General features: G+C 36.5%; 9 protein-coding genes and 1 long non-coding RNA gene across 18 annotated transcripts; 6 read left to right on the plus strand and 4 right to left on the minus strand.

Annotated features, from left to right (window-relative positions):
• Window positions 1-3015: 3015 nt before the first annotated feature.
• trhr2 (thyrotropin releasing hormone receptor 2) lies at window positions 3016-16316 on the minus strand. 2 transcript variants are annotated; one of them, XM_051870397.1, is made up of 4 exons: window positions 16171-16316; window positions 13452-13847; window positions 11168-11585; window positions 3016-3801 (listed from the first exon to the last, which is right to left on the minus strand). In XM_051870397.1, exons 2-4 carry the CDS (start codon window positions 13835-13837, stop codon window positions 3100-3102), a joined length of 1506 nt encoding a protein of 501 aa, XP_051726357.1. In that variant the 5' UTR covers window positions 13838-13847; window positions 16171-16316; the 3' UTR covers window positions 3016-3099. The 2 variants fall into 2 exon arrangements, with proteins under 2 accessions (XP_051726357.1, XP_051726356.1); XM_051870396.1 differs by having other exon boundaries at window positions 13452-14179; window positions 16171-16302.
• Window positions 16317-18553: 2237 nt separating this feature from the next.
• zc3h18 (zinc finger CCCH-type containing 18) lies at window positions 18554-56539 on the plus strand. 4 transcript variants are annotated; one of them, XM_051870087.1, is made up of 19 exons: window positions 18554-18734; window positions 20000-20892; window positions 21797-21881; window positions 27969-28123; window positions 28224-28319; window positions 28625-28782; window positions 28938-28967; window positions 29127-29238; window positions 29544-29824; window positions 46993-47178; window positions 47552-47683; window positions 47804-47899; window positions 48537-48776; window positions 53357-53467; window positions 53565-53761; window positions 54471-54661; window positions 54747-54846; window positions 55022-55118; window positions 55527-56539. In XM_051870087.1, exons 2-19 carry the CDS (start codon window positions 20011-20013, stop codon window positions 55750-55752), a joined length of 3375 nt encoding a protein of 1124 aa, XP_051726047.1. In that variant the 5' UTR covers window positions 18554-18734; window positions 20000-20010; the 3' UTR covers window positions 55753-56539. The 4 variants fall into 4 exon arrangements, with proteins under 4 accessions (XP_051726047.1, XP_051726049.1, XP_051726050.1 ...); XM_051870089.1 differs by having other exon boundaries at window positions 54750-54846; XM_051870090.1 differs by having other exon boundaries at window positions 48576-48776.
• Window positions 56540-58233: 1694 nt separating this feature from the next.
• il17c (interleukin 17c) lies at window positions 58234-60272 on the plus strand. The gene is made up of 3 exons (XM_051870091.1): window positions 58234-58597; window positions 58739-58986; window positions 59578-60272. Exons 1-3 carry the CDS (start codon window positions 58592-58594, stop codon window positions 59810-59812), a joined length of 489 nt encoding a protein of 162 aa, XP_051726051.1. The 5' UTR covers window positions 58234-58591; the 3' UTR covers window positions 59813-60272.
• Window positions 60273-60628: 356 nt separating this feature from the next.
• tango6 (transport and golgi organization 6 homolog (Drosophila)) lies at window positions 60629-80808 on the plus strand. 3 transcript variants are annotated; one of them, XM_051870922.1, is made up of 18 exons: window positions 60629-60751; window positions 61089-61738; window positions 62637-62753; window positions 62863-63025; window positions 64153-64262; window positions 64463-64625; window positions 64811-64878; window positions 64978-65090; window positions 65170-65346; window positions 65960-66086; window positions 67027-67221; window positions 67752-67886; window positions 68626-69123; window positions 71104-71161; window positions 72927-73085; window positions 75148-75299; window positions 76803-76916; window positions 80057-80808. In XM_051870922.1, exons 1-18 carry the CDS (start codon window positions 60700-60702, stop codon window positions 80231-80233), a joined length of 3228 nt encoding a protein of 1075 aa, XP_051726882.1. In that variant the 5' UTR covers window positions 60629-60699; the 3' UTR covers window positions 80234-80808. The 3 variants fall into 3 exon arrangements, with proteins under 3 accessions (XP_051726882.1, XP_051726883.1, XP_051726884.1); XM_051870923.1 differs by having other exon boundaries at window positions 60672-60751; window positions 64156-64262; XM_051870924.1 differs by lacking the exons at window positions 72927-73085; window positions 75148-75299; window positions 76803-76916; window positions 80057-80808 and adding an exon at window positions 72634-72860 and having other exon boundaries at window positions 60672-60751.
• Window positions 80809-83186: 2378 nt separating this feature from the next.
• has3 (hyaluronan synthase 3) lies at window positions 83187-92575 on the plus strand. Of its 2 annotated transcripts, XM_051871148.1 has the most exons (5): window positions 83187-83899; window positions 85438-85902; window positions 88338-88967; window positions 89521-89622; window positions 89720-92575. In XM_051871148.1, exons 2-5 carry the CDS (start codon window positions 85894-85896, stop codon window positions 90647-90649), a joined length of 1671 nt encoding a protein of 556 aa, XP_051727108.1. In that variant the 5' UTR covers window positions 83187-83899; window positions 85438-85893; the 3' UTR covers window positions 90650-92575. The 2 variants fall into 2 exon arrangements, with proteins under 2 accessions (XP_051727108.1, XP_051727109.1); XM_051871149.1 differs by lacking the exon at window positions 85438-85902.
• A 232-nt stretch (window positions 92576-92807) lies between these two features.
• On the minus strand, window positions 92808-94379 carry chtf8 (CTF8, chromosome transmission fidelity factor 8 homolog (S. cerevisiae)). The gene is made up of 4 exons (XM_051871150.1): window positions 94305-94379; window positions 94118-94207; window positions 93923-94040; window positions 92808-93700 (listed from the first exon to the last, which is right to left on the minus strand). The coding sequence occupies exons 2-4, from the start codon at window positions 94138-94140 to the stop codon at window positions 93467-93469; spliced, it is 375 nt and encodes a 124-aa protein (XP_051727110.1). The 5' UTR covers window positions 94141-94207; window positions 94305-94379; the 3' UTR covers window positions 92808-93466.
• A 1447-nt stretch (window positions 94380-95826) lies between these two features.
• On the plus strand, window positions 95827-109059 carry tbc1d15 (TBC1 domain family, member 15). The gene is made up of 17 exons (XM_051870093.1): window positions 95827-95948; window positions 96926-97021; window positions 98313-98384; window positions 98530-98671; window positions 98897-99101; window positions 101624-101726; window positions 101834-102031; window positions 102153-102281; window positions 104401-104504; window positions 104598-104692; window positions 104804-104920; window positions 105154-105254; window positions 107294-107393; window positions 107504-107601; window positions 107773-107889; window positions 108280-108366; window positions 108480-109059. The coding sequence occupies exons 1-17, from the start codon at window positions 95925-95927 to the stop codon at window positions 108684-108686; spliced, it is 1995 nt and encodes a 664-aa protein (XP_051726053.1). The 5' UTR covers window positions 95827-95924; the 3' UTR covers window positions 108687-109059.
• A 130-nt stretch (window positions 109060-109189) lies between these two features.
• On the plus strand, window positions 109190-115163 carry tph2 (tryptophan hydroxylase 2 (tryptophan 5-monooxygenase)). Its single transcript, XM_051870094.1, has 11 exons — window positions 109190-110479; window positions 110971-111114; window positions 111272-111455; window positions 111533-111672; window positions 112691-112758; window positions 112974-113170; window positions 113299-113434; window positions 113509-113635; window positions 113956-114051; window positions 114144-114277; window positions 114459-115163. The coding sequence occupies exons 1-11, from the start codon at window positions 110243-110245 to the stop codon at window positions 114631-114633; spliced, it is 1638 nt and encodes a 545-aa protein (XP_051726054.1). The 5' UTR covers window positions 109190-110242; the 3' UTR covers window positions 114634-115163.
• LOC127499662 (uncharacterized) lies at window positions 114210-116893 on the minus strand. Its single transcript, XR_007926160.1, has 6 exons — window positions 116779-116893; window positions 116310-116445; window positions 116109-116201; window positions 115904-115971; window positions 115570-115833; window positions 114210-115405 (listed from the first exon to the last, which is right to left on the minus strand). It is a non-coding gene; the product is annotated as an uncharacterized LOC127499662 (long non-coding RNA).
• A 4558-nt stretch (window positions 116894-121451) lies between these two features.
• On the minus strand, window positions 121452-127348 carry si:ch211-242e8.1 (uncharacterized). Of its 2 annotated transcripts, XM_051870412.1 has the most exons (8): window positions 126746-127347; window positions 126454-126564; window positions 125393-125506; window positions 125107-125208; window positions 123929-124120; window positions 123547-123703; window positions 122383-122571; window positions 121452-122123 (listed from the first exon to the last, which is right to left on the minus strand). In XM_051870412.1, exons 1-8 carry the CDS (start codon window positions 126924-126926, stop codon window positions 121910-121912), a joined length of 1260 nt encoding a protein of 419 aa, XP_051726372.1. In that variant the 5' UTR covers window positions 126927-127347; the 3' UTR covers window positions 121452-121909. The 2 variants fall into 2 exon arrangements, with proteins under 2 accessions (XP_051726372.1, XP_051726373.1); XM_051870413.1 differs by lacking the exon at window positions 126454-126564 and having other exon boundaries at window positions 126746-127348.
• Window positions 127349-137003: the final 9655 nt, after the last annotated feature.

Genomic DNA, 137003 nt, shown 5'->3' on the forward strand with positions numbered 1-137003 from the left:
TTTGGGCCTTATTGTTGGACGAAAGCTTTTTAAATGGATCTTATGCCCCATAGCATCATGAATTTTTTTATGGGAAAACTTAGTCTATTTGCTTTAAAAGCAGGATGGGGTTTGTTTGTTTCTAATTCTGCTGTGCTTGAAGATACAAAAGTGGGCAAAAAAGTTTTGTGTTGAGAGAAGACACATCCTGGAGCTAAGGCTGCACAATTAATTAAATTCAAGTCGAAATTGCGATTATGGCCTTGTGCGATTATTAAAAAGCTGCGATTTAATTAAATATGTAGTTTAGTTTCAAAGTGAAGGAGCCTCAATGTTTTGCGTGCAGTCTTTTTTTACTCAGTTCACTTTTGGGTCAACTGAAAGAATTTGGTTCTTTTAAAGAGGACTCAAGAGTGAACACCCTCAGTTGCGATGAAACCGAAATAGTGACATTTCATTTCTTCCATATTGTGACGTACATCCAAGTTAAACAGATTATCAAAAAAGAGAAAAATGTTGGTTGTTGATTGGATGAAGGCAGATCTGAATGAGATCTTGCAGTCAATTGTAAGAAAGGGGCGGGGTTTAAGCAGATTAAATGATTGGAGAAGTCAGGTGTTGTGCCAAATTTTGACCCCCTGCCAGATTATTACCCCCCTAGTATTGGTAGGTTAGGCGTAGGTGTGAGGGAGGGGTTAGGATTAGGGGTGGGGTTAAGATTAGGCAATCAGGTCGACTTCAACGAGGGGGGTAATAATTTGGCAGAGGGTCGAAATTCAGCACTTTCATAAAAACATCCATAGAGTAATTGTTCTCAATAAGATGCAGTCAGAAAATAGATAAGATGAATTTTGTTTGTTTTTAGTCTATACTATGAAATTTGTTGTTCTGGACCACATTGACTTTCATTGTATGAACTAAAACTGAATAAAACATTCTTCAAAATATCTTCTTTTGTGTTCCACATAAGTAAGAACATGGTTTGGAACAACATGAGGGTGAGTAAATAATTTTCATTATTGAGTAAACTATCCCTTTAATCAAAACTCCCAATTTTAATTTGCATTTACTATAAGCTCATTGCTTTCTAGGAGCAACAGTTCAAGGCTGGAATACACTACACAACTTTTGCCCATATTTTTGCCCTGATTTGCCGTATAGAAGAGTTCAAGCTTGTTGAAAGATATAGCCAGTCTGCAGATTTTGGGCAGTTTGATATCTCAGATTTCACATAAAATCACTTAGTGTATGATAGGCTCAGACTATGATTTTTTTTAGCTTCAGATTATGATTCTATCCAGTCTATCGGAAGATAGAGCACATATTGTTTTCATCTGTCACATGTCTCCTAGCAATGAGGCACATGTTTCCACAAGTCTGGTAGTGTGTGATCCTCAGTTGTTTAGTGTTTGATGGTCAGGTTTTCCACTGTAACCATTTACAAAGACAGCAAGTGTATGATGCATAGTGTTTAAAAATCTGTTCAGATTTTAAAAGTCGTGTAGCACATTCCAGCCTTTTATTTTTGATGGGTGCTGTTTCTATGTAATTATACATTTCTAAGCAGCAGCAATATGATATCAAAATAATAGTTAAATGTTTTGTCAAAATAATCACAATATGATTTTTTTTATATCAAGTAGCCCTAGCTGGAGCTCTAGCACTAGGAGGCATGTGATGCTGGATCTGACAGCCAAATGGTTTCACTTGTAAATTATGAGGAGAGAGTGGCTACAGTCTTGCCACCTCCACTTGAGAGAAAGAATGACGCCTTTTAGTACATACAAACAAGGTCCCAATTTCAAGATCTGGTTTTAAAATGAACAACCAGACTCCACTGATCAACCCTGCCACTTCAATGAAATGTACAGTTGCATGAACCACTTGCAGAATCTGTGAAAATGTGAATAATTTTAACAAAATAAGAGAGATCATACAAAATGCATGTTATTTTTTATTTAGTACTGTCCTGAGTAAGATATTTTACATAAAAGATGTTTACATATAGTCCACAAGACAAAAAAATAGCTGAATTTATTAAAATGACCCCGTTCAAAAGTTTGTGAACCATTGATTCTTAATACTGTGTGTGGTTACCTGGATGATCTACGACTGTTTTTTTGTTGTGTGATGGTTGTTCATGAGTCCCTTGTTTGTCCTGAGCAGTTAAACTGAGCTCTGTTCTTCAGAAAAATCCTCCAAGTCCTGCAGATTCTTCAGTTTTCCAGCATTTTTTTTTTTTTTTTTGTGCATATTTGAACCCTTTCCAGCAGTGACTGTATGATTTTGAGATCCATCTTTTCACATGGAGGACGACTGAGGGACTCAAACACAACTATTAAAAAAGGTTCAAACATTCACTGATGCTCCAGAAGGAAACATGATTCATTAAGAGACGGGGGGTGAAAACTTTTGAACAGAATAAAGATGTCCAAATTGTTCTTATTTAGTTTAAATATCATTTTATTTTTCATTAAGTACTGCCCTTCGGAAGCAACAGAAGATACTTGCATGTTTCCCGGAAGACAAACTAAGTACAATTTACCTTGATCTTCAAATTCAAAAAGTTTTGCTTAATGCATCGTGTTTCCTTCTGGTGTATCAGTGAATGTTTGTACATTTTTTAATAGTTGTGTTTGAGTCCCTCAATTGTCCTCAGTGTGAAAAGATGGATCTCAAAATCATTCAGTCACTGCTGGAAAGGGTTCAAATATGCAAAAAATGCTTGAAAACTGAAGAATTTGCAGGACCTGGAGGATTTTTCTGAAGAACACTGGCCAGTTTAATTGCTCAAAACAAACAAGGGACTCATGAACAACCATCACAAAACAAAAAAACTGTTGTAGATCATCCAGGTAACCACACACAGTATTAAGAATCAATGGTTCACAAACTTTTGAACTGGGTCATTTTAATAAATTCAGCTATTTTTTTTTTTGTATTGTGGATTATATTTAAACATCTTTTATGTAAAATATCTAACTCAGGACAGTACTAAATAAAAAATAACATGCATTTTATATGATCTCTCTTATTTTGTTAAAATTATTCACATTTTCACAGATTCTGCAAGTGGTTCACATACTTTTTCTTGAAACTGTTTAAATATAGTATACTGATCTATACAATGCTGTGATTTAGCTCTGTGTCATTCTGTCTAGCTTCCCCCAGAGTGGATTTGAATTCACCGCAGGCTAGCTGTGTCTGCTCTGTGTTGCTCATGTCAGCGATAATATCCTGAGTAGTATTAGCGCTTTCCTCCATTATTTTCCCATTATCATTAATCTTGCTCATGTCCACGTTCTCCACTGTAGGCATCTCCTTGTCTACTGAGGTTTTCAATTCATCTATGTTGCAGTTTTCAACTGCATTTTTGTTGATGCCTGGATCAATCTCATTTTTTACGCCATCGCTAATTAGCTTGTCCATATTTTTCTTGTTCTCCATGCCTTTGTTTTGTTTCTGCTCAGGAGTGACTGAACCAATTTTCTTAGGTGTGTCTCTGGTGCCGTTGGTGTTGCTGCAAAGTCGGGGGTCTCTTCCTAGGCTGTATCCGCTCTGGAGCATGGAGAGTGTCCGCTGGTGCAAGTCTTCCCTATGGCAGCGGTACAGCCCACGGAAGGCCGAGCGAAACTTCTGGGACATCAGGTTGTAAACGACAGGGTTGATTGCACTGTTGGCGTAAATGCAGGTCCTGCAGAAGAGCAGGAACCAGGCGTCCAGGTATGGCGTGCTCACAAAGGAGTTAATGAGAACCAGGGTCCTGTACGGCATCCACAGCAGGGCGAAGAGCACAACCACCACTGCCAGCATCTTTGTGACCTGAAGAGGCGAGAAATGATAAAAGTGGTTCTTTGAAGTTTCTATATGTAATCACATACAGCAAATGTAATTAAGTTCAAAGTTCAAATGTGAGCTCAAAGCTTATGAATTCAGAAGACTCCCTTTTCAGTATTTCTAACAATAACGGCAAACATGTTCCTCATGGTCACATATTGCTCTATTTTTTAACAAGCTGTTTTTCGTGCCATTGACAGGAAGTTGTTAATAGTGTGAACAGATGTTCATGTGCTAATTTAACCTTACTCCTTTGAACAGTTTATTTTAATGATATGAATCTTGAATATTTTCTTGTAGCAAGTTACAGTGTTTGTATAACAAGATAAAAATCCTGACATTTGACTTTTTAAACTGCGACGGACAAAATGCAGAAAGAGAAGGATGATAGCAATGTTTCAGTCTGTTTCTATTCTGTTCTATTTATTTTTATTTAATTCTTTTACACTACTGTTATGAAAATAATCAGAAATGTTTCTTGAGCACCAAATCAGCATATTAGAATGATTTATGAAGGATCATGTGACACTGAAGACTGAAGTACTGGCTGCTAAAAATTCATTACATTTAAAATATATATTTCACTGTTTTCCTTTATTTAATCAAATAAATGCTGATTTGGAAGCATTAGAGACTTTAAAATATATTTAAGATATACTGTAACATAACATATAACAAAGATACTATTTATTTTAGCAACATATTTATTTTTTTGTTTAATAAATGTTAAGATTTTAAGACGGAAAAACAAGCTACAACAAATAGTTAAGCTTAAATTAGCTGATTCATAAACATATCTACTGGAAAAAGAGGCCTACTGTAATCTATTAATAATTTTCAACTCTTCAATGGGGACGTATAATGCCCCTTTTTACAAGATGTAATATAAGTCTCAGGTGTCCCCAGAATGTGTCTGTGAAGTTTCAGCTCAAAATTCCCCAGAGATCATTTATTATACCATGTTGTAAATACCTATGGTTGAGTGCTAGCAAAACATGCTGTTTTCGTGCATGTGTATTTAAATGCAAATGAGCTGCTGCTCCCTGCCCCCTATCCAGAATTGTGCTTCCTTCAATCACAGCTCCCGCATGCATTGGATACTCTGCTAAATACTAACAAGACATATGCTTGGTTTTGATTATCATCTCTATCATGATCACGCTCAGGGACATTGCAGTTCTTCTTCATCATGAAAATTTATTATCTGCATGCGTTTTGAAGCTATATCAGTTTAAAGGGTTAGTTCACCAAAAAATGAAAATAATGTCATTAATTACTCACCCTCATGTCGTTCCACACCCCGTAAGGCCTCCGTTCATCTTCTGAACACAAATTAAGATATTTTGATTAAATCCGATGGCTCAGTGAGGCCTGCATTCAAAGCAATGACACTTCCTCTCTCAAGATCCATTAATGTACTAAAAACATATTTAAATCAGTTCATGTGACTACAGTGGTTCAATCTTAATATTATAAAGTGACGAGAATACTTTTTGTGCGCCCAAAAAAACAAAATAACGACTTTTCAACTATATAGTGATGTGATTTCAAAACACTGCTTCGGAGCTTTACAAATCGAATCAGTGACTCGGATCTCCTATCAAACGGCTAAACTGCTGAAATCACGTGACTTTGGCGCTCCGAGTCACTGATTCGATTCGTAAAGCTCCGAAGCAGTGTTTTGAAATCGGTCCATCACTATATTTTTGAAAAGTCGTTATTTTGTTTTTTTGGCGCACAAAAAGTATTCTCGTCGCTTTATAATATTAACATAGAACCACTGAAGTCACATGAACTATTTTAAATATGTTCTTAGTACCTTTATGGATCTTGAGAGAGGAAGTGTCATTGCTGGCTATGCAGGCCTCACTGAGCCATCGGATTTAATCAAAATATCTTAATTTGTGTTCCGAAGATGAATGAAGGCCTTACGGATGTAGAACGACATGAGGGTGAGTAATAAATGACTGTCAGAATGACAGTCATGACTGCTGGCTGACAGAAGGCACGTCTCGTAAGTATTAAACTAACTCCTCTTTCACGTTTTATTGTGCTTAAACTGCAAAATAAACAAGGTTATGTCAAAAACACAGCTCACATAAACACAGTCGGTTATGTCTGTGAACGTAAACAGCAGGGACAGAAATTGTATGTATATTAGATCTGTAGCGCATTCCCTTCAAAAGTAAAACTAAACCACTGCGTCTTCGGCGGCTCAGATGTCAGGAGTAAATGAAGACGATGTTCATTTTTACATCTAACAACAAAACACCTCAATCGCTTTCTTGCCGCTACAGCTGAGACACAATGGCGGACTGTGTGCAACTTGCTCAGGGCAGGGTCTATGCTAATACGGCAGTGTCTGTCAACAGTCGTGGGCGGGGCCTGTACACAGTGACATCACTCTGTACAGAATCTGCAAATGGCTTGTTCTGAGAAACTGTTATGATTTATAGGGATTTTAAAAAAGGAGTGGATGGATTTTTATCATTATAGGGTGCCTGTGTACACACACTGCCAACATGTTCAAACACCATGTAAAAGTGAATTTTGCATAATAGGTCCCCTTTAAAACTTATGCGCCCAAAACTGTCATAAGTCATGTTCACAATTTCTACAACACATCAATGTTAACAAGCTAGATAATGTTACCATGGTAATGTTATAGCAGAATTCGCAGCAACAATGTTCAATAGATCAAAAGAAAACCTATAAACCCATATTTGCGCATCCAAGGCAGGAAAACACATGTACATGATCGATGAAAATAATGCATAATGACAACGCAATTTTTCCATGTCTTCTTGTTAGTGTATACAGTATATATTTAGAGGTATTTTTAGAGAAAATGTACAAACAGGCTTAGACAGAGTGCTTTAAGTTACATTAGAAAAAAAAAAAATTCATCCTTATCTAGATCTCAAAAAGACACAATTACATATTACATTATTGTTCATGGCATGAAAACAGAGGGATCGGTAGAGAGAATGAGAGAGAGACAACAAGATGGAGACACTCAGTCAAACATCAGTCAAACATCATCTTTGTGTCAGTGACGGTTAACAGGCAAACACTGTTGAACCCCTGTGAGAAGGATGGAATATATCTACACTATGTTTTGACTGTCAAAGAAAACAAAGCAGTCCTCCCTAGTGTCTCCTTACTTAGTTCAAGCGACAAATAAATACAAAAATTCCTCACATTAACATTCACAGGGACTCCTCTGGGGTTCGAGCGCACTCATTGTCTCATGCTGGAGATAGACAACCGGTGACGGAGACCTTCAATAATAATGACAAAATTGTCTGCACAACAAAGCATCTAATTGAAGCTGTGTGGGGCTGGGAGGAGCTCCTTTAATTAACAAAGCAGGAGATAATGACTGCATGACTGGCAGTGACAATTTGAATATGTATTTGGAATATCTGGTTATTGTGATTGCTTATCAATGGAAAACAAGGTCTTAACACAGCACAAACAAAGCCGGCTGCTACTCATGATTAGGTTAAATAAAGGGGAGCCTCTACTGTAGTGATGACTTTATCAGATTCCTAGGAGAGATAACTTCACTCAACCACTGCGGTGGCACAGGCATCTTGAATCGTATTGAACTTTATGAAATTTGCAGATGAAGTGATCAAAGCGCTGGAGGTGCGGTGTAACCGAGGTACAAAAGCGAAAGAAAGGGAGCCGCTCTTTTAACCTCAAAGAGCATAATCTCTAGGAGTATTAAGCATACTTGAGTGAACATCACAAATCATATTATGCAAATGTTCCGCTCAAGTGGGGCCCTCTTGAATCTTCAGATTTTGATCTGAGGCTCACACGAGTCTCCACATAAGTGCACATTTGAGGTAAACACAGTCGCTGGGACACGTGCACGTAGGTCACCGCATGGTCTGAATTTCATGACATTATCTGTATATCTATACAGTTGTGGTTAGAATGGTTGGCACCCTTGGTAAATAAGAACAAAGAAGCCTGTTAAAATATATCTGCATTGTTAATTCTTTTGATCTTTTATTATAAAATTCTAAAAAGCTAACCTTTCATTGAAGTAAAAGAATTGGAAATGTGGGGAAAATCTCTTTAGGAAATAAATGTTTTTCTCCAAAAGACGTTGGCATCATTGGCACCTTTTTTTTTTTCAACCTTCTTTTGCCAAGATAACAGCTCTGAGTCTTCACCTATAATGCCTGATGAGTTTGGAGAACACCTGAGAAGAGATCAGAAACCATTCCTTCATACAGAATCTCTCCAGATGCTTCAGATTCCCAGCTCCATGTTAGTGCTTCTTGTCTTGAGTTCACCCCACTCATTTTCTATAGTGTTCAGGTCAGGGGACTGCATGGCCATGGCAGAAGCTTCATTTTGTGCTCAGTGAGCCATTTTTGTGTTTATTTTGGAACATTGTCCTGATGGATGATCCAGCCACGGCCTATTATAAGATTACTAACAGAGGTGGTTTCAGGTTTTGACTTTTTATTTGTTGGTATTTGATAGAATCCATGATGCCATGTATCTGAACAAGATGTCCAGGACCTCCAGGAGAAAAATAGGCCCACAACATTAAAGATCCAGCATGTATTTAACTGTGGTACTTTTTATCCCTGTGTGCACCAAACCCATCTGGTGGGTTTTCTGCCAAAAAACTATTTTTTCAGTTTCATCTGACCATAGAAGCCGGTCCTGGTCTGACAACTGAATATGCTGGAGATTGTTTATGGATGAGCGAGAAGGATTATTCTTGAAACCCTTCCGAACAACCTGCAGTGATGAAGGTGCAGTTTGATATTTTTTTAAAGTTCACCCAAAAACGAAAATTATCCCATGATTTACTCACCCTCAAGCCATGCTAGGTGTATAGGACTATCTTCTTTTTGACGAACACAATCGGAGATATATTTAAAAATATCCATAGTCCTCCAAGGTTTATAATGGTTGTGAATAAGGGGCCATGTTTTAAAACAACAACAACAACAACAACAAATGCATCCATCCATAATCAAAGTAATCCATACAGCTCCAGAGGGTTAATAAGGGCCTTTTGAAGCGAAGGGATGTGTTTTTGTAAGAAAAATATCCATATTTAAAACTTTATAAATTCAAATAACTAGCTTCCGGTGGATGACCGTACACATACTGCGCAAGTCGATTTTTCATTTTTGGGTGAACTATCCCTTTAAGGCTTTCTGACCCAGAGACTCAACTAATTTCTGCAATTCTCCAGCTGTGATCCTTAGAGTCTTCAGCCACTCAAACTCTCATCCTCACCGTGCAATAGGATGATACATACACATCCTCTTCCAGGCAGATTTGTAACATCTTTAGTTGATTGGAACTTCTTATGGTGGAAATGGTTTTATTCCTTGTGATGGATGATTAAGGGAATTTGGCCTTTGCGTTTCCTCATGTTTATACTCCTTTGGAACAAGAAGTCCTGGCTGGACAATGTCATGTTCCTAATCACCTAGTGATTTTCCCCCCACTTTTAATTCTTTTACTTCAATGAAAGGTTAGATTTTTGCAATGTTTTTAATGAAAGATCAAAAGGATAAACAATGTAGATTTATTTTTACAACCATCTTTGATCACATTTACCAAAGTTGGCAATAATTCTGACCACAACTATATATATATATATAAAACTGTACATTTATTTTATCTCAGCTATAGTTGCCAATGCAACATTTCTCATTTCTCATTAAGTATAGCATGCCACACTGTAAGTGCACTTCCGGTAAACACAGGGACACGTACATGTAAGGTCATAGAATGGCCTGAATTTCATGATAATATCCGTTCTCCCCTGTTTGACACTCCAATGAAGTCTAAACTATCATTAAAGTCTCAGGACTACAATAAGTATATCTGTATATCTTGCAGGGTTATTATCATAAAAAAAAAAAAAAAAAAAATCATTACTTGAAATTAAATAAAAGTTAACTGAAGTAAAATAAAATATAAAAAAACTTTATTTTAAATTTATTTAAAAACTTATATTATTTTAGCTAGTTGCCAGTGCAACATCTCATTTTCATTTAGTTTCAATTGTGATTGTGTAAATTCATCATCATTCAGAGCAAACATCCACATGCCTTTAAACCATAAATACATCGAAGATCTTCTGAAATTCTTGGCCTTTGCATGTCTTTCATGTTCTCATTGCATGCATAGATCATATCTCTAATATCTATGATCTATCACAGAGCCCATCATTCCAGTGTCACAACATAGCTGTGGCTGATGCAGTGATGGTAATGTAGACCCAGACTGTACCCTGATGGCCCCTAATGCCTCTCTTCTGATGAGATAGATCCTAATGATCTGCTTTATGATGATATTCGGCCATTATGTACCCTTTCACATAATAAAAAAAAGAGCTCAGATGTTTGGTCTGCATCCATATATGACTTTCTTTGCACAAAGTAGGTGCGCAAATATATTATTGTGCTGTATACAGCATTAAAAAAAAAAAAAAAAAAAAAACATTTAGAAAGCATTTAGTATAAATTCCACTTTGATGCTATCAGTAAAATGTGTTGGCAATGGTTCCATACATAACAGTATCAACCCAACAGACCTTTTCTTACACTCAGTTCACATGTATGTACAATTGGACCTTATTCACTGCACCTTAATATATAAACAACAAGTCAATAAATAGACTAGTGTAAGTCTTGTAAAGAATATACATCACTGGTTCATGAAAAATGACTTATGGTTCAGTTGTGAACGGCTCCTAAAGATTCACTGAATGAGTGAATCTGGTTCAAACCTCTGATTCGTGAGTGAATTCGAAGCTGTGAATTATTTTAACTGAATCATCAAAAATAATTGGTACCTAGAAATCATTTGTTTGTGACACAAAGGCTCACACTGTGTTTGTTGTTGGGTGAAGGAAATACTGCCGTGCACTCTATGTGATGATATTTTAAGTTTAAAATGGCCACCAGTGGCAACTAGGTTTTAAATGATTGTCTCTTTTTTATTATTACACCAAATTAGGCACTTGTACAAATTTAAATGGAATCAAATAAAAAATATATATATTTGACTTGATTATCTAAATTCTGCCAATTAAATGTGTCAATTTTAAACACTATTTTGAACTGCATCAGGAAAATATCAACACACTCTTCTTCCCACAAATTGACATTTAGTAGAGTGAAACATTCTTCTCAGAAAAAAGAACTGACCTTTCAAAAAACAAATATGAGATAATAATCATAAGGCACGGTACAGGAGAGGAGAACTGCCCCTCGTTTGCCCTGTACTGCAATCTCAGTGGATATCAAAATGCACAATTGTCTAAAAACAAACTTATGCAGAAACACACACACACACCTACCTGTTTCCGGGAAGAAAGCGCGCTCTTTGGCCGTCCCTGACGACCTCCTTTTCCGGCGTCCGCTGGTTCTTTGCAGCTCCTCCTGAGAGTGGGGGCGGTTATGGTGCCCGAATCTGGTGGGTGGGGCAGAGGATTCAGGTAAAGGATTCGGGCTATGAGACCATAAAGAGCGATGGCCAGAAGTAGCGGGATAACGTAGAAGATGGCGAAATCGATAAGGTAAATGGGCAGATAGAGGTCTCGAGAGACGCGGTAGCCGCACTGAACACGACCGTCAGGGTTCACCTGGATGTCCACCAGAAAGAGCCAGAGCATACAGTAGACACAGGTGAAAACCCACACCCCAGCAATGATGCGTTTGGCTCGGGAAACCGTACAGACAGTTTGTGCCCTCATTGGGTGACATATGGCGATGTATCTGTGGAACAAAGAGATGTTAGTAATGTATATTATTTAATTAAAAATATTCAACCCTCTGGTAAGCCTATTCCTCTTTTAGGGGTCACACTTGTGATCCTCTCTGGTCAAAACAGACAGAAGACATTAAGTTATGCAATAAGTAATGTACTATATTTCGATTCAGTAATACTTATTCTTTGATATTTTGTATTTTGAGTGGATTTAATGGTATTCACCTCTAAATTATGCACTATTTACTTTACATACTATTTTCAATTAACAGTGTTCAAGTTTAAAATAGAGCAAGGGTATTTCAAATCCAGTGCATAGAAGGTGGATTGGTGCTATCCGATGGAAAAAATAAAGAAAATCATTTGTAATACCATAGTCTAACCACTAGATGCCTGTATATATAAAGGATTGTGTATTCCTTAGTTGCTTACAAGTGTATTTTCAGACATTTTTTTTAGGTTTTACATTTGGATTTACATTTAGAGACATAATCTTCATCGTGGCTGATTGTAGATTGTACCCAATAAAATGGCTTTTTGTTTTCCCTCTGTAATTTCCCATTCATTTCCTATTGTGGTCAAAGATCACAAGTTTGACTTTTATATAAGATTTATTTAGTTTTTTCTAATCATGTCCACGATTTTTTGTGTTCACATAACAAGTGCCACAAAATTCACAAAGTTTCGTACAATTTTGATGAAGTAAAAAAAAAAATTGTAAAAAATTCATGACTGAAGACCACCAGAAGGTTAAATATTAATATTTAAAATGCTGAAATCCTTCATGGCAAAAAGAGAAAAGATATTAACTTGTCAATTTTGTTTGTATACCCAACGCATAAGTAATAAGCCACAAAGACTATCAATATTCATTAGACTTCTTAGGGCATTTTATATTATCTTCATTTTATTTCACTTATTTTAACTTAAAGGATTAGTTCACTTCAGAATTAAAATTTCCTGATAATTTACTCACCCCCATGTCATCCAAGATGTTTATGTCTTTCTTTTATTCAGTCGAAAAGAAATTAAGGTTTTTGAGGAAAACATTCCAGGATTTTTCTCCATATAGTGGACTTCACTGGGGTACAACAGGTTGAAGGTCAAAATTGCGGTTTCAATGCAGCTTCAAAGGGCTCTACATGATCCCAGCCGAGGAATAAGGGTCTTATCTAGCAAAGAAAAAAAAAAAATATATATACTTCTTAACCACAAATGCTCGTCTTGCACTGCTCTGTGATGTGCCATGCATTACGTAATCACGTTGGAAAGGTCTAGGTGAAAGTACCGCGTTAGGGCGAAAAACTCCATCTCATTTTCTCCTCCAAATTCAAAATCGTCTGACATCGTTGTTTTACCTTTTTTTGGAAAGGGCGTTTGACTTAGCACTTTGCACGTTTGCTTTGTAAACACTGGATCGGTACTTCCGCCTACGTCACGCGTGACCTTTACAACGTTATTACATAATACGCGGCGCATCGCAGAGCAGTGCAAGACGAGCATTTGTGGTTAAAAAGGTTTTGTGGTTTTATATATATTATATATATTTTTTTTTTTGTTTAGAAAATGACCAATCGTTTCACTAGATAAGTCCCTTATTCCTTAGCTGGGGTTGTGTAGAGCCCTTTGAAGCTGCATTGAAACTGCAATTTGGACCTTCAACACGTTGGTTCCCATTGAAGTCCACTATATGGAAAAAAATCCTGGAATGTTTTCCTAAAAAACCTTAATTTATTTTCGACTGAACAAAGAAAGTCATAAACATCTTGGATGACATTGGGGTGAGTAAATTATCAGGAAATTTTAATTCTGAAGTGAACAAATTCTTTAATTTCATCCAGTTTTATGTTACTTCCTTTCATTTTAAGTCTTACCTCTCCACAGTGAAAGCTGTGATTGAACAGGAGGACACGTTAATGCCAAGGTACTGGAAGTAAGTGATGCCCAGGCACCCAGCATGCCCGTACACCCAGGTAGCCATCAGGCTCTCAGAGATGTTTGGCAGACCCGCGGCCACCAGAACCATCAGGTCCGCCACCGCAAGGCTCACCAGATAGCAGTTGGTGGGTGTACGCATGTGGCGTGTGGTAAGAACCACCATCACAACCATGATGTTTCCCACTATTCCCACGCCACACACCAGCAGCACCAGGAACACAGATACGGTCTTATACTCCAGGGACTCAGACACAGGGTCCCCAGGCCCCACCAGGGAGATGTTGGTGGGAGTGTCCATTCTGGAGCTTACATTTTCTGGCATGATTAGTCCTCTTGATGTAAATACATATAGGATGAGAAGGAACAGTCAGAAATCAAATTGGTGGAGGATTAAGAAAGCAGAATAGAATCTGTTTGTTGTTCAAAACACTAAAGAAGGTATAAAAACTATCTATTCAGTTCCAGCTTTTATTGATGGTCTTTTCTCTTATTAAGTATCTTGTTTAATTTTCTTGGCTTCAAACACATAATGATGTTCCTCTGCTGACTGCAACCCATTATTTCTTCAGTGTTAATCTGTAACAGTATCCTTCCATTAAAAGTGGAATCCAGAGTAATTTTTTTTTTTCACACGTTAATGCAATCGTCCATCCAATTGATCAACCTGGAATAAAGTCAGCAGGGAGAAAGCAAGTCTCAATCACTGTTAAAAGGATTTCATAGCCGTCTGTTAATTGCTAAATAACAGTCCATTTCATCTGGCACAAAAAGATAAGCCTGAACGCAGAAGTACAAGAGTTGGGAGCATCACATATTAAAATAACATGATGCAGACTAACATAGACTTCCTATTTGTTCTCTTTACAAATATTCCCATAACACTTGCTCTAGTAAGGATTTTAGGAGACTTCCTCTGAACATTATTGAGACAGGATGAGAAGCTTTTAATTATTCAAATGAGACATTTTAAGTGGTGCACAGCGATAAGTAGGAAAAATCACAGAAAGACTTAAAGCCACACAGCTGCTGTGGCAAATGGCATGTTTAATAACCAAAAATCTTTAAATCAAATGCAACCTCTATAATGTTTTTATTCTGTGCATTGAATGATCTTACAAATTGAATGATCTTCATTCAAATGAACTCACTGTTTTTCAGTGTGTATATTGCATAAAAGACTGCAAATCTCTGCTGTATGCTCATCATAATGCAACAACACAATGTTTACCAAAAATATTCTTTTGATTACATATTTGAACATTAATTCTAGTCTGAAAATAGTGTTTTGAAATTCATTAAAGCCACTAAATAGGGCCAAAACGTGGTACACAGAAGCTTGAAAAATCCAGACATCTGTTGCTCTTTTCAGCTGTCTCTTTGCCTTGTAAATAAGACTGCACTGCCTCTCGGGGCTTCCCTAATAAATTGAGGTGGACACGATGTGAAAAGTAATTTAACTCAATCCCGACTTCCCAACCCTGCAAAACCCTGCTCGGACTTCATCTTACTCTATTTCATATTCCATTATTACTGCTCTGGCAATGCAAATATGGACAAGAGCTCTGCGGTTTCCAATCATGTAAACTGAAGAGGGAAACAAATGTGTGTGTCCCTAGTATGCCGTCTTTGCATGAATTAAAAAAATTACATGATTTTTTGTATGAGGGACATGTTTGAAATTGAAGAAAAAAAATCTTAAGATTATAAAGTTAAATGTTATTAATAATTATATGTAAATAATAATGCTTTTCAACAGAAGCACTATAATATTCTACTGTCACATAGGCTATATAAAGAAGAGCTCTTCCTTTTTTTTTTTCTCTGAGCTTGATTCAGAGATTTCCATTAATGGTGAAAGTCAGGCGTGCTGCTATGAAATGGGCTGTCATTCACATTTGCTTAGCTCTCCTAATTGACTGTATCACTACCAGAATCATAAATCAGTAGAATGCGCTCTAAGGAAAACAACACGGCTGTGTCTTACAACCTAGTGAGCTAGACAGCATTTTGGGGGCGCCACAGGTTTGTTCCAAAAACGCTGTCTAGGTAGGGAGCTCACTATTTAGGTAGACAGCCTAGTGTTGATGTAAAGAATCACCGTCTCTCTTATATTTGTGCCTGAACAGGAAAGCAGATGTTTCATTAATCCTCTGTAAATAATTATAGTTCTCGACTGACCACGTAAAAACGAATAATTCAGAGTTTTGCACATTTTTAAAGTAGTAACATTAATTTTGCAATACAGTTTGGCGGCTTGAAGATTATGTGAACTTGAGAACCTCAAATCTATTTTCAAAAATATGTATGCTCTGCTTGTAATGTTTATATCGCAATATATGAAAGATTCAGTTGTATATTTTATCTCATTTTATGAACATTAGTAATCATTAGCACCGAGGTGTTCTATCTGAACCGTTGGCTATTACACAGACTTGAACGAAACAAGAATTTCAGTATTGTAAAACATAGCTCATAAGCCATTTGTCTTAGAAAATGCTTACAATATAAGCTAAAAGTTCATATTATATAAATACACATTTGTCTTCAAAAATACTTTTAGTAACGGAGTTATGCAAAAAGAAAATCGATTAAATTTTCGTATTATGGAAACTGACATCGATAACTTCTCAAGATAGAGAATAAAGCGTCTCTTACCAGACATCATTCTTGTAGAGTGGAACCAAAACAGCTCTCATGCAGTGTCGGCTGTAAACCCCTGATGAAAAAACAAAATGCACTGATATGAAGTATTTGACATGACGAGCAAATAATCTGATCTTGTACAGGAGCGCTAGTAAATGCACTATTTTAACTGTAGATACCTTCATTACAATAGCGTCCCCTAGTGGAAGAGCTCGCTGGTAATTCGTGTATCTTGAGTTATTTGAGGCACACTATTTGAGGCACACTAGGCTATAATTAAAGGTGCACACAAAGTTCTACGCCCAAAGAAATGAATGGTACTTTTGAAAAATGTACACTTACATGATAAGGACACATGATAACTTTGTTGTGACTTCTTTTCTACTTTGTCCAAGGCCTATTATTAATATCAAATGGAAGTTGCGATAGTCTTCTTGTTAAGTTGATGTAAGGAATACTGTTTCCGGGTCCAAGCCTTCACTCATTTCAAGTGAAAATACTTCATGTTACACATTTATGGTAAGCTTAAAGGGTTTTGGTTCACCCAAAAATGAAAATTCTGTTATTAATTACTCAACCTCATGTCGTTCCATACCTGTAAGACTTCGTTCATCTTCAGAACACAAATGAAGATATTTTTAATAAAAATCTGAGCGATTTCTGTCCCTCCATTGACAGCTATGCAACTACTTTGATGCTTTAAAAAGTTCATAAAGAGATCATAAAACTAATCCATATGAATTGAGCGGTTTAGTCCAAATTTTCTGAAGAGACACGATTGCTTTAGAGGCTAAACAGATTTAATTTAGGCTTTTATTCACATATAAACATTCATCAACTCGCACATCATGGTAAACGAAAGCTCAAGCATGTTCGCTTGACGTGTGAGAACCAATGAGGTTTATTCTCATGTGTTACGCAGCACGTTTTATAGAGCCCTGCACATGACATGCAGGAAAAAATTAATAGGCTAAATCGTGCGCACACTTTACTAAGTCGTTCCCTCAATTTATAAATCGTGTGCACAATTTACTTATTAGTTCCCATGATTTACTAAATCGTGCGCACGATTTAGCAAATCGAGGGAACAAAATTGTAAATCGTGCGCACAATTTACTTTTTTTTTTCTGCATGTCATGTGCAGGGCTCCATAACGTTTGAGCTTCCGCAAGAGGTTTGTTCTTGCATGTCAAGCAGGTTTGGTTGAGCTTGTTTATGTTCAATGTTTATATGTGAATAAAAGCCTACATTAAACCTGGTCATCATATAAAGTAATCGTGTCTCTTCAGAAATTTGGGACTAAACTGCTCAATTCATATGGATTAGTTTTACAATCTCTTTATGAATTTTTTGAAGCGTCAAAGCGGTAGTTGTGTAGCTGTCAATGGAGGGACAGAAATTGCTTAGTTTGCTGTTTGGAACAACATTTGACGTTTGGACCCATGAAACGGTGACGTCAGACTTAATGAGCTGATTCTCAAGAAACAAGAAAAAATGTAGGGACTTATGCCAGTAAACGTCATCAGAGAAGAGAAGAGATGATGCTGCATGTGGAAAGGAAACTTATTTTGATAAAAGATTACAAGGGCATATACTTAAAACAACAACAACAACAACAAAAAAACAGTATGGATAAATAATTTATAGCTATTAAAAACTGCAATATTTCATAAAAATAGGCTAGTCAATTTTGCTTTCATGGTGACTTTAAATATGAATTGTTTGTGAAAAAAATAATTAAGTACAGTAAATACTGCAATATTCCATAAAAAATATTATGTATTCATTCATTTATGCATATCTGCATTTTTGAATTAATTTATTTCAGCATTTATTTATTTATTTATTCATTTATTTATTTATTTCAGCATTTAATTATTTATTTATTTATTCATTTATTTATTTATTTCAGCATTTATTTATTTATTTATTTCGTCATTTATTTATTTCGTCATTTATTTATTTATTTATTCATTCACTTATTTACTTATGTATTTCTACATTTATTTATTTAATTCTGCATTTACGTATTTATTTATTTATTTATTTATTTATTTATTTATACGTAAGTCATTTCTCGTCCTCCATATAAAATCACCATGAAATCAAAATTGACAGTTCTTTTTTTTTTTTTTTATGGAATATTGCAGTATTTACTGTTTTTTTTTAAATGATATTTTAATGTTTTAAATGATATTTGAAACCTCATTTTTCTCCTTTTATATAATCTATTCTTTTTACGTAATTTTCGTTTATGTGTGTTCATGATATTATGCCTCAGTATATTTCTTTATATGTTGTATACTTAATATGTTTCTTAGTAATAATTTAATAATATCTTACTTTCTATTACTTGTTTTATATTCAATGAAAAAAAAAACATTTTGTCGAGCTTTGATGACGTCTGTGTAATGGCCGCTCTCACTGTGTCGTGCAGGGTTTATGCATTTCTCCGTTAGAGAAAAATAAGAACCCCAGACAGATCGTTCACTGTTTGAACACAGTCACCCCAAGGAAAGAGACCGGGTGACTCCCTACACTGAGACCCTGTCTCTCGAGACTCTGTGGTTTGAAAGGTGACCGAATGTGTTTTAATACGCGATGTCCGTGTGTTGTGCAGGAGGGAACGCTTTATTGTTGCATGAGATTTTAGCCAGTGCGCATCGAAGAAACATCGTGCAACGCCGTAACTCGCGAATTTAGATTTAGAAAGTAACGTATGTGTTATTTAAACTCAAGTCTCGGCGTTTAAGCGGCGCGGTCGTTCTGAAAATGTCGGAAATGGTATCGTTTTCTAGTGTGCGGGCAGGATTCGGGCCTGTTAGCCGCATCGCCATCAACGAGCTCTCCGATTAAAGATAAAGCGGCTAGTAAGACATGTGTCGGTCTCCCTCTCATGAATCCATTGCCTTAAATCTGAGAAGGTAAACAAGTTCCAGATGATTCAATGATTGGCCTTTGTGTGGTATGGAAAGTTGATTTTTAAAGTTTGAATGCGGTTAAGCTATTTTACGTTAGCAGGCTAATAAAGAGGTGTTATTATGGAAGAACTAGTAAGGTAATTTATTCGTTTAATAAGAGCTATATTTATGCAGAACTACCCTTAAGAAAATATCATGGTAACTATATTTTTCACCTAAATAACACTGATATTAAAGTGATTGTTACTTTAATGAAACTGTTAACTTTGTGTTAGCCACTACTGTCATTAAAAAATATACATGTTAACGACAAAAGTATTCTGAAAGCCAGTTTAGTATATAAGATATCTACCGCAGTTTTTTTTTTTTTTTTTTAATTTTACAAACAATAGCTCGTTTTAAAAAACAAAACAAAAAAACACCTTAAAGTTTCTTGATATGTTGACAATAGAAATATCTATAATGCTTTTGTTTAGTATAAAGTCAACCGTCAGATAGCCAAAGCATTAACACTGACCTTATTTTTGTTTGTTTGTAGGATGAGTTTTAGAAGCCAGTTGGTTATAAAATCATTTTTAAAGCATTTTTTTTTTTTTTTTTTTTAAAAGTGTAATATTTATTTAAAAGTACATGCCAAATATGTTTGTTCTAAAAAGTGTTTTCAGTAGTGTCAGTAAGCAGAGCCCCTTGTGTGTTCTTGTCAAAACTGTTTCTGTGGTACAGTTTAGTGTGTTTTGTTTAGATTTTACCTGTATATTCCCACAAATATGTTATGGTATTATTTTAGCAAGTGTTGTAATTCTGCTGTGGAGGGTTTTTGAGGGTTGAAGGTAAATCGTCTGTTAACTTAGGAAGACTGTTTTGAATGTGCCTGATATTGTTGAATTAACTTTTTGGCTTCCATTGCATGTCTGCTTCAGAGTTCTTGCTGATGGATACGCCTGAGAGCCCCACCCAGTCCCCACAATCTCCTGAGGAGGAGGAGAAGGGTCTCTCCGACAACGAGCTGCTTGAGTCGCCTGAGTCCCCAGCAGAAGCAGACAAGGGAGTGTCAGACAGTGAGCTCTTGAATGATGATGAAAATGAACTACAGGAGGGAGGAGGAGACTCAGATTTTGAGGATGGAGACAGGGTAGTAGCTGGCAGAGAAGATCCAGAGGAGATTTCAGACCTGGAAGACTACAAGATGGACAGGGAGGAGAGAGAAGACATCCACCAACAAGACCTTGGTTTGACTGTCCGAGGAAGCAGGCAGAATGCTAGCCAGGAGGAGGAGGAGGAGGAGGAAGAAATCCTTGAGACGCCGAGATCACCGGATCCTGACTCACCGGGCCCAGAGCACGAGCGACCTTTTACCCCAGCGGAGGAAGAACGAGATGAGGAGGATGAGGCAACCACAAAGCCTGGTCTTGGCTGTGCAGAGCTTGAGGAAGATGATGATGAGGAAGAAGAGAGGAGGAGGCGGTTGAGGGCGGCGGCGGTGGTAGTGAAGGACGAATCTTCTGTGTCTAGAGATCTGGATGAGCATGAGCTGGATTATGACGAGGAGGTTCCAGAAGAGATGAGCGCTGCTGCTCCTGAGGAGGACGATGCAGAGAAGGGTCCCGCTGGGGAGGATGGAGAAGACGAGGAAGAGGATGATGAAGAGGAGGAGAAGAGACGGAAGAGAAAGGAAAGAAAACCAATTCTGCCTCCAGATAAAGACACACCGCTGAGAAAATCTGATGACTCAAGGGAAGGAGGCAGGAGAGATTCGTTCCGTGATAAAAAGAAAGAGGAAGATGATGGAGAGATTGATGAGGGAGAAATAGATGTAAGTATTTTGAAATCATTTATGATTCTTATGATTATAGGAGCTGTTCAATCTGTTCAGTTATGACAGTTGTAATGTTTTTGACGATGAAACTTTTGTATTCTTTCTTAGTAGCCTGAGTTTTTAGTTTTTAGGCAACATTTGTGGAAGTTTTGCATAATGCACAGATTTTTTTTTGTCTATTGTTTGACCAGGCCATAACAGTAGAGGGAGCCATTGAATGCAAGATATTTTTTTTTCGTTTCTAGAATCAAAAGAAATGACACGCTGCTGCTGAAGCAGATAATACTTAAACTCTCAATATGAAGTGATAACATAATAGACTAATTATATAATATGTAAATAAAATATATTTACACTACCATTCAAAAGTTTTGGGACAGTCAGATTTTATGTTCTTGAAAAAAAAGTCACCAAGGCTCTATTTATTCATTTTCCATTTAAAACATCAATATTTTGAAATATTATTTCAATTTAAAATGACTGTTTTCTATTTTAATATAATGTAATTTATTCCTGTGATGGCAAAGCTGAATAGCCAGTCTTCAGTGTCACATGATCCTTCAGAAATCAGTCTAATGTGTTGATTTGGTGCTCAAGAAACATTTTTTCTTTTTCTTTTTTTTTTTATCAATGTTGTAAACAGTTGTGCTGCTTAATATTTTTTTGGAAACTGTGATAGAAATAGAAATCTTTTGAAACATTGTGAAACTCTTTACTGACACTTTTGATCAATTGAATGCGTCCTTGCTGAATAATAATTTCTCATTAAAAAATCTTACTGACCCCAAACTTTTGAATGATAAATTAAATCACTTGCCCTTGATTTGGATTAAAACAAAAATATCAATAACCAGTCATTATAAATTGCTACTGTAAGAGGTGTTTTTCCTGTTCATTTCAGGATGATGACCTTGAAGAAGGGGAGGTCAAGGACCCCATGGACAGAAAGATCAGACCCCGACCCATCTGCAGGTTTTTCATGAAAGGTAGTTCTTCATTCATGTGCTTTCCTGAATGGTTATAAATCTGCTGATACAGTGTTTCTAAATGTCATGCTTCAGCTGATACTGGAACTAACTTTGACATACTTTCTTAGTAGTCTGAGTTTTTTTATGTAGCTTAAGGAAATAATAGAAAGCCTGTTATCATTAAGTAAAGTTGTTCAAGTTTTATATGCATGTCATTTGCTTTTAGTTTGTTCTGTGTATGCCCAAACTACAACAGTAGGGGGAGCAATTGAATACAGTATCTTTCACTTGAGCAAATTATTTTCAGAGCAAATCCAGCAAAACAGCAGATGGTTTTGATGTTAATGCGTTAAATTATTTAAAATGTATAAAACTATATATATATACGTACACACACTCATACTCACTGGCCACTTTATTAGCTACACCTTGCTAGTATATGGCTGGACCCTCTTTTGCCTTCAGAACAACCTTAATTTTTGTGGCATAGATTTTAAAAGTTGCCGGAAACATTCCTCAGAGATTTGTGTCCAGATTTGTCGGCTGCACATGATACGAATTTCCGAACCTGTCATGTTGTTTGTCAAATTCTGACCCTAGCATCTGAATGTCGCAGCAGAATTAGAGCCTCGTAAGACCAGGCAACATTTTTCCAATCTTCTATTGGTCAATTTTGTTGAGCAAGTGCAAATTGTAGCCTCAGTTTCCTGTTCTTAACTAACAGGAATGGCATCCGGTATGGTCTTCTGCTGCCGAAGCCCAATTGCTTCAAAGTTTGACGTGGTGTGCGTTCAGAGAGGTCTTCAGACCTCGGTTGTAACGAGTAGTTATTTGAGTTACTGTTGCCTTTCTATCAGCTCGAACCATTCTGGCCATTCTCCTCTGACCTCTGGCATCAACAAGGCATTTTCGCCCACAGAACTGCCGCTCACTGGATATTCTCTTTTTTCAGCCCATTCTATGTAAACACTAGAGATTGTGCAATCCCAGTAGATCAACAGTAGATCAAAATCCCAGTAGATCAACAGTTTCTGAAATACTTAGACCAGCTCGTCTGGCACCAACAACCATGCCAGTTTCAAAGTCACTTAAATCACCTTTCTTCCCTAGTCTTCAGCAGATCGTCTTGACCATGTCTAAATGCATAAATGCATTGAGTTTCTGCCATGTGATTAGCTGATTAGATATTTGCCTTAATTTTGTATTAGGGCTGTCAATAGATAAATTTTTTTTAATTGCACCCTTTTGTGCGTTTAATTACTTACCTATCATGAAATTAAGCATACATCATTTATATTGTTCATTTTGTAATCATTTGCTATATCCAGCCAAGTAAACTATCAGATTTAAGGTTGATTCTCACAAAACTGTATTTTCTGCAAGCTTTTTTCATTTGAAATGTATGTGTCTTTCCAAAAAAGAACTCTTGGAGACTCCAAAAGGACACCAAATAACCAAATGATATAAGGAGTCCATATAATTCATACATTTATGCTCATCAAGGCATATATGAAAAAAAATTACAGAACAAAACTTTTCAGAATTCAGTGTACAGTATGTGTACAGTGCAACAGCAAAGAGCTTGTTTAGAGCTTTTTAGAGCTTGTTTACGTTTTAGACATGTCAAGTTGCGATATTGAACAGGACCACATAGAGAGAATGAAACCCCTAAACCAACCGCCTTGACCTGACTGCATTATATACCTACTACAGTACACGGATCACTTCAGACTTACTAAAACAATGTGAATGTACTGAAATGCAGGGCTCGACAATAAGGACTGCCCGATGGCCCGGGGCCAGTGTGAACGATGCTCGGGACAGTAGACGGAACCGTCACTTGCCCGATCGGGCCAGTGCTGTAGGGTGTGCGATATATATCGTCTATGATATCGTAATGGTTGATTTAACGGTCTGAAATGATCGAGTATGTCCCTCACTTTACAAAAAACAACAAAAACATCCATAGTGCACGCATGCACTACGTGACGGAGTCTAGTAGGTTAGTAGGTTAGTGCGCGTGTATATTTAGAGTGTACGCATTCACTGCGTGATTTAGTCTCCTAAAATGCCTTTAGAATGACCCAGAATTTAAGATAATGGGCAAAAATGACCCTGTATATCTTTTATATTTATATAATTTAATAATTTAATAGTTAACCAATATTACACAGAGCGCTGTTTTTCTCCAAATATCAGCATGATTACAAATGTGATATTGATTTTATACAGCGTACAGTTTAATAAACAACTTAATATCAAGTGACTTACATTTTAGACAACAAATCGCTTGTTTCGCTCTATTTCGCCAACGAAAATAGTTCCAAACAAAGTCCACAGAATTGTTTTGAGTCTCTGAGCAACACTTCCTGAATGAATCAGCCGTTTGAAAGAATCGGTTGAATCTCAATGACTCGCTCATTAACAGTGATTCGCTGCCACCTACTGGCGGGTTTAATTTCACATTTAAAGTGTCTTCATTTTTTAAATAATTTCAAATAACAGTAGGCTATTCAACGTTTTATATTTTCAACATTTCAAAACATTATTTATGCATCTGTAACTGCTCTTGACTGACAAACTTTAATAAAGTTTAATCTATAGCTAAATAGTTATACATTAGATTACAATTTCTGTACCTGAAAATCTCCTGTTTAAACCTACATGAAAAACTTGAAAAGCACTGTTTATTTCATTTATATGTTAGTTCTGTTGTATTTATTTGTGCTATTACTCGTAATTTGAGTATTTGTTACTATTTTACTACTTACTGTTTATTGTTTAAATAACAATAGGCCTATTTAAAATTTAAGCGAGTTAATCTAGTAGCTTTTGGTGTCAATCTTATTTATTAAGGTTAAATGTAACAAAGACAACAAAAACAATAACTGGGCTTATTTTATAGGCCCATTTTCTTTTCTTTTACTTTATTAATTATTTGTTGTGGGGCCAGTGAAAATCTTGGCAGAGCAAGTAAAAATTTGAATAAAAAATCCTTAGCGTTGAGCCCTGAAATGTGTCTGTGTGTGCATGAATACAATGTGCAATCAGTGCATCGAGTGCACAAACAGTTTGTTTGCACATCATTAAAACTGACTCACCCGTGCTTACTGTACAACTCCTGTTCGTTACTGCAATTGGCTTTACCTTGATTACAATCCGCATCCATCAAAACTTTACTAGCGAGATGCTAGTTTGCTTTATCCGGCCGAGAAACATAGTTTGCCTATGATCTGGCCATACAGCGGTGGGATGTTTTGATGTTTCGTTGTCTGTATTTCACACAGCGTGATGCGTGAGGTCTCACGCTCTTCGGAAGCAAATACAGATTATGACAGCTTGTGTTTTAAACCTAAACAGACACTGGAATGAGTCACTGCAAGTCACTGTTCTCTCTGCCATCTCTGGTTTTCTTTACATTAGTGCCGTTTTGGACTGATTGTTTGAATGTATTCGCTTACTGGATAATTGGACTGAAAACTTTCCCGGAGTTTAGTGGCTTAAAATGATCAGATCGCAAACAGAGAAGCGAAATCTGGTTAAAGGGTTAGAAGAAATTTCAGCCTACCAGGGTTACAGGTGCTTGCGCCATTGTAGATGCTCGGTTTGATAAACTCCCGACTCCCAAGATCATCTAACTGTGTGATGTAGATACATACTGTACATCCATACATACAGTGCTGGGTGGTAACTGATTACATGTAATCTGGATTACGTAACATGATTCCAAAAATTGTTATATTTATATGTAATTAGATTATATAACATTTTAAAAGACTCGTAATCCGACTACAGTTACTTTTTTATTGATTACATGTTATTCTCACAATGGCAGTAAATTATTCATAATTCATTGATTCTCCCTACTACATTTTTATCTTTTAAATTTTACTTTTTAAAAAAGCCTACTGTTTACAGTATACATTCACAAGGTCTTCCAGGTTTGTGGAATTGCACACACAGATTAGACATTAGTTATCTGCCTGTCACTGAAAACTGAAAAATTTCATCACTGGATTTACAAAAATCATTTCACTTTTAGGAAGTGTTCTCAACATTGCAACATTACATATCTAATAAGCACCTGACCAACACATTAATTATGATTTGATCACTCAGTGAGTCATTTAACCATCTTTCAAACACTTTAAAATGTACAAATTTACATTATTTCATATTTACACGCAATGCTGGGATTCCCAACTATTTTGTCAGCTAAACCTCTGTGACCTAATATATTAACATAAAGTAACCCCTGAGATTTTAAGTTTAAGTTAGGTCAATAATAATAATAATAAATAATAATAGAATTGAGTTCATGGTTCTCTGATGTAGGTTAAGTTACATGACATCCAGGTAAACAAATAAAATAGTTTTTTTTTTTTTCTTATGGAGTAAGTGTTTTATTTTGATTTTTATTTTTAAATTATTTGTTTTAATTTTATTTTTTAATATTTTCATAAAACTCTCAAACCCCTGCATTTCCATCATGAACACCAGTCTGGGAAACCCTGAAAATATGTATAATATTTAAAGGATTAGTCCACTTTCAAATAAAAATTTCCTGATAATTTACTCACCCCCATGTCATCCAAGATGCCCATGTCCTTCTTTCTTCAGTCGAAAAGAAATTAAGGTTTTTGATGAAAACATTCCAGGATTTTTCTCCTTATAGTGGACTTCAATTGACTCCAAACAGTTGAAGGTCAAAATTGCAGCTTCAAAGAGCTTTAAACGATACCAGACGAGGAATAAGGGTCTTATCTAGCGAAACGATCGGCCATTTTCTAAAAAAAAAATCAAAATGTATGCGCTTTATAGGCACAAATGATCGCATCAGAAATGCTTCCACCAGAGCGCGATTCTGTATTCTTCAAAAAGCTTACGCTGAATGTCCTACGCCGTCCTTATTCAACTTACGGAACGAACGTGGCGTCAGTTCCGTTTTTTCCGTAAGTTAAATAGGGAAGGCGTAGGACATTTAGCGTAAGCTTTTTGAAGAATACGGAATCGCGTTCTGGTGGAAGCACTTGTGATGTGATCATTTGTGCCTATAAAGCATATACATTTTCATTTTTTTTTTTTTTTTTTTTTTTTTTAGAAAATGACCGATCGTTTCGCTAGATAAGACCCTTATTCCTCGTCTGGAATCGTTTAAAGCCCTTTGAAGCTGCACTGAAACTGTAATTTTGACCTTCAACTGTTTGGAGACCATTGAAGTCCACTATAAGGAGAAAAATCCTGGAATGTTTTCATTAAAAACCTTCATTTGTTTTCGACTAAAGAAAGAAGGACATGGGCATCTTGGATGACATGGGGGTGAGTAAATTATCAGGAAATTTTTATTTGAAAGTGAACTATTCCTTTAATGCACTTCATGTTGTTGATGACGAAGAATGGAATATATTTTCTTACTCTTCGTATTTTTATATCGTAGTACAAGATTATCCTATTCAAATCAATGTGATAAACAAGTTAGTTCAAGAATAATCAAAAAGTAGTCATATTATATTACCTTAAATGTGTAATGTAATGGATTACGTTGCTAACTACAGTTTTTGTCATGTAATTTGGAATCAGTAACGACTACAATAAGTAATTTACCCAGCACTAGGCTGTCAAGCGATTAAAATTTTTAATCTATTAATTACATGATGTGCTGATTAATTAATTGCTGAGAAATTACCCCCAAAAGATAACTTTAAATCATTATTGTGTAAAATAAGAAAAGCATTAAATAGACATTACAAAAAGTAGCTTTAGAAAGAAATTTACACACATTTTTAGGCTACAATGGTCATGATTTTTCTTTTCTTTTCAGAAGCTGCATCTGAATTGGTATTTAGATATATTTACAGACCGAAACAGTTTGTTTACTAACATTTTTGAACAGGTCGTCTTTTATGGTCCGCAAAAGAACGAAAGTTATACAGGTTTGAAACTACATGAGGGTGAGTAAATATAAATAAATAAAATTCTCCATCACGCAGGGAGTTGTTGCCCTCTTTCATGTTCGTCACCAATCAACGAGTCCACCTTTTTGTACCTTCATGGGCTGCTCAATATATTTAAATATCACTATTTCTTCTCTCTGGTCTCTGACAGGTAACTGCACATGGGGCATGATCTGTAGGTTCATCCATCCAGGAGTCAATGATAAAGGCAATTATTCCCTCATTTCCAAGCCAGACCCCTTCTCTCCTAACGGAGCTCCTCCTGGAGGTGGAGGACCTCACCCCCTCATGCCTGCTAACCCCTGGGTATACATCCTTTTTAACTAATTTTCTATTATTTTGTTTCTTCCTGAATTAAAATTAAGTTTAAATTTCAACTCAACATTTGAATCTTCTTTTCTTTCAGGGAACCCCTGCCGTAGAAGAGTTGCCTCCCCCTCCGCCTCCTCTAGATCCTCCGGTGGAGAGCGCCTGGGAAAGAGGCCTTAGACATGCCAAAGAGGTACAGTCTTCACCACCTTACTTTTTATTTTCAACAATTTAAAAAGGACCATTTCTAGGTAATTACTAGTAATATTATACTGGCTTTGTTTTCGGGGCAGAACTCCTCCATTCAAATGAGTCTTTAGTGTGTTCTGCAGTGGTTTTGTGATCGCAATGTGTCTTTGTAACTGAGATAGCATATAATATATGTATTTTGATACTCAGGCTATGCTAAGTATGATCCTTTCATTAAGTATGAAAGACATGTTAAGTTTCCAGTTGAATTAAACTGTTCCAACTCATAAAACTCTGCTTTCCCTTTAGGTGTTGAAAAAAGCCACCATCCGTAAAGAGCAGGAACCAGATTTCGAGGAAAAACGTTTTACCGTAACCATAGGTGAAGATGATCGAGACTTTGACAAAGAAAACGACTTCTTCAGGGAACGTGGTTATCGCATAACCAGAGAGATCAGAGATGCTGGGTAAGAAACCATAACTTAGAGTGAATCTCTTCCGTTCATTATCTTTGGTCACTGATAAGTTTCTGCTGGTTCATTAAAGAGTTAGCTCACCCAAAAATTCTGTCATCATTTACCCATACTCTAATTGTGATCCTTTTTCTCTCTCTGTATTGCAGTGATATTGAGTTCAGAGATCCAGGTTATGGGTGAGTACTATAAATGAAATGCTTCCCTTCAATACAAAGTGTAACTGACTATATATATATATATATATATATATTATAACTTGTAGCCCCTCACTATTCATTTAAATCCCAGTTTATCACTCTTCCCAACTGTATATTTAACAACTGTTTCTGTTGTAGTGATCCATATGGTGACCCATACTACGATTATGAGATGGAAGCTTTTTGGCGAGGAGGCCAGTATGAGAATTTCCGAGTGCAGTACACAGAGACCCCACTGCCGTACTACCCTGTGAGTACATACTGATGTAGTGTTCATCCGTTGTCATCGTTTATTGTTATTTCTTCCAAAGGGCTTTTAGCATAAAACTAAAATGCAAAGTTACTTATGCTGGATCTTTTAAATATGTACAGTATGCATGTACATGATGTATTGGCTAAATTATGAGACATGAAAGTTAACACTAAAATATGTGTATTATACAAAAATTGTTGACCATTCAGTGCTGCATTTGAGTAGAACAAAGTATTCCTGAGAGCTGTGTACCTGTATTTGTATTACTGAACAACTGAGAATTTTTTTCTTTTGTGCATCAGGACCGAGAGCGGGATCCACGCGAGCGTCACCGGGAGAGGGAACGGGAGCACGAAAGAGACCACCGTGAGAGGGAGCGCAGGCAGAGAGAGCGGGAAAGGGAGAGAGAACGGGAACGGGAGAAAGAGAGCCGGCGAAGGAAGGACGAATGGGAGAGGGATCGTCTGAAACGGGACGAAAAGGAGGGAAGGCCGAGAGAGCGGCCTCCCAGAGAGCCGCGGGAGAAAAAGGATGAGAAGGAGAAGCCACTCAAACCACGTTCGCCCACAAACATGCCACCCAGGTCAGTTTCAAGCTTCCTTCAATCTTAGATGGAACGAAGAGGTCACAAACGGTCCAGTGCATATTGTGCAAAACTGATAAAATCTGCCCATTCCAGTTTGATTGCCTGGATGCCTCTTTTGGGGATACAGATTTTTAGTAGTTTTTGAAGTCTGGTGCAATGAGTGCACCTGAATTAGTAGAAATAGCTGTATTTTGTAAAAGTGTGAAATGTTTAAGTTCATTTGGTTCTTCTTTTTGGATGGATGGAAATTCTGGCCACAAGTTCTACATGCATTTCTGCTTATTTCTTTGAATTTAAAATGCAGCAGTTTCTGTGAATGATTCTATAGAAAACACCAGTGAGCGTCCCCTTTTTGTATGTTGGTCTTATTGTGGTAGTATCAAATTCAGATTTAATTGTGACAAACTGTGGTTATTGTTTTGCATGTTGGTCATACTGCCTCTTCTGTCTTAGTGAGAAGTTTCTTTTCAGATAAGCTACAATGTACACTAGATTTCATGTTGATAGGGTTGTCAAAAAAGTACTGGTACTTCGATACCAAATCGATACTTAAACTTAAACATAACTGTACCAGCTTTTCTGCAGTATTGGTAGTACTGTCTTTGTAGTCAATTACAATGGCCAATCAGAGGCGTTTAAGTTGGTCAGAATCCACTCAATACACTAGAGTTTGTTCAGCGTGAGTGCTGCAAGCTCGCAAATTGTTTTGTTATAACCAACAAAGTATAAGAGATTCATTGTGCAATATAGACAAACGGGAGTTTTTACTCAGTCAGTGAGCTTGCGCTGCGGCTAAACTGAAGTGACATCAGCTTCATTAGCTATGTTTCCATCCACCTATTTTGGGATATTGCACATATAAAAATGTGTGCTCAATTGAGGTGGATACATTTTTTTTTTTTTTTAATGCGATAAGTTTAATTTGCTGAAATTCCTTGATACACATCAAGTCATGTGACTTTGCATGATGGGACGACATAACTGGACTTAGCAGCGGACCGATCTCATTGTACAGCATCCGAAATGTTGTTTTGGTCATTCTGAAATGCCTTAGCCAAAGTTTGTCTTCAAAGTGGTTCGGTAGAATTACCTTCCAGAACTGTCTTAAACGACTGTGTTCTCAAACAGCAGGCATCTGCCTCCGAAAGCAAGATAACATGACCGCGTTTATTGCGTTTTGTCTGCATGCTCTGAGGCGTGAACTAATTTATTATATATGAAAAAAGACCCACAGTGGCTTCTCTTACTGCAGCAACTTAGTTTTTTCTTAATGACTTTTTCTTACTGATATCTGCCGCCAGTTCATCAAGAAGAGAAGATTTTGTTCTTTTCGTCTCGCTGGATGGAAATGGTGCTTTATTCCCAAATGTTTTATGTGATATTGCAAGTTAAATTTGCAACTTTGGATGAAAACCTAACTATTAGATATAAAGTGAGCACACTCTGCTCGCTTTCTGTATATAACCCACTCATAATTTGAATAAAGTTTTATTTGCTGCTAAGTACACAAGTTTCAGAAGTGACATCCAAAGTGGAATTGAATCTGATATTGTGATGTTTGACAGCACTAATGTTTTAATGTATTATTTACTTATAATCATTAATGGCATTAAAAATTTACTACTTTTATTTATTTTATTTAAAATTTTCAAATAGTTCAATAAAAAATGAAAAGAAAATAGTTAAGAGTTTTTGCTGTGATGCAGAAATTGGTACAGAGGACCGTGAAATTTGACTGCCATTGGTACCGACTACTGAAATTTTGGTACTGTGACAACACTAGTCAACAGGCTGGCTTAATGAGAGTAAGCCAAATCTGCATTTCTGGAACTGAAAATCCATTGATTCTTATTTCTACTGACACAAAGTTTGTCATTTCAGTCCAAATTGTGGAGTTGAGGAACTGAAGAGTAGAAATTATAGTATTTATTTAAAAAGTGAAAGGTATGGAAGGTATGCGCGGAGGTGTGGAAATACATATGTTGACAGGCAGGTAGAACATCGTATTATTGCATTCAGACTGAACATTTTTTGGTCCTGAGACTTCCACAGAAGATATATGTACATGTTTTAATATTTAGACACTTCTATTATTGATTGCTATTAGGATGTGAAGAGTTTCAACCAGTGTAATAATAAAGTGTTTATAAAACAAATTGACTACCCTAACTTTAATGGACATAAAATTAATTTAAAACACAGCTTTGGCCTAAATTCACATTATTTTAACTCCTTGTGGAAAGCCCTGCAGGGTGACTTTTCTTAGATCACTTGCACTGTAAGTTGCAATTGTAAGTTGAACACGCATTCTAGGTCTTCTGGCATTCTGGTATTTCCTGACATTATCACAATAGGCTTTTCAAGTTGGGTTTATTTCCCCTCACTGTAATTTCTTTATCACTATATTCACTTAACCACAGATCAGATTGCATATTTGATTATGGTCACTTTATGGGAAATTTCCTGGCCACACCAGTGCTGCTCTTTTGACCCTCTACGTCATGTCAGCTCTCATTTTTCCTGGATTAAAAAAAAAAAAAAAAGAGATTCACATTTCATTAATTAAGCCAAGATCCCACGCAACAAATTTCCGGCTCACTTGAGTAAATCACTTGTGTTCTCAGAATTCTGCAAAGGGAGACAGTGAAATGCATGAATCTGTCCCATGATAGTTGCACAAGTCATTTACCGGGCAGGCTAGGGAGAAATTCACACCTAGTTTGTGTGACTTCAAAGAACGCTGTTGTGTCTCAAATTTCTAAACTTCATGTAACTGATGTAACTCCCCCCATTTCGTGTGAATTTAACAATTTGGTCAGCTTGAAAAATGCATGATCATACTTTCTGCCCCTATGTCTTTGATCTATAAACATGGAGTTTCAGTTCCACTGAGCTTATTTGATGTAAAGTGACAGTAAAGTGCCTGTTTCATTGTCAGTGTTGGCTATTGAATACAGTATTGTCATTTGTGTAGGAAATAAGGCTGCTTATGGACAACAATACTGCCTTTTGTTCATTAAAACTGAAGTTTGTAATTTTTCATTGCTCAAATACTTTCTCCTATCATTGAACGATATGCGGAGACAAATATTATTGTAATATATAAATACATATTATATTTGAATATAATTAAAAAATATATATTTATAATTGTGTGTGTGTGTATGTATATACTGGTGTGTGTGTATATATTAGAGATGCACCAATACTAAATTTCTCTTCCAAATGCCGATAGCCCATAATTCAGAATAAAATCTGCCAATACCGATAGTTTAAAAAAAAACAACAAAAAAAAAAAAACTAGGGTCTCTCACTAGGGTTCCTCAGTGATCCTCCAGGGGGGCCGCGAGATAACTTAAAAATAATTTAAATATATTAATATACTTCATTAATTTATTTATTTATACGATACATTAAATTAAGTAAAAAATACATTTAAAACAAGGCACAACCTCTCTCGTACGTATTTTTTCAGATCAGCCCAGGCCGTTTCTCATCATGCTGCTGTGAAATAGGCTACAGACTGAACGGTGGCTCAAAACGCAAACTAACTCTCTCGGTTGGAAAAAGAAGAGCAGTGTCGCTAAGAAGGTTTTGATGGATGACGATTACAGTGACATACAGGAGTCGTACATAAGGCATGCGCGAGTCCGTTATTATGTGCAAACAAACCGCGCGTGCGCTCTCGACTCACTGATCGCTATAACATTGTATTTCTGCATGAACACAGTTCAATATATTCACGTAGTTTTTCAAATTAATGTACTGTGAGTGTTTTATAACGGATGCTCACCGAACAAGCGTGTTTTGGAGAAGTTTGTGTGGATCAGTGGTGTTTACTAATTTTGAATGGATCCGCATAGTATTTAAATTCAGTCCTTTGGTATCTCCCTGTGGTCTTGTTTGGTATGGCAGGTTGACTTGTGCTTATTTGTTTAAGTTACTTTATAACTTAGCAGAGTAAGTACTTTTAAGTTGGAAAGAATATCTGCAAAGTATGTTTGCAAAAAAGAACTCTGAAGGTTTAACTCTATCTTGAGTTACATCTTTAAAGATATAATAACATGGGGTTGAAAAGGAGGCTAATAACACTACAATACGAATGTTTTTGTGAATTAAAAAAAAAAGGGGGGGGAGGTGGGCCATGCAGTATTGATTCGGAGAGATGGGGGGCCTTGGTGTAAAAAAGGTTGGGAACCACTGCTGTAAACTATACAGGGAACCCTCTCATTTGGTACATTACTATAATATTTGGGGTGGGAATCTTTAATAGGCATCTCACGATCCGATTCCAAAATGATTCTTGATCTACTTTTTTTTTTTTCTTATAAAGCTGGGTGCACACTGTGCTATTTATAATAGTCCTTTACGATTGTTGCTTGTCAGACTGTATGAACATGACCCTCATGTCACACTGTAGGATCTCAGCTGTCATTTGTGTCAGACTGTACGACAGTCAAGACGCGTTAAAAATGAACGCGTGCTTGAAAACTTGTCCAGAGTATTACATCAACCCATACACATTCGGTGACAGTGAACTGCATTACATGCGGGACTGAAATGGTGGCTAACAAAGAAATCCCTACCGTTAATTTTGATAATGGCTTGTCTTGAAAAACAAAGTCAATTTGACGTTCATCGTAGGAGAAGTCAGACCGCAGCACTGTGCGCCAAATCTTCTGACACTGCCAGAATTTAGTCGGAGGTAAAATTTGATCGCAACGTTCATTAATCGGCTGTCGGTGAACATGTCAAACTAGCGATCAAAGACTACATATTTTAGGCTAGGATTATAGGAATCTTTTAGGATTTGCAAAATTTGTCTCAGACGACCAAATCATGGCCAAAATCGCACAGTGTGCACCAGCCTTTAATTAGTTTACCGACTTGAAAATCTTAAAATGGTGGTGACGCAACTGGAGAAAGAGAGAACGCGCACGGAGCTGAAAGGGCTTGAATGAAGTGCATTTGGCGCTTGATAAAACTACTAGTGAATATAGCGCTGAAATGTCATTACCACAAACGATCCTGTGTGCTTTTAATCACGCCGTGATTAAGATGTTTTTTTTTTTTTGTTTTTTTTTTGCGGATGGGTTGTGGGGGCTGGGGGCGGTGGGGAATCACGATGCCGGCTCAACATCTCGATGGACGATGACCGATGGACGATGTGTGTGTGGAGGACTGTGTTTGTCCACCATGACCGAAGGCCATTTTTGACCCAGGAAAAAAACCCAGGGGAAGTGTACAGCAAACCAGTTTATTTTCAGTGGCACTGATTAGCAGTTATTTCCTTTCGTGTGTGTAATTGTGCAACATTTGCTCTATATGATGTAAGTCTTTCAAGGTAGGATTTTTTCATTTAATATCCTCATGAAATTTGTCAATGCTGTGTAAATGAAGCCTCTGCAACTAGCAAATGTTGCATGAATTTGGAAGTACTACATAGCTTGGTATTACCTGCAATACAGGTGAAAGTTTGATCTATTTGGTGACTGTTGTTACGTCTTAAAAGGAGCTGACGTAAAATGAATGACATAAACATTCATTATAGTAGCAAGCATGTGATCATGAAACAAGGGAATTTTTTGGCTTGGCAAATGAATAAAGGAAGGAAATCATTAAACCTGGATGTTCACCGTGTGAACCATTTCCCAGGCGTGGTGAAGACAGGAGTTTGATCTTAGATATTGCCTATGTTTGCTCACAAATAGCAACTCCCTGTGACGTTGAAAGGTGTGCATGATCACCGTTTCAGGCTTTACCTGAGTGTGTCAAGCCAAGGGTTTTTTTTTTTTTTTTTTTTTGTGCGTGTGTATGTGTCTTCATAATGTTGGGTCATTGCTACTCATCTTAAGATACAGACTGATTTGTTTAAGGAAATTGACATTTAAAATGGCAATAATGGAAATGCAATGCCATTTCATAACTGAAACTGTACGTCAATACCGCATTTGACTAACTGATGATGGGTGATTATGATCAAAATATCACAGTATGAATAACTTTTTTTCACAATAATGATAGATTATGATAGTTATTTTTTGTTAAATAAGAATAACAATAGGACAAATACAATATAGCAAAACATTTTCAGGTTGGTGTCTAACAGAAGAAATAGTATAGAAATTGAACAGTCAAATATGTATGAAATATGTGTTTCAGTCAAATATGTTATTCAGTTAATTTCTTTTGTTGTACATTAGGCTCAGGCAGAGGTGGGTAGAGTATCCAAAAACTGTACTCAAGTAAAAGTACAAGTTCTTATAGAAATATTTACTCAAAGTAAAAGTGAAAGTAATAATCTTAATAGTTACTTGAGTAAGAGTAAAAAAGTATCCAAAGAAAAACTACTCAAGTAGCTAGTTACTAGTTACTATATATATATATATATATATATATATATATATATATATATATATATATATATGTATATGTATATGTATGTGTGTGTGTATATATGTATATAATATATAATGTACACTACCGCTCAAAAGTTTGGGATCGGTAACATTTTTAATGTTTTTAAAAGAAGTTTCGTCTGCTCACCAAGGCTGCATTTAATGCAGAATACAGTAAAAAGTAAAAACTGCTCAGTAAAAACAGTAATATTGTGAAGTATTACTACAATTTAAAATAACTGTTTTCTATATTAAAATATTTTAAAATGTAATTTATTCTTGTGTTGGCAAAGTTGAATTTTCCGCATCATTACTCCAGTCTTCAGTGTCACATGATCCTTCTAATATGCTGATTTGCTGCTCAAGAAACATTTGTGTGCAATTGTACAAAATATTTGTGTACAATATTTTTTTGTTCAGGATTCTTTGATGAATAGAAAGTTCAAAAGAACAGCGTTTATTTGAAATAGAAACTTTTGTAATATTATAAATGTCTTTACTGCCACTTTTGATCGATTTAATGCATGCTTGCTGAATAAAAGTATCAATTTCTTTTCAAAAAAATAAAAATTCTTACTGACCCCAAACTTTTGAACGGTAGTGTATAATGTTAAAAAAGCTTTGTATTTCAGATAAATGCTGTTCTTTTGAACTTTCTATTCATCAAGGTATCCTGAAAACAAAAAAGTACACAACTGTTTTCAACATTGATAATAATCATAAATGTTTCTTGAGCAGCAAATCAGCATATTAGAATGATTTCTGAAGGATCATGTGACACTGAAGACTGGAGTAATGATGCTGAAAATTCAGCTTTGCATCACAGGAATAAATCACTTTGTAAAATGTATTCAAATAGAAAACGATTATTTTAAATTGTAGTAATATTTCACAATATTACTGTTTTTACTGTATATTTAATTAAATAAATGCAGCCTTGGTGAGCAGACGAAACTTCTTTTAAAAACATTAAAAATATTACCAATCCCAAACTTCTAAGCGGTAGTGTCTATATGTATACAAGAATACAATAGCATGTTATTATTTAGATAGATATTTAAATTATTATTATTATTATTATCATAATTAGATATCTTTTCAACAAACACAGAAGAAACTAGCATTATTTCTGGCATTTGTAGCCCGAATATCATTGCATGTCCTTTGCTTTGTATAATAATAATGTATACAGCTACATTTAAAAGAAGAAAGAGAGCAAAATCTTTACATGTGCTCGCGCTCCAAACTGTGAAGAACATGTTGCAGAGCTCATAACCGCTGAACATAAACAATGATTAAAGACACAATGACGGATCTTCTTCTGTCTGTTCTCCAAAATGTGATCAAATGTATATTTCTGCAGGCGACTGTAAACTGGTTAACTGTGTCTACATAAAGGCATTCATTTTCAAGACGAACAGGTCGCCGGCGCCACCACTGCGCCATAGACCACCCAAAAATTACCGCGGGATGGTGGGTGTTCATTTCATACTCTCTGGTAGCTTATTTAATGTATAAATTAAGATATATGTCCAAAAAACGGTAAAGAAATGCTACATACTTTGTTATCGTGGCGTAATAATCTATTTGGTTGAAAAATGTAGGCTATTGACTGTATGAATTGAAATCAAATGAAATCGATACCTGTGGAATTGTTCAACTAATAAAGATCTTCATCACTGGCAAATAATAGGATGCATTTGCAGATTTGCTTTTAATTGACTGTAGGTCCACTGACGCTTCATCCAGTGCTCCGAGTGAGAAACCGCTTCAGACGATTCAGTGCGTGCAGGAGCTGAACAAATCATTCAAACTGATTCGCGAACCAATTTAGACAGTTTTGCCAACTTGTTTGATCAAGTCTTTGAACGGAATCGACTCAAAAGAGCGATTCATTTGTGAATGGGGCATCGTTCATGGAAAAAAGAGACAGCGCGCTTGGAATAAACAATGCATTTCTTAACATGTATAGAGTATTGCATTAAAATAAAGTAACGAGAGGAATGTCACCCATTGTAGCGAAGTAAAAGTACAGATTTTTCATTAGAAATATACTCAAGTTAAAGTAAAAGTACCCACATTTAAATCTACTCTAAAAAGTACAAATTTTCCAAAAAAAATACTCAAGTAGATGTAACGAAGTAAATGTACTTCGTTACTACCCACCTCTCGGCTCAGGTATATTAGGCTGCTGTCACTTTAAGACCGAATGCATGGATCCAATATATTGACGCACTTCAGATTTTCTCCAGTTTGTTTACAATAATTTAAGACATATCAACTGTTTACAGGCCACGATAGGCATTTTTGACATAATTATAAGTGTATTTGAGCATTCAAGCACAATAGACTAGGAAAAAAAAAAAAGAACTCGATTTAGTACTCTGCTTTCTGTGCACGTTTCTGTCTGTCTGTCTATAAGTCAGTGTGAATACGGGTTTTTTTTTTTTGTTTGTTTTTTTTTTTCCAAAAATGGTTGCACTTAGTAACACTTTAACATCAATCATGTTATGCACTTTTTCTCATTCATGCATGTTTCTTTACCAATGTGCCAATAACTTTAAGTACTATGGTGTGCAGTTATTAGGGCTACATGATATATCGTTTCAGCGTCGCAATGTGTGCACCCACGATAGCCACATCACAGGATGTGTGATGTCAAGTAGTGATCAAGTAGGGACCCGTGAACCATACGGACCAGGCCCGCATGTGATTTGCGGATTAATTGAAAAGTTTAACCATCATAAAGTGAAAGTTTATCGTTCGCGTGTGTTTTTAAGTCCTGTCAGTTTAAACATTCAAGTGAGTTTAAAGCATTGAATGGACGCATACACGCACATTTGTCAAAATGCCTATATCCTCGTAAACAGTCACTTAATGTTTTAAGTGAACATAAATAATTGAGAAAGAAAACGGATGCGTATCATTATCGGATCTGTGCATTTGGTCTTAAAGTGACAACAGCCTAGTATACCTGCTGCCTTCTGTGTCATTAATTTTATTCAAACAAAAAGACAAAGAAAAAAATCACTTTTGTAGCTTTTAACAAAGATTAGATTTCATTTTTTACTGTGAAGTCTATGCAGTGTTATTTTACATTTGATTATTCAATTTCTGTGCCTGAATACTGTTAGACTTACCTAAAAAACATTAAGCACTGTTTAATTCCTTTATCTTTTTTTTCTATTGTATTTATTTATGCTTGTAATTTGTTTAGTATTTTCTATGCAGATGCACTCCCTTACAAATTCATTCTTGAATGATTATTTCCAAATTGAGCCAAGTCCTCTGGTGAAATTGTTTCCATATCACAATATATATCGCAGAAAAACAAAATATCACTTTTTTCCAATATCATGTAGCCGCAGCAGTTATATTTACATTTCGTGATGTATGCAATATAGTAGAATCTCTATTGATAGACATTTCATATTGTCATACCACCCAACCCTAACAGATACTGTATTAATTATGCAAATATTTGTGGATTTATTTAACAAGCGTTTTTAAAAATCATTTTAAACTCTTTTTATTACATGAAATGCAATGCAAATCAATATTTGCCAAGAAACCCCCCAAATGAAGATAATTTAAAGTTTTTGCATTGTTTTTGCATTAAATAGACGTTAGAAAAATGGCATTAGAAGTTTGTTTTTCCATGTCATTCAACACTGGCCTACAGTTTATAGCAATCCATTTTGCAATTAAAAAGTGTTAATTGTGTAAGCGTTTTTATTGCATTAAATGCTTTTAAATTGTCAGTCGTAATCAAAATATATGTTTTTGTTTTGTTTTTTCAAATGGAAATGTATTTTTATGGAATCAGGATTGTCCAAAGATGTGGAGAGGCCAGAAGAGGAATTGATCCTGGTTCTCTTTTTCATTGTGTTTCTGTCTGGTATATTCCTCTGTGTCGCCCCCTCCATTGTTATGTATAGATCTTTTGTTCTGCTTCTCCTTAATTTGTATCATTCGGCTGTATGTGATATTCCAGACTTCATCATAATGTCAGGGCATTTTGAAATACTAATTGAGCTGTTGAATGGTTGTGTCCTGAGTGTGATCGTTGACTTAGCAGTTACTCTGTGGTTTTCACCACTTTACACGTAGATGTACTCTACGCTGTCTTTCATTGTCACGTTTTCTTGTGTACTTAAACATTTTTCACCGGTGGAGGAAAAAAAAAAAGAGAAATGTGAAAGGAACTGGAACTATGCCAAGTCAAGAATAAAATAAATGGAGGTAAAAAATCAAAACAAAACCTATTGTTGTCCTATTCATAGCACAGATCGGTTTAATATGCAATAAAACAGGTTATGTTGTTTGCCTGTTTTTGTCAGACAGCTCTTGCAATACTGGAATTGTGCTTCTTGTGCGTCATTTTTCATGTTGCTATTGTAGGTTTCATCATTGTACGTCACAATGGTGATAAATCGATATAAAGGCTGAAGTGATGAAATGACTGATATTTTCATTCAGATTTGTTCTTTGTAAACATGAGTAATGTCAGAGAGTTTGTGTATGTAGAACTTGTTGATGCAGTTAGTTCACTGTCCAATTTTGTACACGTGGTTGGAACTTTTGTTGTTTACCTTGTCTTTCATATTCCAAAATATCCTGTTCACCTTCTTAATGTATGTTCCCCGCCTTATTAGGAACCATTTTTCTGTGCCAAAAATGAGGCAGAATTAATCAATGTAAAATTAATAAGAATGTACTCTACCTCCTTTTTGTCTATACATGCACATAATGTCCAGATTATGCCACAGGCTACTGCAAGTACCCAAAAATTGGTTTCTCTACTAGCATTCAAAATTTTGGTGTCACAAAGTTTTTAATAAAAAAAAAAAAAAAAAAAGTATACTTTTATTCTGTGAGGGTTGCATTAAATTGATCAAAGTGACAGACAGTAAAGACTTTAACGTTTTTATATTATATATATATATATATAAAAAATCTATTTAAAATAAATGCTGTTCTTTGAACTTTGAGGTTTCAGAACTTTCTATTCATTATAGAATTTGGAAAAAAATATATCTTGGTTTTCATAAAAAATATTAAGCAGCACAACTGTTTACAACTTCAATAATAAAAGGGTTTTTTTTTTTGAGCACCAAATCAACATATTAGAATGATATCTGGAGGATCATGTGAGACTGCAGTGATGACTGCTGAAAATTCCCCTTTAAAGTGACTATTTTAAATTGTAATAATATTTCACTATATTTCTGTTTTTACTGTATTTTCGGTCAGTTAAATTGGTAGTTTATATTGTAGTTGTTATAGTAGGTTACTTTATTCACATAAGTCTGTGTGATCTGCCTGAGCTGCATTGTTACAGCATGGTCCGAATACCATTTTTTTGAGCTTTGAAGCTTCGGAGGGAGGGGGCTGAACATATTCTTCTCTAATAAAGGCAGAGTAACGAGTAGAAATTTGGTGTGGCCACTTTAAGAGCTGCGCACTCCCGGTTGAACTGTCTGCATTGTATGTGCGACTCGAGCACCGCGTGTATGCGGGTTATTTCTGTTTTTCTGTTGCTCATTTGGAGTTATTGTCTTTTGTTAAGTAATGCTGTGGACGGCATAACATTTGCGACTGACAGTTACACGAGTTTCATGGGGAATAAAGCACCAGTTGTGAAATGTCAATCGCCTCCGTGAAGTTTGTCTGGTATCAGTAACTTAAGCTAAGTGAGCTATTCCTATTTGGTCCGTACACAACATGTTACAGCGGTTGTGTTGCTGCGGACACAAAGGAGTGCAGTGTCGCATTTGGTGCAATATGGACACGTGACACGTTCAGATTTAATAAACTTTTAATAAACTATAGAACAGCGAAATAAACTAGCTAAAACTGGCACGCCTCACGTGGGCAGGGCTTATATGCTCCGAGAACGGACACTGCACTAGTGATATGAAACGCACAGGTCTGTTAACAGCAATACTTCTAATAAGGTAGCCTAACATTTTTCTGACAAATCAGAAATTAGCAGCACAGCAATTAGACACAGTAACGGGTAACTTAGGCTATTTAAATAAAAGAAGGACTCAAAATAATTGAAAGAACTGTAATAAATAAAGAACACGTCGTCCCAGTAAAATCTCATGTTTGAGTTTTAACAAGCTCCTATATTTCGCAGTAGATTCATTTAGATTGATAATGACGGGTCAAAAGGCTAATATATTTTGTTTCTATTATTCTATTTTCCACAATGTCAAAGCAGCGCAGCTTAACCCAAAATACAAGCTCATGCAGTTGTGTGCTTCAGACAGAGAATACTCCAGTTGCAGGGAACACATGAGTAGGCTAAGAAGCAAATATATTTAAGTATAACAAGGTTGGGTTCCTTCAACTGTCCATCCTATTAAAAACGGCTAGGCTGTATAAGATAATTGTAAAAAAGAGTATTGTATTTCACCAGATTTTATAGTGTAAACATATTCAAGCGCGAATGAGAACCGTTTCGCGAGGGGGGTGCCAGGTGTGCGGGAAAACCCCCCCCAAAAAACCCCCGAATATTTGAATTCCAAAATTGAAAATAGAATACCAAGCCACCGAACGAATATTCGAATAAACGAATATTCTGGTTCTGCCCTAGTTACAGCCTGTTTTTCCTTAAGGCTTTCTTCCTGTGAGTCTGATTTTAGTACAGCACACCTTTATAACTTGCTCAAAGAGGAGTGACTGAAAGTTTCATCATCTGCTGAAGATTGTGTTACGCCTGTTTTTAGAGCAAGTTGGGTTCCTTTGATAAGGAAAACAATGCTATGACTTCAGTCCTAAATATTTAACACATTCTCCATTGTTCTCTGCAGGGATCAATTTCATGAGGGTCTAATGTTATCTCCACGCATAAAGCAATACATCACCAGAATAGCACAAGTGCATTTTTTAGGTGCAATTGATCTGCCTGATCAGATGAATGCAATACCAAAATGTTTTTGTTTTGTTTTTTGTTTTTTTTTATACAAAGGAAGTGAACGTGTTTTTTATCTGTGAAAAACATCTTGGATTAATCATGATTAAATATTTTAACTGATTGACAAGCCTACAAAAATAAAAAATCTATTTAAAATAAATGCTGTTCTTTGAACTTTGACGTTTCAGAACTTTCTATTCATCAAAGAATTCAGAAAAAAAGTATATCTTGGTTTTCATAAAAATATTAAGTAGCACAACTGTTTACAACTTTAATAATGAAAGGTGTTTTTTTTTTTTTTTTTTTGAGCACCAAATCATCATTAGAATGATATCTGGAGGATCATGTGAGACTGAAGTAATGACCGCTGAAAATTCCCCTTTAAAGTGACTATTTTAAATTGTAGTAATATTTACAATATTTCAGTTTTTACTGTATTTTTAATCAATTAAATTGGTAGTTTATATTGTAGTTGGAATTGTAGGTTATTTATTTATTTACATAAGCCTGTGTGATCTGCCAAGCTGCATTGTTACAGCCTGTTTTTCTTTAATGCGTTCTTCCTGTGAGTCTGATTTTAGTACAGCACACCCTTATAACTTGATCAAAGAGGCGTGACTAAAACTTTTGTTATCTGCTGAAGATTGTTCATATTCTAAAATATCCTGTTCACCTTCTTAACGTATGTTCCCTGCCTTATTAGGAACCATTTTTCTGTGCCAATAATGAGGCAGAATTAATCAGAATGTAAAATTAATAAGAATGTACTCTACCTCCTTTTTGTCTATGCACGCACATAATGTCCAGAATAAGCCACAGGTTACTGCAAGTACCCAAAAACTGGTTTCTCTACTTGCATTCAAAAGTTTGGTGTCACTAAGTTTTTAATTTTTTGTTGAAAGAAATTAATACTTTTATTCTGTGAGGGTTGCATTAAATTGATCAAAGGGACAGTAAAGACTTTACATTACAAAATTTTACCAACCTGACTTGATTGGTAGTGTATGTTGTAATTGGAATTATAGGTTATTTATTTACATAAGCCTGTGTGATCTGCTGAGCTGCATTGTTACAGCCTGTTTTTCCTTAAGGCTTTCTTCCTGTGAGTCTGATTTTAGTACAGCACACCTTTATAACTTGCTAAAAGAGGCGTGACTAAAAGTTTCATCATCTGCTGAAGATTGTGTTACGCCTGTTTTTAGAGCAAGTTGGATGCAATGACTTCAGTCCTAAACATTTAACACATTCTCCACTGTTCTCTGCAGGGATCAATTTCATGAGGGTTTAATTTTGTCTCCAAACAATACATCAAAATATTTTTCCAGAATGCAATACCAAAAATTTTTTTTCTTCTTTTTTTTTTTTTTTTTTTTTATACAAAGGAAGTGAACGTGTTTGTTATCTGTGAAAAACATCTTGGATTAATCATGATTTAAATATTTTAACTGATTGACAAGCCTACAAAAATAACTTAAATGTCTCCAATGATGTGCAAAACTACCTTAGCTGCTTTTTGAATGTTATGCATGCATTTTGCCAGGCCTATGACGTCAAGAACAATTCCATCACATGAACAAGGTTAGAAGTCAGGTATCACCCTGTTGACAGCTTGCTGGTTTTGATGAGATAAACACACCTGGGGCCATTTGACACATGCCCTCATGAAGCAATGATGAAATATTGTGGAAATCCTTATACATGTGCTGACATTTGGAAACATTCCACATAATATTTTGGAGATGTCATTGTTCTCCTCATAATGCATTGACCAAATGTATTGTTTATGCTTGTGTAGTAGTAATAAATTAATAACAGTTTAAAATGAGAGAAACTAAGATTTTTTTTTTTTTTTTTCATGTGCAGTCATTTAACACATTGCTATATAAACCTTGTCATTTGAATTATAAACGCATGTTTTTCCTTATTGTCAATTAGAAGTCTTCATGAATAGTATTCACAGTCCATTTTACTTCAGACTTATTACAAAGTGAAACAGGATATTAAAAAAAAAGTATGACTTTAAACTGTTAAATTTATATATATTTATATATATTAATATATTATTTTGTTACTTAATTGGATTTTTTTGAAGTGGGGAATTGCCATGTTACTGCTCTGCAATGAAGTATTTCTTCACGGAACGATGTTCTTCCTTTTTTTCCGTACAAACAGGAAATTAAAGGTGAGCTAAGATTCCACATCTAAAAATAGCTTAGGATGTCTGTTCTATTTTTAGGTACACTGCAATACTTAGTCTGCTTCAGGTTTGTTTAATTTGACATCACCCAGAAAAACATTCCAGGTCCTAGGCTCGGTCATGTTAGTCATTTAAAGGCATGCTTTAAGTGCACATGATGTGGAATGCCCTTAGATTAACTAATGCTGTAATGTAATGATCTTTAATTAACCAGAGGATTAATGAGCAACTTTTTCAAAAATTCCCTTTCTTTAACTTGTGCCTGAACTGCTTTTGTGAAAATAGAGCAGGAATATCCAGAGAAATGAAACTTGCATATGGGATTGCTGGAGGGCCAGCTGGTCAGGCGATATGACTGCTAAGGTCTACTTGCTGCATTTTATGGACTGAAACTCAGTGATGAACTTTTCTGACTGAGTCTGATTTAGCACAGCTCAAAATTGAACATCCACATGGGATTTATTGTAGAGCCAACAATAACCAAAAATATTAAGGCATAATTTAGAAATATTGATAACGGTTCTCATTTCTTTCAACCGAGGCACAGGGGAAATCTTGGGCTCTTCTGCAGGAAGTAAAGACACTTGAGATTGTAAACTAGATATCGAGTTGCCAGAAAATAAATGTTTACTTGGTGTGCTGAGCAGGAAGTGTGTAGGAAATATGAGGTAGTATCTCTATTTCATTGATGTCAGCTCCCTTTTCTAGTATGGTGTTTGAATGGTAGCCAACCAAAACTCAGGCATGTTACACTTGCTCGCGTGCATTAGGTCTTAAAGTGACAGCAGCCCAATAAAGCTGCTGCTTTTTCAATGTTAATCAAAAAACAAAAGACAAAAGAGAAATCATTCACTGCTCTTTTTGTATATTTAGTAGGATTAATCTATATTTAATTGATACAGTGAAGACACTAATGATACTACAGCATAGAGCTAATACATTTTTGAATAGCAGCTGACTAAATTAGGTTTTTAGGTCCAATTTGTGGGAACGAATGGGAAAGTCTTGCATGTACTTTTGGTTACAAAGGCTTACATAAACCAATACAAATGAAGAGACATTTGACACTTCTTATGAGAAGTGTGTTGGCAGCTCTAGCTTCCTGATGAGTACTTGGATGGCTTCCAAAGTCAGTGAAGAGAATATTGTCTGCTGCATTCATGTAAAATTACTTTGATAAACTGTCATTTGATAAATATTCACGACAGTTTACAGTTGTTTTACAAGAAGAAATTCAATTTGAAAATGTCTTTTATCACTGTTGCAACTCCACCTCGCTGTGAAGTCATTGTAACACATACAATCTGATAATATCATTACTTAATATTGGTTCCATAATGGTATTATTGGATAACGACAGTTGGCATGCATACTTTGGGGTGGGGGGGTTCTATTGTTTTTCAGGAAACGAACAGATATTTACTTAAGGAAGACATACTTCTGTTGAGTTTCAGTGAGATGACAAATCTGTGCCTACTTTATCATGTCAACGACACAGCTTCATTCTTTGACTGAGAATGTGGAAATTCAACCTGGTTTTCATTAAGATAATTGAAAGTGTTTGTTTAAACTTATTGAGATGTTTGTCAAGATAAAGAAACTATAAGTGTATTCTATCTAAATCCACTTTTTCTGCTATTGTTTTCAGAGGGCCATTGGAGCCACCAACTAAGAAGGATATAGTCCCACTGCCTAAGAGGCCAGATGAATGGAAGGACCCCTGGCGTAGGTCTAAATCCCCTAGGAGAAGACCAGGTCTCATGGGCTCCCCTCCGCGTGGCCGTAGGCGACACAGGCCCTCTGGATCTTCAGTTTCTCTTTCTAATTCATCTAGGTAAGATAATGAGCTGCTAACTAAAAAAAACATTAAAAAATTTCTTACATTTACCCTCAAGTCATTCCAAACCTTCTGGCTTTCTTTCTTTTGGAACATAGAAGAAGATATTTAGAGAGATTTTTATTTTTTTATTTTTTATTTTATTTATTTTTTTGTCCATACAATGAAAGACACTTTGGAGGTCCAAAGACCCCACTGACTTTCATTATATGGATAAAATAATTTTTTGAAATATCTTCTTTTGTGTTCCACAGAACAAAGTAAGTCATACAGATTTGGAATAACAAGAGTGAGAAAATAAATGAATTTTCAACTACCCCTTTAAGCTAAGGGGCGGTGCTTTTATTTACCCCTTTTTCCAATTTTCCAGGTCTTCATCCCGGTCCTCCTCATTCACGGGTTCTGGTTCTTCCCGTTCTCGATCTCGTTCACGGTCGTCTTCAATGAGTTCCTACTCAAGTCACTCCTCTCAGCACAGCTCTTTCAGCGGAAGCCGCTCTAGGCAAGATATAATTTGCCATGCTAATTTAGTATAATGACTCTCAGAACATTCAGTATACCACATTTATAAATTGACTGTGAATATTTGCTTTTATTAATCACTTTATTTTGCATTGTCTAGATCGCGATCCTTCTCTTCCTCACCCTCACCAACCCCCTCTGCACAAAGAAACACTAATAAAAACAAACCTGAGCAGCCTCCTGTTGCAGTGAAAGGGTAAATACACACACTCATGCTCTCAAAACCCATTTGGTATATACACTCATTCAAAAGTTTGGGGTTAGTAAGATTTTTTTCTTTATGAAAGAAATGAATACTTTTAGTCAGCAAGGATGCATTAATTTGATCAAACGTGACCGTAAAGACAATGTTACAAAAGATTTCTATTTTACATACGAACTTTCTATTCATCAAAGAATCCTGAAAAAATGTATCATGGTTCCTAGAAAAATATAAAGCAGCACAACTGTTTCTTGAGCACCAAATCAGCATATTAGAATGATTACTGAAAATCAGCTTTGCATTACAGGAATAAATTACATTTTAAATTATATTAAAATAGAAAACAGTTATTTTAAATTGTAATAATATTTCACAATATTACTGTTTTTACTGTAGTTTTTTAATAAATCAAATAAATTGAACCTTGGTGAGCATAAGAGACATCTTTCAGAAACTTTTTAAAAAAATCCCCAAACTTTTGAACAGCAGTGTATTTCTAGTCTATATCTACACAGAAAGTTAAATCGATAACAATGAGGCTTATTGTTTTGGCTGTTTCTAGCTATAGTTGTCAGAACTAGTCCCCTTGTTCACTCTTTGCATGCACGTGAAAATACATATTTTCATTCAGCCACCCGTTGAAGCCTGGTGCACTGCCCCCTCCTCGCAGGGAGAAAGGACCTCCCAAAATGATGCCCAGCCCCTTGTTGCCTGAACAGCCGGGGAAACCACCTAAGCCAATCACGGAGGTGGGAAAGCCCCCCAACCCCCGTCCAGCTGGAAGACCACCTGGACCCAGAGAACCGAGAGAACCCCCCAACGTGAGAGAAGGACGTAAGAAAGAACGTCAACAGCACAACCCACCTCGCAGGTACAGCACACATTACATGTTCATTCTGCCACCAACATAATCTATCGCTCTTTGCAAAGTTGCAAGGATTATTCAACCAAAAATGAAAATTCTGTAATTATTTACTCATTGTCATGTTGCTCCAAACCTTTACTCATTTCTTTCTTTTGTTAAACACAAAAGATGACACACATGAGGTGATGAGGACTGGGATTGTCAAGCTTCAAAATAACAAAAAAAGCACCATAAAATTAAGAGTGTTCATTTTGACCGGGTGTTTTTGATGCCCGTTTAAAATAATTAACATATTTATTATTATTATTTTCATTTTAGAACTTGCTGCAAGAAACCTATCATGTTTATTAATAATTTAATTGTTTGTTTTTATTTCATTTTAATTTACACGAGGGTTAGTAATAACATAGTGGAATTTTTTCTTTAAGGTTCTTTAAGGATTGCATAATTATAAGAGCTGGAGATTTTGTTTCTAGCCTGATAGTGTGCTTGTGGTTTTGTTTTGTTTTTTTGTGGTTGTTTTTTTGACATTTGTGTTTTGAGTGTATTTGCATATGAACCGTTACCCAGTGACCAGTGTTCTAGGCTGAACACGGCATGTCTTGTGTTTTTGTGTGTGTTAGCGAGATGTGAGTATCTAGAAAGGCCGCTTTTCAGTATAGGGAAGCAGCATGTGACAGTTCTGTGATCTGTAGCAGTGAGAGTGAAGTTTCACTGTGGATGTGGAATACCCTATGTGGGTGTTCAGGAAAATCTCCAGTCCCGCTGGTTCTAATGCCTCGGCACAAAGACGCTTTTGTGGACTTGTCATAGTCATCGTAACTGTCATTATGTCATTGGCATTTGGCCAGATGCAGTTGGTGTTTTGGACACATCTGATACATCTGGATATGTGGCTGGTGCTTGCCCATGCAAAACTTGTAGGTTCTTGCTCTCCATTTGGGTATTGTGAGTGGTTGTTAGGCATTTAATCAACCATGTCTACAATTTATTTTTTGCCTTATTCTCCACCACACTAAAATGGTGAAAAAATTATTGCTTACAAAAGAAAAAGCACACCTCTTCCTAAACAATCTGCACTATTATGAAGTATCATACATGTCTTTTAGGGACATGTTATGTTGTGAAGTTACTTGTTTGGATTGTTCAAGCTGTCATTTTGAAATGGGGGGCATGTGAAAAACTAGGGTTTATAATGTTATATCAGCTCTATATAGCAATACCGAAAAGGGTAAATCCTTCAACAACTTATAGGGTCATAAAACCCTATAACACATTTATTGAGATGGTAACATATGTACAGGTTGCACATCAGTGAAAACAACAATAGCACTCATTGTTTATTATTAAAGGGTTAGTTCACCCAAAAATGAAATTTTTGTCATTAATTACTCACCTTCATGTTGTTCCAAACCCATAAGACCTTCGTTCATCTTCAGAACACAAATTAAGATATTTTTTATTATTTTGAAGGTTTTTTCCCATAGAAAGCAATGAAATTACCACATCCAAGGTCCAGAAAGGTAGTAAAGACATCATTAAAATAGTTAACGTGACTACAGGTTCAACCTTAATGTTATGAAGCGACGAGAATACATTTTGTGCAAAAACAAAACAAAAATTCAAATTTTGGCCTTTGAATGTGGTAATTTCGTTGCTTTCTATGGGAGATAAAAACATTATTCATAAGAATGAACTTTTTTAATCCAATTACTGTACTGTATTATGCATGAGATCGTATTACGTTGGAGATGTCAAATATCACAAATTATCGCTTCAGTGCTGTTCGTTCACCTGCCTGTTTAGATTTGCGTTCGGACAAACGTGTCATAAGTGTATGTTTCTTCAATACAGTGTAACAGAAGAGGTGTTTGCATTTTCCTCACAATGCAGTCAAAGCTGGAGTTTAACTCTCAACACATGGAAAATATGACCATAACAATATTTAAAGGGAACCTATTATGCAAAATTCACTTTTATAAGGTGTTTGAACAAAGATGTGTTTCCACAGTGTGTGTAAATAATCAGCCTATAATGGTAAAAATCCACCCACTGCTTTTTAAATAATCCCCATAAATCATAAACACCCTCTCCAAACCGCAATTTGAATTTATTGTAAGGATAGTCCCTTGAGATGTAACATCTGCCCTATTAGCTTAGCTCCCCCTCTATGTGAGCTGTACACAGTCTGCCATGTTTATCTACTCACCAGAGCATTTAACAGCAGCATTCAAGTAAGAAATGTGTTGTTGTTAAAGCAACTAAAGAGTGATTTTCTGTTTTTCTTTTAGTTCATTTTAAGAGCATATACGGCAGTAGGTACTGTATATTATGCTGCTTTCAATGTAATACGTAGATATAATATACACATGCGATTTCTTTTCCTCCTGTTTACCTTCACTGACATAACCGACTGTGTTTGTGAACTTTGTGTGTTTTTGACATAACCTTGTGTGTATTTGACAGTTTAATTGCAATAACGTGTAAGAGAAATCAGTTTAACACTCACTGGACGTGCCATCTGACAGACAGCTTTCTGTGCATGTGCTTCAGATGTGTGCGCTCAGAAAACCATATATCAGAAGTTTACACTGATAAGGCTTTAAAACATCATGCAAATAATAAACTTTCATGATGACGAAGAACTGCGAAGCCACATGAGCTTGGCCACGATAGAGATGATTATCAAAACCAAACAAATGTTTTGTTAGTTTTTGGCAGAGTATTCGACACACGAGTTGTACAGGCTCCGCCCTCTTCTGGAAAGCGGGGTGGGGAGCAGCAGCTCATTTGCATTTAAAGAAACATGCACCAAAACAGCATGTTTTTCCTTCCACTCAAAAATAGGCATTTACAACATGGTGTAATAAATGATCTGTGGGGTATTTTGAGCTGAAACTTCACTGACACATTCTGGGAACACCTGAGACTTATATTACATCTTGTAAAAGGGGCATTATAGGTCCCCTTTAATATGTAACAACACACAGAGCAGGCAGGAGAGTGTTTTCTGCATGGAAAACACAGCAGTGTGGATCACAGTTCATATCTGGACCAGCGCAAGCGTGCTTCAAAATTTTATGGACATATTTCATATACTCTAGTTCTCCAAACATGAATAAGCACTGTGTATGCGCACATATATTCTGCGCACATGTGCAAATAAAGACACTGATACAGTGGTAAGTCTGACCATGAACGTGATGACACTTATGAATTATTCTGATATACAGAAGACGATGTAGACCAAAAATTCAAAGATGAATGGACAAAAAAAAAAAAATGCCACTGCCTTTATTCTGTGTTAAACTGATGCGTGTCAGTTGTAGTGCTCGTAAATGTGGTGAAAATATTAGATCTTTTAAGTGTTCTACCTCATTTTTATATAGATCAATAGCTCTGCAAAGTTATAATGCTGATTTGTTGATATATTTTTAAGAATAATTTTTTAAAACATATTTGATTTGTTCGTGATAGCTGTTAGTAGCCCCTAATGATAAGATTTTTGTGAGTTTGTTGTCACAGGGATATATTTTATAAAATACATCAAGTTGCCCCCAACTCTGTTGTTTGATTAATGTGAGCTGAAATGGTGTTTTATTTTAAGGAAGTCTGTAGTGTCTGTTAACACTTTGTTGCCATACCCATTTTAATTATGAGAACTGGCTTCCATTTTTAAAAAAAATTATGTTGTACTATCCATAGTTAGTGTCAAAGAGGAACATTCTCGGTTGTTACGCAGTAGAACGTCAAATGTGACACGGATGCTTTGTGTGTTCTTCCCTTTGCTTTGGATTTTTCACCTGCAGATTTGTAAGGTCTACGGAAATGCTCTGTGGTCTGAATGAACCTTAACCTGTTTACTGTCACCACCCTTTTTGAGAATAGATCGGAACTTGAATGGTTGTAATTCATGAATGCTTTGGTATACAGATCTAGGCTTGGTCTTTTCATAAACAAGACACTCAGCAGTTTATTGCAGAAGTGAAAGTCAAAAAAAAAAATGAAAGTGTAAAAAGTTTGTTTACTGTAAAGCAGAGCTAAACATTTATTTTATACAAAATGTATATTTTACAAAATAATTTGGACTTTAAAATTACTATTAAAATCAAAGTCATGTCTAACCAAGTTGTTCTCACAAAAATTGAGCCCGATAAAAGGTTTTAAAGTACTGTTTCCATGGTAAAGCAATATCCAATTTCAGTTTGTTTTCACAGGATGGATTTTGTGTTTAAGCTTTTGAATTATATATAATTTAGGATGATTACTAAAATATGTCATAGGAGAAAAAAAATAAAAAAACGGGACACTGACCAGTAACAGGCATATACATATAATATAAGTCATGTACAGTATATAAGAGCTCTTAAATCATTTTGAAGTTTCATTATCAGATAGTTTATAGATTGAGTAACTTTTCTGACAGATTCAGAACAGTTAATCATCATTCATCAAACTGAACCAGATCTGTAACCTGTGATAACCTGTTCATTCTTGAACTGCACCAGTTAACTACACTAATTCTGTCTCCAATGCATGATTTCATTGTGTCTCTGTCTCTCGCTTCCTGTCTGTTTTGCCTGCAGGCGAACAGTGAGTGGCAGTGTAAGCGGCAGCAGTTATTCTGGCTCCAGCTCAAAATCCCGTTCCTCCTCCGCCTCACTCTCCCGGTCCCGTTCCGGATCCCACAAGTCTAGGTATGTAATGCACAGAGACAGTAGAGCCCCCCCCCCTTCATTGAAAAGGTCAAATGTAAATATCATGGTATCACAGAATGCCTGTGCGGTTTCGCAGGTCTCTGTCGGTGAGTAGCGTGTCATCTGTCTCCTCCGCCTCCTCCAGCAGTAGCTCGGTCAGGAGCGCTGACTCCGATGACATGTACGCTGACCTGGCCAGCCCTGTGTCCTCTGCCAGCTCCCGATCACCCACTCCAGGCCATGCTCGCAAGGAAAGGGGCCCTCAACGGGACAGGGGCCCCAACAAAGAGAGAGGTACTGTGGCTCAGCGACTATCGCATTTGAGTATTCGTCATATTTTTTAAAATTAAGACTCCAACAGGCCATAAATATAATTTTATTATTGTAAACTAAAACCCTTTTTTCATTAGTTGAATTAAAACTTAAAGAAAATAATAATAGATTAAAACGCCCCCAAGAAAAGTAGAAATGTTGCCTTGACAACTAACTGAAATAAAATTGAAGTACTAGTAACACTTTACAATAAGGTTTCATTTGTTAACATTAGTTAGCTAAATTAGTTAACATGAACTAACAATGAACAATATTTCTACAGCATTTATTCATCTTAGTGTTAATTTCTACGTTTTTAAAATCAAAAGTTGTATTTGTTAACGCTAGTTAATACACTGTGAACTCTAACATGAACAATGAACAACTCTTTTATTAACATTAACAAATCTTAATAAATGCTGTAAAAATATAGTGCTCAGTTATTTCATGTTAACTAATGAATTAACTAATGAAACCTTGTTGTAAAGTGTTACTGAAGTGCTAAAACTGAAATAAAAGTAAAGTTAAGTAGAAATATTAAAAACTAATAGAAATAAAAAAAAACACATTAAAGCATAAAATAAAAACTGAAAGTATAAAAATAATTGTAATTCAAAATAGTAATAACTGCTATAATAGTATATGAATAATACTAAATTAACACTGCTGTTTTGTGTGGTGTCCTTTCAAGGAAAACCACCAAAGAAAGACGAGCCTTTCAAAGATGAGCGAAAACGAGTGGACCCCTCCGGTCTCCCCCCTAAAACCAGCTCCAGCATGCCTAGATCTGGGAACAGAGGTCACCCCATGCACCCGCCGCCTATGGGTCCTCCAGGAGGATACGGCTCTCACAAGGACATCAAACTTACCCTACTCAACAAGGTAAATGTGGAAGGCACTTTCACGATCAGGCAGCTATGTAGAAGTGCATTATGGATGAACGACTTCTTTATTCCTCTTTGGCCAGCAGCAAACCGACAGGGGCAATAGGAAAAGGTACTTTCCTGCCGACAAAGAGCGACCCCCTTCGCCTCTCAGCAAGAGGATAGCGATGTCACCTGACAGAGGTAAACAACACAACACAGCAGCTTTTATTAGAAAACCCCTCCAGAAATCTGATATCAGAGCAGATACAGTTGTTTTTAAGCTCTTTGTTCAAAGAATGTCCAGAAATCCAATTAGAAATCTCATTGCAATCTGCTCTCTCAGTTCCTCAAGCATCACACTCTGATCTCTTCATAGGTCGAGACAGGAGAATGCCCGGGCGACCACCGCTATCTCCCAGAATGGATCGGCCCAAAGGCCAGGGTCCTCGGCCCATGCCACCACAAGGAGAAAGGTAACCACTGCCGCTCTTTCTTCAGTCACATTCTTCTGAATATCCCTTCAAATATGTGGTGATTTCCGTCAATTAAGTTCTTGTCAAAAAACAAAAGTATTTGCTTATATATACATATGATTTGTTTGATAAATATGATTGCCTTTTGATGTGGTCTGTTTGTATAGATAACATGCATATGTCTTATTCCTTCTGTGGAGCAGTGACTGAGTTATTATTTGTTTAGTTTTTATAAAATAAAAAAAAAAAATCCCCATGTTTGGTCAGGTTTAGTTCCCTTTTTATGTGCATGTGGATCAAGGTATTTTATAAACAAAAGCTTTATCATTGAGTGACTAAGACTAAAGATTTAAAAATATCCCATATTCATGATTCTTAGTCAATTCTCTCTTTATTTCCCCTCTCTAGGAAGCGTCCTCTATCTCCTCCACCCAAGTCTTCTGGGAAAGGCCCTGCTGCAGTGTCTGCAGGTAAACCTCCTGCGCCCGGGGCTGGATCCGGTTCTGGCTCCGCTTCTAGTTCCGGCTCGGGCAAGCCGAGCAGCACCCTTTCTCGCCGCGAGGAGCTGCTAAAACAGCTAAAGGCTGTCGAGGACGCCATAGCCCGCAAAAGGGCAAAAATCCCTGGGAAATAATCTACCTGGCGTCATCCAGCTTCTGGGACATCCAGTTTTGCCCAGTGTTTGCCAGAAATGGGGAATACTTGCCGTTCTGAACTCCAAGGATGTCTCACATAAATGTCCTAGGGAAAAGAGACCGCAGTTACATTTCTGCTTGTTTTGCCCTCAGAGAGAGGTTGTCTAGATTTTATATCGATGTGATAAAGTTGAGAAGTGCCGCTGTTCACTTGTTTTCGCAGGATGGAATCTTTACTGTAGTGTCTCAAACATTAAAAAAAACTGTACATTCAGTGCACATTTTTGCTCTTCATCCTGCCACAATTCCTTCTCTCATATATTCTAGTTGCTTTTTCCTCACTCCTGTTATTTTATGGGGCGAGTTACGGTGGACAGTGTTTGGACCATCCTGGACGCATCTGCGCATTCAACGTCGGTCCTGCTCAAAGAATCTAGAACTGCCTTTTCCAACTTAACCAATGAATTTGTCTATCCGCCGCCACGTGTTTAGCCATTACTGTTTTTCACCATGTACAACTACAAAGCCAGATGACACAATACCTGTTGCTTAAAGTGTATGATTCTAGAAAACCAATGACAGTGATGTGAAGTATTGCTTTTTTAAGATTCTGCATTGTTCCCCCCCTAGCTTTTCAAGTGAAAACCTGCATTTTATTTGTCCCTCATTTTTAGTTGAAAGTGCGAGAGGCTGCAATGGGGACACCTGGAAATAAGGAATAATTCCGTCTTGCTTTTTGTGACAGAAAAAAGCTTCTAAATAAACTATTTTGATAAAGAGAATAAACCTGTTGAAATGATTCCTCTTTGATAGAAAGATCTAGTGGAAGACTTTCCCCATCTATCTGCGCATTAAGGTCTGATTGCCCTGCTTTGTTTCTGCAGAGCTTGTGCACATCTCCATCATCGGTTTGTGTGGTTTTTATTTGATTACTTGGCACTGTTTGTTGTTCCACTGTCCTCCTTCTGCAGTTTAGTATCAACACCTAAAGCAAATTAGTGAGATCATTCATTGACAGGGTTGGAACATTATTCATTTTCCTGTTGTGTACATTTTTACGTCACAAGTTGTAAGAGTTAAATAATCTTTAATGATGCACCCACATTCTTTCATTAGTCATTTCAAATTATTACACTTTGTGTAATTACTGTGGTGCACTAGTGTCATTTAGTGTCATTGCAGCTGAATACAATATAAAACGCTGTTGGGAGCTTAAAAAATGCCCAAATCTACCTTCATACATCAAACCTATTATAAATGCTTATTATATCCTCAAAAAAATGGCAAGCCGAATGGAAGCGTAATAGAAAAACTTTACAAAATCAATCATGTGGTCGGTGGACAACATTATCTACACTCCAGACCAATCCAAACCAATATGTTTTTGTTAATGGGTGAAGGTCCTTCTTTATGACCCTCTTGTTTGAGTCCTTTATTGCTGAAGCATATTTTGATGGATTGTGATGTAACTCCGTTAGGACTTTTTAGTTGATTTTTAATTAAGTGAAACCAGATTTAGAATTTTTATCTAAGATAAGCTTTCTTATAAAAGTTTTACTTGCCTTTTTATTTTTATTAAATAAATATATATTACGTTTTTTATTTTTTACTTTTCAGAGCTTTCACTTTTTTCTCGCCATGAATATAGATGTGGTAGCTGGTATGGCATTAAATTAAAAACAAACATCATTGTATAAATCAGAAGCAGTAAAACGTTTACGATAAAAACATTTAAAAATGATTCATTAATAAATATTAGAGAATGTAATACATATTCGACAGTGTAAATGTGCAATCTGTTTCTAAGTACTACAGGTATTTGAAACTAATTTTCTAAATGTTGATGTCAAATTAAAGGTCACAGTGTGATTGAATGGTCAGTTTCACATTCTCCTTAGAATGTATATAATTTATGCATGAAGCTTAGGGGACTCCTGGGGAGATGTTTTTTCTGAGCGGCTGATTGTGATGATGTTGGGAAATTCACTTGGTCTTGTCCCGTGATGGCAACCCCACAGAGCCAAAACTGCTATCAAAGCTCATTTTAGTTAATGAATGACCTGTTATTGAGGGCTCTTTTGTCATGTCCAAAACATCCAGGGGGCTCCCACAATTTATCTCCACATTCACTGTTCCAAGGATTTGAAAAGGTCACAAAATGCTCAGAAAAAGGGAAATTTTCTCCATCTGAATATTGGCGATACCTCTCCATGTTAATGAAGCTAGATTTCATGAAATGCAGGGTAAGTTTGGAAAATATTTTATGTGACTTATCTTGCAACACTTCTTTTTTTAATAATATTAATGGGGCTAATAATTACAGGATGTTTTAATTAAAGTTTATCTACCCTTTGCCATCAAAGAACATTTATAGAACAACTATTAATGTCTGAAGTTTAATGAGGGAAATCGTTTTCCTATCACTTAAGGATCAGGAAAAATTACTGGTGATATGAGAGCAGAAACACCCACTTTCTCATTCATATTATTCATATTTAAAAGTTCAAAAAGCGAATGCTTTTGAGTTCATAAATGAAATCATTTTACAGAATGATTGCTAATGAATAGGCTTTAAAAAAGTGAAGGTCTGAAGGATTTTTTTTTTTTTTTTTTTCAAGATGCTTGTGTACATGCGCTTCATATGAAAGAGGAAGCACGGAAGTAAATATTTATTACTATTTCCTCATAGACTCGGATTTTCCCTGGTGATGGACAACAGGTGAGTAGTATTTAAAAGCGCAAGTACGGCAGGAAGGCTAAGTACAGTCCTGAGGCCAACCTGAGCATTGAACTCATTGAGCATCACTCTGAGTTTTGATAATAAAGTCTAAACAAATTATGTTGGTAAGTAGAAAATGTTTTAAGTTGATCAATATTTTACAAAGTAATACATTTCATTTTGATTTTTGAAATATATTATTTTTCCTTATAAAGAAATTGACGTTGCACCCTGCTTATTTTATTTATTTATTCTTTACCTTGCAGTTTCCACTGTTTTTTGGAATATTTTTCTTCTTGTTGTCGGAGCACATCGTGGAAGGAAAGCATGTGGGATGTTTCAAAGATTCTGAACATGGCTTCAGCAAGGCACACAAAAAGCTACTTCAGGCTTTGCTTACACCCGCCAGACACCCGCATCCACGGCCTGCCCGTCATTCGGCGGACACCTGTGAGGCTTTCGTTCGGTCTTCATCACACATCAGTGAACGCTCACTGTCCCCCTGGCGGACAAGGTAAATATAGCTCTCCTATTTAATATTACCAGAGAAATCAGAACCCTGTTCAGCAACGAGGCATTGCTAATGACGTAATCGAACCAGATTCCCATAATGTCATTATTTCTTTCATATTTGACTATTTTGAAGTAAAAAAGAGAATATATATATATGCATACTTTAATATTTCATGTTTATAAATAGTTTAACATTGACACATTAACAGTGTCATTTTTATTCGACGATGTCATTTTCAACGTCTCATGCGCTGCATAGTTGTCTCAGTTGAATAGTTTTTCTCTCATTCTCAGAACCTTTTAACAAAGTTTGTAATTTTGCAATTAATTAACCCCGAAGCTATATGGCTCTGTTAATGGCTTATTTATATATTTGTTTAATCCCTATAACGAAAATGAATGAGGGGGAAAAACGCTCAGAATCAAAGCTGTTGAAAGTGGGCGGAGTTGTTATGAGGCCTATTTTGTAGTGTTCAAAGAACAATATAAAATTATGAAATAAAACAGCTGTGTTTATGTAATATCTATTGAATTTAACCAAATTTTGTGACCTGCTACAAAACTCATGCCTTTGTGTCTGTTGTATTTTCAGAATTGTGGAAAAGCCAGATATGTACCCCTCAACATATGAGGAAGCAGAGTGTTTGTGTGAAGGATGCATCATTAACGGGGTTGAAAATATGACCTACAACTCTGTACCTGTGGAGAGAACCCATTTATTCCTGAAGAAGGTCCCTTGCCCGTCTGACTCCAGCAAATACTCTTTAGAGTATGAACTTGTGTCAGTAACTGTGGCCTGTACCTGTGTGGTCCCTCGCCAGTACTAGAGGACAATATAGACCAAACTCGTAGAGACGTGTCTCATGTACCATGTCGTGTTTGTTTTAAAATGCAATTTTGATAAGGTACTTAAATCGTTTGATATGCTTATATGAATAAGCTAAAAGGTTGCATGTGTCACATGTTTTTTTAACTTATTATAAACCAACATAGTCTTTCTTGAAAGAAAGATACATTTGTATTATTGTAAAACACTACATTATTAGCCATTATTTATTTACATATTAATAACTTATTTACTATTTATTTAACTTTTATTTAAATTATGCAAATATGTGAACTTTTGATCTTGTGCTAAGCTGTCCTTTAATAACTCTGTCAATGACAGGAATAGTTATATCACGTTTGTTTCAGTGATAACAATAAAATGTATTAGAATGTTTTGTTTTCTTGAACCTTGCAATTTGTTCAAATGGTATTATGTTGAATAAAATCTGCTGATCTTCACTCATTCGTTGTTTTTTTTATAATTCACCCCAAATTTCTATATATATATATATATAAACACTGTTTTGAAAAAAATGTTTAATATAGTAGGCTAGATAAATTAAAGTATTTATAAATATTGTACCATTTGTTTTAGTGCCTTTACCCAGAGGTACATAGACAGATGTTTACATTACAGTACTAACCATTCACCATTAAGATTACCAAGATTTATGAAAATGTAAAATGTAGATGATAATTGTCATATACATTATTGTCATTGCAATATTTAGTTCTGCTTTTCCTTCTGGGTTTCGTGCGAAACTAGCTTTTATTTTGTGCGACTAAGTGGGACTTTTATTTTGAAAATGTTTCTCATCAGTTTCAACAACAGTTACGTTAAAGCTTTGCGACAAAGTTCTGTAGACACATTGCAGTGTGGCGAAAAATGACCACAGCACTAACAAAGTCTCTCGGTATATTAACGAAACCTATTCGAGGTAAGAAAGAATATATACTCGGGGTCAAAAAGTGATGTTTCATAACATGCTTTGGTAGTAATATAGTATTAGTAATCATCATTTACACACCCTCATGTTATTCCAAACTGCATGAATTTCTTTGTTTATTTTCGTGAAACACAAAATATTCTTGGTACTGACAGCCTCGACTTACACTTTAAGTGTATATTTTTTTCCATACAATAAAAAGTTAATATTGACTGTCATTCTGTCAAACATTACGGGGAAAAAGTTATGCAGTTTTGTGTGTTGTTTATGATTTGCAAATTTGTTAAAGAGTGATGGCATGCGATGATGGACGCACACTATTTTCCAGAGGCTCAATTGAGCAATGGGCAAAGCCCACAAACAGCACTTGTGTCGGCTCTACAGAGGAACCTGTCAGAGCTTCGGGAGCGCATGTCTGGAGACGAAGAGCTGGAGGAAGCCCGACATCTTCTGGAGGAGGTCAGAAGAGACATCACATGGTTTTGCAGTGATACTAATGACCTAACCTGGAGCTTTGTCCAGGAATGTCTGCTCTTACTGCTCTGCCTGGCACGTCACTTCAACCGCCTCCTAGAAGCCTTTCACCAGATTCCTGCTGTGCCAAATCCTGCAACCCCCGAAGCAGCTCCACCACTTCCCCCAGATGTTCTGAGTGTGGCCCAACAAAAGACACTGGGCACTGTGCTGCAGTTTGTGGTCACACTGGGTCTCTGCCCATATTTAGCTCCTGGTGTAGGGGTGGCACTGGGGCTGAGGTCAGCCTTTGGGGCAGCAGTGGAGGGGGCAGTCCGACACGATGTGGCCCCTGCAGGGGAACGCCGTCTACTTATCACCACTAATGTGCTCCTGGAGGTGTCTGCACTGTCATCACTAGCTACTCCTGTGTTTACACGCCACCTAGGTGACATCATGGCAGCTCTGTGTCAGTTAGCTTATCGACCCCAGCGGCCTGAAGGAGATGGTACAAAGGGCAACAAGGTAAAAATACACTAATATCAAAGCAATATTTAAAGGGTTAGTTCAACCAAAAATGAAAATTCTGTCATTAATTACTCACCCTCTTGTCGTTCCACACCCATAAGACCTTCGTTCATCTTCAGAACACAAATTAAGATATTTTTTATAAAATCCGATGGCTCAGTGAGACCTCCATTGCCAGCAAGATAAATAACACTTTCAGATGCCCAGAAAGCTACTAAAGACATATTTAAAACAGTTCATGTGACTACAGTGGTTCAACCTTAATGTTATGAAGCTACAAGAATACTTTTTGTGCGCCAAAAAAACAAAATAATGACTTTATTCAACAATATCTAGTGATGGGCGATTTCAAAACACTGCTTCATGAAGCTTTGAAGCTTTTTATATATATATAATATAAAATGAATTTTATATATATATATATATATATATATATTTATATATTTTTATATATATATATATATATATATATATAAAATTCATTTTTGTAAAAGCTGAATTAAAATAAAATATAAACTTAAGCTGAAGTACAAAATTACTAAAATTAAAACTGAATAATTCATTAAAGCTAAATAAAACAAAAACTAATAAAAAATGACAAAAGCATGAAACATTAAAACTTAAACTAAAACTGAAAATATAAAAATAAATGCTCATTCAAAATATTAATATTTTAATAGAATATAAATTATACTAAAATAACTCTGTTCTAGTTATTCTCAGTGTTTCATCCTTTAGAGGCAAATCTTTTATAAAATTAATAAATCCATATACAATAATAAAGAACGACATGAAAATTCATTGGTAAGTAGGTGTGGGAATCCTGTACATCACTCAGTTTCATATTGGCCAAAGCTAAATGTTGAACTATTTCAGCCATTCTCATCTACCACAGGGACTGACGGTGGAAGAGCGCAAGACCTGCAAAGAAGCACTCCACAGTCTTCTTGGGAAAGTGTATCAGCCAATCGTTATCAAAGAGCTGCTTGTTCTGCAAGGGGGTCCTAAACAGGTATGTGTTGCCCCCTATCTTTCTGTATACTTTTCTGATGTGTTAGTATTTGTGTGACTCCCCAGAGACACGTCCTGTGTATTTTATGTTCTCTGTCACGCTGCTGTAGGCATGTTCAGGTTCCAGAGGCGGATGTGCTGGAGGGGGAGGTAAGGCTCTAGCCCAAGCTCCCCCATGGCTGAGGCGCCTGTGTGGACAGTTGCTGTCTGACAGGTTAATCCAACCACAAGGCGTCCAGGCAGTGGTGAGGGCCATCTTAGAGGGCACCGGAGGTAAGGCTGAATTTAGCAAAGGGTAGAGGGGCAGGGTTTAAAAATGACTGATTAGTCTTACAAGTTAGTCATCCAATTGTTTAAGACTGTTCATAACTTTTTAAAGTCAGTTACACACTAAATAGTAAGATTGACTGCCCCTAAATATTAGTCGGTCATACTAGATATTAAGACACTGTCTTAAAGGTGCAGTGTGTACATTTTAGCGTCATCTAGCGGTTTTTACACATTGCACCTTTAAAATAATGGCTATGTTTATGCAACTGGCCCTAGATAATGGGTTCAGGGAACCATCAGAATTTGCTGTTTGAAAATCTGAAAAGATTTTTCATGGAATAGAATCAAGTTTAGAAGACCATCTATCTAGTGTCCGTTCCAAAATTTACTGAATGCATTGTCGGTGGATAATAAATATTGTCTGTTCTCAAATATTTTTGCTAATTGTGAGTATTAAATATTGTCTGCAATAAGTATTTATTCGTATTCAGTAAGAATCAAGTTTACAAGACAACCTATCTAGTATTTATTCAAATTAATAAATTTAATGTACGCCTTATTTGCTATTATTTATTAATATTACACAAATGAGCATTATACCAGCCATATATTTTGTTACTAACCTCAAAATCCATTTTAAAACTCTTTCAATTTTGCAACCCTAAACTAGAATATTTACTAGTAAACATTCTGGAACTGTGTGCTGTTTCCTGGAATATTACAATTAATTAACCCCAAAAAGCTGCAGACTGTGAAGGAGACAAACATATTACGTCTCGGTTGGAACGGCTAGATGAAAATAGATAAATATAGGACTGATGGAGAGATATGTCAGTGAGTGAGCAAAATATGTTTTGCATATTCTATAAACAGCACAGTATCAGTGGGTTCAGCCAAGTTATGTAATCATCATTTTTTGAATGATGGTGGAAAAATGTGTGTTTTCATCCAGTGCATAACAATTCCAGTACATAGATTCAAAATTCCCAATGTGTTTCCAATAGGTTTATCATTCCATGGGAAGTCATTCTCTCATTCTGTTTTTTTTTATTTTTTTTTATGAGCTATGAATGTTCAGCATGTGCTTTCAGTTATGTTTACCTGTGCCTGTGTTTCACATTGGTGACCAGCAGGTGGCGACTCTGACTGGAGGAAATGTGATGCTGTGGCAAAGATTCTTGCCGCTTGTCCTCAGCAGTCCCTCTCTGCTGAGAGCTATTACAGTCAAGTGTGTCCACAGGTAAAGTAATGTTCTCTCATTACAGTCAAAATAGTGAGATTATCGCTGTAATTGTTATTTAGAGTTTTATTTGGTTTGCAAAATATACTATTAGTCATATAATAACAAAAGCAAGAGTGCATAGCCATCTGTTTCCTAAAAACCTATACAGAATGTTTAAAATTTACTGTAATCATAGAATGTACTGTCACCGGATTTAGGTTCTGGAGCTTCTGCATTTCAAAGACAAGCTGACTGCACAGCAGTTCCAGAGAGTGGCCACCAGGGCGGCACTCATCATGGTGCAAGATCGCCCTGAGTTTGCGCAGCGATTCCTGCTCTTTCCTCTTCTCTCCCCCCTACGTCGCTGTGCACAGGGAACTGGTTAGTATTTATCAGATGACTGCAGTTTAGCATTTTATAGTGGCTGATTTAATTTAGGTTGTGTGAAAAACCTGCATCAAGCTGCATGCTAATGTTTGTCCCAACACACAGGCCTGAAATAATTTCTAAGATGCAAAGCATATACTCTTTTGAGCATTACAAAATTAACTGATAAGCTTTTGCAGGAGATGATCTATCCCAGGATACAGTGGAGGAGTGGGAGCTGACTCGCTGTATTGAGGATGTATATAAAGTAAGCCAAGCATTCTTTATTGTTTAATGCTCCATATCATCAATTATATGAAACTACTATATAATCATTTACATAAGAATGCTATTTCATTCTGTTTAGATTTGTGTGGTGGGTAATAATCCATCAGAAGTGCTGCTGAAAGCTCTAGCAGATGTCATCTCAACACTGTTCAATCTTTTTTGCTTCACCAAACAGAATGTCTCTCATTTACGGTCAGTCTGTATTTCCAGTATGAAGAATTTGTAATAGACCATATGTTTGGAAAAGACTAAAAGTGGTTGTTCCCTACAGTACATCTTGTCAGGAGATCCTGATATGGTGCCTGTCTCACTCAGAGCGCTCAGTAGCTCTTTTGCTGCTGAAACGCTTGTGTGGACTGCTGGGAGAAGTAGGTGGAGTCAGACACGGCTTTCAGTTCTCACCTGGCAGTGAAGGAGGGGCCAGACTTACAGTGAGAGAGCTTATCAGGTATTAATAATTGGGAACCCTACAATAATTATACAGTGTATTGTGGAAAGTAGTGATATATTAGGTTTACAAGTCTGATTTACAAGCCAGTATTTCGCCATTTTGAGCTTATCGGCCGATGGTCTTCTTGGCAAAATAGCAGAACTGATTAGCTAGATTACTCTTTTGTCAATTTTAAAATAAACCAAGATCCTTAAATGGACAATGTATGTTTTTACGTGTTTAGTGATTTGATTTAGTGATTAAAATTTGAATTTAGAGTTGATATTGTGTAAAATACTGATTTTCATTGATTAATTTTGTGTGCATCTTATTTGTTTTCAATAAATTAAGCATTACTTATATGTGTTATTTATATTTAATTTTATGTTTATATTTATAACGACATGTGTAACGTTACAAAAGATTTCTATTTTAAATATATTCTGTTCTTTTAAACTTTCTATTCATCAGTGAATCCTGAAAAAAAAAAAATCACGGTTTCCACAAAAAAAAAAAAAAACTATTTTTTTCAAATAAATATAGCCATGCTGAGCATTAGAGACATTTGAATGGTTGTTATGTTGCAAAGCATACAAAATAATTAACTGTCTCTTTTTCTGTGTTTTGACAGTGATGAAGATGATGCCCTGTATGAGAAGGTCTCAGGTGAGCAGTGGAGAGTCCAGTGTCTGGTGGAGTTATTGGGAGAGGTGAAGGACAGTGACCTGCCTGGAGAGTTTTTCCTACTGCTGCTGCAGGTGCTGACCTCTGCCAGTCTGTTTGAGCCTGACCGTTTCTAATGTAGCTCAACAATGTCTAAACTATAGCACCTAAGATAAATGAATGTCAGTAAGTTGTTTTTAAGACTCTAAAGCAAGGATTGAGGACCCAAGAATGCTTCAAAATGTAGAGTAGAGGATTAAAAAGAACAATCTTAAAGGGTTAGTTCACACAAAAATGAAATTTGTCATTAAGTACTGACCCTTGTGTCGTTCCACACCCGTAAGACCTTCGTTCATCTTCGGAACACAAATGAAGATATTTTTCATGAAATCCAAGGTTTTTTTTATCCCCCATAGAAAGCAATGTAATTACCGTCATTCAAGGTCCAGAAAGGTATTAAAGATGTTGTTAAAAAAGACATCATTCATGTGGCTACAGTGGTTCAACCTTAATTTTATGAAGCAACGAGAATACCTTTTGTGAACAGTGTCGGCCAATACTGAGCCAGCATTCGGACATAAAAGCGTTACACTGCGTCAACTGCGTAGGAGAAAGACAGAGTAGAGAAGTCATTATTTTGGTTTTTTTTTTTTTTTTTGTGCACAAAAGTATTCTCGTCGCTTCATAAAATTAAGGTTAAACCACTGTAGTCACTGACTATTTTAACAATGTCTTTACTATTTTCTGGACCTTGAATGATGGAAATTACATTGCTTTCTATGGGGGATAAAAAAACCCTCTTGAATTTCATCAAAAATATCCTAATTTGTGTTCTGAAGATGAACGAAGGTCTTACAGGTTTGGAATGACATGAAGGTAAGTACTTAATGACAGAAATTTCATTTTTGGGTGAACTAATCCTTTAAGCTTTCCTAAAGATTTGGAATGCTGTGAAAGTGGCATGAAATTGAAAGTAGATGCTGAGATCACCAGATTTTTTTTTTTCATTGTGTGTCTGTTTTGTGCTGTTTCCAGGATTTAACAGCTGTGGCTGCTGAGCAGGATGAGGTTGAGCAGGAAGTGGACACCTCATCTATGACCCTGCTGGAGTTAGAGCAGCACCTGCTGGGGCGTGCAGGTGGACACGGACAGGGACTTGCTCTTTTGCAGGCACTGGCCATCATGTGTGAGGGTCTTCCACACACACTGCTGCTCTCCAAGCCCACTCAGGTGTGATATAGAAGAAGTCATTCACTTGGCATTACTTAAAAATATTAAATGGTTCTCTCTTTTCCTGACTGAATTATGTTTGAGTTTTAATTCTAAACTTTAAACTCATTTAAGCTTTCTTATCATTTTGTCTTTTCTGCTTTCATTCAACTGAGGTTTTAATAAGAGAAGCATGGGCCAGCTAAAAAAAGAGCACATTATCCCCTGGCCAGATCTGTTCCATTTAACTCGCAACAAAGAACATCTTTACTCTGACTGTTATTTAGGGCACATGTATGAGCCTCTTATGGCTGATATAGCACAGTTGTGTTATATCAGCAGTTGTGCTACTTTATGTAGTGATAAGGTAAGAAGGTGTGATCTCTCAAGACACTTACATACCAGCAATACATCTCTCTCTCTCTCTCTCTCTCTCTCTCTCTCTCTCTCTCTCTCTCTCTCTCTCTCTCTCTCTCTCTCTCTCTCTCTCTCTCTCTCTCTCTCTCTCTCTCTCTCTCTCTCTCTCTCTCTCTCTCTCTTTCTGTGTGCAGGTGGTTGGGTTCATAGCGTCCATGCTGCAGAGAGCATGTGTTAGTCTGGAGCATGGCACTGACAGCCCAGTGGAGAGTCAGACTCTCAGTATGGGAATGGGGCTTGTGGCCACTTTACTCTCTGGAGCTGCTGAGGTAGTGTATTATTATATATTTTGCTGCTGTCTTTTGCTCATTCTATTGTAAAAATTCTCCTAGTAAAAAACTGTTATTTGTGTTTATGGGTAGTTACAATATATTTAATACATATATAAACTAGAAGATAAAGTTCGTAAAACAAACTTTGATGTTGGCTTGGGAAAGCCTTGATGGGCAGCCCGAGGCAAAAGAGCCAACGCACATTTGTTCAGTGTACTTGAGCTGGCCCCCACCTAATATAAAGTGACCATTTTTTTTGTTCATTTACACTGAATCTATTATTTTCAGATTAGTCCATTATAGTGGCTTACCAGTATAACCTTAATTAACCTACCAATAAATAATAACTGTAATAATACACAGTATTATTTAAAAGAACTGCATAGAAGCTGTGCCCAGTCACGGCACACAAAATATGCACTAATATACATTTATTGTTGGATTAATTTGGTGTGATATTAATTAAAACAATGATGCAAAAAGGGCAAAATAATAAAATAAGTAAATTGAGTTTTAATATAATTTTTATAGTGTTATATTCATTTGGGGAAGTTCTTAGCAATACTGATATGCAATTAATTGTTATTGATTAATTAGCATATTGTAATTAGTGTGGTTAAAAGTTTTAATCAATTGACAGCCATCATTTATAGACAAATTTTGACCTAAAATCTTGATGTTAGGAAAAAATGTTCATGGACATATTATTTATGTACCTGTGTATATCTTCTTTCAGCTCACTGCAGATGATTATTCATCAATGGCTGCACTGCTGCCCCACCTGGAACAGATTTCCCAGCAGCACCAAGAGACAGTCATCCAGGAGCTGGCGTCCGATCTGAGGGCCACTATTGCCACACACGGGGCATATCACCCAAAAACTGTTCCCAAAACAGCCAGCCAGCACAGTACTACTACCCACAGTCCTGCTCAACCTGCAGGCCACAGTTCAAACTCCCTCCCAGCCAGAGCCCAGGTCCCCTCACAATCAATCTCACATCCCAAACATAAAACAGACCCTAGTGTAACACCCAAAGTTAAAGACTTTCAGACAGCTGGAAGAATACCCAATCCTGGGATTTCGGAGTCCTCACGCAGTAAAGCTTTCTCTGAGTGCCTGCTGGAAGCCTGTGACCCAGATGTGCCCACACGAGCCGTAGCACTGCGTTCACTGACCCGCTGTGTTAGAGATGGAGACAAGGAGGCATTGCAGAACAAGGAGAAACTACTAACAGTGAGTGTATTGATGTGTATCTACTGTATATACAGTCAAACCAAAAATTATTCAGACACTAGATATAATTTTTTATATTTTTTACTAGTGGGTGCAGGACACTATAGTTCATTTATGTAAGTGAGGATAGCAAAATAAAGTAAACTGTGACATATTATACCCAAAAATTCTTCATACAATAAAATTGATAAAAATTTGGGACCAAAAATTATTCAGACACTTTGATCTGATCATGTTTTACTTAAGTGTTATCTGACATAATTAAGATTAATTTTTTTCTGATACAGTTTAATTCTGAGATCTTGTCATATTTTATAAAAAAAAATTTAAACTATAGTGAATAAACTGTATTAATGAATGAAATGTTCAAGGTGTCTGAATACATTTTGGTTTGACTGTATGTAAGACAGATAAAACTGGCCTGGCATGAATTTTTTTTTCATTATGTATGATATGGAAGTGGTCACATTGCTCTGCGAAAATTTGTGGGTGAAATCTAGTAATTTTACTAGGAATCTGCATAATCGGGAGATTTTCGTGTTCATGTTGGTCATGCAAATTTTGCTGTTTTGACCAACAGAAATCTGCTTGGTTTTAAATTAATTCTATGTGAGCTGTGATTTATGCATCGCTACACTATTGACAATGTATGATCTTTATAATATGACCACACCTTTCTATAGATATATAATATTTCCAGGGAACACATAAATTTATACTTTTGATAATTCGAAAAGCATCTAAATACATTAAGTATTATAATTCTAAAATATTACCATTAATTCTCATTATTATTACTATTGTTATAGGCAAAATATTTTAACAATTTAAAAATATTGAAACTTTTTTTTTTTTTTTTTGTATAATTATTTTTTTTATATTATATTTTTGTATCGCACTAATTCCTGTGTATTATTTCCAGTTCAATTATCATTTTATATTCTTAATGGCTGATTTAGGATACATTTACACGACAACAATCTTGTCAAAACAATCCCTGTTCACATAAGAAAACGTTGTATTATGCATGCCAGGCCAGTAGCTGGCGAAGTCACTTTGTAAAGAAACGCTACAAACCTATAGACTGAAGACGTAATACACATGCCCATGATGTCACTGTTTTCACAAATCCACGTTTTTATAGTTTACACAAAGACAAAAACAGTATCTTTCTCAAAAAATTGCCCTTTGAAACTCGATTTAAAATGTTTGCATTTTTAGGTTTTGATGCAGGCGATCATTATAGTATCTGATGAACACTTATTCTCCCAGTATTCATTATTCTCTCTGATGCTAAAAGTCTGGTGTCACGTGCACATCTCTCCTGGGAATTGCGTAGACTCTTCTTCCTTGGGTGACATTGTTTATATGGGCCAATGACTTTCAGTGTTCCTTTCTCCTGTATGCTAGTGTTGAGGGTGGGTGAGGGTCTAGACCATGTTTTATAAATGAGGTGGGATGTTTGGTGTGTAAAACCTCTTGCTTGAGGGCATCTGAAGACTCTCGTGGGATCTAGTTATGATGAGCGGCTTTCTGCAATGTCTCATCTAATATTCTCTGTAATAAGAGCTTCTTCTGTGTCCAACGTTTCATAAATACAGCTAATTCACACATAAACACAGACACAGAGCATCACGCTAACAGTTTTGAATCTCAAAAAAGTGTTTTTTTTTCTTTTTTTTTTTTTCTTTTGATTCATTCAGTATGTTTTAAATATTTATTTGAGCCAGTGCCATAAATGTCTTATCTGTTGTTATAATTTTCGTTTACTCTTTCATTCTCTCTCAAAAGCATACCACTTCACCTCATGTGAACTCATTTAAATCTTTTAAAACCGCAGGCCATAGACATGTTTTAATTTGCATTACTGTAAACTCGCTGAGAACTGAAAAACTGTCAGCGATAATTAGACTAAGGAATTAATTAACTCTGCCCTAATTCTTTACTCAGCTTTCAGTGAATTATTTCAATGTGTTACAGCTCTTTCTGGAAAACCTGGAACATGAAGACTCCTTTGTGTATCTGTCTGCCATTCAAGGTAATTCGTTCATTAGTTCAAGAAAGAAACCAGCCTAAACTCCTTAGAAATACAACAAAATATGACAATCACACCTGCTTTTGCCTATTTTTTTCTTTTTTCTTTTTTTAAATGACTATTGAAGGATTTTAGAAATGAATATCAAATTTTGATTTATTTGTAGTTGTAATGGTACATAATAAAACTACTTGGTTTTGACCGGTTGAATGACTTTGTTGTTGTAAATATAAAGCACAGACTTTGCACTGACCTGATTTACTTTGCCAGCAGAACTCACTGTCAACTTTACCTCAACCCATTACAATATGTTTTCAGCCCCCATGTTACTCATTTTTAAAAAATACAGACGTTTGATTAAACCTTTTATTTGTTAAATGACCAGTAATGAATAGACAAACCATCTGATTCCTGTGCTCATTAATGTTTTCAACATTGATAATAATAATAAATGTTTCTTGAACACCAAATCAGCATATTAGAATGATTTCTGAAGGATCATGTCACACTAAAGACTGGATTAATTATCCTGAAAATTAATCTTTGCCATCACAGGAATAAATGACATTTTAAAATATATTAAAATAGAAAACAGTTCTTTTAAATTGTTAAAATATTTCACAATATTACTGTTTTTACTATATTTTTGATCAGATAAATCCAGCCTTTCAAAAAACATAAAAAAAATTCTTCACAACCCCGAACTTTTGAATGTTGGGGTATATTATGGAAGCTTGTTTCCGCCATTAAATAAAAACAATAAAAAAGGTACTTGAGACTTTTTATCTCACAATTCTGACTTTTTGTCTTGCAATTGCGAGTTTTTGCAGAATTGTGAGGTTTAGGCTCGCAATTGCGTGATATAAAGTTAGAATTGCATGTTATAAAGTCAGAATTGTGTTATATAAACTCACAATTGTCTTATAAAGTCAGAATTGTGTTATATAAGCTCACAATTGTCTTATAAAGTCAGAATTGCGAGATATAATGCCTGAATTGCGCGTTATAAAGTCAGAATTGCTTGATATAAAGGCGCAATTTACTTTTTCTCAGAATTGTGATTTATATTTCGCAACTCTGACTTTATAACACAACTGCGAGTTTCTATCTCACAGAGATATAAAGTCTCAAGTGCGTGTTATAATGTTCATTTGTGAAGGAAAAAAGACCGATGTTTTTCTCAGAATTGTGAGTTTATATCTCACAATTCTGACTTCATAACTCGCAATTCTGACTTTATAATTCACAATTGTGAGTTTATATCTTGCAATTCTGAGAAAAAAAATCAGAATTGTGAGTTTATATCTTGCAATTCTGAGAAAAAAGTCAGAATTGTGAGATATAAACTTGCAATTGCAAGGAAAAAAGTATTACCTTTTTTATTTTTTATTTCATGGCGGAAACAAGCTTCCATAGTATATTGATCGGCAGTTGTGGAGGATTTTCTTTTGTATATGTGTGTCTGGTTATTTTAGGAACAGCTTTGGGATCTACAAGGGCGCTGTTTCTGGGCCAACAAACAGATTTGGGGTGATCTATTTTAGGTTGATTAGCTAAACCAGCTCTATTTGCAACCATTGTTATCTCACCTTTTGTCCATAAATGGTAAGAACCATCTCAAGCATCCCTTTTTTGCCCTATTGAGGAATAGCTAAGTTAAGATTTTAATGCTCTGGCAGCCTGCTGTGCTTTTTATTCATCCTGTCTTAAAGGGTCTGTCAGAGTTTTAGTCTTTATTCAAAGCTGCTGTTTCTTTTTTTTGTTTCAGGGTTGGCTGTGTTGGCTGACTCTTTTCCTGAGCAGATTCTGCAGAGACTGCTGGGAGAGTATCAGACCGGGGCAACTGTCTGTCCCCCCAAAAGAGAGCGCTCCCTAGAGACACGCCTCAAAGTGGGCGAGGTTTTAATGAGAGCCTGCAGGGCCATGGGTGAGCACAGTCACTGTCTGTAGTCTTTTTCATATTTCTTTCTGTATTTCTTCCTTTAAAATACTTTCTTTTAATAAACATGCTCCATTTCAGGACCTGTTTGTCAGATCTGGGCAGTGTCGTATCCCCAGCACAAGTGTGCGGTTATTCATTGTGTCTCGAGATCATTCAGTCTGGGTCTGAGGCATGTCCTCTTGGCCCGGCTCCTTAACGCTAACAGACCAAGCTCTGAAAAAGCCCAACAGCTGCTACAGTCCGCTGAAACCGCACAATGAGTCTCACAGCTCTCTGTCACATTCATAGTGCCTTCACACACAGCAGGGGGCATCACACACTTCACCCGCACACTTGAGCTCAATTTACATTTTCAACCCTTGAGTATTATCTAATAAGACACTTATTTCAATCCTTAAATCCTTGGTTTTGTAATAAATAACTAAACGTCTAACCACAACATGCTGTTTAGTTATGTACACATCCGATGCGTAATTAAATAAATCCTATTCCTGCATAAGTGTGCCATTGGTTTCCAATTAAACATGTCGCTTAATAAGGTGCTTGGACAGATGGCCACAGTTAACAAGAAGCATGGGATCAAAGAAGTGTATGTTACACTTTTTCTTGCCCCTTTCTTTTCCCCTCCCATCAGACACCCATTTTTTTCTCGTAGATCTAGTCCACAATAGCCATTAAAGCTCTGGAGGATTGGTCAGCTGAACAAGTGGACATTGATGTCTGAATAGGTCCTGGCACATGAATTCTGGAAGGTTTTATACAGTTTGAATGATATTTCAAACAGGGCCAGAAAAATCAGCTGTGGGGAGCAAGTCCCTCCGGACCCACCTGGCAGCCATTTTAATTGCTTTTGTCTGGTTTTATCCTTATTTATTTCCCATAAAGAATTTAAATTCCTCTTACACTAATACCTGTTAGTTCAAGAGGATTTTTTTATTTTTTGTCTGATCCCTTTTCCTCATGAGCCAAAAAATCCCAGTTTAGTGACTTTGCTCATGCTTTAGGTACGTGCTTTGGACTTTCTCAGACTTTCACACTGAGATGGAGAGATTGGAAGAGGAGTGGCGACTTCAGCTTTGTGTGTGTGTGTGTGTGTGTGTGTGTGTGTGTGTGTGTGTGTGTGTGTGTTTTCATTAGAAAATTAAACGAAATAAACTTGGATTGTTTTCATGAATCCAAGTTTATTTTTTATTATTTTAAGTCTGTATATCTCTTTATACACTACAGGTCAAAAGTTTGGAATAATTAAGATTTTTAATGTTGTTGAAAAGTCTCTTATGCTCACCAAGGTTATATTTATTTGACAAAAATACAGTAAAATATTAATATTGTGAAATAATATTACAATTTAAAAGAAGTGTTTTCTATTTTAATATATTTTATAATGTAGTTTATTCCTGCGATGGCAAAGCTGAATTTACAGTTACCATTACTTCAGTCTTCGGTGTCACATGATCCTTTAGATATCATTCTAATATGCTGATTTTGGTGTATTATTATCAATGTTGAAAACATTTGTGCTGCTAAGTATTTTTGTGGAATCAGTAATACACTACCATTCAAAAGTTTGGGGTGAATTAAGAAAAAAGAAATTACTTTTATTCAGCAAGGATGCATTAAATTGAACAAAAGTGACAGTAAAGACATTAATAATAATCCACAAAAATATTACACAACAAATACTATTTTTAACATTGATAATATAAGATCCGTTATTAGTAATTGAGTACCAATAATAATTGAGCACCAAATCAGCATATTAGAATGATTCTGAAGGATCATGTGACACTGACATAAAATTCAAAACAAAATTGTCATCACAGGCATAAATTACACTTTAAAATATATTAAAATAGGAAACAGTTCTTTTAAATTGTTTTTACTGTATTTTTAAATCAAATAAATGGAGCCTTGGTAAGCTTATTTGAAAAATAAAAAAAATCTTAATTATTACAAATTTTTGAATGGTAGTGTATGTCTTTATACATGCCTAAATATCTGTACAAATAAAAACATAAAAACAAATCTTGGACATTTTGTCTTTTAGGTGACCTTGCTCCTCACTATGGTCGGCCTTTGATTGGTGTGTTCCTGAGCGGCACACGAGATGAGGACAGTAGTGTGCGTGCCAGCAGCCTCTCTAATTTGGGTGAACTCTGCCAACGTCTCAACTTTTCCCTCGGACCACTGGCACAAGAGGTAGCACCACTCTAGTATTCAAAACCTACAAGTCAAGAAAACCAGACAAGCTGATGAAAAGCTGAATCTGTGCATTGTTTAGTCTGTAATTAGTTCTTTTTAAGCAGATCCCTAAGGCTGCTTCTAGTCTGATGTCATCGATCTCTTTACTCTGCACAGCTGTGTATGTGTGTACACATGCACATCTCTCTACACAAGATTACCAGTACTAGTGCTGAGATCAGGGTTTCTGCTAGTGCAGATGGGTGATAGATGAATGGACCTGAACTGCATCAATTTCACTGATTTGCTCATTAAAATCAGCCAATGTCTTGACCACAAATCTTTATGTAGCAATTGATTGTGTATGTTCAAATTTATTTAAATGCTTGCAAAATAGATCTGTAAATGAAAATGTTCCATTTTAGAATGTTAGCAGTTTAAACTGAAAGTTCTGGTGACACCATGATATTTGCATTCTGAATTGCTTTTGGGGCTTTTTCTTGAATTCATTTGCATACTGAATTGTGATTAGCCTTTTTTGTTGGAGTTAATTAACCAATTATAGCTGCCTGTGAAAGTGCCATAGAATGTGCTAGTTTTGTGTTATGTTGATTTTTGAACACAGCCAATAGAAAACAAGAAGTGTCCTAAGGGTTGGGAAAAAATATTGCTTTTTGTTCAATTGAGCACTCACTATAATAATTCTTAAAGGGATAGTTCACCCAAAAATGAAAATTTTGTCATCATTTAGCCATTGACTTCCATAGTAGGAAAAAAATACTATGGAAATTTTCATTTTTGGGTGAAATATCTCTTTAAAATCCTGAGATCAATCTTTTACTCTAAGCCTATTTTCAGTGGCTGATGCAAACGTATTTGTAAAGCCCAATTCACAAAACAAATTAATCTTGTGAGCTGGTTATTTTATTGATTAGTTCTTTCTTACATATGTAAGTGAAATGGACATTCATAACTGAAATATTGATTTTACAGCCTGTGAATCAGAATCACATCAAACTGGGAAGTCATGTCAACAGTATTTTATGCAGAATCAAAGCCTAAAAGCTTACCTGAGACTTTAGCATTATACTTTTGTTGCCTTGTAAGCATTGATGTTTCCTTCAGGAAATACAAATCTAGTATTCTTTGATACTTGTGCCAATATGTGAAATATGTGACGCCTTGCAGTTGGAAAGCAGTTTGTTTATTTTTCAGCGCTTGTGCATACGGTCGTTGAGAAAATCTACTGTAAGTGGCTGAACTGCGGCAGTGATCTAAAGATCTTCATGAATAAGCATCTCTGTCAGTGTGACTAACTGGGCTGCTTATTCATGAAAGAGCCTTCTGCAACAGGCTGTTCTAGACCATCTTGACCATCAGCCTACTGCAAACCCTTGTGCATGTGTTTAGACATCAATCGACCCACTACATTGACATAAAGATCAACTAGTGCAGCATTGCAGATCTCTGCGGCCAGCGTGCGTCCTTTGTATTTGACCTCTATTTGTGTGGTCCCTGCAGCTAAGCACGTGTCTCACCGCCCTGATAAAGACGGACAGAGAAGCAGAGGTTCGGAGAGCTGCGGTCCATGTCATTGCTCTGGTTCTTAGGGGCCTCAGTGATAAAACAACTCAGGTGAGTTTTTTTAAATGTGTATTCAATTAAACATTAAACTTGTGATTCTGCAGTAGCTGGTATTAGGCCCTGTTTACACCTGGTATTAAGATGCATTTTGGTCGATCTGATCACAAGTAGATGACACCATTTACACCTGGTGTTTTATTCTGTCTCTTTTGTCCATTTTCAACCACTTCTGTCCTGATTTCTTCGAGGGGAGGGTGGGTAAATGTGTGGGCTTTTTCAAATATTGCAATTTAATGGACGAAATAGGCTTTGATAGCCGCAAGACCACACTGAACACAGTGAAAAAGGAATGGTGAGAGAACATTGTGCTTTTTCAACTTCAAACCAAACTTGGGTCTTTAGCCGACAAAGTTTAAATCCCGTCTGGCTAGTGCACTTCCCATAATGTTTACGCATTAAGTCAGTAGGTGCAGAGTAGGTGGTCTTTTGTGGCTGTTTGAACACATTCGACCACATGAGCGTCTACACTACAAAAGCAATCCGGTCGTTTTTCGATGTGTTTTCGACTACCTCTGGAAATGGTCAAAAGTGGACGAGCTCAAAGCATTTTAGACCCTGTTTACACATGTATTTAGCATCATCCACTTGTGACCCAATCGACCAAAACGCATCTTATGTGAACAGGCCCTTAAATGAACATGAATAGCTTTTTTAAAGGACTTAAAAGTTTTTTGTTTAATTATTTAGTATTTTAATTTACTCTTTAAATTAATTTATTTTATTTTATTACATTTTAAAATGTAATTTTTTCCTGTAATGGAAAAGCTGAATTTTCAGTATCATTACTCCAGTGTCACATGATCCTTCAGAAATCATTCTAATATGCTGATTTGGTGCTCAAGTAACATTTCTTATTATTATCCCTGTTGAAAACAGCTGTGCCGCTTAATATTTTTGTGTAAACCATGATGCATATTTTCAGGATTCTTTGATGAATAGAAAGTTCAAAAGAACAGCATTTATTTGAAATGGAAATCTTTAGTAATATTATAAGTGTCTCTGCGGTCACTTTTGTTGATCGGTTTAAAAAACAAACAAACACAAAATTGTGTTCAACAGCATGCCACAGATGCTATCCATTTACAGCATGTTTTTAACACAAAATATTTCTTTAAAGGTGTGAAGTCCCATCACTGAGTTTATTCATTTGAAAAGGCATCCACTTGAAGTTTTTTTTTTTTTTTTTTTTTTTTTTTTTTTGGTAAATTCTGAAAACAGAAGGACATTCTCTGAGGTTATGTCTGTGTTTTGTGTGTGAGGATAATGGAGTAGGTTGTTAGGTCTTCCGATCTGGTGTCTTCAGATCAACGCACGTGTTTAGTGGGAGGAATTCTTCCAGCATCTGGACTGATGAGCAGCACCATCTGTAATTTTCTACTCTCTTATTTAGAGGTCACCTGCAGTGTAAGATAACCAATGCTCTGTCTAATCATCACTCTCAGCAGACACTCTTGTTCCCACGACTCTCATCACTTTCTCAGCAATTCCTTTAATTTCCGTCTATAGCTCCTACAGGTCATTTGGTGCACGATGAATAAAATTAATAGATCTAAACCATATGATAACCTTTTTGTCAGATTTTCATAAGAAAAGGTGGTCCTTGCTCATGCAAAATTTGTCCCTGCTATGCTAGAGTGTTGTAAGGTGTTGCCAAGACATTGTTGAAAAATACTATGGTACTTTTTTTTACCTTTTTTAGTTTTTTGAGAAACCTTCTATGAAGTTTTATGTATCACAAGTTCAGAGTTACAGCTGTAACTACATTAACCAATCAGAGGTGTGTAACAGCTTAGATAGATGTAAGAACATTGAGTCTCTGATCCACCAGACTATTGGCAGCCATCTTCAACAGATGTTTATCCTGTTGTGAGATCATATGAACCACACAACTGACCACATTTGTACATTTTATTGATTAAAAATGTTTTTTTGTTTTTTTTGATGTTGTCAGCAGACTGGCAGCCGATTGACATTCCAGCCTCACAGACTACAGATCTGTTCCCCCATAATGCAGTGTAATAATAATATTCCAGTTAAAAATAATAGGGAATGAATCACAAGAGTGTCACACATTCCATGAAAGAAAGATACTTGATCACTGTATTTCATCAAATGTATTTCTTCAATGTAATAATCTTTAAACCTTGATAATATCTTCATCTTATTTGCCAGTTTTTTTCAGTGTGATTATAGTTAGTATAATTTTCCATAGAAAATTAAAAGTAAATGAGCCTAAATAAATGTAATCAAATAAAAATTATTTTAAATAATTAAAACAGTAATAATAATAAAATTTAAATTTAAAAATTACTTTTCTTCAAAATATTTTATTTAAATAATTTTTAGACTGTTAATTTTTTGTAATAAGATTCTTCTAGATAAGTATTGTTGTATAAGATGATATATTTAATTTTGCAGAGAGGTTGACACAAAATGTCAGGATGCTAAATCTTCTGCTTTGTCCTTTTACTACTTCACTTTGCAACACTTGGAATTTTTTGGGGTTTGTCCTCATACAACACATCTTAAACTCCCTCTATAAACACACATGAACTGATCCCATGACCTCAGAGCAGACTGAACTGGCCACTGCTGCTGCAAATGACCTTTTATACTTTTGACCCCCTGATTTACAGCACCAGTGTCCACCCTAGTTAGTACCCTGATCCTTGAAATATTTGCACATGCACTTTATAGGACAGGTTTTACTAGTCTCCGCTTCAGACAGTGCTGTCCCTGGCCTGCGCTTTGGCATTGGCCCGGGTGCAAAGCCATGTCTGTCATCGCCGTCTGTTGAGTTTCCCAGGATGGAGCTTGACAGAGGTCCTTCTGGTATGAGGAACGGTTGTTACTCTGTACAGCTGTTGCAGTGAGTAATGAGACGGCTCGTCCAGGTAAACCATAAGTCTCAGTGCCTGGTGTCCTCTTAGTGTGAGACTAAAACAGCTGACTGCTTACAGAAGCGCTCTCCTGCTGTAAGGGAGAAGGTCAAGAGACCATCTGCCTCAAGAGACATATACTGTACTCATTATTTTCTCTTCCTCGTTTGTACTTTTTCTCGCTTTCAGTTGTGCAGTAAAACAGTACATCTGCTCACTAAGTGCTTTCTGTCTCCCCTTCTGCTTTTTCAGGTTCTTGGGGATGTTTTGTTGGAGCTGTATCGGGCTCTGAAGTGGGTGGTGCGGTCGGACCCAGATGATGTGGCTGTACTCCATGCTCAGCTGGCTCTGGAGGAGCTGGATGATGTCATGAGGAGGTTCATCTTCCCTCAGCAAAAACTTGAGAAAAAGATTGTGGTACTTCCTTGAAAGAGCTCTGGGAGTTACACAACATTTTTGTAGAAAGAGGATTTCCATCTGTAATTTATACATTTTTTTTTTTTTCTTCCCCATAATCATTTTTCACTCCCATATTTCCATTCTCAAACCAACAAAAACCTGGCTTGCCATTGATAAACTAGCATTGTGCCTTTTGTTATCTGGTACACTGAGGTTAGAGGGCACCAAAAGCACAAGATATATTTGTGTAAAGAGCCCTGCAGTAGCTGGTTTCCACTCTGTTCTGCACTGGTGATAAAATGCCTGTTTGCTTTTTATCGAATGTTTGTGGTACATATAAAGACGGCTAGGTCATGACATCATTGTAAGATACGACAGGGCAATTAGTCATTCTCTTAAAATTCCTCCCACTACACAATACTAAAACTTTCCATTCATGTTAACCGTCTCTATGGCATCTTGACCTCTTGGGTCTGCCCTGAAGCAGAGCTGGTTAAATACCATATAAATACAAATGTTAGCATTTATGCTAACTCATAAAATGGTAATTTGGTCAAGAGGTGTCTCTAAAATAAAATAAAATAAAGAGAGCGTATTTTTCCAAAGCTGGTCTAATGTGTTTATATTATGCTGTCGTTAATGGTTTCTTTTTCCCTTTGCTAGAACTGTTTTAAAGACAATGTAAGTGTAAGCACATGTCCAAACATCTGGGTTAGTTTGCAGTGCCACAAGTTCCTGTCTGCCTCGTGTGCTGTAAGGTAATGGAGGTGAACCAAATATTAATCTGTTAAAAATAGTTCACATTGTATAACACAGAGCATTTGTGTAGGTATAGTATGTATTAAAGTCAATATGAATTGCTGTTTGCAACGGATTGTACTTCTGTAATGTTAAAGGGATAGTTCACCAAAAAAAAAAGAAAGTTGTCATTATTTACTCACCCATATATTGTTTCAAATTTGTATGACTTTCTTTCCTCTGTGGAATTTAAAAGAAGATATTTTGAGATTTTTTTTTTTTTTTTTTGTACAAATGGAAGTCGGTGGTCGTCAAAACTGGTTACCAACATTCTTCAAAATAATGTGTTTCTCCGACAAAAAAAAGTCACACAGATTTGGAAGGGGTGGGGTGAGAAAATGTTGACAGAATTATCATTTTTGGGTAAACTGCCCTTTTAAGTATTTCTGAGTAAAGCAGGAAAATGTAGGGCAGGAATTGTGGGTATTTAATACCAGAATGGAGCCAGACTGAATGAGAGTTTGCTAAAACAATATTTAAATTGTACCCAAATGTACTTACACTGTGTAATTACTTACACTATGTAAATGTAATTACACTTTGATTAAAGATTACAAAGACACCGGTTTTACTTTGGAATAACAATAAGATCAGTAATGTTCATTTAGAAAATATGACCAGTTCAGATTTCATATTGGCCACATTTACATGTCAAAAATGCATTTTTTGTGTTCATAAAATTTGAGAAAAAGAGAAACCAGGATAAATATAATTTCCAAACATTTGAATAGCAAGAAGACAAAATATCTGAGATAGTTTGTTAAACTTTGTGTTGTTTTTTTACTGTTTAGCACCAACAACATTTTAGTGTGGATTATTTTGCGATGCTTGCATCAAAACCTCAATGGTGATTCACACTTAAAATTCAGTTTGTTGGCATCGATAGCCTAGTGGTTAGTGCGCCGACGTGGTGCAAATGCGTTTACGGCGACCCAAGTTCGATTCCCCTTCTCGAGGTCCTCCTTTGCCGATCCTGCCCCCCCTCTGTCTGCCCAATGCTTTCCTGTCTGCTCTCTACTGTCCTCTCCAAATAAAGGCACAAAAAGCCCATAAATATTACTTTAAAAAAAATAATAATAATTTTATTCACTGTTTTTATTGATCACAAAAATGAAAAAGACAAACGTTTCAGCTCTCAACCTTTAGTGTGAATTCCATTATTTTGTGATACTGTCAAAGACTTTGCAAAAAGATTATTACTGATGGATGGAGTAGTCACTCTGTATATTAGTATCAATATTACACCTGACAGAAAACGTACAGCCATATGCAAAAAAAGCAATGCTTATTTTACCTGAAATTTTGCTTGTATAGTAGCCTTAAAAGGATAGTTCACCCAAAAATAAATGTTGTCATTACTCACCCTCAAGTTGCTCCAAACCTATATGAATTTCTTTCTTCTGATGAACACAAAAGAAGATATTTTGAAGAATATGATTAAACAGTTAATGAATCCCATTGCTTTCCATAGTATGGGGAAAAAAATAATATTATGGAAGTCAGTGGGTTCCATCAACTGTTTGGTTTCCGACATTCTTCAAAATATCTTCTTTTGTGTTCAGCAGAAGAAAGAAATTCATACAGGTTTGAGGGAGAGTAAATGACAGAATTTATTTTTGGGTGAACTATCCCTTTAAAGGCACACAGTGTTTAATTCTAAGAGTCAGAGAGAGAATATATTTTGATATAAGTCAGCTATTGTATCATATTCATTGCACCTGTATTTAAACCCATATTCAGGAAGTGTAATACAACTAATACAACTGCCGTGTAGTGGCCAGCCACCCAGTTGGAAGTCATAAACTTTGTCTCAGTGTTTCTGCAAAGGAACCTCACAGGGATCTTGAGGTGTCTCTGATAATTGCTTCTCTGGTTAAGATCCAAGGACGTTCCCACAGTAAGGGGTAAATCAGTGACACCACTGCGCAGCACTGAAGCCAGGCCGATGGAGCTATCTAGTGGAGAGTCACACTTTCGCCTGCCTTCCCCGCAAACCCCATAATAACCTTCCCATGTCTGCTACTCAGCCAGGAATGAGCCATTACACTAATTACTCTTCCTGCCATGCAGCAGAGTTGGAAAGAGAAAGGGTGTAAGCGTGTTTTACCTGGCTGGTGAATTTCAGAGGGGTCGTTCCGAAAACAGAGCAAGTTTTCATTGGGTGCTGCGAGAAGATGACACTGAGATCGGAATGTTTGGAGATGCCGTGGATATTGATTAATTCCGAGCCTGCTGCAGTCTATCTTTCTCTTCCTTCTCTCGCAGATCTCTTCATCAGCCGGTGTTGGACCTGCAGGCTGCCAGCAGGAGGGGTACAGGGAGGGGTGATAGATAAATAAATAACCCAATAAAGGATGCATTGAGAGGGTGTGTGTGTAGCCAAGAGGAGAGGGTGCCTGCTCAAACAGTCCAGAGTCTTGTTGAAGGCTGGCTGCACTGCAGAGCAGGGGGAAAAGCACAGAGAAGGGACCTTGAAGTTATTTCGGCTGCACTGCAGAACGATGTCACTGCAGTACAGGACTGACACAGAGGCATGAGGTCCACCGGCGGACCCCCGTCCTCCTCGCGCCAGGTGAGAACTTAATTCAGAGCTGATATCGGAGGTCTTCATGCCTCGGGACTCTCTGGGAGGAGAGGGAGGGAAGAGACACAAAAAGAAGGGGAGGGAAGCAGAGGAGGAGGAGGGTGATGGTGCTGTATTTTTGGATAAGGGATCTCCTGAATTAAGTGTGGCTGGAATAAAGATGTAGTGTGAGCTGGAGGCTGAACAAGGACAGTGCTGTGCTCCACTGTGGTGGAGAGGAGCGGAGCAGACGCCTGGCAGACACACACTCGCACACACTGACTCCACCAGAGAAGAGAGAGAGAGACCACCGTCACAGCTGCGGGGCTGGGAAGGTAAGAGACATTTAATTCAACTTGAGTTTCGTCTTGTGTCTGTGTTTATTGTGGGAAGTGGATGAGATATGAAAGCATGCTGCATAAGAGCTCTGTTATATGTTCATTGTGTGGTTGTATGTGTGTGTGATACACAAAATTGAGAGAGAGAGAGAGAGTCAAAGCATGGAATTTTAGGTTGGGTAGGTGTTTTTTGCACAAATAGGCTAGTATAAGCTTGTGTTTGTGCAAGGCTCTAAACTGCATGTAGCAACTTAAAATAAATTATGTGTAGAACTTGAGGGAATCTGTGAATTGATAAGACTTTTAAAATTCTCGTATGTGTGTTTTTAGTTATTACAATATTAGTCCTAGTGGACTAAGATTGGCCTTGGTTTCTTGGCACCCTTGGTAGTGCGCTGAGGCTGAGTAACTAAGTGGGCAGCAGGACGGAATAAAACGGGAAGGTTTCAGAATAGCTTGATTAAGGAAAATGACGTCTGTTTAGCTTTCCAATTCATCATACATTGACAACACAAGGGTCTAGTGAAAGTTTCAAAAGTGTTTGTACAATTTGCTAGAGACCAAAATAGTATTTAACCCAACACAGGACTCTAGCCTGCTGCAAGTACTGTGTGTGTGTGTGTGTGTGTGTGTGTGTGTGTGTGTGTGTGTGTGTGTGTGTGTGTGTGTGTGTGTGTTTTCTTCTTTTCCTTTTTTTTCTAGAAATCTAATGCGTTTTATTAAGTTTCTTTAACAGGATTAAGATTCAGGTTATTATTTTGAATATAATTCTAGTGACTTCACTATTGTTAAATCAGTTCTATATAAATGAATGTGAGCATTTAATTATTAAAAAATAAGAAATACCTGGTTTTGGGCCATTTGAATGTTAGATGTGAGAGGATTTATAAATTTTAATTCACAAATTTGTGTAATCTTTGTGTTGGCTGATATTCATTTTATGTGACAACTTCTCAAATATCAATAATATTTTAAATTAAATATTTTACTGTTTTACTTTATCAATATTACTTGTAATAATATTTTAAAATTAAATAAAATATTTTATTAGATTTGTTAATATTTTGCAGTATTTTCCAAGACTATCAGCACTTTTTATTTATTGTATTTATTTATTTATTTATTGTATTTATTTTTATTTTGTTTTGTTTTGTTTTGTTTTGTAAAGTAAAGTTACTAGACATTTTTGACTTTCAATTTAGAAACTGACGAGATGTATTTAAGTCATTTACGTTTTTTGTATGAATTTAATTTTTAAAGTATTTTTGAAACACTTGAGATCCAGACAAAAAAAAAAGCATCACTTGTTTGGCCCATTAACAATGTAAAGAAATTGAGTGTATAAACCAGGACTTTTAGTTGAAGAGCTGTGACCAATCACATCATGACTGTGGAGAGTGCGGTTTAAAAGTGATTTATATCTGGGAGTCTCAATTGATCATTACTTCAGTTGAGCATTATATTTATAATGCATATTAGTATAGTGTACTGGTACATTCTTAATTCACCCAAACTCATCATGCTCTGCCTTCCAGCCATTCATCTCACTTCCTCTCACCTGCTGCCCTCCCTCTTCAGTCCTGGTGATTCCCAGCCCCCCTTCATTCCTCTCCCACATCCTCCCTTTGTCAATGTCCTGTCTTGCATCCAAAGTCCTCATTCTATCTGGTCCACACCTGAGAATACACTGGGAAAGAGGCTTTAGCTGGACACCCCCCTACCAACCCGCAATGCACCTGTGACTACATACAGCACTTTTGGATCCTGTCTACTTCTGTTTCATCTGAGACCACCTGCTTCTGTCTAGTCTGAGAATGCATGATTACCCATGATCATCCCTACCATCAATCACAAGAGAAACAGACCTGAGAACAACGTCCTCTGTTAATCACTGGGAAGCTTATGGAATAGAATTATTAAAAGCAAACTAAGGATCTGAGATTATTGAGCTCTCATGGATTGATCTCCACCCGGGCTGTGAATATCTCATCATGACAACAGTGAGTAGCTATTGACCTCTGACCTCTTTTATTTGTGGAAAGTTGAAATATTACTCATCTTCAGTCATTAGGTTAGATACTGACATATACTCAGACATCCAGTGGTTACAATGTTAATATCATGCAGATATTAACATTGATGTTTTATTGTCCTAAATAGTTAAAGTTTAAATGTCTTATAGATCACCTTGTGACGCCTCAATAAATGCATTTGCCACTATTCTTGAATATGCATCTTGAGTTGACTTAACAATTCTTACCAAGTGATCAAAGGCGGCAGTGTGAACACCTTTCATCTCACATATGGTAGTGGGTTTGTTTGCCGTGTTTGGGGACTGAGTGATGGTTGGTGTCTTGTTGAGTATGACATGGGGCCCTTCTTCATGTCCGTCCCTTTGAGCTAACAAGCCTCCGGAGGAAGATTCCCTCTAATTAGGGTCAAACATAACACACTGAGTGGATCTGTCTGCTGTCTCTATCTCACCCTCAGGGTCTATGTTGTCTTTGTTCACATCACAAGGTGTGTAGGATAACGCGAGAAAGGGAAACATCCATTATAGTGTACAAGCAATATTAGGATTTATGGCTGTTCTAACTAGGTACATTGCTTGTTGCATGTAACATGAAACCCAAATTGATAATATGAAAGGAACAGTTATGTATTTCTTGGAATTATAAGATGTAAAACAGTTGAGTACTGGTCTGACACAGCTGTAAATAACTGTGGGAACAGTCAGTTACTGTGATAGAAAAATAAACACCCACTTCAGTGGAAGTCAGCGTTATTTCTGCCACTCTTCTCCGTTGCAGTGGCTGTTATGATATAAGGCCACTGAGTGAAGCGGTTCTTTCTTCCACGAGAGGGGGAGCAGGAGGCAATTGAATGAATGAAAGGGGGGGATTGTTCCCTAGTCTGGGTGCCACTGATTACCTGCCAAACTCGGCCTAGCCTTTAATTAAAGTCATTAACCTGAGAGAATGAGGAAAAAGTGAGAAAGACAAAGAGAGAGTGACTGAGAAAGAGTTTCAAATGAGGTTTATAGTGTTCTAATATTGTCAGTTGTTGCCATGTGTTTGTAATAAATTCAAAATTTTGAATCATTCTTCTTTTGACCACTTCTGTTAATGGGGGAATCTCACAAAGCATGTCAAAATAAAAAATAATAAAATTAAATTATACCTTATATCAAGAAAATGAAGCCCAAGTTAGGATTTTTTTTTTTTTTTTGCATTTTTTTTTCTTTTCTTCTTTTCCCCCAGTTCTTATTACTCTAATGTGAAACAATTCCCATTCTCATTACCATAATGCAAATGTATGCAATATTACATTATTTAAAAAGTAGGTACTGTGTACATCATGGTAGTATTTGTTGTACTGTCTTTAATTTATTTAAATTTTATATAAAAATAATATTAATTATGCCTATACAAAATTATTTTTATGAAATAGAATATAATAAGAATAATAAATGGGGATAATTACATTGGGGATTACAAACAAACTCAAAAGTAAATTATCTGTATAAAATATCTGGAAAAAAATCCAAATAATGGGAATTTGGAAGTAAATGTGTAATTGCCAAAAATCTTAATGGTCCTAAAAATCAACAATTTTATTTAGTCAAAATATAATTTCTTTCCTTTTATTTCTATTAATTTCTGTTATGTTATTTTATGTTAATTTCTTTCTTTTGATTTTGGGGTGAATTATGACCAGTTCATGTTGTTGTGAGACACTTTAATTTGAATTCAAATAAAATTCTTATTACTAAAACTACTAGGATATTTGCTATTGATATTTGCTGTTTTTCGATTTGTGCTTTTTCAAAACTGTTCCACTATACACTCTAAAAAATAATGTTGGGTAGAAAATGGACAAACCCAGCATTTGGGTTATTTTAGCCCAGCAGTTGGGTTAAATGTTTGCCCAAACTGCTGGGTTGTTTTACTTAACTCTTATTTAAAAATTACTGTATTGCTTGCTTAAAATGCATCCAAAGTATGTTGGAAATTAACATTTATTTATATGTTTGTTTAATTAATTAACATTTATTAATAAATTTAATGAATAATAAAAACAATAAACATTTATTAAATTGCTTATTAATAAATGTCCACCTTTTGATTATTATTGTTGCCTCTAGTAATTATGTGTTGGGTTCATTTTAAGCCAGCTCTATAGTCATTTTTAATCAATAGTTGGGTTAAATAAAACTGCCCAGCACGTTGGGCAAACATTTAACCCAACAGCTGGGTTTGTCCATTTTCAACCCAACTTGGGTTGTTTATAACCCAGCATTTTTTAGAGTGTAGAGAAATTGTTACTGGTGGGAGGGGAGAAAAGAGGAAATGGTCAGGTAAGGAGGGAGAACAAGAAAAGGTAAAGATGTTTCACTCTACCCTTAGTTATGATATCTCTTTTTCTCTCTCTTCAGATGCCCTCTCGATTTGGCACTGCGGTGCGGATCTTCATCACCACCCTATTCGCAGCAGTGGTGCTTTTTGCTATCCTACTGGCCTATGTGACCGGTTACCAGTTCATCCACACCGAGCAGCACCACCTGTCCTTTGGCTTGTACGGTGCCTTTCTATCCCTCCACCTCCTCCTGCAGAGCCTCTTTGCCTTTCTGGAGCACCGTCAAATGCGTGGCCCTTCCAGACCTCAGCACCTGCGTCGCACCGTGGCTCTCTGCATCGCAGCCTATCAGGAAGATCCGGACTACCTTCGCAAGTGTCTGCGGAGCATTCGCCACATTTCTTTTCCCGGGCTTAAAGTGGTGCTGGTGGTAGACGGAAATCGGCAGGAGGATTCTTACATGATGGACATCTTCCAGGAGGTGATGGGGGGAGTGGAGCAGACAGGCTGTGTGGTGTGGAAGGGGAATTACCATTGCGACGGGGATGGGGGAGGAGGGAAAGGCTCGTTGCATGCCGAGGAGGCTGCACGCGTGGCCAGGGTGGTGCGGAGCTGCCGTTACTCCTGCATCATGCAGGAGTGGGGCGGAAAGAGAGAGGTGATGTATACAGCCTTCAAAGCACTGGGAGATACTGTGGATTACATACAAGTAAGTCTAGACACCATTAACAACCTAAAAATTCAATAAAACAGAAAAAGTAATGCTTGAATAAATGTTTACACAATAACAAGACAAGTAACCCTTCAAGACTTGCTTACTTGTTGCTCTTGGATGGGCCAAATAACTTTGACTTTAAAAAACATTGGATTTCGTAATTATCGAGCCTACAATTTACTCTAACACTTCATAGTCTGCCATCACCCCAGAGTTCCCTCAATGTCACTGTAATATGAATCCATGCAGCATTGAGGTCAAAGGTCAGTCTTATTACTTACCTTCACCTGTAGTCCTGAGCCCACCTGTGCGCTGTCATCAGCTTTTCATTGTTTCGGCATATGATTGATATCTTCAGAAAGATGACCTTGAAACATCTGTGGACCAATGTCTATGGTGCAACTAGTTCCTTTGCAACAGTCCTTGCATTGTTCACAGTCATTGTCAGCATAAGCCCCAAATAACTGAAAAGGAGTAAATAGTTGCATATGAGTTAAAGTTGCAGAGAGGTGTTCTAAATCATGGTATATATCTCTTGGTTTTGCAGGTATGTGATTCGGACACTGTACTTGATCCAGCATGCACCATTGAGATGCTGAAGGTTCTAGAGGAGGATCCGGAAGTGGGTGGGGTGGGAGGAGATGTTCAGGTGAGAAATTTGCCTATTTTAGTTTTAAATATCAACAAAACAAGTTTTCCAGTACGTTTCTTCTTCATAGATTACCCACTTTCATTGTATCTTTCAGATTCTGAACAAGTACGACTCCTGGATCTCCTTCCTGAGCAGTGTCCGGTATTGGATGGCGTTCAACATAGAGCGGGCTTGCCAGTCCTACTTTGGATGTGTGCAGTGCATCAGTGGACCTCTGGGAATGTACCGCAACTCTCTTCTCCAACAGTTCCTGGAGCCCTGGTACCACCAGACCTTCCTAGGAAGCAAGTGCAGCTTCGGTGATGATCGGCACCTCACCAACCGCGTCCTCAGCTTCGGCTACAAAACCAAGTTCACGGCACGCTCGCAATGCCAAACCGAGACACCGACGCAATACCTGCGCTGGCTCAACCAGCAGACCCGCTGGAGCAAGTCTTACTTTCGAGAGTGGCTCTACAATGCGCTTTGGTTCCACAAGCACAGCCTCTGGATGACCTATGAATCTGTGGTCACTGGGTTCTTCCCCTTCTTTCTGGTGGCTACAGTCATCCATCTGTTCTACCGAGGTCGGTTGTGGAACATCTTGCTCTTCTTGCTGACAGTCCAACTGGTGGGAATGGTGAAGGCCACCTATGCCTGCTTCCTGCGGGGAAGCCTTGTCATGATCTTCATGTCACTGTACTCTCTACTCTACATGTCAAGCTTGCTGCCTGCCAAGATCTTTGCCCTGTTGACTATTAACAAAGCAGGTTGGGGCACATCAGGCAGGAAAAAGATAGTGGTGAACCTTATTGGAGCTGTGCCCGTGACCGTGTGGGTGGCCATACTGCTCGGTGGTGTGGTTTACACCATTTACTGCGAGGTGCAAGAGCCCTTCACTGAGACTGAGAAGGCTCTTCTTATCGCGGGCACCATCCTTTATGCCTGTTACTGGCTCATACTTTTGGTGCTCTATTTGGCCATAGTGGCCAAGCGCTGTAACAAAAGAGAGGAACAGTACCACCTATCCTATGCTGAAGCCTAGCATAGTCTCTACATGCTGTCAGGGCTCATTTAAAATGGCCTAGAGTCTTTACCTGGTGCTGCAATCCTGGTTATAATTATGGATCATGTGTAAGTCCAAGACTGTCGGTTGTTAGTTATTTGAACTATGTTGGCTACATTGTTAGCTATGGCTACATGAGAGCTTTTGGACACAATCAAGAGCTTTTGAGAAAGCCATGATTTACATGAGTTAAAATCAGGAATGATGCTTTTCGTGATTATAAAGCACACATTGAGGAGGCGTCAGCCAAGGTGGGCACAAAAAGTAGAGCCAAAGGTTAGTGTAAGAGTGATAAGTTAATGTAGTTAAGCTGACATGGTCATATTAAGTTAAAGTGTTATATTGGTGCTTGAACATTTAGTTATACAGAGTGTGTACTGTCAAGGTTAGACAGGTGTGTGCTAACACTTAAAGAAACCTGCATAAGACACTAACTTGGTCTTACTCGCCAAACCCAGTCAGTATTTTAATGTCTTTAATGTGACAATCCAGCATAATTCTATATTTCATCATTCAATTTTGTGGTGCTTCTGATACTTTTGTGGTGTAACATGATAGAACATTGAAGGAAAAGCAAACAGCATTTAAATGAGAGTTTTATGATACTCCACAAAGATTTACTACACTGTAGGCTACATGTTTACAGTTCAAGATTTTTCCAGTTTCAGTCAATAAATAGTGTCAGGCAACCAAAGAGGATTTTCTCTAGCATCTAGAATGTTCTGTTCCAGCATGTTTGGGTAGAAAAATGAGCCAAGTTTTACCTGGATTTTTACCGTATTCTTCTTTTTACCTACTTGGCAAACTTGGTAGAAGTATATAATAAAAAATATCTTATTTTATTTTTATTATAGATTGAACAGGAGTTATAACTAACATAATACAATTGTTCCCCGAATCCTGAAAATATTGACTTAAGAACGTTTGGTGTAACTTCAAAGCATAAAAAGAGTGTTATATGAAAATGAATATCCAGTTTTGCTGCCTGAACCTTTTTTTTTAATGGTCATTTAAAAAAGAAGATTATTTATGAAAAGTACATAGGGGTGAATTCAGGTTGATTGGGACACTTTTTCCAAGTCATCTCAATGGCAAAGGGGTGAATTCAGGGTGATTGGGACACTTTTTGCCATTGAGATGACTTGGAAAAAGTGTCCCAATCACCCTGAATTCACCCCTAAGTATCAGAATCTGGCCACCCTGACAAGACTCTTTCCTTTAACTTACAAACTTATGATTCCTAATAATTGAAATAAAATGGTCGGTTAGCAAGAGAAATAAATATAAATCACATGAACTGAACTTTTTTTTTAATTTTTTATTTTTTTATGGCATGCATAATTAGTTGGTTTTAAAGATTACCTTATATGGAGCCAAGGTATACAGTGGATTTTCATTCCAGCTTTTTTCCCACCCTCAGCCCTCCTAATGCAACAATTAACAGATTTACTTCGGTAACAGTTCTCCATGAATGCTAACGCTAACTTTTTCTGCTCCCCACCCCCCAAAACAGACATTAAACTCTGGCAGAGGTATAAACACTGAGGCTAGTGTTAGAGAGGAGCTTTAAGTTTATGAAACATTTGCGCACTTGACTTTTACTTGTACATTACATGTGTGATAACTGTGTCTTAACAGTGAACTGCTGTGGACTGCAGCATCCTTTTAAGGCTGCAACATTACGATGATAACTTTGATAACACAATGCAATTATGAAACCTGAATTATCATTTGTTTACAGTCAAACTTGCAATCTCATTGTTCACATTTTTGTATTTTAAGATTTTATGCAATTCATTTGTAGACTGGGTGCCAAATTTTTGGTCTTTAATATGCTCCTCAGGAACAGAAATCCCTGATTGCGGGGCTTAAAAATGAATAATAAATACACAAATTGGGTTCGAGCAATATACAAGAGGTTGAAACAGCCACATTTACAGTGAAAAAAGCTGTGCTTTTTGCTGTGCTGTCTGCCAAACACAGTACCAGTACATTCATTTTTAGATGGTAAAGCTTATTTAACCCATGAATACTAGGTTTATATCAGTGATTATATTGTAAAGTAATATATATTTTTGTAAAGTAAAATTCAAAGATATTTTAAACATGCAAGAATCCTGACACGTATCAGTGTATCTGCATTTTCCTAGGAAACTTTATTTTATGGGAAACATGTTAAATTATTTTCATAACACTGTACAGATTAGGGAATTATAAATTGCAGTATTCATAATCCATAATGGGAGAGGTTACACGTTTTTAACAAAAATGCAGTTGTTTTACAGATTGCCACTGGCAGCTTATGTCTACTACTCAAGTGTTGATGAAATGGCAGCATTTAGTCTGGGTGTCACAGCTAACCTGTACTTCTACATGTGGACAATACCTAGAAATAGACATCATGGTCTTTTAACCTCACATGAATTTTACACATTTGTTTTATGTAATTATGTACATTTTGCTGTATGTAAGAAGGGATTCTTTAAAGTTTGACATTTCCCTTATAATTGTTTTTGCAAACAATTGTAACTGATGTTTTGATACAATAAACTTCAATTCAAGAGTGAGCATTTTTTGAGCAGTCTTTTTTTTCATTTTCAAATTCACTTGAAGCCTATTATATACAATTTCATACTTACAATATTCATATTTGTATACTATTACTGTCAATAAACACACAACAATACAACAATGTAAACAAATGTACTAAGATACTAATCCACCATTCCAAACCACATACTGTTACAAACCTAGAATCCTGTGCTGATCAATCAGTCTCTCATATCTGGACACAAGTTATACTTTCTTCGGCACATTAGTGATGATAGGTTTGGGTCGGGTTTTAAAGATGAGCTTCTTTTTGATGAGGGCGGAGACAGTGTAAGATGTTGGTTTCTCTTGGTTGGTTTCCATGGTTTCCTCTGCATCCTGAGGGAGTCCAGAGTGTTTCATTAAAACAGCAAAGGGCTTCTCCAGTTTGACCTGTTTTCCATAGAGGATGTGATGTCCGACTATAAGGACTGGTACTCCCTTGAAGAGAGGACAAATCAAGAATTTACCATAGTTAAATAGGTATAAAAGTGGTTTTATAATTTTGCCTCTTTCCATATTTAATCCATATTTAGTCTTTTAAATAGTACAGAATTAATAATAAAAAAAACCACACTTAAATATGCACCTCAAAAAATACAATTTCTTATTTTTCTTTTGATTTTGGGCTGAAATGTGTCCAATTATTAGAGAAAGACAAACCTCTTTAGTGTAGTGCAGATCCCCCATCAGATTTCCTGCTAGTCCAGTATTCTGTCTGGACACCATTTCTCCCTGCAGCTCCACCAGCAGCCATTCAGCTGGACCTTCACCAGCATTACTGCAGAACACATCGAAAAGCATTTTCAACGAGCAGTTTTAGATCATGCTCTGTAAAAACTTAGCTTTTACACCAACCTCGAGATGACTATTTGAACCATTCTTTATCTGACCCCTCTGTCAGGACTCACAAACACCTTATTCTTCCTGTTCTGTAGACCTTCTCATCTGAAACGTCGTCAAAACAAATCAAATATTACAACCACAAATAACTGTCTAACTACATGAATGTACAAATATATACTACAGACGTAAGTACACTCACTTGTCAGGTCCTTAGTTTCCCGCCAGTTGGAAGTACATTTCATTTCAAAATAAAAGTCCTACTCTAGCGTGAACCACTAGAGGGCAACCGAGGATCGTCTGCATTGCTCAAGCCTTTCTTCTTGGCACTGCTTAGGTCTGACTTTCTTCACTTGTATTCATTAAAGCCTTTCTCCATGCCAAAACGAACTCACATTTAATTGTACCAAGTATAGAAAAACAATAAATAAATAAATAATAATAGTAAAATAAAAACCAAAAGCCAGAGACAATCAAATCAAAGATTTTTTTTCATAGATTGTTCATGGATTGTTATAGTGGTTTATTGCAGACTGACAATATTTAAAAAATGAACATTAAAATTATTACTCTATTTGGAAAACATTACCTACATAAAATAAACTATATGTCAATTGCAAACAATAATAGATTGGTTCAACAGACTTATATATATTTATATTCCTTATTTTCTTTAAAGATGAACAAAAAACAGTTTTTTTGTTTGTTAGTTTTTTTAAGATGTAAGACTCAAGAGGTATAATTTGATTAGTATGCATATATGGATGTATACATTTTGTAACTATTTTTCCTTTCAATAAAAATTCAATAAAAATGTCTGACTTACGTAAACAAGAGAAAAGATAATGTGGCATTAAAGTACACACGAAATCAAAATTGACCTTATTTATTTTGTTAGCTCAAACTGCTAGTTTTGTGGTGAACAATTCATCCGTGCAAGTCCATCCACACAAAAAAAATTGTTTGGCTTCGTAATATTTAATCAAAATCTGAAAATGCTCCTCCCCTCTGCAACGGTGCCCCTTCTCTAATGATATCAGTTTGACGGCTTGGGTTGAAAACGCTTAAACCACTCCCTTCCGACCGTTAGTCTGCTATGAGCGAGAGATGGAGAGGAGGAGCGCTAAAATAAAACCCTGCCCTCTATTCAATATTCCATTTCACTTGGAAATATGTCACAACACTGGAGAAAAGTCGTTTGCAATTTCCGGTTCACGGGGACTTTAAAGGGATAGTTCACCCAAAAATGAAAATTCTGTCATAATTTACTCAGCTTCAGGTTGTTCCAAACATGTATAAATTTTCTTTGTTCCGTTGAACACAAAAGAAGATATTTTGAAGAATGTGGGAAACTGAATAGTTCTGGGACACCATTGACTTCCATAGTATTTTTTTCCTACTATGGAAGTCAATGGTGCCCCAAAACGGCCTTGTTACAAACTTTCTTCAAAATATCTTCCTTTGTGTTCAGCAGAACAAAGGCATTTATACAGAATTGGAACAACTTGAGGGTGAGTAAATGATGACAGAATTTCCATTTTTGGATGAACTATCCCTTTAAGGATTCATGAGGAAAAAACGCCATATTTAACCAATATTTTCAGGAGGAACACAGTGGTAGTTATTATTATTATTATTATTATTATTGATGTTGTTGTTGGTGGTGGTGGTGTTGTTTGTGGTAATATTATAATAAGTCGCGTTTGTTAAACATTTCAGAGCGCATGCGCGGCGTTGGCCATGCGGAAAATGACTCGTCAGTGTTGTTGTGGATCGCTGACAGGCACGTGAGCGGTGCTACGTCGTCTATTTAGCAGTCGACATGGCGGCTACAACTCCTCCCAAGGTACTGAGCATGCTGCTTTTTAAGTCAATACACGGTCAAAACGACAAATAGCTTCATTTTACCAGTGTTTGTCCGTGGGTTGTGGTATAGATATTCAGTTTGACTAGCTTTTTGAACTGTCGGTGCTGGGAAATAGACGATACACTGGTCTGGTGAACTGCTGTGTTTAGCAACAGTTAGCCTGGCTGCTAGCAGCCCAACACACTGACATACAGCTGATCAAACTGCAAAAAATACGGACGTCGCAAATACTGTTTCCGTTGCCAATAGCACCACGACTGAAATATCGATCGTGTTTGGGGCGTCTGGACACTAAAAACAAATAATCAGAGTTGTGTTTGTGCTTTAACTAATGTTGAGTCATGAGCTGGCTGGCAGGTTTAGGAAGATCATAATATAGATCATAAACATGTTTTGAGCTAGATGACTGACTGTTTATCCACCGATTCAGTCCATACGAAAACTAGCTTAAGAATGAATTCTCTTTTCTACATATGAACTATTTATTCGCACTACAAAATCTCATTTTATCGTGTCTGTTACACATGCATGAGCAAGAACCTTGGCCACCATGATGTTTTAATGGTTGAGTGGCAATAAATACACTTACAACTTCCTACCACTACCACACAAATTCAGTATGAGAATTTGGGAGAGATGAACATTGCACATAGTTCCAGGTTATCCCATGGTTGTGTTTTCCCAGTGTTTTTTTCTTTTCTTTCAATGATCAATGTAATTTATTAAAGGAGAGTCTGCAAGAACATTGTTTGTGTCAGTATGACAGGAGCTGTCACTTCAGTAGGGTTAAGCCTTAGGCTGCAGACTAACTTGTCTTTAATGGCACAGGGAGCGGAGTACCGAAACAGGATCTTGAAATGTTTGTTTTTAATGACCTATTTAGAGAGAATAATGTGTTTGGATTAGAATAATAAAACTGTAATGTTTTGTTAATACGCGTTTCTTTGTGTTTGCAGGTGGTGTTTGAACACGAGGGAGTCTTCATTCACTCATCTCCAGATGAATCTGAGGATCAGGATTTAATATCAGGGTTCCTCAGGATTGTTGATAAGGTATGGTGGTTGTCAGTCAAAATGTTATTTATATTATTATTTTATTTTTTATAAACGAGTGTTTTTCAGGATTGTTATGATTCCTTTAAGTTTTACCTGGGTTAACGTGACACACATAAGATGTTATACCACATTCTTGTGTCATAGTTAGGAAAGTTCAAATAGCTTGTGGTAATTTTTTTTAATATGTATTTTTGAAAGAAGATACTTATTTGCATTTATTTGAAAACAGCGTTTATTTAAAAATGGAAATCTTTTATAACATTATAATGGCAATCTTTTATAATATTAATACATATTTTTACTGTCACTTTTGATCAATTTAGATCAAGTTCACTCAAAAATGAAATTTCTGTCATTAATTACTTACCCTGATGTTGTTCCACACCCATAAGACCTTTGTTCACCTTCGGAACACAAATGAAGATATTTTTTGATGAAATCTGAAAGGTTTTTCATCTCCCATAGAAAACAATGTAATTAACATCATTCAAGGTCCAGAAAATTAGTAAAAACATTGATAAAATAGTCAACGTGACTACAGTGGTTCAACCTTAATGTTATGAAGCAATGAGAATACTTTTTGTGCGCAAAAACAAAACAAAAATAACTACTTTATTCAACAATATCTTCTCTTCCCTGTCATTCTGCTATGCTGTTTACGTCAAGTGCTTCCAGGTTCTACGTCAGAACGCCGGCTCATTATTGGCCTGCGTCAGCATCACATGCATGCGTCGTGCTTCTCACATGTTACAGCTTCGGCCAATACTGAGTCGGAGTTAACAGCTTAGCAGTAAGACAGTGGAGAGAAGATATTGTTGAATAAAGTCATTATTTTTGTTTTGTTTTTGCGCACAAAAAGTATTCTTGACGCTTCATAACATCAAGGTTGAACCACTGCGGGCTCACTGACTATTTTGACAATGTCTTTACTACTTTTCTGTACCTTGAATGATGGTGATTACGTTGCTTTCTATGGAAGATAAAAAAAAACCTGTCGGATTTCATTAAAAATAACTTAATTTGTGTTCTGAAGATCTTACGGGTGTGGAACGACATCAGGGTAAGTAATTAATGAAAATAAATTTCATTTTTGGGTGAACTAATCCTTCAATGAATCCTTGCAGAATAAAAGTATTATTTTTCTTTCAAACAAAGTCATACTTACTTCTACTTTCCAATGGTTTTATATATTTCTGAGAACTACCTGCTTTTGAAATGTCTGTTAAAATAACAGCAATCTAACAATCTCTCCAAATATCTTTTTTTTTTTTTTCTTCTTTATCTGTAGGATGGTGAAACCCTTGTGGAATATAAACCCCTGGAGGATGCAGATCCCTCAAACATACTGTGTGCCTGCAAGGTTTGTTACCCATTTCATCTGTGAGAGTTTGCATATAATTGTTAAAATCCTTCAGACAGTTCTTCTGTGCTCTGTACTAGTATTTTATGATTTTGAATAGTTTTCCGAATTAGGATGGATAACCTGATTGTATGATTGTGTGAAGGACTCCAGCTCAGTGGTGGAATGGACTCAGAGTTCAGAAGACAACCCTCGTCGTCCTGTCGACCATCAGCTGAGCTATGAAACCGAGTGGGACATGATCAATGCTGTCTCATTCCGGAGAAAAGCCCACACACATGGAGATGGTAAAACAATGAAGTCAAATGTGGCTGAAATCCTTTTAAAGAAAAAGCCTCTTTTGTATCAAATTGCTTTCACAGTGCATTTTACCCAATACCTAACAGAAAATGTCAGCAAGCTAACTCCTGCCTCAGCCAGTGAATTTTGTCGATGGTCTTTTTTTTCCAAAACCAGAAGATGGAAATCTGTAACAGTAACCAAGCGTATTACTTATTGTCATATCGTCACAGGTGGATCAAGCCACGCAAATGACCGGAACAAGTGGGCCTTCTCTTTTAATGTGTGTGACCTCAGGTCTATCACAGTCAAATGTGAGGGCTGGTCATACATCATTTTCCGCTTGAAGGATGGCACAGCACTGCCAGCTATTCATTTCCACCAGGGAGGGAGCACAGCATTCCTGGATAGCCTAAGGAAATCAGTTCAGATCAACGAGTAAGTGGAGTATCAGGGGTTGATTTTGTCTAAATGGGTCAAGCCTAATCTTTAAGCAAATATTGTGCAATATCTTATTGTAATATCATGTTTATGCAAGATCTAAAAGATTTTGCAATGCTTTTTTAATTACGGCATTAGACCAGTAGAGTGTAGTCATGAGTTACAGATTTTTTTATAAATGGTTTTGAATTCATTATATAAGCAGTGCTGCACTCTTAGGCCCTGTTTACACCTGGTATTAAGATGTGTTTTGGTCGATCTAATCACAAGTAGACGAGGGAGGAACATTCCTGTTTACACCTGGTGTTTTAATCTGTCTCTTTTGCCCACTTTCGACCACTTATGTCCTGATTTCTTCGAGGGGTGGGTCTATGGATGGATAAATCTGTGGGCTTTTTCAGATCTTTCGATCTAATGGACAAAATAAGATCATGCAATTTACATATGGACGTGCCCGGAAATTACGGAAAAACATACTGAGAGCAGCAGCTTTCAATTCTGCTCTGATAGCCACAAGACCATGACGAATGCTGTGAGTGCGTGTTAGAGATCAGGAATGGTGAGAGAACATTGTGCTTGTATATTTTTTTTGTCTTTAAACCAAACTCAGATCTTTAGCCAGCAAAGTTTAAATCCCATCCGGCAGTGTGGTTCCTGTAAAGCCCGGAACACACCAAGCCGTCGGTTGGCCGTCGGGCAGTTTTTGTTCGTCGGCCGACTAAGTTTTCTCAGTGTGTTCCACACCGTTGGCTGAAGTTGGTCCTCGTCGGCTTTTTTTCGTCCGTTGAATCGGTGTTGGAGCTTGTCGGTCAGTCGGGCCATCTGATCATTCTGATTGGCCGTTCAGCTACTGCTACCTGGTGGTACAGAAACGCATGTCGGGTGTCGAGCGTCGGTTTGGTGTGTCAGGGCAACTTTGGACCCAGACGCTGTCGACGTGAACCAACCCCGCAGTCTGCTTTCATCGCCACTAGTTCGTCGAAGTCGGCTTGGTGTGTTCCGGTGCTTAATGTTTACGCATTAGTCAGTAGGCAGAGAGTAGTCTTTTGTTGCTGTTCGAACACATTCGACCACATGAGTGTTTCCACTACGAAAGCAATCTGGTCAAATGCGTTTTCGACTACCTCTGGAAGTAGTCAAAAGTGGACAAGCTCAAAACGTTTTAGACCCCGTTTACACCTGTATTTAGCGTTGTACACTTTTGATCCAATCAACCAAAATGCATCTTAATACCAGGTGTTAACAGGGCCTAATTAATTTTTCTGCGTGTATTTTCTTGTGGGGGAAGATCCATGGAATGATTTTAATTATGGTAAAATCCATTAAACAGGTAGTACTACACATTATAGCTGGAAATGTGATCAATTATATTTTAATAAATGTTATATTTTAATAAATATAATATTTGATTGATTAAAAAATATCTTAGAGTTGTTTTTTAATACTTAATGGTAAATTTCTTCTGGTGAAGCTAGACATAATATGACATACTATACACTATGTACTTATACTATGCACTATATACTTAACTGTCTAGTGTATGAATTTTATAAGGTTATTTTGTCATTCAACATAAGAGTCAGATATTTGATGATGCAGCAATAAACTAGCTAGTTTAATGCATGCGTTTTTGAACTTTGCTCATTTAAAACATGATTAAAACACTGATCTATTTTAATGACTGAAGTACAAATAAGAGAGCACATGACATATTGGTTTTGAAATCAGACAATATTTGTTTGTTGAAACTGGTATCGGCCACAAAAAAAAAAAAAAAAAAAATCCCATCGGTGCATTCCTAATTTATACAAAAAAAGGCTTAGAGTAATGCAAAAGTATGCAAATTGGGCTGCAGCTTATGTCTTCCTTTGTTTTTGAAAGCATTATTTAGCATATTGGTTTTTACATAACTATGTGTAGCGTCAGATGTCTTTCTCTGAATGAATATGGCTTAATATTCTCATTCTTCTTATTCTTATCTTAAAAGTGACCTCTGACCTTTTAATTCACTAAATACCACAGGCATTTCACAATCAGAATTATTCATCCACACACTTCCTCCTTTAAAACAGAACACATCAAAATGTAACCCAATCTGCATGCAAACGAGCACCTTTGAGGAAGTCTAGCATGTGTTCTGTGGCATAGGCCGTGAGCGTGATTCATGTAAGGTCGAACAGCAGCTGTTCGTTTAGAGTTAAGGCTTTATGAAAGGGACAGGAAGACACTCCTCTCCCCTGCGTTAAATATCACACCAGATTAAATCCACCCGTAAGCATGCTGAATTCAGCGCTGCCGAGGAAAAGATAGCTGTTATTAAAGTTCTTATCTTAGACTCCATAATGAAACATAGGCTGGGCTTTGTTGGCTCGGCTTCTCCCGTCATTCAAAGCACAGAGCGATATGGTCAGTGATGTCATATGTTTACAAGTCGAATACTTGTTGTTATGTGTACTCTTAAAATTATTGATGGTATTACTTTATTAAGACTATACTATTGTTGTGTCTGTCTTTCAAAGGAGTCCCGATGATGACAGTATCTTGATTGTCAGCACTTACAGCAAAGCCTTCTCGCAGTCCTTTGAGAATCTTCTGGATGATACAAACTATGGCTTTGTTCAGGTATGTGGTTTATACTGTGAATCGTACTAGTAGCCTTTGATATAAAAATATTCATGTATTTGATGTGATTGATCATGCATATTTTCACAATCGCACCCTTCAAACAGAAATTCAAGAAAGATCCTTATACAACAACACTGGGTGGCTTCTCCAAAGTCACTAACTACCTCTTTGACGCATTTCGGGCGCCTGAATTAGAGTGTCAGCAGCGGCCTGCTGAGGAGGTGGCTGATCTGTTGGGAGAACTCATTCCCGGACTAGAGATTAACCAGCAGGAAGAGCCTGGATTTGAAGTCATCACCAGAGTGAGTGCAGATCTAATTCCAACTTTGACTTAGTTGAGTCTAGACACAGACAGCTAACATGAGGCATCCTGTGCAAAAGTATTGTTATGGAAAATTGATTTGAGGTGTTTGTGTGTTCCAGCCTGATCTGGGACCGAGGCCAGAGGTGCAAAGGAGGGGGCCGGTAACAATGGAAGAATGGGAAAAGTACCAGGACTCAGAGGGAAGAATGACCAATGTACCTCACATAAAGGATGTCATATTTAAAGGGGTAAGGGTTTGCTTTAAATATAGGGACTTTCGCATTAGGTAGTTCTAGGAACTTAGTTCTAGGAAATAGCCGCCAGGGTGGTTCCCTGAGAACTAATAGTTCCCCTAGGGCTGTTTGCCTGGTTGCATTCGCACCGGCATTAGGAACTATGAAGTGACGTAAACTGCGCTTATTGATGTGACTTTAATTTTGACAGCGCTGAGAACACCAGAGCCTGAGCACACAGCGCTCACCTTCTCCATCTTCATTAGTTTACGATTTGTTTAACAGCCTGTCTAATGTTATTAGATAGAACTGTTATACAAAGAAAGAAGACAGTAACATTATATAAAAAAGTATTAGCATTTGCCATGTGGTTGATGTCCAATGTCACTAGCTGAGCAGAAATACATAATCATGTTTCGCTTGGTCCCCTCAAAGTTGCGTTGGGTTTTCTACTTAACTCGAGAGGTCCATCTATCATTGTTTTCCATGTTCGAAGAGTTAGTTTGTGGAGTAAATATATATGTTATAACCTCTGTGGGTACACTGCTTTTTAAAAACTGGCAGGTGCAGGTGTTTCGCATGCATTCAACCAATCAACGTGCACTTACGTCACTGGTAGTTCCTATAGTGCTAGTTTAGACCCTACTCTGAAGTAAGAGCTAATTTAGTTCCTCCAAAAGGAGTTCCTAGAACTAAAATTGTTCCTAGTTCCTGCGGGGAGATTGCGAAAGCCCCTTATCTTACTGTAGCTCATTAATGTACCTTATTTCTGAGTCACAGGATATGCTATGTCTGTCACCTGTGTCTTCAGCAGTCTTTTTTTATTTTGCTTGTGGTTTTATCATCTCTTTACTCTCGTTAACCTTTGTAGTAAATTGCAAAGATTTAGGTCATGAGTTACCAAAGTTTTACCCTTTTGTTTTTGTGCTGCATCATCACAAAGCTAAATTTACTCCAGTTTTCAGTCATGTGATCCTTCAGAAATCATTCTAAACTGCTGATTTGGTGCTCAAGAAACATTTCTTATTATTGTCAATGTTGAATCATATCATGGTTTCCACAAAAATATTAAGTAGCACATTTTTTCAGGATTCTTTGATAAATAGAAAGTTCAAAAGAGCAAAACAGCATTTTTGTAAAAAATGTCTTCAGTCTTTACTTTCACATTTGATTAATTTTCTTTTCAAAAAATCTTATGGTTTATATTCTACATCCAAAACAATGTAAGAATTGATAATAAGCTAAATGCAAAGTTAAAGGATTAGTTCACTTTCAAATGAAAATTACTCCAAGCTTTACTCACTCTCAAGCCATCCTAGGTGTATATGACTTTCTTCTTTCTGATGAACACAATCTGAGATATTATAATAAATATCCTGACGCATCTGAGCTTAATAATGGCAGTGAACAGGGGTCACGAGTATGAGCTGAAGAAAGTGCATCCATCCACATCCATCCTTCATAAACATATTCCTCATGGCTTCGGGGGGTTAATAAAAGCCTTCTGAAGCGAAGTGATGCGTTTGTGTAAAAAAAAAAGTTATGAAGTAAAATATCTAGCTTCCGCCAGACTGCCTTCCATATTCAAGTTACGAAGAAAGTGTAAACTCGTGTCGCGTCAGTTACACTTTTTCCGTAAGTTGAATAGGCAAGGCGTAGGACGTAACATAAGCTTTTTGAACTGCAGGAGTTTTACACTTTCTTTGTACATTGAATATGGAAGGCAGTTTGGCGGAAGCTAGATATTTTACTTCATAACTTGTTAAATATGGATATTTTTTTAAACAAATGCATCACTTCACTTCAGAAGGCCTTTATTATTAAAATATCTCTGATTGTATTTGTCTGAAAGAAGAAAGTCACATACACCTAGGATGGCTTGAGGGTGAGTAAAGCTTGGGCTAATTTTCCTTTGAAAGTGAACTAATCCTTTAAACACAAAATTTAATGTTCAATTTCAACAACTTGATTTGGAAATGAATTGAGTCAGAGACAAGCTGTTGCAATGTCTCATTTTTCCTGCGATCTCTTGTCCAAATCCTTTCACTTAGACAAGACCTGTTTAGGTTTGTTTATAGACCTGTTCATAAATGTTTCAGAAGTTTTGTTTTGTCTGTTGTTTTGATCTCAACAGGGTCTTTGTTACGCAGTGAGGAAAGAGGCTTGGAAGTTTTTGCTTGGCTATTTTCCATGGAACAGCACTCATGAAGAAAGGAAGCTCCTGCAAAAGAGTAAAACGTACGCATGTTTCCCTCAGAGAATCGACAGCATTTGATTAAAGCTCTCTTTCGTTAGATTAAGCATACATAAGATCATGTGTTCTCTCAACAGTGATGAATACTTCAGAATGAAGCTCCAGTGGAAGTCAGTAAGTGAGGAGCAGGAAAGGAGAAACTCAAGGTTACGAGATTACAGGAGCCTGATTGGTGTGTCTTTAATTACATTGCAAGTTTTATTCTTTAGTTGTTTTTAAAATATATTTCTATATACTATTTCTCTACCTGGATGAAGCTCAGTTTGTGGTTAAATCTTTTTAGAAAAAGATGTGAACCGAACCGACCGCAATAACAAGTTTTACGAAGGCCTGGACAACCCTGGCTTGATTTTACTACATGACATCCTGATGACGTACTGCATGTACGACTTCGACTTAGGCAAGTGATTATATGTGTTTGAATCATTGTTCAGTGCAAGTTCTCTTAATAAAAATATCAACTACTGTTATGTATACTCCCATGCTGATTCCTTGTTTTCACAAATCTGGCCTAAAATCCTTTGGTTTATGTCAATGTGATTTAATTGCACATTCAATTTAGATTATGTATAATCTTAAGTGCTTTACAATGGAGCATTGCTTATATTTACCCAGTTTCCTGTTCCTGTGCAGGGTACGTACAGGGCATGAGTGACCTGCTCTCTCCCATCCTCTTTGTGATGGAGAATGAAGTGGATGCCTTCTGGTGCTTCGTTTCCTTCATGGATGAAATGGTAATGCATTGTGTTCGTTACAGCACATCTCTCTTTAGCACTCTTGGGTTTGCTGTGTATGAGAAGATTTGGCTGCATCAATAAAACATGATTCTGTCCTCACGCTATTGCTGTTGTGGGCAAGCACTTTAAATGGATTAAATTAGTCAACCAACAAATTGTTTACTTGTAGTTGTCTCTGCAAATTAAGCCAATATAAGAGAACTTTTTTAAAGGGGACCTATTACGCCCTTTTTTAAATATTGATTATGTTTTTGGGACTGCTAGAATAGGTTTTTATGCTTGAGTGTTAAAAAATACATTATTTTTCCACATATTTTGTGGCAGCACCTCTCTTACCAGTCTGTCAGTAACGCTTTGTGTGTTTCCCGTACAACAAAGTAACTCACTGATTAACTACCACAGTACGATGCATCGTTGGAGAAACTAACCAACTAGTCACCGTTTCCCGAAACCGTAGTAACATGGCCACACCTCCATCATTTGAACCACATGGTTCAGTGATATAAGGACTGCCAGTAATGAAGTCACGTGCAGATGGAGGAGTAATAGCTTGGAGATCTCCAAGATGCTGCTATAACAAACATGCCACCTGATGACTACTTTGCTGTTTTTGTTCCAAGTCATTTTGTTTAATTTGATGTTTGATTCATCGCAGGCCCCCTCTTACGTCATATTTCGGGGTTCCCTTGGTCATTTTATGCTCATGCGCACTCTTCAAAATGGAGCTGATTATTGACACGCTAAAATACATAGATTAAAATGTATATACAATGCTTAACAAATTTATTAGACCACCAGCCAATGTAAGGTTTGTGCCACAGCTGCCCTAAACTAACAGTATTGGTGATTACCAAACTAATTTTTATGTTTCTGTAATGGTTAATCCACACCAGTATGTGTAAGTATGCTAAAATATAATTATTGTTGGGATTTAATGGATGCAAAGATAGATCGCACAAACATTTAATCAAAAGCAAGTCTTTGGGAACAGCTAGAAACTATTTGGAAGTCAATAACAAAAGAGATTGTGGAAAAGTACATAAAAACAATACCAGCAAGATTGCAAGACCAAAGTAGGCCATACAAAATAAAAATAAAATATACAATTTTATTTGGTTATTATATGTGAATAAAGACTTTAGTTGTTTCAGTTTATTTGCCTAGTAAATGACAATAAAAATTTAGTTTTAAACAAGTTTTTGACAGATTCTTAAAATATTTGTTTTCTCTTTATTATAACAGATGGTCTGATAAATTTGTTAAGCACTGTATGTTTAAATAGAATGTAAGATACAGAATGCACTGAATGTTTACTTGCTTACTGTGCACAATAGCATGATCTGTTTAGGTCCACGTCATTTAACAAGAAGCTGTGCTTCTAACCACAACTCGAAAGCTGTGGTTCCAACCCTGCAAGTTTGCGATGCTGTTTGAGGGTGTTTGTTGGATGGTTTCGAGAAAAGCCAAATCGCTAATCTGTGGTGGTAATGACGGAACTTGTGACCATATTTTTCTAATGATACTTTCGGGAAATGCACACCTGTTTTTTTTTTGTTTTTTTTGTTTTTTTATGCCTTGGGTGGAAATTGTGTTGTGTTCATTCCTGGAAGAAAACTCAAGACTACAATCGAGGTGTTTCAGGGAGTTCAGAAACCGTTACTGATATAGAGAATAACTCTCTTTGGAGTGGACTTTGTGCTTTGTAACTTTGCAGGCCTTTTTCATGCTTAAACAGCAACATTACACACCAAAGAAAGTTGAAAATGTAAAAAAGCATAATGGGAGCCCCCCTTTTTTTAAAAGTGATATTTATGTGCATTTTGTGCCTTTATTTGAAGAGGACAGTAGAGAGCAGACAGGAAAGCATTGGGCGGAGAGAGAGGGGCGGGATCGGCATAGGACCTCGAGACGGGAATGAAACTTGGTTCGCCGTGAACGCATTTGCGCCATATGCCGGCACACTAACCACTAGGCTATCGGCGCCGACTAATGGGACCCCTTTAAGTAATTTTTAAAATCACTCATGTTTGTTGCAGCATGAAAACTTTGAAGAGCAGATGCAAGGGATGAAGACACAACTAATTCAGCTCAGCACTTTGCTTCGGCTGCTAGATCTGGCCTTCTGGAACTACCTAGGTAAGCTACCCAAAGGAAGACTTATTAGAAATAGTCTTTTTCATTTATGTTGGCTTCACAGATGACCATCAGTAGGTGTTGTGTTTACTTCTGTGTTTGTGTTTTCACAGAGGCACAGGATTCTGGGTACTTATATTTCTGTTTTCGCTGGTTATTGATCCGATTCAAGAGAGAGCTGCATTTTCAGGACGTCCTTCGCCTTTGGGAGGTGCGTAATAACTATCCAATGTATTTTTTTTTTTTTTTTTTTGGCCATCAGTCAATTTCTTTATTTCTCAGTACACTGCAGCTACTGTCTGTTAGAATTTTGATTATACTTATTATGTGTTATGTTGGCATTTTATATAATATTTTCATCAATTGATATTTTCCCATTCAGGTTATGTGGACCAGACTGCCTTGCCAAAACTTTCACCTTCTGGTGTGCTGTGCCATTTTAGACTCAGAGAAACAAAAAATTATGGACAGAAAATATGGATTCAATGAAATCCTGAAGGTTAGCCTTAACTATTTTTTATACCATTTTAAAGTTTAGGGTCAGTAAGATTTATTTATTTGAAAATTAATTACTAATTAATACTTTTATTCAGCAAGGATGCATTAAATTGATCAAAAGTGACAATAAAGACATTAATAATAAAATGTTGTTTTTAATAAATGCTGTAAGTACTTTTAAACTTTCTATTCATCACAAAAATCCTGAAAAAATATATCATTGTTTCCACAAAAATTTTAAGCAGAACAATGGTTTTCAACATTGATAATAATAAGAAATGTTTCTTGAGCATCTTTAACTTTTGAATAGTAGTATATGTATCTGCATCTTGCAACATATATAAATTAGATTGTGAGAACCATTTCACCTATTGATATGTTTTCTTTACAGCATATAAATGAACTCTCCATGAAACTGGACATCGAAGAAATCCTTAGCAAATCTGAATCTATCTGTATGCAGATAAAGAATTGTAAGGTATGTCCTATGCATGATTGCAGACAGTGGGGTATTTGATGTAAAATAAAAAAATATTCTAAATAATATGATTATTTTATACTAGTTTTAAATCTCTTCTGATTCCCTCTCAGGACTTGCCCCATTCAGTGAGTGAGATTCTGGGTCTCAACACAGTCACTGAACCCTCTGCAGCATTAGAAACCAGTGAATATGGAATACTCGAGTCACCTCAAACCTCACCAAGATCCTCACACAGACAAGATCACGTCGTCTCCAACGGCCACAGCCATCTAAAAGAAGCAACACACAACGGCTGCAAAGTAGCCTTCATTTCGTAGTGTACAGCACTACATGATGTATAGTACAGATTTTATAGCCCCTGTAAGCAAGATGAACAGTGTTGGGTGTCATGTAGATATTTGCTACCAAATGCCACATTGTAAAAAAAAAAAAAAAAAAAAAATCCCAGAGAAAATATATGAATGTAAAACTAGGATCCAAAAGGATCCTAAAGCATTATTTTTGTAATATCTTGTACCATAATGTCTTTCATTGAAATAATCATTCCTTCTCACTGTATAGAGAGAGTTTTCATATTGTTTCAGAGGTGGGGTATCCATTGTTGAATATTATATATATTTTTTGTTCTTATCAGTTTGCCCTTTTCCTAAATAATTCAGATTCAAATTAAAATCTGTCTTCCTTCCATTAGTCTTTGAGTTATATTTCACTTCTTTTTAAGTAACACTTAACCCAAAATGTATCATGTTCATTACACCTGCTGTTGTCCATGTCTTTGTCCAATGAAGAGAGCCATCTTGGGTTATGTAACATTACATTAGTTAATGTGTTACATAACTCGAGATTTAATTAGGTAAGAGTACTTTGTAATTAGTCACCTAAGATAAAGTTCGCAAACGCACTTACTCTTAGTGGTAGTAAAGGATAAAATTTGGCTACGTAAACTAAAGTCAATAGTTTCAACTGGTAAATTAGGTTTCAGATTATTCAAAGTCGGTAGCCTTGGTTCAGTCGGCCCGCTATGACATTTGCAGATGAGATGGAGAGAGTGTGAAAATACTGATTGAGGATGAAATGTCTTATATCCACTCATAACCCCAGCCCACAACAAAGACACACGGAATCAACTTCCATCTCTTTCATTTCCTGTTCCACAGGAAATTGCCTCAGAGGAAGCTGAAAGCTCACTGCTCACCGCAGTAATGTTATCTCTCTTCTAGCTCCCTTTCATTAAAAACAGCAGCATTTTGTGCACTGACAAACGTGCTTATTCACCAAAACCCATAAACAATATGCATCTGTCCTCAAAGGAGGTCAGTTTCTGCTGGCAATGACGTTTACATAAATAATGCTGACATTTAGGTACATATGAATACAAATGAATGCTCTAACCTCACTAAAGCTCTTATTTTCCTTGCTTTCTATATTGAACATGTTTCTAAATCCTGCCTCTGAAGGGTACACTGTACAAAGGCAATCATATCTTACAAAAATGATGGGTGATGTCCTCCCCCTCTTCACCTTCCAGCTGTAAAATGAAGCCGCGTTTATTGAAATCTTGAAATCTGAATGACTTTGCTCTAGATTCATTTCTCCTAGAGGGTGAGATGAGCTTATCCACTTCAATCAGGTCTTGGACGAGTCGACATTTCCTAATGGAAGAGCCATCCCCTCAAAAGCCAATATGAGTGATAGCCTACCCCGTGTGAGAGTGGCCCTTCTCAACGTCATTCGTCACAGTATATAATCCCAGCTCGGATACTGACGGGGGAGGAGTGTCAGGTACTGTGGCACATGCAAAGAGCTCCCTGTGATCTCCAAGAGACAGGTTAAAGAAAATTCGTCTGAGACAATAGTACCTTCGCCATATGAAATGCAGGGAAAGAAGACATCTCAAGAGACAGTAACTATGTCCTCTGAACTACAAACTAATGCGAAGGGGCCGCAGACAGCCCCTAAATCACCTGTTGGGCTGCTTAGGAAGAGGGGTCAAGAAGCAATTCCGAAGATGCAACCTGCTATGATGATGTTCTCCAGCAAATACTGGGCTCGGCGAGGACTATCTTTGGATTCTGCAATGTATGACCAACAACACCTTGCAACCTCAATGGTAAGCACTGAACAGTTTAATAGACCCCTTTTTGGGCGCCACATTCCATATAGTCAAATGAATAAATATTAATAAATTAATTTTTTTTTTTTAAATATTAAATGACTGTAGTCTTACTAATTACTTGCATAAATCATTGATTTACACCGGAAAACTTAGTGTATGTTGGTGATTCTAGATGCAGATGCAAATCCAATTAAATGTTTTATTACAAAATTCGTAAATATACTGACAGAGCTTTGGCAGCTGGAAGTGATGCAGTACAATTTATGACTAAAAAAATAGAAGTCGGTTAAAGACGGTTAAGGTCAAATTGTCTATCAGTGTAAATTCACCTTTTGAGGTTAATTACCACTCTTGTGTGATTAACACTTGTAATTTAAAAATACGACTTAAATACGACTTAAATTACTTTTAAAAAATAAGCTTTTATCTTAACCCATTTCTGCTTCTTAAGAGTTTTATATTCACTAAACAACACCTCCAAGCAGCTCCGCAGGACATCCTTTAATCGGATAGATGAAAGACCTGACAAAGAGGAACAGAAATCCACCTATGACCTTGGGAAATTAGCAGTGATTTTCTCACTGAAGAATGAAGTGGGCTGTCTGGTGAAAGCGCTAAGACTCTTTCAGGTTAGTGAACATCTCATCCTTTGGTGATTAATTGGGGATACTTTAATAAGGGGATCTAATGCATAGTAGCCTACTTGTTTAATAATATGTTTTAATTAAGACAGTGAAAATGAAACCAAAATGACATCCTGCTGTTCTGTTTGCTGTTTGTTTCAAGGAGAAACATGTGAATTTGGCCCACATTGAGTCTCGCAGATCCAAGAGAGTCACCAATGAGGTGGAGATATATGCGGAGTGCAACTGCACAAAAAAAGAGTTCAATGAGCTGGTGCAGCATCTGAAAGACCATGTCAACATTGTCTCTTATAACACACCTCAACAAGTGTGGTCTGCAGAGACTGGTAAGTTCTCTGTGGAAGAATCGCCAGTGTATTTTGACAGTGATATTGTTACTGATTCATCTGGCTGTTTATTCCAGACTGTTTGGACTGTGTGTGCGTTTTGGGAGGATTGCCAGATGGGGAAGGAATACCATGGTTTCCCCAAAAGATCTCAGAGCTGGACCAATGTTCTCATAGAGTGCTAATGTACGGCTCAGAACTGGATGCTGATCATCCGGTAAGGAAATCTGCTAAATGTTAAGTAGCATAATGGTGGAGTCCCAATGATAAGAAACATACTCATGATTTTGTAGAATTTTACAATAAGGTTAATGCCTAAGCTGACAAAAATATCAATCAACAATACTTTTACAGCATTAATTAATTATGGTTAATGTGGATTTCTAGATAGACTAATACATTAACATTTAAAGTTTATTAACATGGGTTAATGAATAGTATATTTTATTGAATATTGCAGTGTTTATTATGAATCATTTATCTGTGCACATCATTTTTTTAATCATGTGCCCTTGTGATGTTTATTCAAACGACAGCTCTTCTCTGATTACGTTTTTCAGTGGGAGGGCGGGACAACCTGACTCCCATGAAATTACAGCAATATCAAGTGACAATGATCCAATCAAAGTCCAGTGGACAAAATCAAGTCCCACCCTACATTTTTTTTTTTTGTTTTGTCTTTGTTTTTTTTGTTCGAGAAGCATTTTCTGTGGAAGCTTGTTTCCACTACTTAATAAAAAATAAAGGTAATTGCGACTTTTTATCTCCCAATTCTGACTTTTTTTTTCAGTTTCGAGTAATAAAGTCAGAATTGTGTGATATAAAATCGCAATTCTGAGTTATAAAGTCAGAATTGTGATATTTCCTCAGAATTGGACTTTATAACTCGCAATTGCGAGTTTATATCTCACAATTCTGAGAAAAGAAGTCAGAATTGCAAGATAAGCTCACAATTGTGAGAAAAAATGTCAGAATTGTGAGAAAAGTCAGAATTGTGAGAAAAATGTCAGAATTTGTGAGATGTAAACTCGCAATTGTGAGGAAAAAAGTCAGAATTGTGAGATAAAAAGTCGTAATTATCTTTAAATTTTTTTATTTTGTGGCAGAAACAAGCTTCCATAAGGATGTACATCACACAATAGGGAAGAAAAGACTATCGCAACTTCCGTTTCATGCCAACTTTAACTAATGTTACCAAATTGAACCATAAAGTGTTTCTCTGTTCTCTGTTGCAGGGCTTCAAAGACAAGGTGTATAGGCAGAGGAGGAAGTACTTTGTGGAGGTTGCAATGAACTATAAATTGTTAGTATAGATTATAGTAGTTTACATTCTTGTGTATTTGCTTTTTTATTGGGTTCTTGTAGCTCAATTGTTAGCACACGGCACTAACAACACTAAAAATAAATGAATAATACAATTACATAAATGGAAATGACATGAAACTGCAGTTAGAATACTGTTATATACTTTTTTCCATTTCTCGCTTGAACTGAATCAGAATATCTTTTGTGTAACAGTGGGCAGCCCATCCCACGAATAGAGTACACACAGGAAGAAGTGAAGACATGGGGAGTCGTTTTCAGAGAACTTACAAAACTCTATCCAACTCATGCCTGCCGCGAGTACTTGAAAAACCTCCCTCTTCTCACAAAGCATTGTGGGTACAGAGAGGACAACATCCCACAGCTGGAAGATGTGTCTCTGTTCTTACGAGGTAAAAGAAGAAAGTGTGAAAATCACTTCCACGCAACTGCTTTCTACTTGCATTATTAATCGTACTCAATCTATGACAAAGAAATTCAACACTCTTTAATGTGGAGGTCTGGGTTGTGACCTTTGCAGAGAGGTCAGGGTTTACCGTACGACCTGTGGCTGGATATCTGTCGCCACGAGACTTCCTGGCCGGTCTGGCTTATCGAGTGTTTAATTGCACTCAGTATATACGTCACAGCACAGACCCTCTCTACACGCCAGAACCGTGAGTAAAGTTTTTTGCAGAAAACATAATTTTTCTCATCACTTCTAACCTGTAAACTGTTTTCATGTCCTCAGAGACACCTGTCACGAACTGCTGGGTCATGTACCACTCCTGGCCGATCCCAAGTTTGCTCAGTTTTCTCAGGAGATTGGCCTTGCATCTCTAGGCGCTTCAGATGAGGATGTGCAGAAGCTGGCAACAGTAAGTGTGACAGCAGCTTATTGAATTCTTAAATGTCATCTCGAACTTGACTGGCAGGTTCTTAACCAGATACAGAAATAAAAAGGTCACTGAAGTTTTTTTGAAGTTTGATCCATGGTGTTGTCGCATGCATTTGCATTGAAATTAGATCAGTGGCTCTGTATGGCGAACTTTATTGAGACACAATAAGATCTGGGTATAAAATTTTTGGTAGTCTCAATATGAGTGAGTACATCTCATAAGGGCCTGAAGGAACTTGTAGATAATCTTGCTTCCAGACCTTTGAAATATAAATGACAACGTGTTTATTGTTTTTCCAGTGCTATTTCTTCACAATTGAGTTTGGGCTGTGCAAACAGGATGGTCAGTTAAGGGCATATGGAGCAGGTCTACTGTCTTCTATTGGAGAGTTAAGGGTATGAAGGCCTTTGTTAACCATACATAAATACCTCAAGCATTCAGATGTTAAGTTAATAGTTAACTGAATGTGTAATCCTCTATTATGCAGCATGCGCTTTCTGACAAAGCAAAGGTGAAGGTGTTTGATCCCAAAACCACATGCTACCAGGAGTGCCTCATTACAACATTTCAGGATGTTTATTTTGTCTCCGAGAGTTTTGAAGAAGCAAAGGAGAAAATGAGGTAGCTATATATCCAAAAATTACATTGAAACCAAAAATCCAAAACTCTAATAACATAACAGACTTCATCTGTGTAAAAAAGAGACATATTTGGTCACATACACATTCTGTAAATGTTAAAAATAAATGTCATACATTGTCATCATAATATGTCAATGTAATATGTTTTTCCTTCTAAACAGGGAATTTGCTAAAACAATAAAGAGGCCTTTTTCGGTCTACTACAACCCGTACACCCAGAGCATTGATTTATTGAAGGACACCAGGAGCATCGAGAACGTGGTTCAAGATCTACGCAGCGACCTGACCACTGTTTGTGATGCCCTGGGAAAAATGAACACGTACCTCGGTATCTAGAAAAACACCAGTGCTTCATTGTAGAATACAAATATAACAGTTTTACATGATTGAATTCAAATTACATTAATACTGTAACATTTGCAGTGATGTTGATTATCTAGGCTGAACATTCATTAGTCTTGCCTTGTCATAAGGATGGATCACATAAATTAAGGTGCGAAATCATATGGTGTCATCATATGGCAATCAAAACCAGTCAATCGTCGCTACAATGTATTAAGACACTAAAGGAACAAAAAAGGAAAAGAACAGATTTAGTATTTATCTAGTCTTTGCCTCTTTGTGCCTAATGTCATGCTTAAGACAGAAATAGAACAGATTTGTTTATTTCAACTTCATATTGCTGTATGCAGCGTTAATACGTACATATAATGAAAAAAAAAAATAAAAATAAAATCAAAATAACTAAGAACTATTCTGATTCTAATGCCATACTGTATTTGTAAAGAGTATGTTTGTGGTGCTTGCTTTATTTGTTGCTGACCAAGCCAACTTCACAATCAATAAAGCGTTATATTTTAGCATTATATTTTGGTTTTTTTTTTTTTTAAGTGTGCAGCAATGTGTTAAGAACACATTTAATTCACTAACACAATTTTATTTGACAATACAAGCAAGTATATATTTAATACTATGAATGAAACATTTAAATATCACAAAAAAGAAAAAAAAAAAAAAAAAATCATCTTGTATCATAAATTACTAATAACCATCCATTTCACAGTAAATCTTGTCAATGGACCTCCTCATCATCGTCAAAGGCTTTCTCCTATAGTGAATCAGATGTGACATATTTAGTGTATTGCACATTACTGTAATTATTTTATTTAGTAAGCTGCATTCATTTCTAGTAAACTGGTTTATATGTAACAATACTTTTCAACAGTATTTATCAAGCTTTGTGGAAGTTGTAATTGGTGTATAAACGCTCACCCATCCACCGTGTTGTTTAACCCAGGGAGCGAAGTACTTTTGCAGGTAGTGAGCTCCGAATCCCATGACCCTGTTCATGGGGTGAAGGTCCAAGGCTTGGAGCCTGCTGGTGACCTCAAAGGTCAGGGCGATCTGCTCATGGTTGCTTCTGCTCTGAAGATATTCTGGTACCACACTTTTGATGAAGGCCGTGGTCAGTTTTTCAAACAAGTCGTAGGAGAAAGTACTCTGCAGGTATCCTACAAGCTCATGGTTCTTCTGAATCTGAGAAGGCAGAAGCGACATTTAAGAGCAGGACAAGATTTTAGGACTACAAACTGATAATGATGATTACCTTGTCATTTAAGTCATCCCCTGATTTCTTCAGTAAGTCAACAAGCTTCTCTATAACATCGCCGTTAACTTTTATAAAAAAAAATAAAGGACAGAGCACAATTACAATCTTGATAATCAATAGTGTTACACAAGATTATATTTCACTGACTTATATTTCAGTGTTAGTATCTGGTGAATGTGTAGGCTATATCAGTACACTTTACCAGAATCTGCCTCTATTTCACCATCATCATCTTTAAGAAGTCCGCTGTCTACAATCCGGGTCAGTTTTTCAGCCACATCACCAAATATCTCAGCTGTTTTTTTTTTGGTTTTTGTTTTAAACAGACAATGTCATTCAGATGTCAATAAATGTTATAATTATCTCAGAAAGAGAGTCAAAGTTCTCAAGTACAGTATCTGACCTGATTGTGCGTAGTACATACAGGCACCTTTTTTGGTGCTTGACTTTCTCCTCTTCAGGCAGTATGTTCGAAGCAGTCGATATTCATCGCTACATGTTATTGAAGGTGAATCACCTTCCATCATGTAAAACAACCACTGTTCAAGTAAACGACATTTTAAATGTGCTTGTCACATCTTATACGTTAAACACTTAATCAAATCAAAATGAATAATGTGAACTTAACATTTAATGTCTAAAAAGACTTTAACTGCACCGTTTCAGCTTGTGAACGGTTTCGAAGCTATAGCTGAAACTTTAAACGACGTCAAGTAATCATATCTAATAAATCTCAAAGCAAAATGCGCATAACTTTAATATAATTCTGTTATCGGACCGCATATAATCTGTTGAATGAATGTCAAAGCAATCTTAACAGAAAATAAATACAATCTTATCTTAACAGAAGATAAATACAAAACAAAACTTACCGGGAAACTTCAGTCCTTGGTTGTGTTGGAGTCGTACGTTTCCTTATGACGCAAACTTACACGGAAGTTTGCCGCTTTCACTTTTATGCAGTTGTCCCCACCCCATTCCCGTATCCAGCGATTTCTGTTCATTTATTAGGAATCACTTCATTCACAGCTTTCAACTGTGTTTTAAAAATATTTTGTTCGATTTTAATTACATGTCTTGAATATTATTTAATTCTATTAGATAAATTTAGCATAAATGTAAATAAGGGAGAAATAAGCCCATGTTTTTGTTTTAATTTTAAAGGTAGAAGTTCGACAATACCTAAAACAATTTTAAGTTTGAAAAATAAGAAAGCAGTAAAATGTGTTAATATTTGTAAACATGTTAATGTTTTAACTGAACCTTTAAACCTATGCTTTAAACCTTATTGAACCTTTAGTTTACAGGTACCCCTGGCGGTAGACTGGGGTAAAAGAGGTGCAAAAATTGTTTTAGAGCATGCAATATATATCAAACCAAAATTTATTTAGACACCTTGAACATTTCATTCATTAATACAGTTTATTCACAATAGTTAAAAAAAAAAAAAAAAAAAAAAAAAAAAAAAAGGAATAAAATATGACAAGATCTCAGAGTTAAACTGTGTCAGAAAAAATTAATCTTAATTATGTCAGATAACACTTAAGCAAAACATAGTCAGGTCAAAGTGTCTGAATAATTTTTGGTTCCAAATTTTTATCAGTTTTACTGGTATCAATTACTACTGTGTATGAATAATTTTAATTGGGTATAATATGTCACAGTTTACTTTATTTTGCTATCCTCACTTATGAACTATAGTGTCCTGCACCCACTAGTAAAAAAAATATATATATATATATATATATATATATATATAAAATGTCTGAATAATATATATATATAATATACCTATCAAGCCTATATTATCTGAAAACGATTTTTGAATGGATGTCAATGGAGGAGAGGCTTGCAGCCTGCTGCTGTCTGTCATTAATGTTAATCAAACAACTAAAGACAGAGAAAATCACTCACTGCTCTGGACTGAATAACTTTTGTAGCTTTAACAAAGATTAATCTATATTTAATTATTCAGTGAAGACTATGCAATGTTACTTTGCATTTGATTATTCAGTTTCTGTACCTGAATACTACTAGACCTACTGTTTATTTAATTTTCTTTCTATTGTAGGCTATTGATTTGTGCTATTGCTTTTAATTTGTTTACGTGCTCTTATTTTATTACGTAGCCTACTGTTCACTTGTCTTTAGTAATGTTTGAACTTAGTAGTTTTTGCTGTGGTATCGAAATTGGGATCGAGAATGTTTAAATTTCACAGGTATCTAAAAATTTGGTGTCTTATTTATTAGAATGATGTTATGGGTCAAAACAATGGGATACATTTTTTTTTTTAACTTTTTATTATTATCAATTTATTTATTGATGATTGGGGGGGAGGGGCAACACTGATCTTGCATACCCCTCAGCAAATATGCAGTTGCGCCCCTGATATAATATTTAGTATATTATGTATAGTGTTTATAGGTTTTAATATTTATGGATGTATTAATATATATTATAAAACAGTTAGTTCCTGTCCTTGATTCTGATTGGTCAATAACTGTGTTTTATTCACGATAAAACAAGGCTATGACCGCTTCACCCAACGGTTCTGTGTATCACTACACAACACCCTTAGCAACCACTCTTAGCAACGTAAACTGTATGTTCTTAATTGATATTGTTCATTGAAGCTTACATTATGAAGAAGAGTATTGTGAAAAGGAGATCGAGTGAGCGAGTTTATTACCTGCATTCAGATTTAGCATTTTCCTTCAGGTCCTATGTTCATAATAAAAAAATCTGTTTAAACGTCCGCTGCAGTATCTTGTGCTTTTGACAGTTAAGGGGTTTTCCTGTGACTGACAGTGCTAGTCAAAGCATTTGTCAGTTGCGTCTTGTTCAGTGTTCACAACAATTCAGTCTTTTCAATGTAAAAGTCTTCGCTACTGACTGACACGTTCATAAAGACAGTCTTTGCCGCCATCTAATGGCGTAATAATGTAAATTCTGTTGCTGTTCACGGTCAGGGACTATTTTTTCCGGCGGAAGGAAGGCTTTTAGTAAGAGTTTACTTCATGAAAGTGTTACATATTTTTGGCTTTAATATTTGTATTGTGTGGTAACCGTTTTATAAAAGCAATAAGGTACTCGAGGCTAATGCTGTACTCCACTTTGCGTCGTGCCTAACAATGCCTTTAGCCGTGACTTATTCACGATACAGCACAGCCTCTAATACCTTATTGCTTACCTATACTATTATAGGTTAAAATAAAATTACATTTACTAACACACTTACTACTAACACAAAGAATAAAGTAGCCTAGATTGATTGCAAAAAGGTTTCTTTGAGGTTTGTCTGAAAAAACAAAAGTACAGTAAAAACTTATACTGTCACCAAGTAACAATTTTCTGAATATTATCGACTAATAATAATTTTACATAATCATGTTTATACATTTTTAAATCAGTAAAAACTAAAAGCCACAAGCAATAGACAGTATTTAAAGATTTAAGAATTTAGTTATTCATATTAAAAATAATTTTCAATTAACAAACTAACAGAAGTTTTTTTATGTCATCATGTCATACATCAGATGAAGAAGCCATAATGGAAACTTCACTTGGGATGCTGTAGCTCTTGCGTAGTTGTTTGTTCTTTTTCAGCATTCTTCTTCCAGCAGGGTAGTTGTTTTGCACGGGACATGTAAAACACAGGCCCAATACAGGCCCCAAGACTGGGGAAGGTATGGAACAGATTCAAGATCATACATTGCGAGTCACTAGCTTCATCTCCAGCCTTAAGTGTGAGCATGTAAGGGGCTATAGCCAGGAGAGGTGCGTAGATTACAGCTGTCGGGATTAGAATCAATAAAGCGTTCTTTAATGCTCTGTTTTTTATGGGTGACCCACCTCTTCCACCAGTTTGCCCTTCACCTGGACCTTTTTTGCGGAGGACACGCACAATGCCAATTAGACATGCCAGCATTATCAGCAAGAAACCATCAAGGGTGATTGACATGTACAGAGCTAATTTAGGCAGCCTTTCTTGGTAGGTAATCACTGCAATGCCTAAAGTTAAGATCCAGATTAGACCCGACCAGACAACACGATACTCCCATCTACTCCCTAGTTTCATGTAGAGGACTGCATGTACTGCGGCCAAGTAGCGCTCCACACACATACTGGTCAAGAGAAGAGGGCAGCCAATCACATTGATGATAGAGATGGCCTCAGAAACTGGGAGAAGCATTCCAGTGCGTCTACTCAGAGAAATGTACACATCAAGAGGAAGACTGACACAGTAGAGTATGTTCAGCACGGCAAGATTCAGCCCTAAAACTTCAGAAGGTGACAAAGCTTTCTCGCCCCTCACCAGCAGCCATAGTAGAGCCAGATTAGTTGGGAGGCCCAGCACGAGAGTTAAGAATTCCAGTGGCAAGCGAACATAGGAATAGTCTTTTTCATTGCACTTATCCACAATGGTAAGAAACAACACATGAATATTGTCTGTATGACTGCTGATATTACTGTAGATTGTGTGTGTATGGGTTTCATTTGATGTGCTGTTTGCCATGTTGACGGAGCACTGTAAACAAAGAAAATTGCATTTAGTACAAAAACAAGGCAAATATACTGCAAAATTCTCATCTAAAAACAGTGATATCGTGAAAAATTGTTACAATTTAAAGTAACTGTTTTCAATTTTAATATATTATAAAATAAAATACTTTAGTGTCACATGATCCTTCAGAAATCATTCTAAACCATTTATTTTGATCAATTTAATGCATCCTTGCTGAATAAAACAATCTTTCATAAAAAAAAAATCTTACTGACCCTAAACTTTTGAATGTCTATACACTGTAAAAAGCAAAGAGTCAAACTGCCCAACTAAATAAAACACCGATCGCCATAACGGTGACCAAACATTTTCAATAAAATCAACATCAACATCTAAACCTCTGTTAATTCATGTGTTTCTCTTTCCTTCAGTGATTCTACTTGTTATCATCAGGTGTCTTCAATGTTGGCAATAAAAAATAAAGAGTTCTTAATTCATTTTTAACATCTGTCTGTTATTCAGATATTTTTGTTTAAATTTTACTTAAATTTTACTCGTTTTAAATGGTTGACATTTAAGGAATTAATTTGATTAATTCTAACTCAATTCTATTTGTTGAATTTAATTAATAATATTGCTTGTAATCCATTGCCAAAATGTTATGTAGATATAGCATATTACTTATATATATATATATATAAATGGATAAACAAGATAAAATAAAGTTGTGAAAGTGTTATTGAAAATTTTGAGACTGACCTTTTGAGGCTATAAGATGAATTTTATTGTTTATTGCTCTGTCCTTTTTCTTCTCTCTTCTTGAAAGATCTTAAAAATATCAGTTCTTGTTCTGCTGTGTCAATGTAAATTAAGTAAAAATATTTGAATTTCTCTGCTGGCTCATTGAACGCATGGTGTCCACCACCCAATGAAAATGAGATTTTTTTTCTCCACATCCATTGTGGTTTTGAAAAAAGACATATAGCAAATTTGACCCAAATCGATGAGAGCATCTGGACTCAATAAACAGGACAAAGAAAACAGATCAACCCAACAATTTATTACAAATGAATCAGTGCATTTAAAGTGCAAATTTTACAGTTACAGATTTTAAGTTAACAAACGGCTCATTCTAACAAAGAGTACATACCGCTGTTTTACAACATATTATGAATATAATATAATGAAAATGAGTGGTAGTTGGCCAACTCAAACAAATTCCTATGTGCAAAATAAAAAGATTTTGGTCTTATTTTCTTACAATATCATCAAAAGGTCTATTTACAGTTTGGTTAAATTAGGTATCTTTAGTGCTATCAGTTAAAGATCTGACAAAAATAACCAGGTTCAGGTATATTTACAGTATAGCAAATATTAAAAGATATCATCAACATTAAAATTATCAAAGTGCTTCGACCAGTTAAATCTGTCCGCCACAGCTGTGCAGTGTTGTTTGTATTGTCTTGGCCACATTCGGTGCTGCTGATGAGAAATTTGACTAATGGTTGGTCTGTGGGTGAGTGACAGAAGGAGCATGTGGGGTCTTGTTTTTGGGAGGTGTAGAAATCTGTACGTAAACTGGGGTGGTTGAAGAGGTGGAGGGGTTCGGCTCAGTTTGAACCCTCTGGAATACAAGGGCTGGGTAGATTTGACTGTTGGCATGGTATGTAGGGTATGTGGTATGGGGGCTTCTCAGCAGACTCTCTTGACTCCTGTGTAGAAAGAATGACTCACTGAATCAAGTCTTATATGTCCTGTGGCTTTACACATCCTCCCACATATTACATAATAGTATGTGGTGTAGTTGTAGCGAGTGGGCTAGTGTTGTGGGTTTCAATACAAGTAAGAGGCCTATTATGCCATAAATACAGGCAAAAGGTAAGTTCACTTTGAGTCTCTGTGGGAAAAAAATCAGCTAAATAAACATATGTTATACAACAGCTAAATATATTTTACAATGGTTTTCCTTACCTCTCATACCCTCTGTTCTCATAGGCTCTGATGACCTCTGAATAAACAGGACTACCAGGAGGCAGCGGTCGGTCAAGACGCTGGGACAGGCTGAAAAGTTTAGGTGGGGGGAATGCCTCCCAATCTAGCTGCTCTCTCTCCAACCAGGATGGGCTCCTCCGAGACCTAGAGCTCCGTGTTTCTCTTCTCCTGAAGGTGAACGACCATCACATTATTATGATTGTTTACATTTTTTATTGCATCATAGTGCCCTTTAAAACACAGTATATTTACTAAGCCTATGTATTAATAAAGGAAATGTAACAGGTCAGGTATTTGGAGAAAAACAAAAATAATGACTTTATTCAACAATTTTTTCTCTTCCCTGTCAGTCTCCTACGCTATTGACATAGTAAACACAGTGCAGCACTTCCTGGTTCTACGTCAGAACGCCGGCTCAGTATTGGTCAATGCTGTTCATGTGAGCAGCACGACGCATAAGTGTGATGCTGACGCAGGAGCCGGCCAATAATGAGTCGGCATTCTGACGTAGAACCAGGAAGTGCTGCACTGTGTTTACTACGTCAATAGCAAGACTGACAGGGAAGAGAAGAAATTGTTGAATAAAGTTATTTTTGTTTGTTTTTTGCGAACAAAAAGTATTTTCGTCATTTCATAACATTAAGGTTGAACCATTGTAGTCACAAAGACTATTTTAACAATGTCTTTACAACTTTTCTGGGCCTTGAAAATGGTAATTGCAGTCCATCAGGTGTCAGATACCTCTCAGATTTCATCAAAAATATCTTAATTTGTGTTCCGAAGATGAACGAAGGTCTTACAGGTTTGGAACGACATGAGGGTGAGTAATTAAAGACATAATTTTCATTTTTGGGTGAACTAACCCTTTAATTTAAAAGCTAACAAACATTTTTGTAAAATACATATTTAAGATGTTTTTCTTTATTTAAAATAAATGCCACTTGATTTGATAATCTGATATGTAATGCAATTAGATTTATACATTCATTGTGTAGCTAAAGTGTACATATACTTTATGGGGCAAATATATGTTTGTTTAGTTTATTTTATTGAAAGACACCACACTTTTTAAATGATTTTGATGAATTTTAATAATCAAAAAATTTAATCTTTAAGGTTATTTTAATTTTTAAAGTGACTAACCTGCTTCTGCCCGTCCTTTGCTTTTCCTTCTTTTTGCTCATGCGCTCTTGACAACAGCAGACGATGAAGCACACAGTCATGACGAGGATGACAACCCCGCTCACTACAGACACCAGTAAAGCAATGCGAAGTCCCTGGTCATTTGGCCGAGGGATACCTGGGGAAAAAATAGGGTTGGTTTGACCAGATATGATGGCCAGTTATATTAAAAATCAGAGAAAAACTGTAAATATTCTTTAGATATTTTATACCTAAACACAATCTTACAGATTTTAAATTCAGATATTTGCTTAAACAAATTTGGCTATGAAAATAATAATTAGGTTTTTTTATTATAAGGATAAATGTCTTTCCATGAAAGGTAATTAAATAGCTGCCCTACTCTCACAGACTGGCAGGTAGCTGCTCCATCGAGGGATGCCTGCATGCAGGATGCATGTGATTTTCTCATGGCCAACCAGCTGGTAGCCCTCCTTACACCAAAACACAAGCATAGAGCCCACAGACACCCCTGTGCCATGCTCCACGTAGTATGATCCCCGTCGTGGTGGAAGCACTGAAATACACGCAAGCCCTGTAGCAACACATGAACAGACAGACGTGTAGATAAGATCAGAGCAAAGACTTTGAATATTTTGTGATGTGTTAAAGGAATAGTTCACCCAAAAATGAACTTCTGTCATCATTTACTTACCCTCGTGTTGTTCCAAACCTGTTTGAGTTTCTTTCTTCTGTTGAACACAAAAGATATTTTAAAGAATATTGGTAAACAGACAGTTGACGGTAGCCATTGACTTTCATAGTAGGAGAAAAAATACTATGGAAGTCAATGGCTATCGTCAACTGTTTGATTACTGACATTCTTTAAAATATCTTCTTTTGTGTTCAACAGAAGAAAGAAACTCAGGTTTTACAGGTTTGGAACAAGATTACAGAATTTTCATTTTTGGGTGAACTATCCCTATAAACTGTGTAAATTGAATCATGATACGTGCCTGAAACCCTTTCAAAAATGGATCATCATGAAACCTTCTATGGAGAATGATTGTATCATTCCAGTTGTTTTGCATATGTTATAGATTTTTTTCTGCTTCATGCATCTTGCTGCAGACATGTGTTTCCTTTGCAGTGAGACATCTCACACATCTTTGTATCCTGTGGTGAACCACAGTGAATTTTCATTAATGTGTAAATGTCTGTCTTCTATTTGCATGGTGTTCAGTGAGTATATGTTGCTTTGTATCAGTGCCAGCATATCAGTGACTGTCTTCCCTATCCAGCCTCTTGTCCCATCCCAGCTCACTATCAAGTACTCCTCCTCCCTCCAGTTCCCCCCTGTTTCTGGAGTAGCAACTGATTAAATAAAGATAAGGCCCTTTATCAAATATTGATTAGTTCCACACAGTTTTCCTATTATCAAAAACCTTTGAAAGTGCACTTAGGCCATCCGTTGACATGTCAGACTTTTTTATGCACAGGTGAGGAGAAATTGTGTGCATATGAAGTGCTAAAAGTCTATCTATCTATCTATCTATCTATCTTGTCTGTAGTTGTTCTCACCTGTATTGCTGGGTGGATTAGTAGAGTCATTCTGATGTTTTGGAGTGGTTGATTGTGCTGCATTACTTTCATCAGAGGTAGTCATTAGCATAATAGAGCTCACTGAGGCCGAGTGAGAAAAAACCACAAAGATATATAATATTAAAAATATATATCACGTATATAAATTTGCTTTCATGAGCCACATGAGAACCAATAACACATTGTATAATTACCTGATGGTTAATTCTCAGAGTTTAAAAGCTTAATGTTTTCATCAGTACAATATATCTGCAGTTGTTCTCACCTGTTTCATTACTGCTGAATAGATCTGTAGGTTGAGTCTGATGTTCTAGATTGATTGATTGCTCGTCAGTGGTTGGATCAGAGGTTGTCATGAGCAGATTGGGTCTCACTGAGGCTGCGTGAATGTGGAGTGACCACACAATCAATCCACACACAATCACACACACCATGTAATGTAGTGGAGCAATTTATATTTGTCACATAATCTATCTATCTATCTATCTATCTATCTATCTATCTATCTATCTATCTATCTATCTATCTATCCCACACAGTCTGTCTGTCTGTCTGTCTGTCCCACACAGTCTGTCTATCTGTCTGTCTGTCTATCCCACACGTCTGTCTGTCTGTCTGTCTATCTATCCCACATGTCTGTCTGTCTGTCTGTCTGTCTATCCCACATGTCTGTCTGTCTGTCTGTCTATCCCACATGTCTGTCTGTCTGTCTGTCTGTCTGTCTATCTATCCCACATGTCTGTCTGTCTGTCTATCTATCCCACATGTCTGTCTGTCTGTCTGTCTGTCTATCCCACATGTCTGTCTGTCTGTCTATCTATCTATCTATCTATCCCACACAGTCTGTCTATCTGTCTGTCTGTCTGTCTATCTGTCTATCCTACACAGTCTATCTATCTGTCTGTCTATCTACCCCACACAGTCTGTCTATCTGTCTGTCTGTCCCACACAGTCTATCTATCTATCTATCTATCTATCTATCTATCTATCTATCTATCTATCTATCTATCTGTCTGTCTGTCTGTCTGTCTGTCTGTCTATCTGTCTATCTATCCCACACAGTCTGTCTGTCTGTATATCTATCCCACACAGTCTGTCTATCTGTCTGTCTGTCTGTCTGTCTGTGTATCCCACACAGTCTGTCTGTCTGTCTATCTATCTATATATCTATCTATCCCACACAGTCTGTCTATCTGTATATCTATCCCACACAGTCTGTCTATCTGTCTGTCTGTCTATCTATCCTACACAGTCTATCTGTCTGTCTATCTATCCCACACAGTCTGTCTGTCTATCAGTCCGTCTCTGTCTGTCAAATGTTCTTACCTGTGTTGTTGCTGGGTGGATCTGTAGGTTGAGTCTGATGTTCTGGATTGATTGATTGCTCGTCAGTGGTTGGATCAGAAGTGGTCATGAGCAGATTGGGTCTCACTGAGGCTGTGTGAATATGAGGAAACCACACAATCAGTCCACACACAATCCACAAGTTTTTGTAGCCCCACACACCATGTAATGTATTGGGACAATTTATATTTGTCACATAATGTCTGTCTGTCTTTCTATCTATCTATCTCTCTGTCTATGTATCCCACACTGTCTGTCTGTCAAATGTTCTTACCTGTGTTGTTGCTGGGTGGATCTGTAGGTTGAGTCTGATGTTCTGGATTGATTGATTGCTCGTCAGTGGTTGGATCAGAGGTTGTCATGAGCAGAATGTGGCTCACTGAGGCTGCGTGAGTGTGGGGTGACCACACCGTCAGTCCACACACAACCCACAACAAATACCAGACTGATGTCATGATCAAAGGCCCCCAGGGGCCACAGCCTAAAAATCAAAACAGCAGATATGTCCTCAGGTGATCACAATACTCCGTGTAGCAAGCTATACATCACTGATTATAATCCATTCATAGTGCCACGTGAAGGAATATCACAAATAGCTTCTTTTCCTAAAGGTGTCTGTGAATATCCAAGCTCATCCAAGCTTAGTTCATCCAAGCTTGTGCCCATAGCTCCTAAAAATGGCAGCTCCTTCTCTGTTTCTCCTGCTGTATTAAGCGTAGGCTTCCTTGTGTGTGTACACAGCATCTGCTCTGCCTGTCCGCTCACTGCCGCTGTTATCCTACAGCATACAGTGAGGCAGTCAAGGCTCTTACATAACATGAAGTGCACGTGTGGATGTAATTTTGTGCACTCTTAAATCCCCGATCTCATCTCTCCAGTAACTCGTGCACGCTCTCTCACTCCATCTCTCTCTCTCGGGACAGTCGAGGGTGAATCAGGGCATGTAGCTATGTGCATGTGAGCCTCTGTCCCATATCTGCAGAGAGAGTGAAAAGAGAGCCACAATCTGCAGGAACACGGCATATTATATATTTATATACCCAAATAAACATGTTGACTTATAATGCGTCACAATTTCTTGTGCACCCCAAAGCACAATAAACGTGTGTGTATAAACAGAGCGTGTTGCAGCAGATGGTGTTTATAGATGGCACGTGGACCCAACACCAGTGCGGCTGAATGAATTCTGTTCACTTAGATGAGCACAGTGGGATTCAATCTCAGTGCAGAGAGCCTGTTAGACTGCGTGGGAAGTGTTAGAAGCATGCTATTGGGAGGTTTCCTCACTGCATAACACTGAAACCGTGGTAACAGTGTCACGATTTATATATATCAGTATTTATGGATATGATAAGATGCATTCAATGCTAGCAGTACCCTTTTCTTTTCTTTTTTTCCATCTATGGTCTGCCTTCCTGTAGAATGCCTTATGAATGTTTGATAAATCACAGAGCAGCCAGAGGATGGATGTGTTCCCAGAGACACAATCAAATAACAGCTTCCCATGTGTTCAGCTGCATTCAGTGAGTTTGTTGCGTATTTAAAAAAATTTTAAGTACTGGAACACTAATTCTTTACTTTTTGATGCAGTATGCTGTGTTACTCACATGTCACATGTCCTGATGGCACACTAATCTATGACTGGCCATGGATGTCAAATAATTACTAAGCATCTGCCATCGTAATCCTTTAAGCTTTAAGATGCTTCCATGCATTCAAATGTTTGGTGAAATATGATTAAAATCTTGTAAAGATGCTTCTCTGGCTTTTAAGAGGTACTTTTATGTTTCTCTGATATCCTGGCACTATGAGAAAAAGGAACTAAAAGAATCATATATCAAGGATTAATTTTTTTAACAATCGCTGGACTCGTTGCTCAATACTTAAAGGGATAGTTCACCCAAAAAAGAAAATTGTGTCATAATTTACTCACCCTTAAGTTGTTCCAAACCTGTATACATTTCTTTGTTCTGCTGAACACAAAGGAAGATATTTGTAGGAATGTTTATAACCAAGGAGATCTCGCCCCCTATTGACTACCATAGTAGGGAAAAAATACTATGGTAGTCAATGGGGGGTGAGATCTGCTTGGTTACAAACATTCTTCCAAATATCTGATCCTGTTTGCCAGATCTGAACCACAAGCAAGCCATGGCAATGCCACATGTCAGTCAAGAGCAAAGAAATAAACCAGAACTGGACCTTATCTGAGCCCCAAAATCTTTATATGTTATTTATAGAATCATCTTAGCATTAACAAACCTGTTAACAAGCAGAATTACTGAAGATAAAGAGAACAGAAAAAAGAGAAAAACAGAAACACAAGACTACAACTGACTTCAGCCACAGCCTTAGATGAAATCAACTCAAGATAAAATAAGACATTAAATCTCTCCAGATCTCAGCAGAGGATGATTAAACATATCCACAAACAGCATTACAGCTTCACATATTACTAACTTAGGATAAGATTTACTTTATTTCTGTCATTCATCTACAGAAGTTTAATGCTAATGTTTGTTTCATTTGAAGTCACCATAATGGTGATTGGTGTTTCCATTAGTTGGACTCTTAACTCTTACAAGTTCGTCTTTGCTGGCAAAAAAAAAAAAAAAAAAAAAAGGCCTTAAATGAGATCAGATGATAATTCTTAATTATTGATGACTTAATAAGTCAAATGATGACATTTGAATATTCATTCATGAAAATAGTTCATTTAAAATAAAATCTGTTTCATTACAATATGAAACCACACCACAGTTCAGAAATAAATTTGAAAATAAAAGCCATGATCAGAAAGCAATGAGCTATGCTGACAAACACAGATATGAGCAATCAGCGTATGAATCTCAACAATGGTGACAACAAAATATTCAGACAATCAGATCAACTCTGGACATCACAAAAAGCTACTAGAAGACAGAACAAAAACCACAGAAAAAAATAAAAGAGTTAGAATTAAAAAAAATAATAGGACAATTCAGCTGCATAATTTATTCATGCTGTGATGCATGCTGGGAGTTTTGTACTATTGTTCCCAGCATGGATTGTGGCATGACACTTTTGATTGTCACCATTGTTGAGATTCATGTGCTGATTCTTGATGTCTTGTGTGTCATCTTAGAATGCTTTATTCTATGTATATATCTATATTATATTTTATTCTAATTGTTTTTATTATTGTTATTTAGTCTTTGGATTGGTTTTGTTTCACTGTAACATTTCAGTGACTTTTGTTCCTTTAGGAAATCTCAATGGTTGTCAGTTTGTTTCATTACGAGGTTTCAGTGACGGTCGGTTTTGTTCCTTTGCGAGATCTCAATGACAGTTGAATTTTTTCCTTTACAAGATTTCAATGATGGTTGGTTTTGTTCTTTTACGAGGTCTCAATCACCAAGTCACCAAAAGGAATCGCCAAAGGAGAAAATCACAATTTTAAGTCACCATCACGGAGATTAGGGTTTGCTTTAGTTGGGCTCTTGACCCTTGACTTTTTAATATTAGATTTTGTTTGGCTTTTGTAACTGAGTTGTAACGTCCAGACAAGTAAGGAGAAAAGATGATCGGGTGGTGTTGGTTATGTTTTCACATAATTATTGTTTGACCTGAATCACCAAACGCATTAGGGCCCAATCTCTGAGTTAGATTTACCTTACTGATTACAGCAGCCCATGATTTTACAGCAGAAAATTCAGCTCTTTCAATATAATTCAAAGGATTTCTTAAAAGTTGTTCAGATTAAAAAAAAAAATTTTCTTTTAGGTACACAAACACATCAAGAATCAGCGTAGGAATCTCAACAACGGTGACAAGCAACATATTCTGATAAACAGATCAACTCTGAACATTAGAAAACAAGCTACTAAAAAGTCACATAAAAACAGCAAAAATAAAATTGTGGTAATAAAGGAAATTACTAAGACAACTAAGCAATGCGTGATGGGAGCTATGGATGAATTTTGATTGGTGGCACCCAGAATGCACCGCAACATGCTTTTTGATGGTCACCACTGTTGAGATTCACAGGCTGATTCTTGATGTCTGTGTCTATAAATGAAAGAGTTTTTTTTTTTTTTTTTTTTAAATCTGAGCAACTTTTAAGAAATCTCTGAAAATTATATTGAAAAAGCTCTAGAATCACAGGACTGCTGTAATCAATAGGTTAAATCTAACTCAGGAATTGGGTTATAAATGAGTTTGATGATTCAGATCATGTAGTGATTGTGAAAACATAACCAACACCACCTGATCATCTTTTGTCGTTGACATCTAACATTAAAAAAAGTCAAGGGTCAAGAGCCCAACAAATGCAAATCCGGATCTCCATGATGGTGACTTAAAAGTGTTATTTTCCCCTTTTGTGATTCTGCTTGTTAACATCAGGTGTCTTCAATAATGGTCACTCAGTTAATCACTTAATTATCTCATTAACTTTAACACTGCTTCAGTGTTCATTTAACACTCTAACACTTTAACATTCTTGAGTATGGTCTCACATATACTCAGAGGAGAGTTAATTTATCACTGGTGTTTCTGCTGTGCATGAACTCAGCCAGCTGATTTCACTAATTAGTTCTACCTCCTGGCTTAAAAACTGTGCTAATTAGCAAATCCAGGTGACTAGAACAAAATACTGAGGAGGACTTTTACTTTCTGAACCTGGACTTTACACCTCTGGTTCTGTTCCTTTATGCGATTTCGATAGAAGTCGGTATCGTTCCTTTATGAGATCTCAGTGACTGTCAGTTTTGTTTCATTATGAGATTTCAATGACGGTCGGTTTTGTTCCTTTGCGAGATCTCAATGACAGTTTAATTTTTTCCTTTACAAGATTTCAATGATGGTTGGTTTTGTTCCTTTACTACATCTCAATGACAGTCAGTTTTGTTCCTTTATAAGATCTCAATGGTTGACGGTTCTATTCCGCTTCGAGATTTTAATGACGGTCGGTTTTTCTCTTCACAAAACAAAACCAACAGTTTGAATAGTTTGAAATCTCATAACGGAATAAAACTTGTTACGAAACAAAACGGTCTTTGAAATAGGTCAAAGACAGTCCGTTTTGTTTGTTATGAGATATCAATGACAGTTTGTTTTGTTCCTTTACAAAATTATGGTTGATTTGCTTCGGTTACGAGATTTCAAAGACTGTCAGTTATCAATGACGGTCAGTTTTCTTCTGTTATGAGATTTCAAAGACAGTCAAGTTTGAAACGATTCAAACTGTTGGTTTTGTTTTGTGACGAGATTTCAATGACGGTCGGTTTTCAGTGTCAGTTTTGTTCCATTACGAGATTTCAATGATGGCCTGTTTTGTTTCTTTGTTCTTTTACGAGATTTTAAGGACAGTCGGTTCAATGATAGACAGGTGTTTTTCTTTACGAGATTTCAATGACAGTAGGTTTTGTTCCTTTGTTCCTTTAGAAACTGACAGTCAGTTTTGTTGCTTTACGAGATCTTAGTGACAGTCGGTTTTGTTCGGTTATGAGATTTCAAAGACAGTTTTGTTTCATAACAAGTTTTATTCCATTATGAGATTTCAATGACAGTCGAGTTTGAAACTATTCAAACTGTTGGTTTTGTTTTGTGAAGAGATTTCAATGACGGTCAGTTTTCAGTGTCAGTTTTCTTCCATTACGAGATTTCAATGAAGTCTGTTTTATTATGAGATTTCAGTGATGGTCGGTTTTGTTCCTTTAGGAGATCTCAATATCAATCAGTTTAGTTCCTTTACGAGATCTCAACGACAGTCGTTTAATTCCTTTACAAGATTTCAATGGCGGTCAGTTTTGTTCCTTTACGAAATTTCAATGATGGTCGGTTTTGTTCCGTCACAAGATTTTCAATGTTTTCTTCTGTTATGAGATTTCAATGACGGTCGGTTTTGTTCCTTTTTTATACAGTGAAGACTATGCAGTGTTATTTTACATTTGATTATTCATTTTCTGTATCCGAATACTTACTTGAAAAAATATAAAGCACTGTTTATTCATTTAAATCACCCCAATCATTCTAAAATTATTAATTCTATTAATTCTTTCCAAATATATTCAAGTAATCTGTTGAATTTCATATCACAATATATAACGCAGAAAAACAAAATATCACAATTTCAGCTTTTTCCAATATCGTGCAGCCCTATGTTGTGAAAATGAAATGTGAATATATATCTCCGTGAAATTTTGTCAATCAAATACTCGTATACACTTCTGGTGATTAGTGTTTTATTATTATTATTAATTATCTATTTTTATTTTATTTATTTGTTTTTTGTAAAAGGTGTTTTCATTCATGTTTGGTGGGAGTTTTTGTTGCATTTACACTATTCAAAAGTTTGGGGTCAGTCATTTTTGAAAGCAAAATTACTAATTTTATTCAGTAAGGATGTGTTAAACTGATTACAAGTGATAGTAAAGGCTTATATTGTTAGAAAAGATTCTATTTTATTCATCAATGAATCCTGAAAAAATTATCACAGGTTCCAAAAAATATTAAGCAGCACAACTATTTCCAACACTGATAATAAATCAGCATGTTAGAATGATTTCTGAAGGATCACGTGACACTGAAGACTGGAGTAATGATGCTGAAAATTCAGCTTTGCATCACAGAAATAAATAATATTTTAAAGTATATTAAAATAGTATATTATATCATAAGTATATATATATATATATATATATAAAAAGAAAAACACTATTTGAAATTGTAATATTTCAAAATATTACTGTTTTTCTGTATTTTTGATCAAATAAATGCAGGCTTGATGAGCTTATGAGACTTCTTTCAAAAACATTCAAAATAGTGATGAAAAAAAAAAAAAAATAGAGTGCTCCCATGTAAGTTGTAAGAACTAAATAATGTACCATAACTAACTACATGCATGGTATGTGATGTAGGGATTATTTTTGCCCCAGGGTTACACCCCTTATTTTCTGGGGTTTATTTTAACCCTTTATACAGTACAGTTTATAGCTACTGTACTGAGGCATTGGGCAGTATGTGATGTATGGACTACTTTACATCAGGGTGACACCCTTTATACAGTACAGCTTATTGTGACTGTACTGGGGCGTTAGATCCCACTCAGGCCACAGGCTGATCAAATCCACTAGCCATTCTAACACCTCTTCCCACAGCTACCCAGTCTACCAGAAGGTCTCCCATCCAAATATAGACTAGGCTCAACCCTGCTTAGCTTCAGTGGGCATGCAGGTGAAAGCTTCAGGTTGACCGCTGCAGGGCTTCTCAAACAGTTTCCAACCATAGACCCTCTTATGTAGAAATATAAATCTCAACAATGGTGACATGCTTCACTCCACAATGCATTTCATAACAGACTATTATATAATTAACTGCATTACATCTACATGATCAAACAAACAAACAAAAAAACTCTGTAAGATTAGACAACTAGATGATGACAATTTCTTCATCATCAAGTTGTCAACATCACTTGACCACATTTTCCCTTGCTATTTTTGCCACAGCTAACACAATTTCAGCACCAAGAGAAAAACTAACACTATGTTCACACAACAACGATGAACGGAAACGGAAAAGTTTTTTTCTTTCTACAGATGACAACGTTATCAAAAAACCCATTCATACCGGTCTGCGGAAACAACTGAAACTGCTGTATTACACGTGCCAAACAAGTAGTTGACAATGTCACTTTGGCTGCGTTCCACCCCACTTTTAGACACTCTTCCTTAACCTCGGTAACTCCCCGAGTGCTTCTTTTTGATTTTTTTTCTTTTTGATTTGAATCTCAACAATGGTGACAATCAAAAGTGTCATGCCGCAATGCATGCTGGGAACAATAGTACAAAACTCCCAGCATGCATCACAGCATGAATAAATTATGCAGCTGAATTGTCCTACTATTTTCTTTAATTCTAACTCTTTTATTTTTTCTGTGGTTTTTGTTCTGTCTTCTAGTAGCTTTTTGTGATGTCCAGAGTTGATCTGATTGTCTGAATATTTTGTTGTCACCATTGTTGAGATTCATACGCTGATTGCTCATATCTGTGTTTGTTATTGTAGCTGATTATGTTTTGTTCATGGTTTTTATTTTCAATTTTGAAATTGATTTCTGAAATGCAGTGTTATCTCATCTTGCAGTAAACCTGTGATAAATGTATTAAAGGCAAAACACAATCAGGTGAAACCATTAATAGCCAAAAATCATCATCTTATTTCAATTCAGCAAGTGTATTTGATGAACACATTGTCACAGCTGTCAGTGAAGATGAGCATTTTATAAGAGTTAAGAGCTCAACTAATGGAAACACCAATCACCATTATGGTAACTTCAAATGAAACAAACATTAGTGTTAAACTACTGTTAATTCTCAATAAGAACTTCTGTAGAAGAATGACAGAAATAAAGTCAATCTGGTTAGTAATATGTGAAGCTGTAATGCTGTTTGTGGATATGTTTAATCTGGAGAGATTTAATATCTTTTTTTTATCTTCAGTTGACTAAAGGGGCTGAAGTCAGTTATACCTCTTATGTTTCTGTTTGTCTCTTTTTTTCTGTTCTCTTTATCTTCAGTGATTCTGCTTGTTGCAGGCTTGTTAATACTAAGATGATTCTATAAATAATATATAAAGATTTTGTGGCTCAGATAAGGTCCAGTTCTGGTTTATTTCTTTGCTCTTGGCTGGCATGTGGCATTGCTATGGTTTGCTTGTGGCTCAGATTTGGTAAACAGGAGCGGCCTGCCTAAGTGCCATCATTCCGGCCCTCATGTGGCCCAGATCTTCATACCACATGTGGCAGATGTGGGCCGGCACAAAGTTGCTATCTGGCTAACTAAATAACTTTTGTTATTTAGTTAGTTTGTTATTTTGCAATTGTAACAGGAACTCACATCATCGTTGAGGGAAAAAACTGGAAGTTGTAATACAATTTTCACCTTTTCTACGTGTGTAAAAACACTAAGGGAAGCAGGTTGAGAAGGTGACGGGAACAAGCTGTATAGCAAATCTAACAATGTCACTGATTAAACCCACTGACTATCACTCAATAAAATAATCACACTATTGAGTGTTTTTGAAAGTTTTGTATTTTATTTTGTTTAATAATTAACATCACATTTGTGAGTACGAGTCTCACTCGGCTTGTGAATGAGCATAACTTGCACGTAGCCACTTCAAAACTTCTTCTGGTTGTCATTTGTTGAAATAAATACAAAAAATTACAGTGTTTCGGTGTCTGTCCGCTGAATGTGACCCTCCGAGCCCATATGGGAAAGTGAATATTTACAAAGACAACATTAAAACTACAGTTACATTTACACCCTTCCAACAAAGAAATGGATTTACTTCTGACAGATCTACATTTTTTACCATATGATGGCTGAAGCAGCAGCGCGTGTTACTGTTTTCACGGTAACCAGATCAACATTGTGAACGGAATTCTACAAAACTGAAGTGAAAACACAAAATGATCATGCAGTGGTTGGGGTTAGGGTTAGCTTCTCTTCCCTGCAAACAATACCATGAAGAATGTAAATATTTAACCAAGTTAAAAACAAAAAAGGTAAGCAGGTATACATATTCATTTCAGCATCAGCAGACACAAGAATGCGAATCTGACGTCACGTCGCAATGACTTCTGGGTAACTTTCTTTGTTTATCAGCCATACAAAAACGGATGAGCTCCAAAATATAAACTTTCAGTATCACTTAAAATGCCTAAGCCATTTTAAGCATTTTCTTCGTAACGGTTTTATAAAGGGAAGAAATTGCTTAATGTGTAATTAAACGCGCTGTGTTCATATTCTGGGCTCATCTGCACGTCTTTTAATATCTTTGTCTTTGTACACTAAGCCAGCGTTTTTAAAATGTCCCCTTGCAGGGAGCCACTACTAAACTCTTCACAAGCTTCCTAGGGTTTTGATTTTGGTTGTCATTTGTTGAAATAAATATAAAAATACAATGTGTTCGTATCTGCCTGTCCGCTGAATTTGACCCATAATCCTGATCGTGGAAAAGGGGAATATTTACAATGACAACAGTTGTAGGCCTACTCAATCGTTTAAGCATCATTTAAACGTTTCCAACAAATAAATGAATCGACTTCTCTCATTGTGTTGAACACTGATTTATTTGGATATTCATATGATGGCAGAAGCAGCAGCGTGCGACACGGTGAACAGATCAACATTGTAAATGAAATTCTACAAAACTTCAGTGGAAAAAAATAAATAAAATTATCATGCGATGCGATAAAATAGCTTCTATTCCCTATAACACTTTTAAAGTTAAAAAACAATAAAAGTTACGTAAACATTACAAGCTCCTTGTGGTTTCTCAGTTTGATCGATTTGAGCAACCTTAAATGACGCAAAACAGGAATTTTTAATTTAGGACAGCGATTCCTATATAGAAAAACTACTTCCTGCCTTCCAGCTGCATTTCGCGCCACAGCAATGACTTCATGTGCAAACAACCGATTGACATTTCATTGCATTATTCACAATATATATATATATATTTATAATATTCATAATATAGATTATTCA

This window comes from Ctenopharyngodon idella, chromosome 18 (genome assembly GCF_019924925.1).
Source record: "Ctenopharyngodon idella isolate HZGC_01 chromosome 18, HZGC01, whole genome shotgun sequence".
Taxonomy (NCBI): domain Eukaryota; kingdom Metazoa; phylum Chordata; class Actinopteri; order Cypriniformes; family Xenocyprididae; genus Ctenopharyngodon; species Ctenopharyngodon idella.

Bases quoted from the DNA above. Each gene is read 5' to 3' on its own strand.
- si:ch211-242e8.1 (XM_051870412.1), bottom strand. From the start codon at position 126,926: ATGACATCAGTCTGGTATTTGTTGTGGGTTGTGTGTGGACTGACGGTG. The intron at 126,565-126,745 runs GTAAGAACATTT...ATATTCACACAG, and splicing joins TCCACCCAGCAACAACACAG to CCTCAGTGAGACCCAATCTG. The intron at 124,121-125,106 runs GTGAGAACAACT...GTGTTGCTACAG, and splicing joins TAATCCACCCAGCAATACAG to GGCTTGCGTGTATTTCAGTG.
- zc3h18 (XM_051870087.1), top strand. From the start codon at position 20,011: ATGGATACGCCTGAGAGCCCCACCCAGTCCCCACAATCTCCTGAGGAG. The intron at 28,968-29,126 runs GTGAGTACTATA...TTTCTGTTGTAG, and splicing joins TTCAGAGATCCAGGTTATGG to TGATCCATATGGTGACCCAT. The intron at 47,900-48,536 runs GTAAATACACAC...ATTTTCATTCAG, and splicing joins CCTCCTGTTGCAGTGAAAGG to CCACCCGTTGAAGCCTGGTG.
- il17c (XM_051870091.1), top strand. The intron at 58,987-59,577 runs GTAAATATAGCT...TTGTATTTTCAG, and splicing joins CTGTCCCCCTGGCGGACAAG to AATTGTGGAAAAGCCAGATA.
- has3 (XM_051871148.1), top strand. The intron at 88,968-89,520 runs GTAAGTCTAGAC...TTGGTTTTGCAG, and splicing joins ATACTGTGGATTACATACAA to GTATGTGATTCGGACACTGT. The intron at 89,623-89,719 runs GTGAGAAATTTG...TGTATCTTTCAG, and splicing joins GGGTGGGAGGAGATGTTCAG to ATTCTGAACAAGTACGACTC.
- chtf8 (XM_051871150.1), bottom strand. From the start codon at position 94,140: ATGGTTCAAATAGTCATCTCGAG. The intron at 94,041-94,117 runs GTTGGTGTAAAA...TGTGTTCTGCAG, and splicing joins GTTCAAATAGTCATCTCGAG to TAATGCTGGTGAAGGTCCAG. The intron at 93,701-93,922 runs GTTTGTCTTTCT...CCTCTCTTCAAG, and splicing joins ATCTGCACTACACTAAAGAG to GGAGTACCAGTCCTTATAGT.
- tango6 (XM_051870922.1), top strand. From the start codon at position 60,700: ATGACCACAGCACTAACAAAGTCTCTCGGTATATTAACGAAACCTATT. The intron at 60,752-61,088 runs GTAAGAAAGAAT...ACTATTTTCCAG, and splicing joins ATTAACGAAACCTATTCGAG to AGGCTCAATTGAGCAATGGG. The intron at 66,087-67,026 runs GTGCTGACCTCT...TGCTGTTTCCAG, and splicing joins TTTTCCTACTGCTGCTGCAG to GATTTAACAGCTGTGGCTGC.
- tph2 (XM_051870094.1), top strand. From the start codon at position 110,243: ATGCAGGGAAAGAAGACATCTCAAGAGACAGTAACTATGTCCTCTGAA. The intron at 111,673-112,690 runs GTAAGGAAATCT...TCTCTGTTGCAG, and splicing joins AACTGGATGCTGATCATCCG to GGCTTCAAAGACAAGGTGTA. The intron at 114,052-114,143 runs GTATGAAGGCCT...TCTATTATGCAG, and splicing joins CTTCTATTGGAGAGTTAAGG to CATGCGCTTTCTGACAAAGC.
- trhr2 (XM_051870397.1), bottom strand. From the start codon at position 13,837: ATGCCAGAAAATGTAAGCTCCAGAATGGACACTCCCACCAACATCTCC. The intron at 11,586-13,451 runs GTAAGACTTAAA...TTTGTTCCACAG, and splicing joins ACAGCTTTCACTGTGGAGAG to ATACATCGCCATATGTCACC. The intron at 3,802-11,167 runs GTAGGTGTGTGT...TCGCCTCTTCAG, and splicing joins CGCTTTCTTCCCGGAAACAG to GTCACAAAGATGCTGGCAGT.
- tbc1d15 (XM_051870093.1), top strand. From the start codon at position 95,925: ATGGCGGCTACAACTCCTCCCAAG. The intron at 105,255-107,293 runs GTAATGCATTGT...TGTTTGTTGCAG, and splicing joins TTTCCTTCATGGATGAAATG to CATGAAAACTTTGAAGAGCA. The intron at 108,367-108,479 runs GTATGTCCTATG...ATTCCCTCTCAG, and splicing joins TGCAGATAAAGAATTGTAAG to GACTTGCCCCATTCAGTGAG.